Raw genomic sequence first — 144,179 nt, 5'->3', positions numbered from 1 at the left:
TTTACTGTATGTTGTTCTAGATACAGCAGTCACACACAATCAAGACATGATGTGGAATTGGATGGCACCGAGCGGGGATGTCCGTGCTTTTTGGAGCGCATAGTCAGTCACATGAATGGCAGTGGAGTTCAAGCTAATTATGTTGGTTTGAAAAGTAAGACAGCACTGTCCATAGCATAATGTTGTACTGTATAAGAGTATATGACAACAAACACTTCAGACTACTCCTCTTTTTCCCCATCTGCCAAAGTGAAACCCACCCACCCAGACACTAGATCTACACTCACAGGCCGATGAAGGTCTATCACTTTCTATCACTGTGCCTTGATGATACACTCTGGTTTAAAGCCCCGATCTATGAATACCAGTACATGTGCACCTCAAAGGTTGATAGACTGCCCCAGCCTCGGTGGTGGACTTGGAGTCTGCTCACACATGTGGAAGCCATTACACAGTTGCTCCTCTTTTGGTGTTGAGGAGAGAGAGAGAAAGAAAGGTCAACTACGTGTTTATGTGCCCTGAGGTGTTTGCGTGTAAACAGAGTAACCATATCGCAGATTAGTTTGTGGAGTTGTAAATCATGCTTACCTATTTCTCAGAGCTGGTCTGTTGTTCGCAAATGAGGTTCTGTGTAAAATGTGTTATTGACGGTTGGACAGAGCAGAGGTTAAGATCAGAGTCTGTGTGGTCTGCTAACACCTTACATGTGTTTGAGAAGAACCTCTGCTCACAGGGCTGAGTCGAAAGGAAAAATACAAAGATATCCAATACGGAGGTCTATGTACTGTTAACAGACCTTACGGAAAAAACACATGATTTCACATGTGGAAAATCACATGATTTCATATGTGATATTTCCACATGGTTTGCACATGTGAAATTATGTGAAACCATGTGTTTTTGGAACACTTCATGTGATGATATTTCACATGCAGTTTCACGTGTGGATTTTCACATGATCACGTAATCTTTCACATGTGGATTCAAATGTTCACATGAGATTTTACAGGTCATGCCCTGCAAACAAAATTAGTTGTTATGACACACAGACAATGCTTTTAACGTGTAGTGTTCTCAACGTACATATCTGACACACATGACTACGCTGTGCGTGTTTATTTAGTATTCAGATTTTCCTGCTACGCCACCATGTTTTCCTGCTACGCCACACATCACCCACAAAACACACTACAAAACAGGCTACCTCAACTGTTCTGCCTGCGGTTATGGAACCGCCACCTGTCCCAGACCTGTTGTTTTCAACTCTTAATGATCGGCTATGAAAAGCCAACTGACATTTATTCATGATTATTATTTGACCATGCTTGTCACTTATGAACATTTTGAACATCTTGGCATAGTTCTGTTATAATCTCCACCCGGCACAGCCAGAAGAGGACTGGCCACCCCTCATAGCCTGGTTCCTCTCTAGGTTTCTTCCTAGGTTTTGGCCTTTCTAGGGAGTTTTTCCTAGCCACCGTGCTTCTACACCTGCATTGCTTGCTGTTTGGGGTTTTAGGCTGGGTTTCTGTACAGCACTTCGAGATATTAGCTGATGTACGAAGGGCTATATAAAATAAACTTGATTGATTGATTGATTGATTGATGTCTGTGTTAGAACCTGATTTCACCTATATTCCTACGCTTTGGACTTCAAAGTCAATCTCAGCTTTGTCCAAAATACACTCAAGAAAAATGATTCTATTTATATTCATCATAGGTGTAACGGCTTTCGTCTTCCTCCTCTGACGAGGAGTAGTAGGAAGGATCGGAAGACCAATGCGCAGCGTGGTACGTATCCATATTTATTTGAATACTTTTCAAGTATGAACAAAAACAATAAACTGACGAAAACCAACGAAGCTACAGTCCCGAACTAGTGAACACAGAAAACCAGGAACACACGAACAGGAACACATCACCCACAAAACACACTACAAAACAGGCTACCTAAATATGGTTCCCAATCAGAGACAATGACTAACACCTGCCTCTGATTGAGAACCATATCAGGCCAAACAAGAAACCCCATATAGAAACAGAAAACATAGACTGCCCACCCCAACTCACGCCCTGACCATACTAAAACAAAGAAAAACCAAAAGAACTATGGTCAGAACGTGACAATAGGGAGTCAGGAGGAACATTAAACAGAATAAAATGCCCCAACAAAATTAGGGCACCTATCCAGGAAACTCCTCAAATTGCTGAAATAAGTTAATAAAATCAATGATGAGAGAATAGTCAGAATAACTGATACTGATATAACTGATACTAAAATAGCTATTTTGCTAAATACAGAGATGTATGGTATGTATTTAATGTGTAGAGGAATGCTACAGACTTTGTGGCGCAGCAGAAAGATCAGTGTACCTCAAATCTAGAGGTGGGGTTATATTTTAGCTGAACAGTGTACCACTTACTTTATTAAAAGCCCCATACCATTTCATTTCATCACTTTACCTATACAAGTTTGGGATGGTTTGATCTGATGTGATGTTAATGTGTTAACATGCTACAACATGATTTCACATGTGAAATGTCCCGTTAAGTGTATCAAAAATGTGTTCACGTGAAATGTCACATGTGAAGTGTTCCAAAAACATCTGTTCACATGTAAAATGTGACTTTAAATGTAAAATGTCATAATTTCATAATTAATCAACATTATCTCAAAAACCCAGAGAAAATCCGGTGTTTCTATGTCAAACGGTTTTGTTATATTTCAGTCTTCTATGATGTATATAAAGTGTAATATTGGGATGCAAACTAAACATTTTATGCATTTAAAATCTATATCTGACATGGTACAGGTGTCTTTTTTAAGCCCATAACCATGTGTGTGAGGTGTATACTTTTGTTTTAAAGGAGATTTGTATAAGACTATCAAGGGTCTTTGTGACCCTGATTTAGCCCACTGCAGTAAAAGGTTTTAAATTAATGCAGCTCCGTGCAGCAAATGGCAATGTCTGCTTTAGGTATAACGCTGGGAGCCGTTTGCGGATTTGACAGCTGTAACATTTCCACCTCCAAAACAACTGCTATGCGGGTGTCCGCTAGTGATAGAATCTAGACCTAATTTAAACTTGCACGCTTTTGGTCTGGAGTGCATTAATGTCAGAGCAGTGCCACCAGATGGTTATTTGTTACTGAGAACATACGCTGAGTATACAAAGCATTAAGAACACCTGCTTTTTCCATGACAGAGACTGATCAGGTGAATCCAGGTGAAAGTTATGATCCCTTATTGATGTCACTTGTTAAATCCACTTCAATCAGTGTAGATTAAGGGGAGGAGACAAGTTAATGAAGGATTTTTAACCTTGAGACAATTAAGACATGAATTGTGCACCATTCAGAGGGTGAATGGGCAAGACAAAAGACTCCCTTTGAATGGGGTATGGTAGTAGGTGCCAGGCGCACCGGTTTGTGTCAAGAATTGCAACTCTGCTGGGTTTTTCACAGTCAACAGTTTCCTGTGTGTATCAAGAATGGTCCACCGCCCAAAGGACATCCAGCCAACTTGACACAACTGTGGGAAGCATTGGAGTCAACATGGGCCAGTATCCCAATGCAACTCTATATTAGGGAGGTGTTCCTAATGTTTGGTATATTCAGTGTATATCCACACACATATAAGAGTACGGTTATGGTATAGTGTTGTTCCCTGGTGTACAAAAAGTTTAAAGGTACACATAAGGAACCTTCAGAGGTACACACAGGAACTCACATTGTACTGGTCTGTACCATTTAGGGTACATGTGCGGATAATCTAGTATAATGGTACATTTTTTGACCCAATATATTACATTTAAATCTGCGTTCGTAACCATGTGGGGGGTGGGAATACCAGTTGGATGCATTTATGTGCTTTGAACTCATCAAGAAATGCCAATTGGAGTTCAAAAACCACATCAACAGATTGCTTTTTATTAATCATGTTTTGTTGTTACTCCCAAAAATGCTGTTAGTGAGGTCATTTCCTTAGTAAGTGACATCAAAGGTCAGCATGTGGGAGAAGTTGGAGCTCAGGGATAATGGTGCTTTCAAGACAACTGGGAACTCTGACAAATACGAGGTCAAATCATGACGTCAGTGATCTTCAGGTTGGAAAGTCTGAGCTCTAGAAAGAGGCCCAAGTTACAGACATGGAATTCCGAGTTGGATGACCGTTCAAAAAGATTTTTCCCAGTCGGAGCTCGTTTTTCCCCAACTCTTGAATGCATTGAAGTCGGAAGTTGTTTTGAACGTGGCATGATAGACACGTTTCCAACTAGTAATTACTAGTTGGAGGGCCGTTGTGATAAATTCCCACTGTCACATTGGTATGAAGAGTCGGGAGACAGGCGCAGGAATGCGTAATAGTTTTTGTTATTATACCCCAAATTACGGCGTGCCGTGTAAAGGCACGGAGACGAAGACCAAACAAACACTATACAAAACACAGGGTTGAAACCCAAACAAAAGAGCGAGGAGTACCTTGAATAAATAACACAAGCGTACAATGATTAACACACGGGATGAGACCCGCAATCATCTGCGCAATCCACAATGGCACAAAAGCCAAAACACACAGCACTTGTACTCACAAGCACCAACAGACATTGTAATAATAACCGGCAGCCCAATGGAAACCAAAGGGCACATATATACAAATACAATCAGTGGGAATAGGGGCCAGGTGTGCATAATGAAAGTTCCGGAGGGATCCATGACAGTACCCCCTCCCTCCCAGCGCAAAGACACCGTCCTCGAGGGCGATCACAGGAACGCAGTGCAGGTCAATCAGGACCCGATGTAGCTGCCGAAGTTGCGTCGTCGTAGGACGGGCCAGTTGCCGTTGCCGAAGTTGCGGCGGCGTTGGATGGACCAGTAGCAGTGGCGTCGGACGGACCAGTTGCAGCTGTTGAAGTTGTATCATCGGACGAACCTATTGTGGCAACGTCGGACGGCTCAGTTGCAGCTGCCAAGGTTGCGGCTGCGCCGGACGGACCAGTCGCAGTGGCGTCGGACGGACCTGTTGTGGCTGCGTTGGACGGGCCAGTTGCAGCTGCTGAAGTTGCGTCGTTGGACGGACCCATTGTGGTGACGTCGGACGGCCCAGTTGCAGCTGTCGGACTGGCCATTCCTGCTGTCTCCCTTAATGGTCGATTATTCTGTCACATTGGTATGAAGGGTTGGGAGACAGGCGCAGGAATGCGTAATAGTTTTTGTTATTATACCCCAAATTACGGCGTGCCGTGTAAAGGCACGGAGACGAAGACCAAACAAACACTATACAAAACACAGGGTTGAAACCCAAACAAAAGAGCGAGGAGTACCTTGAATAAATAACACAAGCGTACAATGATTAACACACGGGATGAGACCCGCAATCATCTGCGCAATCCACAATGGCACGAAAGCCAAAACACACAGCACTTGTACTCACAAGCACCAACGGACATTGGAACAATAATCGACAGCCCAATGGAAACCAAAGGGCACATATATACAAATACAATCAGTGGGAATAGGGGCCAGGTGTGCGTAATAAAAGTTCCGGAGGGATTCGTGACACTCACCAGGTTATGAAAGCAGTTTCAGGTACAATCATAGTGCACTTTTGGTGCATTCGTAACCAAGTGGGAGGTTATGAAGTCAGTTATGAAGTCATAAATATCAGTTGGATGTATTCACGGGCTTTCAACTTGTTGAGAAACAATGATTGGATGATGGCCAACAAGCTGCGTAAACCATAAATTAAAACTACATGCTTGTAAAGAACCTATAGTGTTCAAAAACCATATGAATAGATTGCTTTTTATAAATAATTGTTGTTGAATTTAACTGCCGTAAATGCTTTTATCAAGGTAATTTTCTTAGTAGGTGACTTCAGAGGTCAGGATGTGGGAGAAGTGGGAACTCAGGATGATAGATACGTTTCCCACATCTAATTACCAGTTGGAGGGCCGTTCAAGTGGATTTCTCCCAGTCGTATGTAGTAAATTCCCACTCGGTTACGAAAGCAGCATAAGAAGTGTAAGCGGGGGCAATGAGCTGGTGGGTGCATTGGAATCAACAGGTGCCAGCATCCCTGTGGAATGCTTTTGACACCTTGTAGAGTCCATGCCCCGGCGAATTGAGGCTGTTCTGAGGGTGAGAGGGGGTGCAACTCAATATTAGGAAGGTATTCTTAATGTTTGGTACACTCAGTGTATGTTTCAAGCAATAAGTATGAACCTGCAGGCACTGCAGAAACATTCAATGCACGCCCAACCAAGTGGTTGCAATTTCAAATCCACAAAGAATTGATGTGTACTCTATGTCAAGCGTTCTTGAGCACTGTTACATTGGTGGTGATAATTGGACAAATATTTACTTGATTTTGGGCAGCTTTAAGCAAAGTGCAGAAATGCATTCTTGCTAAAAGTCTGTGGCCATATCTTTTGTGCACTCATAGATCTGGTGGTGTAGCTGCACTGTAGCAGGACATTTCAGGTTGCTAGCGACCAAGAGGTTATGAGTTCAAATCCCATTAAAGGTTGAGTCCCACTTGTGGTCATAGTACAAAATTACAGAAGATTTTACAGTAATTTAAGTCAGTCTACAGCAGCATACTGTCCTTTTATATAAATACCACAAAGTTGTTGTATATATTCACTTTATTTTTAATGCAACTTTAGACAAAGTGCAGAAATCTATATAGTGAATCTCCATTATGCCCACAGAACTGGTGGTGCAGAAGGAACTTCAGGTAGCTAGCAACCAAGAGATTGTGAGTTCAAATTGCAAGTGAGGTTGTGTCCCAAGTAATCAGCATACAGCAGCATACTGTCCTTCAACATTAACACCTTCATTTAACTGTAAAAATACAGAACTTGTTGTAGATTTAACATATTTTCACCGCAACTAGACAAAAACATCCAGGGGACCATGACACAACGTCCTTGGGGACGTCCCTGGAACAAACCGGTAACTAGACAAAACCTACAGGGACCATGACTATATCAATTAAATTAACTTACATTAGGCCTTTAAATTAAAATATTCAAAATGACATTTGTCACCTGGGCTTCTCAAACGTTCTCAAATGTTGTCACATGTTCAATTTCATGGTATCACGTTGACATTTTGCATCCCCATGTTGTCACATTTATTTCACATGAGATCATGCTCTCACATGTTGTCACGTGTAGTTTTATGTTATCACATGATGCTTCACTTGTTGTCACATGTTGCTACGTGTTATCACATTAACTTCATATTAAATGTCTGGAACCAACAGGAGGACCCTGAACAGTTTCTACCCCCAAGCCATAAGACTGCTAAATAGTTAACCAAATAGCTACCTGGACTATCTGCATTGACCCTTCTTGCATCACATATGCAGCTGGTACTGTTTATTATTTATGCTGTTGCCTAGTCACTTTATTCCTAGTTATACAGTTGAAGTTGGAAGTTTATATACACTTAGGTTGGAGTCATTAAAACTCAGTTTTCAACCACTCCACAAATTTCTTGCTGACAAAAAATAGTTTTTGCAAGTCGGTTAGGACATCTACTTTGTGCATGGCACAAGTAATTTTTCCAACAATTGTTTAGAGACAGATTATTTCACTTATAATTCACTGTATCACCAGTGGGTCAGAAGTTTACATACACTAAGTTGACTGTGCCTTTAAACAGCTTTGAAAATTCCAGGAAATTATGTCATGGCTTTAGAAGCTTCTGATAGGCTAATTGACATAATTTGAGTCAATTGGAGGTGTACCTGTATATGTATTTCAAAGCCTACCTTCAAACTCAGTGCCTCTTTGCTTGACATCATGGGAAAATCAAAAGAATTCAGCCAAGACGTCAGGAAAACAATTGTTGACCTCCACAAGTCTGGTTCATCCTTGGGAGCAATTTCCAAATACCTGAAGGTACCACGTTCATCTGTACAAACAATAGTACGCAAGTATAAACACCATGGGACCACGCAGCCGTCATACCGCTCAGGAAGGAGATGCGGTCTGTCTCCTAGAGATGAAAGTACTTTGGTGTGAAAAGTGCAAATCAATCCCAGAACAACAGCAAAGGACCTTGTGAAGATGCTGGAGGAAACAGGTACAAAAGTATCTATATCCACAGTAAAATTAGTCCTATATCGACATAACCTGAAAGGCCACTCAGCAAGGAAGAAGCCACTGCTCCAAAACCGCCATAAACAATCCAGACTACGGTTTGCAACTGCACATGGGGACAAAGATCGTACTTTTTGGAGAAATGTCCTCTGATGAAACAAAAATAGAACTGTTTGGCCATAATGACCATCGTTATGTTTGGAGGAAAAAGGGGGAGCCTTGCACGCCGAAGAATACCATCCCAACTGTGAAGCACGGGGGTGGCAGCATCATGTTGTGGGGGTGCTTTGCTGCAGGAGGGACTGGTGCACTTCACAAAATCAATGGCATCATGAGCCAGGAAAATTATGTGGATATATTGAAGCAACATCTCAAGACATCAGTCAAGAAGTTAAAGTTTGGTCACAAATGGGTCTTCCAAATGGACAATGACCCCAAGCATGCTTCCAAATTCATGACAAAATGGCTTATTGACAACAAAGTCAAGGTATTGGAGTGGCCATCACAATGCCTTGACCTCAATCCTATAGAAAATGTGTGGGCAGAACTGAAAAAGCGTGTGTGAGCAAGGAGGCCTACAAACCTGACTCCGTTACACCAGCTCTGTCAGGAGGAATGGGCCAAACTTCACCCAACTTATTGTGGGAAGCTTGTGGAAGGCTACCCGAAACGTTTGACCCAAGTTAAAGAATTTAAAGGCAAAGCTCCCAAATACTAATTGAGTGTATGTAAACTTCTGACCCACTGGGAATGTGATGAAAGAAATAAAAGCTGAAATAAATCATTCTCTCTACTATTACTCTGACATTTCACAATCTTAAAATAAAATGGTGATCCTAACTGACCTAAGACAGGGAATCTTACTAGGATTAAATGTCAGGAATTGTGAAAAACTGAGTTATAATGTATTTGGCTAAGGTGTATGTAAACCTCCGACTTCAACTGTATCCACATATCTACCTCAATTACCACATACCCCTGCACAACTTCTCAGTACTGGTACCCTGTGTATACATCCAATGTATCTTTACTCATTATGTATTTATTATTACTTATATTATTAAGTGTTATTACTTTTCTATATTTTCTCTATTTTCCTTCTCTCTGCATTGTTGAGAAGGGCCCGTAAGTATGTCACTGTTAGTCTACACCTGTTGTTCACAAAGCATGTGATAAATAAAATTTGATTTGATTTAAATCACATGTTCCCTTTTGAAATTCATGTGTTTTTTCCGTACGGGATATGGAATTGTTTTAAGATGGTCACACCAGAAAGAGTTTAGATATTTGATTTAGAATTTTAGGACCCCTTTAGGTATAAAACTATTTTTACAAAAATATTTGATAAAATATTGAATTCGTCCTTTACTACTATAGCCAACGCATTGAATTCATAAATGGTAAAAAAGACCGACAAAATAAATCATAAGGAGTAAGGCTTTGAAGTGTCTGTCCTATATCTAGGAGATATAAGAAAGCTCAGGGAATATTTTTGGACACATATTTAACCCCTTATTTTTGTTGGCACAAAGCTATCTCCATACTTCCATTAATTTGTATGGATTACCTTTAGATGAGTCCCGTGAAACATTAGTTTGTAGTCCAAACGGTTCGGACGCTACAGACAGAAGTTGGCACATCAGCGTTACCGACTTCAGACGAGTCCCTTGGGGCTTGTGGGGGAAAGTGGTCATATTCGTTTTCTAGGCCAAACCATTCGGACGCTACAGACGTTTTTTGCGAGAAGACCAATTTTCGGGATGTCTCATGGTCTGACAAACACTGCTGTAGCTTGGCCAACTTTCATCGCAGATATGGAAGGCTAACATAGGTGGATGCGGTGGGTTGAGACCAGCCCATGCAAAAAGATCTCTAGTTTAAACTGACAGATTTGGATGGGGATTTCTTTATAATATTACTTAGACTGACAAATGGGTACATCAATAGACTCTGAATGATTTTAACACTGTCTTTACACTTTTAAAAAACAACAGTTGAATATTAGTTGTAGTGTTGAATGTACTTTAATATTTTCTTTACAGTTTCAGTAATTGATTCAGCAATTGTGATAGATTTTTCATAAATGAAGAAACAGTACTTTTTCATAAAGTAAGGTTACTCACACTAACGACAATGTAACACGAGCTAAATAATTTGCCAGCATTCTGTACATTCACTAAACCTATATGTTTTGTGATGCCAAAGTTGCAGTATCGTTGCCTAGTGGTTCCTGACAGGAACATTGTCAGCCATATGTGCTGCCATACTGTTGGCAATGAAACTTCTGTTGAAACATCAGGTGAAGGACCTGCACCTCATTTATTTTCACAAGTAGGTACTACATGTAAACACACTGTATGTATCATTGAATCAAACCTCTTCTGACTTATTGTGGAAATTTCACATTTCGCTTTTACGTTTACATGTTTTTACATTATTTAGTATTTAGAACTTTCATTTACAACAGAAATATACTTGAGATCCTTGTCTTTGTCAAAACATCACTCTAGGATTGATTAAAAAAATGAAAACAATCTTCGACTTCAACTTTAGCAGTCGACCTTCAGCTACTGGGTTAAAAGGGCAAAGGTCAAACAGAGATGGAGTGAGTTTTAGGCTTGTAAAACTGGGCACGTCTTTCCCAAACCCTGTCTAGTAATCCTCAACCCTGGAGGATGGCCTTTATCTGTCTACCTATAGACCACACTCATGCATGCGCACGCACATAAACACACGTGCCACATGCACACATGCTTAAAATAGCCCTATTTTTACACACACCAAACACACCTTTATACAGTCTCAACCTAAGGTTACAGCCAGGCATATATGAGGACTATACTGTAATGATCCCTTGTTATCAAATACATGCGCACACAGGCACACACGACAGGCATTTACATGCTCACAGAGATACTCACTTTGATGGACAGCAGATAAGGCAGATGCCACAGTCTAGTTCTAACTTCACCTGACGGGTTTGAGTATTCCACTCCACTCAGTCACACAGTCAAACGCATGACAAGGGGAATGTCTCAATTCAGCTGAATAACAAAATTGGATCTGAAAGTTACCTGAGTGTACGTGCATGGTAGTAGCCTGCCTCCATTGTCGAGCAAAGGTCCCAACACCCTGAGTTTGCACTCACTGGCACTAGACCATAGTCAGTGCCACTCAGGTACAATAAGATATCTTACTGGTCTGTCTGCCTGCCTGATGTCAGCCTCTCAGAGTAAGGCGCATACGCTCCACACACACACACACACACACGCACACGCACACGCACACGCACACGCACACGCACACGCACACACACACAAACACAAAGAGAGAGTGACGGAGTGACAAGACTGTCACCTGCTCCTGAAGGATTGAAAACAATTTGCATCCCACTTACCAGTAATCAGACAGAATGATGTGTGCCAATGTAGCTTTGCCTCTTACCTGACTCACCGTCACAGACAGACCTTTGAACAGAAAATATCAGCTCAGCAGCACAGAACTCTCAGCTCACCACCACCTCTTTCAATGCTCAATCTTAGAAGCTGCTTTCCATTTAGCATAAATCAAACACATACATTTTTTTAAGTGAAAGGCATATCAATGTCCATGTCTACATTCCTAGAAAAATACAGAGAACGTATTTTATAATGAACAAAATCATTTTTAGACCACGTTCTTTTGCAGTGGTCTGCTGTACATTATGAAAAATACATCACATGCAATGTTAGTCCAAATGAACTCTGTTAATGTTTAGATACCTGATGCCCTGACACCAGAAATGCATACATGCCCCTAAACTATCTCTCTGTTATTCAGAAGCTGTAGAGGTTTGGATTCCACAGTATGCCTGGTTCTCATAGATACCCTGTTCAAAGTGAGTACTTGGGCAGAAAAAAATACATTTGATGAAAAATGCTGCATCAAGCTCATAGGTATTTTTCATATACACCCCTCATACACAGTCCTATATGAGGTAGATATCAGCAGACTCATGTTTTACTCCCCCTGTGACTCCCCAGATAGCATGCCAGAGTTAGCAATTGCCCGAGTTTCGCCCATACAGAGTAAAAGAAGATGTAATGAGAACAAGATATATGTCCAGTTCAAGACACATTCAGAGTTAACATTGGAGAGGGAGATGGGACCAAGTGCCACTCTGCGTCCTTCTCAGGAACCTTGAAAGAAACTCTTATCACCGACAGAAGATAAGCCAATTAGGGACATAAACTGGCCAATTTCGCCTCCACAAAATTTACACTGATCCAACAGACACTTCTGGTCCGCACTTAGAGCTAGCCAATAGTAAAAGTGGACCTGTCGTTCACTGCCGTTCTCTTATCAACACATAGAACTCTTTGCCAACCATTTGCGAATTTAGGCTGACACTTATCCAAGTTACTTGGCCACATCCAGGCGACACATCGGTCAATGTCCATAGAATAGCCATACCAGAGCCGTATATACGTGTGTCTCTTACACCTACTAGATTACGTGAAGTCATACAAACCTGTCAGAGAGAATGTTTAGCATGACACTATGTTGACATCATAGATGCAGAGAGCTGTTTGTAAACTGGCGAGGGCTCATACTGTGTCATACTGTGTCTGTCTTATACATACAATATATATCATCTGGTAAAAATATTATTTATTCTCTTTTTTTCTTGTACTTTTTTGTATATTTTCTCATATGGTTTCAGATTTTTGTGGTTACGACCCCTTTTGGCAACTGAGAATTGTTGGAGAGAATTTCTCAATCACATCAAGCAACATTTCACATAATGAAAAACTGCAGCGCCAGCCAGTGTTGGTTCAAGTGCACTCAATGTTAAGAGTAGCGGGGGTTCCAATAGACTGTTCTCAGAATCAATAAAAGCTCTGGCGTAGAATTCCCGTGACCCTCGCTCATGTGGAGAGAAAATATATGAAAAAAATCTAAAATGCCAGCGAACCTTTGGGGACTGTGTGTGTGGAGTCTAATAGCCAGCGCACTTTGGTGGTTGTGATTCAAAGCACATCGAACTCTAGCCAAAAGCAGCTGTGAACATCCCTTGATCGCAGTGCCGTTGCCTTTCATTAGATTTAACATTCAGAGGTAGGTCAAGAGCTCTATGTAGAGGTGTGTGTGGTAGAAAGAGATCAGGTTGAGAGGGACATGTACATTTTCTCACACCAAATATGCTTGGGGTGCGTTTGAATATGGGCTAGCTAAGTATGGCATCATATTTGATGAAAACATTATTGTACATTATCAAGTTGCAAAACGTTGGGATTTTTAATTGAAAAAATATATATATAGTAGAGTCCAAAAAGTATTGACAGGGAAAAAATACATATTGTAAGCAAAAACATGTATTTTTTCCCTCTCAATACCACCGGTGTTGTATTGAGGTGTTTCCCATCGTGAATTCCCACTGGGCAGCTGTATCACCTCTCTGGCGGTAGCTAATTGAACCGTTATTTAACTAGGTAAGTCAGTTAAAACAAATTCTTATTTACAATGACAGCCTAGCGTGGTCAATTTGTTCCATCCCATTTGATTTTATTTCAAGTTGGATAGCAGCCTACACAATAAATAACTTGTAATATTGGTAGTAAACTCCTGGATGCCACCATGATACAGTCTACAGCTCTATGGTGAGAGTATGCTGTGCAGGCCAGTGTTGTGCTAAAAAGCTCCCCCCTGCCAGAATTCTCTGCCCCCCCCCCCCCCCCCCCCTTCACGTGAACGCACTCAATTCTTCATTGCTGCAACTTGCTTGCTAGTTGGGGTTTCTGATCACGTTAGGCTGCGTTTCATTTTTTTTTATGTCGGTTTGATGGCGGGGGAGGCACTAGTAATGTCTGCAGTTTTTGGTTTGGCTATTTGTTTCAATTGTATTAGTCTATAAATACATATATTTTCCAAAATTCGTCATCTCTCCCATGTCTTATTCAATTACTAGTTGTTCTGGAAAGTTTATTGTTTACCTACATTTGACTTTTTCCTCTATGTTTAATATAACACACATAGATTAACTATTCATTTTGGTTGCCTATCCTGACGTGAAGTTTGTACTATAGAGAGTATTTGACTCTAGCCACAAAATTAAGGAAATTAGAAGGGGGGGGGGGGGGGGGGGGATTTCGGCAAGGCCATTTTCTTGCCTTCCAAACCCCCTTCTATCTTAGGACTGCAAGGCCTGGCACACTTCTGAATCATATTGGTAACTCATGTTGAACAGTAGTCTGTGCTACAGAAAGCAAAATTAGAGTATAAAGAAACATAAACATTTATTTTAGAAACATTTTGTCATGTTTAAGAAAATTAAGATAATACACAAATATTATCACGTAATGACACAAAAACATCACAGAAAGTTAAGTTTGTTAACAAACATTAAATCGGAATTAATTAAATTTCGATCTCTGCATAATAAGACATGAAATGACAATAAATCAAATAATAAAAGACAATAAATAACATAAACAAATATTGGAAAGCTGCAACAGCTCGACTGAACATTTATTCCACTTTTTATGGAAAGTTTTCCAGGTGATACCGTCGCCTGGAACTCATGCCTAACCTAGTCCTGACAGGCAGCGCAGACATAATCCTCCAATGATGTGATGGTTTTCATACAGGACTGGTGGATTCATCGTGGGCAATGGTCACAACCAATCTGAAATTTATGATGAAAAATGTTAATATATTTTACACATTAAATACATTTTCTTGAATTACAATTATTTCAATATCAGACAAAGTGGATGATGCTACCTCTAGAAATATTACTACTTATACAAATTTGTATTCCTAAAAATGTGCTTTTAGAAGTGAACAAGCAAATACCCAGTTAGTGTTTTCCTCATTATTGTCCACCTCCCCACAGAAGTGGCACAGTTGGCTCAGGTCATCTGGCAAAACATAATGTCAAGTAGTTTATACATCTTTACATCTATTTTTCTGAGTAAACAGGGAACAGGGAACAAGGGAATAGTATAGGTTTTTTGTAACACAGTTATTTAAATACATGTGTTTTAGTGGCAATCTAGTCAGAAGTTGGATCAAAGATAACCTTGAAATATCTATATAATTTTTTTTTTTTTTAAATCTACAATTATATTAAATTAGAAATTGAACATACCAGTGTTTTGGAGGAGAGTGACTGCTATTTATTTTCTCATGATGTTAACATCTTTGTCTGTATTTGAAAAGACAATCGACTCCTTCAGAACACATTCAGCAAACTGGGAAAAAAATTGATGGTATTTCAGTCTTCCCCAACAATATGATGTTACACTTAAGATTCTAATTCACAAGTATACAACGACACAGCTATAATATCATTTGACAGTTTTGTTATGCCTTTTAGTCAGTATACTTTCAGTAGGTTAATTGTGCATTTCTTATACTCTCATACTTACTTTCAAGGCAAAGACCCCACACGAAGTAAGATATTTTTGGCATGGGTGAGGAAGAGTACCACACGCCCATCTGGAGATATTACACCCCTTCTCTCTCAGGAATGATCTGAACATGTATGTTACTACAAGAACAGCATTTTGAAACACTTTACTGATTACAATATAGAGATTAATAACAGTATAGCATTTCAAAGACTATTGATTCCATTGTAAAAAAAAATATTGAAAGCAGTTTTTACCTTGTCACTCTTTTTATCTTTCTGGCACTTTCCTCCATTGGGTCGAGGAACAAAGCCCTCTTCTGGGATGGCAACATAACATTTCAAGTTTAGACAGACAGACAGACAGACAGACACACACATTACACACACATACATACACACATAGTACATTCACACATATTACACACACATAAATACACACATATGGCACACACATATTTTACACGTGTATGTGTTCACATGTATATACTGTGTTATGTATGCATTTCTTAGTTCTTTGTACTGCCTTAGCGGCTCTTACTGTCACAGTCCAGTGGTTGTGTTCATTGATGATGCCAATAATGTGCTTGTACATCATTGGATCAATCTGAAATTTAAAAGAGCAAGGATACAGTTGATTGAGTTCAAAATCTGTCAAATATAATATAACTAAGAAAAAAAAGAAACGTCCTCTCACTGTCAACTGCGTCTATTTTCAGCAAACTTAACATGTGTAAATATTTGTATGAACATTACAAGACTCAACAACTGAGACATAAACTGAACAAGTTCCACAGACATGTGACTAACAGAAATTGAATAATGTGTCCCTGGTCAAAATCAAAAGTAAAAGTCAGTATCTGGTGTGGCCACCAGCTGCATTAAGTACTGCAGTGCATCTCCTCCTCATGGACTGCACCAGCTTGGCCAGTTCTTGCTGTGAGATGTTACCCCAATCTTCCACCAAGGCACCTGCAAGTTCCCGGACATTTCTGGGGGGAATGGCCCTAGCCCTTCTCTCCGATCCAACAGGTCCCAGATGTGCTCAATGGGATTGAGATCCGGGCTCTTCACTGGCCATTACAGAACACTGACATTCCTGTCTTGCAGGAAATCATGCACAGAACGAGCAGTATGGCTGGCGGCATTGTCATGCAGGAGGGTCATGTCAGGATGAGCCTGCAGGAAGGGTACCACATGAGGGAGGAGGATGTCTTCCCAGAAACGCACAGCGTTGAGATTGCCTGCAATGATAACAAGCTCAGTCCGATGATGCTGTGACACATCGCCCCAGACCATGACGAACCCTCCACCTCCAAATCGATCCCGGTCCAGAGTACAGGCCTCAGTGTAACGCTCATTCCTTCGACGATAAACGTGAATCCGACCATCACCCCTGGTGAGACAAAACCGCGACTGGGACTGGGAAGCGCACTTTTTGCCAGTCCTATCTAGTCCAGCGATGGTGGGTTTGTGCCCATAGGCGACGTTGTTGTTGGTGATGTCTGGTGAGGACCTGCCTTACAACAGGCCTACATGCCCTCAGTCCAGCCTCTCTCAGCCTATTGCGGACAGTCTGAGCACTGATGTGCATTCCTGGTGTAACTTGGGCAGTTGTTGTTGCCATCCTGTACCTGTCCTGCAGGTGTGATGTTCGGATGTACCGATCCTGTGCAAGTGTTGTTACATGTGGTCTGCCACTGCGAGGACAATCAGCTGTCCGTCTTGTCTCCCTGTAGCGCTTAGGTGTCTCACAGTACGGACATTGCAGTTTATTGCCTTGGCCACATCTGCAGTTCTCATGCCTCCTTGCAGCATGCCTAAGGCACATTCACGCAGATGAGCAGGGACCCTGGGCATCTTTCTTTTGGTGCTTTTCAAAGTCAGTAGAAAGGCCTCTTTAGTGTCCTAAGTTTTCATAACTGTGACCTTAATTGCCTACCGTCTGTAAGCTGTTAGTGTCTAACGACCGTTCCACAGGTGCATGTTCATTCATTGTTTATGGTTCATTGAACAAGCATGGGAAACATTGTTGAAACCCTTTACAATGAAGATCTGTAAAGTTATTTGGATTTTTACGAATTATCCTTCAAAGACAGACAAGGTCCTGAAAAAGGGACGTGAAAAAGGGAGTTTATAATATAATACTATGATATTATGAGAATAATCCAACCAACCTTAAATTTTGATTTCTTGCTCCCCAAAATTCCAGTAGTTTCAAAGGTGTCAATGTAGAAAGTTTGCTCGGTTGACTGCCTGTTAAATTTCCGCACCAGACGGAACATGTAGGCATTGATGGTCTGACAGAAAAAAGAAAGACAATGAAGGTAAATCTGTTACATGGAAAAACAACAATTTAGGTTTTCCTTATAAATACACAGATTAACACTAAAATTAAGCACTCTTTCACAAAAAAAGAGGCTTTAGCAACCCACAGAAAGACGCCCACGTTTATATATTGTTTTGCAAAACACATGGTGACATGTGTAAATACAAACTTATCATTACAGTCTTTATAATCCACAACTGTGACGCTGATAATATACAGTATGTTTTTCATAGCAGTGTAGCCATATTACCTTATAGTCATAGAAGAATGAGTGTGTCTGTATGTGTATGTGGTATACGTTGGATTTTGGACGAGCCACAGTGATGGAAAATAAATCAGTTCGTTCTGTCTTTATTGTATATCATGATATCTGTGAGGCAAGACAATACCATATGTTATGATTAAAAAGACAAACCAAACCTGTTGTGTCATTTGAGGTTAACAAAATGTAGAAATAAGAACAGGGGAGAATAAAGAGGATCAGGGGAGAATAAAGAGGATCAGGGGAGAATAAAGAGGATCAGGGGAGAATAATGAGGATCAGGGGAGAATAAAGAGGATCAGGGGAGAATAAAGAGGAACAGGGGAGAATAAAGAGGATCAGGGGAGAATAAAGAGGATCAGGGGAGAATAAAGAGGATCAGGGGAGAATAAAGAGGATCAGGGGAGAATAAAGAGGATCAGGGGAGAATAAAGAGGATCAGGGGAGAATAAAGAGGATCAGGGGAGAATCAATGTACCTTTAGCGAATCTAATTTATTTTAAAGTTATCAATTTGTACAGTATATGCTGAAACCATAAATACATGTTATGGTAGATGTCGTATTACATGATGGAATCTACCATATTCTAAAATGTAACATATACAGTATATTATATGCAATATGATGAGTAGAAAACTGCTACCTAACCTGTTCACTGCTAGAGTAAAAGCACAACAAACATATGTTTTTATTATAAACATAGAGAAACAGGTAGAAGTGTATTCCTAGTACAAAAGTAAACCAGTATCAAAGTGCTTTTTGAATAGGTGGTTATTGAATCAGCATTTACAAATAACAAGAGACTTTGCAGTTATGATGCCTGCAGCTCAACTCAATCAACCAATTAGGCAACAGTACACAGCGAAGTACTGGTGGTTGTCCACTGAATCCTGACAGAGAAGACAACTTCAAGAATGACACAGTTGTAGATCACAGAAAAAGAACAACAGTACAGCACTTTATCCAGGCCGAGAGGTATTAAGGAGCTGGTCATTTTCTGGCCCTGTAGGTTAGAATTATAATCCTGAACATAATGTGAGCTGCAATAGGGAGCCCGTCCTGGGTGTTAATCAGTGGAGGGGAATCTGAGAATGCAGGGACTCCAGCAGGGTGTGAGATGAAGTAGTCAAATCTGGAGCTGACAAGGCTCTGACTTAGCATCTTGGGGGCATCGCTGGGTGGTGTGGAGGAAGAAGCAGAACGTCCAGGTTAGGGCTGGAATGAATGTAAATGACATATGATCATCTGGGATTATCTAACATCTGAGAATGGGCAGGCATTCCCTCGGATGAAGAGCATCTCCGTCTTGCTGATTATGTGCTGTCATCCAGGTGGAAATGTCACCTGCATATCTGATGTAGGAAAAGAGATACGAGATAAGTTGAGTGTCCTGTAAATATGTTTATCTATATGTACTGTACATCTGGGTGTATGTGTATATATATCTTGGTATATATTTTTTATTTTTTTATTTCTATTATTATTATCTTTAGTTTGTTTCGTGCTTGAGGGGTGGGGGAGTTTGATGGGGAGGGTGGAGGTGCTGGGGGCGTCCTATTGAGGGAGAAGGGACCTATTGGGGAGGAGATTCTTCATGGAGGCACATTCAGTCATAGTTTTGTTTATTATATTATTATACATTTATTTATTTATTTATTATTATTTTTTATTCTATTATTATAACAGTTTACTGTGATTATGGATATGCACTTATGTTGACTTATGTATTTGAACTTTCTTTTTCGCCCAGAGCACATATTTTTGATTTATTATTATTTTATTAATACTACTGTACCTACATTCATAAAAACTAAAAAAGAAAAAGTGTAAAAAAATGTAGGAAAAGCCATAAGAGGGAAAAGCACGATGGGATGGGGGATTGAGGGATGGGTAGAGAGAACAGTAGAGGGCTCTGAAAACTGTTATTACTGAAATAACCACTTTCTTTAGTGACTAGTCTAATACATCCTGTGGCACACATCAGAGGGCATGATAGGTCACCAAAATGATTCTGAAGTGTGCCAGGCCTTGATGTCTCAAGATAGAAGTGTGTGTGTGTGTGTGGGGGGGGGGGGGGGGGGGGGGGTTCGGGAAGCAAGAAAATGGCCTTGCCGAAATCCCCCCCCCCCCCCCTTCTAATTTCCTTAATTTTGTGGCTAGAATCAAATCATTCCTGTGGCACACACTACTGGTCAACATGAGCTACCAAAATTAATCTGAAGTGTGCCAGGCCTTGCAGTCCCAAGATAGGAGGGAGAGAATTTCGGCAGGCAAGAAAATGGCCTTGCCGAACTCCCCGCCCTTTTGTGGCTAATACCTTACCTAATAAATACTTTCTCTGGAACACATCAGAATCAAATACTTTCTATAGAACAAACTTCACATCAGGATAGGCAGCCGACATTAATAATTAATGTATGTGTGTTATATTAAACATAGAGGAGGGAGTAAAATGTAGGTAAGCAATAAACATTTCAGAACAACTACTAGTCGAATAAGACATGGGAGAGATGATTAATTTTGGAAAAGAGATTTATTTATAGACTAATACACTTGAAACAAATAGCCAAACCGAAAACTGCAGACATTACTAGTGCCTCTAATGCGATCAAACCGTCATAAAAAATAAAATGAAACGCAGCCTAACGTGATCAGAAATCCCAACTAGCAAGCAAGTTGCAGCAATGAAGAATTGAGTGCGTTCACGTGAAGGGGGGAATTTCTGGCAGGGGGGAGCTTTTCGGCACAACACTGGCAACAAGACACCGGGGCACAGTGTCTTTCGGAGTGTCCTTAACAAGTAGCTAGGTAGTGGGTTGACAGCGTTGATGATGTGTTCTGAAGGTGTGGTTGTTGAACTGTCACTACAAATATATTGACCAATAGTAACCGACTTAGTTCGCCCCCTTCTAAACCCCAAAATATGAAAGTGTGTAGAAAAAAAGATTGTAACCGTAGAAATGTGATTCGAAGGGAAGACCCGAGAAATGCAAGAGTTGGGCCCATATCCTATCAGTTTCATTTTTGATCATTGATATCGTTTCTTTTTGGTTTGCAATACCTTTTGATACATTTTTTGTTAATAAGTTTAAAGTTGTTTCTTACAATATCATTTTTTTCTTCTCAATGTCATTTTTTTTGTTTAAAATTCTAAAAGGTTTTACAACTCATGATTATTTTATAATAAATTGGATGCCATAGATACATACCAGAGAAATAATGTAGACACAACAAATGAAACCCAGACAAAACATAAACAACAAGCCAAAACAAAGCAGTTCATTGACCAAAGAGCAGCTAAATACAAACACAAACATACAAACAAAACTTTACCACCTTCAATCAAAACAGCGCCAAAAATAAATGTATCACATGCATGGTTTTCGTGATTGGTGGCACATATGAAGACTACCTCGGAGGACTTATCCGGGGCGAGCTGGAGGGAGGACGGGCAATGGTGGGGGAAAGAGGGGCTACGATGGGGGAAGGACGGGCGACGGAGCATTCAGACATACCGAGGAGGCAGACAATGGGGGTCTGTCTCCTCCCATGGCGTATGACAGTGCTGCAGAATGGCGGCTCACAGCACAGCCGAAGCCAGAAAAACACAGACAGGCCTTCCTTCGTCAGGAACCATTGGATGATATGATTAGAGCACCATTTCCCCTCGGCGCTTCTCTATCCCCATGTTGGCCTGTTTGTCTTGCATCGCTTCTCGACTGCGTCACATACATCTGTCGTGGCATTCACACTGCAGCTCATCTCTGTTATTCGATCCAATGATGCAAGTAGAGTCTGTGTGTTGCTATTTGGTTTTGGGCATTTGGGTAATTCAACTAGGTTGGGTTTGGAGATACAGCTATGGTGTCTGTCTGATATTTGAGCGCTTTCAGCTCTTGCTTTTGACAGACACACTCATCAAAAATATCCACTGTCACACAACCACAATACAATAAATGACAAAAAGTATGTGGACACCTGCTCTGCAAACATTTCATTCCAAAATCATGGGCATTAATATGGAGTTGGTCCCCCCTTTGCTGCTATATCAGCCTCCACTCTTCTGGGAAGGCATTCCACTAGATGTTGGAACATTGCTGTGGGGACTTACTTCCATTCAGCCACAAGGGCAATAGTGAGGTCTGGCACTGATGTTGGGCGATTAAGCTTGGCTTGCAGTCGGTGTTCCAATTCATTCCAAAGGTGTTCGATGGGGTTGACGTCAGGGCTCTGTGCATGCCAGTCAAGTTCTTCCACACCGATCTCGACAAACCATTTCTGTATGGACCTCGCTTTGTGCACAAGAGTATTGTCCAGCTGAAACAGGAAAGGCCCTTCCACAAACTGTTGCCACAAAGTTGGAAGAACAGAATCATCTAGAATGTCATTGTATGTTGTAGCATTAAGATTTATCTTCACTGGAACTAAGGGGTTTAGCTCGAACCATGAAAAACAGTCCCAGACCATTATTCCTCCTCCACCAAACATTACAATTGGCGCTAGGCATTGGGGCAGGTAGAGTTCTCCTGGCATCGTCCAAACTCAGATTCGTCCATCAGACTGCCAGATGGTGAAGCATAATTCATCACTCCAGGGAACACGTTTCCACTGCTCCAGAGTCCAATGGCGGCGAGCTTTACACCACTCCAGCCAACACTTGGCATTGCGCATGGTGATCTTAGGCTTGTGTGTGGCTGCTTGGCCATGGAAACCCATTTCATGAAGCGGGTGCAGCTGAAATAGCTGAACCAACTATTTTGAAGGGGTGTCCACATACTTTCAGTGATGTAGTGTATGTTGTACATCTGAGGTTTAACCCTGGTCTGTACGGGGGTAACAGGGCCAGAGTGGAAGATGTCTGTGGCTCATCCTTCTTTTCTTATCAGTACAGTATCAGTGCAGGTAATTCAGGCGTGGTAATGTCTTCCTGGTCCTGTGGTAATGACAGACCTCCAGTTCTTCTCCACAGAGGTCATGACTAATACCCTCCATCACACACCCTGACACTAAACATACACAGGAAGATAGATAGAGGACTCCTCTCGACTGGGTTTCAGGCCACAAGGTAACGTTGCCTCACACTGGCCTCTGAGGAAACTTCCTTTGCGGAAGAAGACTTGCTTCAGCTGTCTGGAATTTTCATAGAATAAGCCAAGAGAGAAGGATTGTTTCACTCATTTACTGCCCTTTTGGAATCTGGTACTTCAGTTCACTATGATCTCAGTGTTGGCCTCATCAGAGTAGGTCTGGAGGACAGACCCAAGTTGTCAGAAGGGTGTATATCAAAGATCACACCGGACAGTTACAGCCGAGCCGAGCATCTTGCCCTCCCTCCCCTTCATCCAGACAGCAGCAGATAATCGCTTTTCCTCTGTCTGCAGACGATGCCACATCCTACGCTGTTGATGTCCCATAAATCACCTGGCTGGGATTGGCTGTGTCGATGAAATGATAAACAACCTGCTCACTCAGAAACGGTTCTTCTCAAAAAATGTGTTGGTTGGGGGCTTTTCTCTGTTGCTGCAGTTAAGAAATGGACCTAGCCTACAGTAACAGTGGTTTGTGTTTGAACCTTGTCATTAGGAAAGGGACCTAGCTACTGTGTGTTTGTGCCTTGTCTGTCGTCAGAGGTAACTGTTTGGAACCAACATGTTGTAATACTCTGCTGGACTAATTAGAATATCACACGTTATCTAACTTGTTGTCTACTGTCTGAATCACAATACAGCTAGTTAATTGAGCAACATGTTGCCTGGTGTCACTGTTAAATCAACAATTAACATTTATGGAGTGGAGCAGAGATGAATACACAGTCATTCCCCTCTGTGTTGTCTATATTGAGCCTCATGAGTACTTCCTATGGCTCAGTCCTCTGCCAGCTGTTGTAAGGTCATAACGATTCTGAATCTTATGAACCATAGTAGACTAACATTTTAAGAGTCAGGGTGTGTTCGTCTGCCTGTGGCACGTGACTTGACACATAGCCTGCAGCCAGTACTCTGTTCAGTGTCAAAACAGCAGCATGACATACTGTAGTGTAGGCTAGACTCACCTCACCTCCAGGGCCTGAGCCGGGTGGAGATGCTATCAGCCTTCAGAACAAGCTGAGCTGTCAGGTACACATGATTAATATTCAAGGCCAGAGAAGAGATATCCTCAGTCAGTCTAGACTTAAAGGCTGCATTTTGACATAGATGGCAACACCGTTTCTCAGGAAAGTCTACCTGGGCAATTTGAACTTACACCTTTATTTTTTTGTGTCTTCCAGGAATTGGTGTTTTGTATGTTTTCTAGAACTATGAGCTGATAACATTTTCTCAGAGATTTTACACTACATGACCAAAAGTATGTGGACACCTGCTCAACAAACATCTCATTCCAAAATCATCGGCATTAATATGGAGTTGGTTCCCCTTTGCTGCCTCCACTCCTCAGGAAAGGCTTTCCACTAGATGTTGGAACATTGCTGCAGGGACTTGCTTTCATTCAGCCACAAGAGCATTAGTGAGGTCGGGCACTGATGTTGGGAGATTAGGCCTGGCTCGTAATCAGCGTTTCAATTCATCCCAAAGGTGGTCGATGGGGTTGAGGTCAGGGCTCTGAGCAGGCCAGTCACGTTCTTCCACACCGATCTCGACAAAACATTTCTGTATGGACCTCGCTTTGTGCACGGGAGTATTGTCATGTTGAAACAGGAAAGGCCCTTCCCCAAACTGTTGCCACGAAGTTGGAAGCACAGAATCGTCTAGAATGTCATTGCATGCTGTGGAGTTAAGATCTCCCTTCACTGGAACTAAGGGGCCTAGACCGAACCATGAAAAACAGCCCCAGACCATTGTTCCTTCTCCACCAACCTTTATAGTTGGCACTTTGCATTCGGGCAGGTAGCGTTCTCCTGGCATCCGCCAAACCCAGATTCGTCTATCGGACTGCTCCAGAGTTCAATGGCGACGAGCTTTACACCGCTCTAGCCGACGCTTGGCATTGCGCATGGTGTTCTTAGGCTTGTGTGTGTCTGCTTGGCCATGGAAACCCATTCCATGAAGCTCCCGAAAAAAGTTATTGTGCTGACGTTGTGGCTTATCACTTCGCTACTTCGCTGTTGTTGCTCCTAGACGTTTCCACTTCACAATAACAGCACTTACAGTTGACCGGGGCAGCTCTAGCGGAGCAGAAATTTGACGAAATGACTTGTTGGAAAGGTGGCATCCTATGACGGTGCCAAGTTGAAAGTCACTGAGATCTTCAGTAAGGCCATTCTACTGCCAATGTTTCTCTATACAGATTTCATGGCTGTGTGCTCAATTGTATACACCTGTTATCAATGTGTGTGGTTTAAAGAGCCCAATCCACTCATTTGAAAGGGTATCCATATTATTTTGTATATATAGTGTACCATCTGAATGATATGTTTATGTTCATGGAGAGAAGAGAGAGAGACAGAGGATATTTAATGAAGTGCCTCCATGGTCTGAATACAAATGGGCTCTCATCTTCTCTACTTTCGCTACTGCATGGCTAGTGGAGTGTAGGGTGACAAGGCTGGCTACATGGACAGTAAGAAGCTAATCGTTAGCCTATCATTGGCTATCAATCAAAACCCTGATAATCTCCCTGTGTCTCCTCATGATGGATGTTATGGTACCTCTAATTCCAGATCACTCATGCACGCAGAGGGATAATCATAAAGGGAAGTGAACACATATCTCATAATTACAGTTAAGATCTATACCACCATATTATGACCGTGGGGATGTGTTCGGCATGGCTCTGATGTCATCCAGTGATAATAGTGGATATCCTAGTGGTGATGACGAATGAGTTATGGCAGAGAGCTGTAAGATGGATGGGGAAGGCTGCAGTATAGGAATGAAAGGACATACAGTGAGCTCCAAAAGTATTGGGACAGTGACACATTTGTTGTTGTTTTGGCTCTGTACTCCAGCACTTTGGATTTGAAATGATACAATGACTATGATATTGCTTAATTTGTTTCATTTGAGGGTATTTTCAACAATATCGGGTGAATGGTTTAGAAATTACAGCACTTTTTGTACATAGTCCTCCCATTTTAGGGGACCAAACTGAGAAAGTTACAGACGCACAAATAGCATAGCACCAAGACATGCAAACCTCTCACCATTACAATAACAGGGGAGGTTAGCATTTATGGGGGGTATGATATTTGTGCGCCTGTAACTATCTCACTCATCATTATTCAAGATTCATTCAGGATTATCTGTAATCATGGTAGCATCCACATTAATGCAGAAGTGTTTACAAACATACAGTTGAAGTTGGAAGTTTACATACACTTAGGTTGTAGTCATTAAAACTCATTTTTCAACCACTCCACAAATTTATTTTTAACAAACTATAGTTTTGGCAAGTCGGTTAGGACATCTACTTTACAGACTTACAGATTATTTCACTTATAATTCACTGTATTACAATTCCAGTGGGTCAGAAGTTTACATACACTAAGTTGACTGCGCCTTTAAACAGCTTAGAAAATTCCAGAAAATGGTGTAATAAAAGACAAAGAAATAAAAGTTTAAATAAATCATTATCTCTAATATTATTCTGACATTTCACATTCTTAAAATAAAGTGGTGATCCTAACTGACCTAAAACAGGGAACTCTTACAAGGATTAAATGTCAGGAATTGTGAAAAACTGAGTTTAAATGTATTTGGCTAAGGTGTATGTGAACTTCCGACTTCAACTCTACGCTATTCTTATTTAAAATGACACAATACATTATTTACCATTCATTTCTATTGGGCACAAAATAATCTGAAACACAACCAAAACAAACAGCAAATGCATCCAACATGTTTTTAGTCACAAGCTTGATGTAGTCATTGTGTGCTAGGAATATGGGACCAAATACTAAACTTTTGACTACTTTAATACACACAGTGCATTCGGAAAGTATTCAGACCTTTACTTTTCCCACATTTTGTTACATTACAGCCTTATTCTAAAACCGATTCAATAGTTTTTCCCCTCATCAATCTACACACAATACCCCATAATGACAAAGCAAAAATTGTTTTTTAGACATTTTAGCAAATGTATATATAGAAAAAATTGAAATATTACATTTACATAAGTATTCAGACTCTATACTCAGTACTTTGTTGAAGCACATTTGTCAGCAATTACAGCCTTGAGTCTTCTTGGGTGTGACGATAAAAGCTGGGCACACCTGATTTAGTGATGGCGCCGATGGGTAGGGCTGCCGTTTTATCGGCCCTCAACCAATCATGCTACTTTGTTTGTTTTTTCGCGTTGTTCATAACTTGTTTTGTACATAATGTTGCTGCTACCATCTCCTATGACCGAAAAGAGCTTCTAAACATCAGAACTGGGATTGCTCACCTCAAACTAGATGAAGAGTTTTTCTTCAATGAGTCGGACGTGAGGGATATACTGTTAACACCCGACCAGGCCCCGATCCCCGTGATTCGCTGGAGAAGGAAACTGAGATTTCGAGGCAAAAGATCAGGGTGCCTTGTGAGGACCAGGTGACGAGTGGCTAATCTGCCCCTGCCCTCCATTCTGCTAGCTAACATTCAATCGCTGGAAAATAAATGGGATGAACTGAAAGCACGTATATCCTGCTACACCGAGTCGTGGATGAACGACAACATTAAGAACATAGAGCTGGCGGGTTATACACTCTATCGGCAAGACAGAACAGCAGCCTCTGGTAAGACATGGGGCAGGGGCCTATGCATTTATGTAAACAACAGCTGGTGCATGATATCTAAGGAAGTCTCAAAGTTTTGATCACCTGAGGTTGAGTACCTTATGATAAGCTATAGATCATACTATTTACCCAGAGAGTTTTCATCTGTATTTTTCGTAGCTGTCTACATACCACCACAGAGCGAGGTTGCAACTAAAACTGCAATAAATGAGCTGTATTCCACCACAAGCAAACATGAAAATGCTCATCCAGAGGCGGCGCTCCTAGTAGCCCAGGACTTTAATACAGGGAAACTTAAATCTGTTTTACCAAAGTTCTATCAACATGTGCAACCAGAGGAAAAATTATTCTTGACCACCTCTACTCCACACACAGAGGCGCGTACAAAGCTCTCCCTCGCCCTCCATTTGGCAAATCTGACCATAACTCTATCCTCCTAATTCCTGCTTACGAGCAAAAATTCAAGCAGGAAGCACCAGTGACTCGGTCTATAAAAAAGTGTCAGATGAAGCAAATGCTAAACTACAGGACTGTTTTGCTAGCACAGACTGGAATATGTTCCGGGATTCTTCCGATCGCATTGAGGAGTACACCACATCAGTCACTGGCTTTATCAATAAGTGCATCGAGGACGTCGTCCCCACAGGGACTGTATGTACATACACCAACCAGAAGCCATGATTTACAGGCAACATTCACACTGAGCTAAAGGGTAGAGCTGCCACTTTCAAGGAGCGGGACTCTAACCCGGAAGCTTATAAGAAATCTCTCTATGCCCTCTGACAAACCATCAAACAGGCAAAGCATCAATACAGGAATAAGATCGAATCGTACTACACCGGCTCTGACGCTCGTCGAATGTGGCAGGGCTTGCAAACTTTTACAGACTACAAAGGGAAGGACAGCCATGAGCTGCCCAGTGACAAGAGCCTAGTAGACAAGCGAAATAACTACTATGCTCGCTTCGAGGCAAGTAACACTGAAACATGCATGAGAGCACCAACTGTTCCGGATGACTGTGTGATCATGCTCTCCGCAGCCGATGTGAGTAAGACCTTTAAACAGGTCGCCATTCACAAGGCCGCTGGGCCAGATGGATTACCAGGACGTGTACTCCGAGCATGCGCTGACCAACTGGCAAGCGTCTTCACCGACATTTTCAACCTCTTCCTGTCTGAGTCTGTAATACCAACACGTTTCAAGCAGACCACCATAGTCCCTGTGCCCAAGGACACTAAGGTAACCTGCCTAATTGACTACCAACCCGTAGCACTCACGTCTGTAGCCATGAAATGCTTTGAAAGGCTGGTCATGGCTCACATCAACACCATTATCCCAGAAACCCTAGACCCACTCCAATTTGCATACCGCCCTAACAGAGCCACAGATGATGCAATCTCTATTGCACTCCACACTGCCCTTTCCCACCTGGACAAAAGGAACACCTATGTGAGAATGCTATTCATTAACTACAGCTCAGCGTTCAACACCATAGTGCCCTCAAATCTCATCACTGAGCTAAGGACCCAGGACTAAACACCTCCCTCTGCAACTGGATCCTAGACTTTCTGACGGGCCACACCCAGGTGGTAAGGGTAGGTAACAACACATCTGCCACGCTGATCCTCAACATGGGGGCCCCTCAGGGGTGCGTGCTCAGTCCCCTCCTGTACGCCCTGTTCACTCATGACTGCACGGCCAGGCACAACTCCAACAGCATCATTAAGTTTCCTGATGACAGTGGTAGGCCTGATCACAGACAACGATGAGACAGACTATAGGGAGGTCAGAGACCTGAGCATGTGGTGCAAGGACAGCAAACCTTTCCCTCAACGTGATCAAGACAAAGGAGATGATTGTGGACTACAGGAAAAATAGGACCGAACACGCCCCCATTCTCATCGACGGGGCTGTAGTGGAGCAGGTTGAGAGCTTCAAGTTCCTTGGTGTCCACATCAACAACAAACTAACATGGTCCAAGCACACCAAGACAGTCGTGAAGAGGGCACGGCAAAACCTATTCCCCCTCAAGAGACTGAAAAGATTAGGCATGGGTCCTCAGATCCTCAAAAGATTTTACAGATGCACCATCGAGAGCATCCTGACTGGTTGCATCACTGCCTGGTATGGCAACTGCTCAACCTCCGACCGCAAGGCACTACAGAGGGTAGTGCGTATGGCCCAGTACATCACCGGGGCCAAGCTTCCGGCCATCCAGGACCTCTATACCAGGCGGTGTCAGAGGAAGGCCCTAAAAATGGTCAAAGACTCCAGCCACCCTAGTCATAGACTGTTCTCTCTGCTACCGCACGGCAAGCGGTAGCAGAGCAAGCGAGCCATAAGACTCCTGTACAGCTACTCGACTATTTGCACCCCCCCCCCCCCCCCCCACTACGCTGCTGCTACTCTCTGTTATTATCTATGAATAGCCACTTTGAAAACCCTACCTGCATGTACATAATTATCTCAAATACCTCGAAACCGGTGCCCCCGCACATTGACTCTGTACCGGTACCCCCTGTATATAGCCCCGCTATTATTATTTAATGCTGCTCTTTAATTATTTGTTTTTCTTATCTCTTACTTTTTTTCCCATTTAATCTTTTGGGTATTTTCTTAAAACTGCATCGTTGTTTAAGGGCTTGTAAGTAAGCATTTCACTGTAATACACCTGTTGTATTCAGCGCATGTGACAAATAACATTTAATTTAATTTGTATTTGGGGAGTTTCTCCCATTCTTCTCTGCAGATCCTTTCAAGCTCTGTCAGGTTGGATGGGGAGTGTCACTGCACAGCTATTTTCAGGTCTCTCCAGAGATGTTCGATCGGGTTCAAGTCTGGGCTCTGGCTGCGCCACTTAAGGACATTCAGAGACTTCCCCCAAAGCCACTCCTGTGTTGTCTTGGCTGTGTGCTTAGGGGCTTGTCCTGTTGGAAGGTGAACCTTAGCCCCAATCTAAGGTTCTGAGCACTCTGGAGCAGGTTTTCATCAAGGATCTCTCTATACTTTACTCCGTTCATCATTCCCTCGATCCTGACTAGTCTTCCAGTCCCTGCTACTGAAAAACATCCCCACAGCATGATACTGCCATCACCATGCTTCACCGTAGGGATGGTGCCAGGTTTTCTCCAGACATGACACTTTGCATTCAGCCCAAAGATAATCCTTTTTTCTCATGGTCTGATAGTCTTTAGGTGCCTTTTGTCACACTCCAAGTGTCATGTGCCTTTTACTGAAGTGTGGCTTTCGCCTGAACTCTATCATAAAGGCCTGATCGATGGAGTGCTGCAAAGATGGTTGTCCTTCTGGAAGGTTCTCCCATCTCCACAGAAGAACTCTGAAGCTCTGTCAGTGACCATCAGGTTCTTTTTCACCTCCCTGACCAAGGCCCTTCTCCCCCTGATTGCTTAGTTTGGCCGGGCGGCCAGCTCTAGGAAGAATCTTTGCGCTTCCTAACTTCTTCCATTTAAGAATGATGGAGGCCACTGTGTTCTTGGGGACCTTCAATGTTGCAGACATTTTCTGGTACCCTACCCCAGATCTGTGCCTTGACACAATCCTGTCTTGGAGCTCAACGGACAATTCCTTCAACCTCATGGCTTGGTTTCTGCTTTTATGTAGACAAGTATGTGCCTTTCCAAATCATGTCCAATCAATTGAATTTACCACATGTGGACTCCAATCATGTTGTAGTAACATCTCAAGGACGATCAATGGAAACAGGATGCACCCGAGCTCAATTTTGAGCCTCATAGCAAAGGGTCTGAATACTTATGTAAATTATGTATTTGTGTTTTTATTTTTAATACATTTGCAGAAATGTCTAAAAACCTGTTTTTGCTTTGTCATTATGGGGTATTGTGTGTAGAGTGATGAGGATTTAAAAAAAATGTAATCAATTTTAGAACAAGGCTGTAACGTAACAAAATGTGGAAAAAGTCAAGGGGTCTGAATACTTTCCAAATGCACTGTAAGTGAATTTGTCCCAATACAATGTACAAAAGTTAGTGTAATTTTTAAAAGGTTCACCCAATATGGATGACAATACCCTCAAATTAAAGCTGTCAGTCTGCACTTTAAGTGATGGAGTAAAGAGACAAAACAACTTCAAAAAATGTCACTGTCCCAATACTTTTGGAGTTCATTGTATTTTTCTGGTTTACACTCTGTTTTGTTTTGTCTGATAACATGGGGATGCAAATTATGTCTGTCCAGGGTTAGCTTTTGGTTCATATTCTTTAGTTGGTAGGTCTTGACTTGAAATATCCCCATCCCCTCAGTAATACCAGAAGAGTATTTACCAGAGAGAGAGAGAGAGCAATCAAGCCAAGCAAGCCATCTCCTCTCTCAGAACCTGAGCCATGGTTGCTAGCTAATGCTAATATCCGGGCCATGCAGTTTGCTCTCTGTGAGCGTCTTGGGGATGCAATCGTTGGCCTTTTCATTGGCCCGTAATGATTCTGCAGCGCGGTGGCTAATAGGGCATTATCAGAGCCTGCGCCTCAGAGGACAGCTGATTAATGTCAGTGGAGAAGACAGGGGCCCAGCCGGGGCCTGATAAAAGGGTGTAGGGATTGGAGGGAGCAGGATGATGAACGAGCTACAGGGCCCCATGTCCCCATCTCATTAGGAGGGCCCGGCCCCCGGCGCTGGACGCTCAGCAAATGTAGCGAGGCAGCACTGTGGCTGTGGCCAGGAGCTCTAGGGAGAAGGATTCTGCAGGGTGAGGAGAACTGATAGCTGGGAAAGAACTATTCAGAGGTGTGACCTGTCTGATAGCAGCTAGGAGGATTGGTGCAATTTACATATAATATGAGATTATACATGAGGGTGATATACCTGACATGTATACTGACCTTAAGAGTCAGTTCTTGGTTGTGTATATTAAAAGATTCAAGACAATTCTGTCAGTAGAGGAAATGTTAAAAGCATGTCACGATCAAGCATTTACTTTACTACTTTGAGCAAATTTTTGACCAACACACTTCTCTCATTGTAGCTCCACTAAAAACCAGTAATGATTTTGTTTGAGGATCTGAAGAGCAAGTACCCATTATTTATTTTAATTTTATTTCACTAGGCAAGTCAGTTAAGAACAAATTCTTATTTACAATGACGGCCTACCGGGGAACAGTGGGTTAACTGCCTTGTTCAGGGGCAGAACGACAGATTTTTACCTTGTCAGCTCGGGAATTTGATCTAGGAACCTTTCGGTTACTGGCCCAATGCTCTAACCACTAGGCTACCTGCCACCCCATTAGATACTGTATTATTCTCCATCCCATCATTCCTTCACACACCTTGAGTTTGGTGTGTATATGTGTGTGTGTCAGCTCAATCACTGCCACCACCTGCACTCCTCCTCTGTCCATAAAAAGTCAATTACATCCAGAGCTATGGAGCTTATTGATAACTAATTTGATTATTCTTAAGAGGGCTGTCGCCCTTCTGGTTGACAAAGGGTCATCTAACGGTGTCTGAGTGACATAGAAGTGATAGGGGGCGTTGTAATAGGCTGCCCTCCTGACCGCTTCCCTCATTTAGAGGGCCAGGGAGCAAACCAGATGGATTCAAAATGCACTGCTTGAGAGGAGAGGGGAGAGATAGGGGACCACAAACACTTTCTCATGCAAATGTGCCTCCGTCTGGTCCCCTCCACCCCCTCCTCAGCCCAACACCAGGGCTCAATAGATGAACAAACGACGAGGATGAACAAATGTTCCATCAACAACTAAATAACAGGAGAGTGACCCATCTGCCTTCTGTTTACTCTATTTTCAGTGAGGGTTAGATACAGGGACTAATGTGCAGGTAAGGAGAGGAAGCGTTTGCAAACAACACCGTCTTCTTGGAACAGGATTATCTGAAATGGGTGCACGCTGTAGAGCATTTTTCTACCCAGTTTACTGTATATTCAATCGTTTATACAAGGTTATTAGGTCAAATCTGATATTTCACCCATACAAATCTGATATTTCATTTACATCCTGCAGTTAGTTAGACAGCATAATAATACTTGGCTCAAGCACTATTTGACTTGTATTACTGGAGAACACTGGTAAGAAGATAAGACAAGACTGACAAAGGTTCCATATAATTATAGTTTATTATGTCTGAGTTTATCTTTAAGACAGGAAGGAATGTGACTAAATGTAAGACCATCATAATAGTACGGAATCATTGAATTAGGCAAACAAATAGCATAAACAGTGCTGTGGTGCTATATAATCATGCTGGGAAAGATATATGGCCTCACTGTATAACAATACATTACAGTACACAGTATGCATGAGTGTAAATACCCACATTTTTATAGGAGAGCAGATGGTTGTCCAGTTCCACTCAACATGTGTCACGGCATTCATCGAAAGAAGAAGAGGAATCGTCAGACCAAAATGCAGCGGGGTACGTGTTCATCTTTATTAGCTTAACCGAATGAACACTGAATACAAAATAACAAAAAAGAATAGCCGAAACAGTTCTGCAAGGTGCAACCAACACTAAACAGAAAATAACAACCCACAAAACACAGGTGGGATGAGGCTACCTAAGTATGGTTCTCAATCAGAGACAACGATAGACAGCTGCCTCTGATTGAGAACCACACCAGGCCAAACACATAGAAATACAAAACATAGAACATAGAACACCAGACATAGAATGCCCACCCAAACTCACGCCCTGACCAACCAAAATAGAGACATAAAAAGGATCTCTAAGGTCAAGGCGTGACAGTACCCCACCCCCCCAAAGGTGCGGACTCCGGCCGCAAAACCTGAACCTATAGGGGAGGGTCTGGGTGGGCATTTCACCGCGGTGGCGGCTCTGGTGCGGGACGTGGACCCTGCTCCACCTTAGTCTTGGCCCACTTAGGTGGCGCCTCTGGAGCGGGGACCCTTACCGCCGACCCCGAACTGGGGACCCTCGCAGCGGGCCCCGGATAGGAGGGAGACTCTGGCTGCTCCGGACAGGAGGCAGACTCTGGCTGCTCCGGACAGGAGGGAGACTCTGGCTGCTCCGGACAGGAGGGAGACTCTGGCTGCTCCGGACAGGAGGGAGACTCTGGCTGCTCCGGACAGGAGGGAGACTCTGGCTGCTCCGGACAGGAGGGAGACTCTGGCTGCTCCGGACAGGAGGGAGACTCTGGCTGCTCCGGACAGGAGGGAGACTCTGGCTGCTCCGGACTGAAACCCGTCGCTGGAGGCTCCGGACTAGAAGGTGTCGCTGGAGGCTCCGGACTAGAGGGCGTCGCTGGAGGCTCCGGACTAGAGGGCGTCGCTGGAGGCTCCGGACTAGAGGGCGTCGCTGGAGGCTCCGGACTAGAGGGCGACGCTGGAGGCTCCGGACTAGAGGGCGACGCTGGAGGCTCCGGACTAGAGGGCGACGCTGGAGGCTCCGGACTAGAGGGCGACGCTGGAGGCTCCGGACTAGAAGGCGTTGCTGGAGGCTCCGGACTCGAGGGCGTCGCTGGAGGCCTCGTGCCATAACTCCTCACTGGAGGCTTCGTGCCATGGATCCTCACTGGAGGCTTTGTGCCATGGATCATCACTGGAGGCTTCGTGCCATGGATCCTCACTGGAGGCTTCGTGCCATGGATCATCACTGGAGGCTTTGTGCCATGGATCATCACTGGAGGCTTCTTGCCATGGATCATCACTGGAGGCTTCGTGCCATGGATCCTCACTGGAGGCTTCGTGCCATGGATCATCACTGGAGGCTTCGTGCCATGGATCATCACTGGAGGCTTCGTGCCATGGATCATCACTGGAGGCTTCTTGCCATGGATTATCACTGGAGTGGAGAGACACACAGGAGGCCTGGCTCTGGGAGCAGGTACAGGACTCACCAGGCTGGGGAGACATGCAGGAGGGTTAGGGCTTAGCACAGACACAGGACTCACCAGGCTGGGGAGACATGCAGGAGGCCTTGTCCTTGGTTGAGGCACCGGATACACTGGGCCGTGGAGGCGCACTGGAGGTCTCGAGCAACGAGCCTGCACAACCCGTCCTGGCTGTATGGTGACTTTGGCCCTGCACGTGCAGGGCGCAGGCACAGGACGCACTGGGCTATGCAGACGCACTGGAGACAAAGTGCGCAGAGCTGGCGCAGGATAACCCGGGCCGAGGAGACGCACTGGAGACCAGATGCGCTGAGCCGGCATCATCCCTCCTGGCTCGATGCCCACTCTAGCCCGGCCGATGCGAGGAGCTGCGATGTAGCGCACCGGGCTATGCATGCGCACTGGGGACACCGTGCGCTTCACCGCATAACACGGTGCCTGCCCGGTCACTCTCTCGCCACGGTAAGCATGGGGAGTTGGCTCAGGTCTCCTACCTGACTCCGCCAATCTCCCCGTGTGCCTCCCCCCAAAAACATTCTGGGGCTGCCTCTCGTGCACATTACCTCGAGCCAATTCCTCATAGTGTCGCCGCTCCGCTCTAGCTGCCTCCAGCTCCTCTTTCGGGCGGCGATACTCTCCTGGCTGTGCCCAGGGTCCCTTGCCGTCCAATATTTCCTCCCATGTCCAGGAGTCCATTCCACACTGCTCCCTGTTACCCCGCTGCTTGGTCCGTTTGTGGTGGGTGGTTCTGTCACGGAGTTCATCGAAAGAAGAAGAGGAATCGTCAGACCAAAATGCAGCGGGGTACGTGTTCATCTTTATTAGCTTAACCGAATGAACACTGAATACAAAATAACAAAAAAGAATAGCCGAAACAGTTCTGCAAGGTGAAACCAACACTAAACAGAAAATAACAACCCACAAAACACAGGTGGGATGAGGCTACCTAAGTATGGTTCTCAATCAGAGACAACGATAGACAGCTGCCTCTGATTGGGAACCATACCAGGCCAAACACATAGAAATACAAAACATAGAACAACATAGAACACCAGACATAGAATGCCCACCCAAACTCATGCCCTGACCAACCAAAATAGAGAGATAAAAAGGATCTCTAAGGTCAAGGCGTGACAACATGCAGTAAAGGAGCAGGGGTTAAAAGAGAGAGAACCACTTGGTACCATACCACCACTAATTGTATGAGGGCTCAAGGGTATTGGGTAGAGTGCAGTTGGTGGATGACAGAGTCTCTCCTCTCTGTGACTGTGACTGTGACAGCCAGGCAGCAGGCACTGTGGGTGGCAGGGCTGCACAGTTGTTTCGGGATATATGACCCCATGGGGGGTCAAAGATTTATTAAAGAACCAGTAAGTATGTGTTCAAAACAGAGCCGTGGCCCTAACCCTAACCCTGACCCTAACCCTTATCCTCTCCCGACCCCCCACCTGCTCCCTGTACAGCTGCTGTGGAGAGGAAGGGACACCATGAAGAACAGACACGAATGCACGTGAAGGCACACAGACGCACACACACTGTCAATTTGTGGTGGAGAAGACACACACACTGTACATAGAACAAACATTGCCATAAACACTATATTTTCATAGCTTTGTACCAGTGACCACAGAATGTGATTTGAGATTCATGTAGATGTTGAAAGTATAGCTGGGTCCAAATACTATTTACATTATTCAAATTACTTTTACATACATTTTTATTTGAAAATACAAGTAGTTTAATATTGGCATGGATTTGAAAATACAAATAAATACTCCCATGCATTTGAACTCAGGTCCTAGGAGTATTTGAAATAATGTGTTTGGAAAGAATTATTTGAAAATATGTTCAAATAGTAGGCTTTATAGGGCATTATTTGAACATGCTTTCAAAAACTTCCAATAGAAGTAGTTGATTTTGACCATATTATTTGAAAATACTGAAAAACACAAAAAATAAGTACTTAAATAACAAATAATGAAACACACATTTATTTGAACCCAGGTCTGGTTAAAAGTCATTACAGTTTATATTTTACAAAAATACAATTAAAACGTTGCTGTCTAAAAGGGTGCTGTCATTTAAATCTAGAAAAAAGTATTATCTTGTAATTCCCTGTAACTCAAACATGCCATATGAAAATTGTTCAATCCAACAGTAGTTATTATTATTTAGCAGTGCATAGAGACAGTGCATGGTGTCACATGTAAACAAATGATAATGACTGTCGTCAGTGTACCTACATCTTGTTATACCACTAAGGTCAGGGTCTATTTCAATCCCACTGATCACTGACTCTGACCCCCACCTATATTTTCCCAGCAAAGAGTTTCTCAAAGTCATCTTTAAAAGAGGCCCTGCTCTCGTGTGGAACATTGATGTCTAGACGGCTCCTCTCAATGAAAGAGACGGAGGCCTCCGCCCTCACGCTCATCCTCTCCTCCTTTTGTCCTTCCTGGTGTCTCTCCATCTTCCCTGCTGGCCAGAGACAATCCCTGGCCTCCGCCACTTCCGAAACGTGTCGGAATAGTGAGATGCCCCGTTGACCCAGCAGCCCAGGGTCGGGGGCGGACCCCATGATCGCTCATGCAGGGCAGGAACACAAGAGAATGCCTGGCTGCACTCATAGGGCTAGCAGATGCAGCTGTCGATCATACAGAAAACAACATCATGACTGCAGACTGAATATATATTTGCTGCTATCATGGCCGACATAATGTTGACATGGCATGCATTCCTACAACACACACATTTGCCAGGGTAGTGATTTTATTTAATGCTTCACTCAAAGGTGAAATCGTTCAGGATTCTGGTCACAAATCTGGCATTCAAATGACTGCGTTAAAGTATAGTGTACCTGAGCATTAGGTTGAGATTCACTGCTTTCCTCCTATATTCCAGTCAGAGCCAGCTCTGTTCCAGTAAACATCCCCCTCTCCTCCTCCCTGCCTCCTTGTTGTCCTGTCTTATCACAAGCTAATGACTACACGGCCACACCAGCCAGAGGGAGGAGCCACAGTGTTCCTGGCTCTATTCACACTAGAGGGGCTCCCTCTACAGAGACCCCCGCCCACAAAGGGCGCTCTCATTCTCTCATTATCAACACCCATAATTGTTTGTGCTGCCTGATAATAGCTCTCAAAGCCTCTCCATATCAGCAATAACCTTCTGTCTGTAATGTATAGGAGGCCGCAGTGTATCCTCTCTCCGGTTCAGAACCATTTCCCCAAAGTGCTGAAGGACTTGGCTTTGGGCTCTGTCTGCTCTCTCTATGTAATCCGGTTTGGTGTTCTCTCTCACATTTCAGAGAAGAAGAAGCGTTCTGTGTTCATTAATGCACTGTGATTGTGATTGTGTCAGAATGGTCTGGCCCTCAGGGGCCATCTGGGTCCCTCTATTTCCATATTGTTTATTAGTGGCTTTGTACATTAGCCGCATGGGTTTGCCGTTGGCATTCCAAACCACGGGCACTGCGCACCGATATTGTTGTCTTATTAATTACATTGCGGGGGTGTAATGAAAATCTCCAGATACTTTAGGCTTGCGGCCTTCAGTGCGGTGTTATATTATGTGAAGAAACGTTAGCCTTAATTAAACGACACACTTTTATTAACGTGGGTTGCCACTTTTATTAACGTGGGCCTTTAAGAAATGAAAACCGACTAATCCCTTTTCAACTGCTGTAATTAGACAGACTGTAAGGATCATTAGTCAGTCACAAATTACCCGCTTACACTGGCTTCTAAATATTTGAGAGGCACTGCTTATAAATAGTGAGGGGATTGAAAGGATTTAACCTGAAAGCAGATTATTGTTTTTATAGTTGTTGATGTGGAGCCATCAGACCAATGTTATTCTCCTGGTATTCACTCACAGCTGTAGAAAACTGTCTGACTCCATGTTGGTTTGGCATTGAGAAGAGTTTACAATAAGCTTGTAATTACATCTATTAGGAATACTCTCTCTCCCCCGTCCCTCTCTCTCTTTTCTCTCTCAAACAGAGCGACTAAATGTGTCTTCTGAGTCTCGACAGTGACATCAGCATGGCTGTTATCACTCTGAATATTGTCGGTCACCCAGCCAGACAGTTCCAGCAGGGGGCCAGGGCTACTATTGGCTGCTGGACACTGGGCTGAGAAGAGAGGACAGGCTGTTGGTGTGACAAGGAGAGCAGCAGTGAACAGGTCTATTTGTGGCGTCCGGTAGGACTTTAGAGGAGCATTTCAACACTCTGAATAAGTGAAGACAATCTTCAGGCCATTCAAACTTCTCTACTCTCTGTTTAGACACTAACCAAACTATGGTGACAGCTCTGCCCACTGAATATTTCAATAACTCTGATGATAGGTGGGTGTAAACCCCAAAAATACTTTCAACAATGGGTATTGACAAGGTAACACTATGGGTAGAATGGAACCTGTTTCTCAGCCATCCTGGTTTTTAGGCCTAGAGTAGGCCTTGGCTTAATCTGTGTATTGGAAACTGGTAGTAGGCCTCTGTCTGTCTGTATGGAGTGGAGTGAGGCTCACCCACTTGTAGAGTATGTGTGAGCCCTGGCCTGGCTTAATCCCTGACCTAGTCCCCGACCTCTCCATATTCTTCACTCTCTCTATGACGCCACAGTTTCCAGGGCTGCCCCTGGCCTTGCTACTCCTGTGTGCGTGCGTGCGTGCGTGCGCGCGTGCGTGCGTGCGTGCGTGCGTGCGTGGCACTGGATGACACAGCGCTGTCAGAACAAATCAGGTCATAATCTGTAAGTGTCTGTATGCATCGCCAAAGAGATGTAAGGTGCAGCTGGTCTTCCCTTCCATCACATATACTGTACATAGCACACACTGCGTGGTGTAGAGTGGCCTGCAGTCTGGACATTCCTCACATATCCCCTGCCTGCCCCTGCTGGTGTCCATCCAGACTGGATAGGCTGCTGACCACTCTCCCTGACCCTGGCTGGCTGCTCACCACACCCATAGTAAAGACAGAAAAACCTGCGCATGGTATTCATGGCAGTATATGTTGCTCCCATGCTATTCCCCCTCCACAAACATGGACAAGGTTTTCAGCTGCAATAGTCTTCATCAGAACACCATCATCAAGTTTGCTGACGACACCACGGGGGTAGAACTGATCACAGATGACGATGAGGCAGGTTAGAGGAAGGACGTCAGAAAACTGGAAAATAATTACATTTTTCAAGGAACAGATACAAAACCTGGAATGAAAGTGATCCAACAGAACCATTATCTTTAAAAGCATGGGAACAGGTTAATAACGTTATTTTACGTTCAAGGCACTTTTTTCTAGTCCCACAACAAAACGCAACAAAGCGCTTATGCAAAGCCCTCACTCTGTCACTCATAAACTTATTCTAGTGTCTGCCTGTAAGCTGAAAGTATTTGCTTGTGCGTGTTTAGGCTACCTGCCCCTCCCCCCTCTGAAGCACAGGCTACTGTACTGACATTACAGAAGATAGGGAGAGAGATTTTTAATTAGCTAGCGAAGAATGGATTAACTTTTCAAAGCTAGTTAAGGGTACTATAGGCCTAATTATCTCGTTTCATGTTGGATTTATTAACTACAAAAAGGTAAGATGTGTTTTTTATTCTAGTGCTGCTCTGCACACACAGGTTTGTTAGGTAGTTAGCTCAAGCTTGTTGGCTAGCTAGCTCAAAGGACATTCAAAGTTCCTCCATAGAAGCGGTTCATCCTAGGTATAATTCTGTGGACCTAATTTATATAATGCATGTCATAACAAGATGCTTAGAGCTTCAAGCCTTCTCCTCAACCCTCTCTCGCTCTCTCTCCACCTGCAAAATTCTGTCGCATCTTGGGCCATAGACTACACTTGTCTGTCCATCATGCATGTAAAGAACTAGCTTGCCTGCTCTATCCGCACTGATTGGTGAAGTAATTTAATGAGCTAAATGTAATTTTTATTTATTTCACAGGTTAAAAAAGTAACAGAAAGGAACAATATAAACCAATACTTGTTTTAGGTTCAAACCGCTTCCGAACTTTTTGCTGGTTGAAACAGTGGAACGGAACAAAACAATTGTGACATCCCAACACACACACACACACACACACACACACACACACACACACACACACACACACACACACACACACACACACACACACACACACACACACACACACACACACACACACACACACACACACACACACACACACACACACACACACACACACACACACACACACACACACACACACCACATACGTTGCTGCTACTGTCTATCTATCCTGTTGCCTAGTCACTTTACCCCATATCTATATGTACATAGCTACTACCTCAATTACCTCGGACCCCTGCACATCAACTCGGTACTGGTACTCCCTGTATATAGCCATGTAACTTTTACTAGTTATTGCTATTCATTATTCTCTGTGTATTTATTCTTTGTGTCACTTTTCAAATGTTTAATTTATTTTGCCAGACACCAGTCTAAAGGACCAGTAAGTAAGTGATGTAAGTAAGCACTAACACCAGTCTAAAGAACCAGTAAGTAAGTGATGTAAGTAAGCACTAACACCAGTCTAAAGAACCAGTAAGTAAGTGATGTAAGTAAGCACTAACACCAGTCTAAAGGACCAGTAAGTAAGTGATGTAAGTAAGCACTAACACCAGTCTAAAGGACCAGTAAGTAAGTGATGTAAGTAAGCAGTAACACCAGTCTAAAGAACCAGTAAGTAAGTGATGTAAGTAAGCACTAACACCAGTCTAAAGAACCAGTAAGTAAGTGATGTAAGTAAGCACTAACACCAGTCTAAAGGACCAGTAAGTAAGTGATGTAAGTAAGCACTAACACCAGTCTAAAGAACCAGTAAGTAAGTGATGTAAGTAAGCACTAACACCAGTCTAAAGGACCTGTAAGTAACTGATGTAAGTAAGCACTAACACCAGTCTAAAGGACCAGTAAGTAAGTGATGTAAGTAAGCAGTAACACCAGTCTAAAGGACCAGTAAGTAAGTGATGTAAGTAAGCACTAACACCAGTCTAAAGGACCAGTAAGTAAGTGATGTAAGTAAGCACTAACACCAGTCTAAAGGACCAGTAAGTAAGTGATGTAAGTAAGCACTAACACCAGTCTAAAGGACCAGTAAGTAAGTGATGTAAGTAAGCAGTAACACCAGTCTAAAGGACCAGTAAGTAAGTGATGTAAGTAAGCACTAACACCAGTCTAAAGAACCAGTAAGTAAGTGATGTAAGTAAGCACTAACACCAGTCTAAAGAACCAGTAAGTAAGTGATGTAAGTAAGCACTAACACCAGTCTAAAGGACCAGTAAGTAAGTGATGTAAGTAAGCACTAACACCAGTCTAAAGAACCAGTAAGTAAGTGATGTAAGTAAGCACTAACACCAGTCTAAAGGACCTGTAAGTAACTGATGTAAGTAAGCACTAACATCAGTCTAAAGGACCTGTAAGTAAGTGATGTAAGTAAGCACTAACACCAGTCTAAAGGAACTGTAAGTAAGTGATGTAAGTAAGCACTAACACCAGTCTAAAGGACCTGTAAGTAAGTGATGTAAGTAAGCACTAACACCAGTCTAAAGGACCTGTAAGTAAGTGATGTAAGTAAGCACTAACACCAGTCTAAAGGACCTGTAAGTAAGTGATGTAAGTAAGCACTAACACCAGTCTAAAGGACCTGTAAGTAACTGATGTAAGTAAGCACTAACACCAGTCTAAAGAACCTGTAAGTAAGTGATGTGAGTAAGCACTAACACCAGTCTAAAGGACCAGTAAGTAAGTGATGTAAGTAAGCACTAACACCAGTCTAAAGGACCAGTAAGTAAGTGATGTAAGTAAGCACTAACACCAGTCTAAAGGACCAGTAAGTAAGTGATGTAAGTAAGCACTAACACCAGTCTAAAGGACCAGTAAGTAAGTGATGTAAGTAAGCACTAACACCAGTCTAAAGAACCAGTAAGTAAGTGATGTAAGTAAGCACTAACACCAGTCTAAAGGACCTGTAAGTAAGTGATGTAAGTAAGCACTAACACCACTCTAAAGGACCAGTAAGTAAGTGATGTAAGTAAGCACTAACACCAGTCTAAAGGACCAGTAAGTAAGTGATGTAAGTAAGCACTAACACTAGTCTAAAGAACCAGTAAGTAAGTGATGTAAGTAAGCACTAACACCAGTCTAAAGAACCAGTAAGTAAGTGATGTAAGTAAGCACTAACACCAGTCTAAAGGACCAGTAAGTAAGTGATGTAAGTAAGCACTAACACCAGTCTAAAGGACCAGTAAGTAAGTGATGTAAGTAAGCACTAACACCAGTCTAAAGGACCAGTAAGTAAGTGATGTAAGTAAGCACTAACACCAGTCTAAAGAACCAGTAAGTAAGTGATGTAAGTAAGCACTAACACCAGTCTAAAGGACCTGTAAGTAAGTGATGTAAGTAAGCACTAACACCACTCTAAAGGACCAGTAAGTAAGTGATGTAAGTAAGCACTAACACCAGTCTAAAGGACCAGTAAGTAAGTGATGTAAGTAAGCACTAACACTAGTCTAAAGAACCAGTAAGTAAGTGATGTAAGTAAGCACTAACACCAGTCTAAAGGACCTGTAAGTAAGTGATGTAAGTAAGCACTAACACCACTCTAAAGGACCAGTAAGTAAGTGATGTAAGTAAGCACTAACACCAGTCTAAAGGACCAGTAAGTAAGTGATGTAAGTAAGCAGTAACACCAGTCTAAAGGACCAGTAAGTAAGTGATGTAAGTAAGCACTAACACCAGTCTAAAGGACCTGTAAGTAAGTGATGTAAGTAAGCACTAACACCAGTCTAAAGGACCAGTAAGTAAGTGATGTAAGTAAGCACTAACACCAGTCTAAAGGACCAGTAAGTAAGTGATGTAAGTAAGCACTAACACCAGTCTAAAGGACCAGTAAGTAAGTGATGTAAGTAAGCACTAACACCAGTCTAAAGGACCAGTAAGTAAGTGATGTAAGTAAGCACTAACACCAGTCTAAAGGACCAGTAAGTAAGTGATGTAAGTAAGCACTAACACCAGTCTAAAGGACCAGTAAGTAAGTGATGTAAGTAAGCACTAACACCAGTCTAAAGAACCAGTAAGTAAGTGATGTAAGTAAGCACTAACACCAGTCTAAAGGACCTGTAAGTAAGTGATGTAAGTAAGCACTAACACCACTCTAAAGGACCAGTAAGTAAGTGATGTAAGTAAGCACTAACACCAGTCTAAAGGACCTGTAAGTAAGTGATGTAAGTAAGCAGTAACACCAGTCTAAAGGACCAGTAAGTAAGTGATGTAAGTAAGCACTAACACCAGTCTAAAGGACCTGTAAGTAAGTGATGTAAGTAAGCACTAACACCAGTCTAAAGAACCAGTAAGTAAGTGATGTAAGTAAGCACTAACACCAGTCTAAAGGACCTGTAAGTAAGTGATGTAAGTAAGCACTAACACCACTCTAAAGGACCAGTAAGTAAGTGATGTAAGTAAGCACTAACACCAGTCTAAAGGACCAGTAAGTAAGTGATGTAAGTAAGCAGTAACACCAGTCTAAAGGACCAGTAAGTAAGTGATGTAAGTAAGCACTAACACCAGTCTAAAGGACCTGTAAGTAAGTGATGTAAGTAAGCACTAACACCAGTCTAAAGGACCAGTAAGTAAGTGATGTAAGTAAGCACTAACACCAGTCTAAAGGACCAGTAAGTAAGTGATGTAAGTAAGCAGTAACACCAGTCTAAAGGACCAGTAAGTAAGTGATGTAAGTAAGCACTAACACCAGTCTAAAGAACCAGTAAGTAAGTGATGTAAGTAAGCACTAACACCAGTCTAAAGGACCTGTAAGTAAGTGATGTAAGTAAGCACTAACACCAGTCTAAAGGACCTGTAAGTAACTGATGTAAGTAAGCACTAACACCAGTCTAAAGGACCAGTAAGTAAGTGATGTAAGTAAGCACTAACACCAGTCTAAAGGACCAGTAAGTAAGTGATGTAAGTAAGCACTAACACCAGTCTAAAGGACCAGTAAGTAAGTGATGTAAGTAAGCACTAACACCAGTCTAAAGAACCAGTAAGTAAGTGATGTAAGTAAGCACTAACACCAGTCTAAAGGACCTGTAAGTAAGTGATTTAAGTAAGCACTATCACCACTCTAAAGGACCAGTAAGTAAGTGATGTAAGTAAGCACTAACACCAGTCTAAATGACCAGTAAGTAAGTGATGTAAGTAAGCAGTAACACCAGTCTAAAGGACCAGTAAGTAAGTGATGTAAGTAAGCACTAACACCAGTCTAAAGGACCTGTAAGTAAGTGATGTAAGTAAGCACTAACACCAGTCTAAAGGACCAGTAAGTAAGTGATGTAAGTAAGCACTAACACCAGTCTAAAGGACCAGTAAGTAAGTGATGTAAGTAAGCAGTAACACCAGTCTAAAGGACCAGTAAGTAAGTGATGTAAGTAAGCACTAACACCAGTCTAAAGAACCAGTAAGTAAGTGATGTAAGTAAGCACTAACACCAGTCTAAAGGACCTGTAAGTAAGTGATGTAAGTAAGCACTAACACCAGTCTAAAGGACCTGTAAGTAACTGATGTAAGTAAGCACTAACACCAGTCTAAAGGACCAGTAAGTAAGTGATGTAAGTAAGCAGTAACACCAGTCTAAAGAACCAGTAAGTAAGTGATGTAAGTAAGCACTAACACCAGTCTAAAGAACCTGTAAGTAAGTGATGTAAGTAAGCACTAACACCAGTCTAAAGGACCTGTAAGTAAGTGATGTAAGTAAGCACTAACACCAGTCTAAAGGACCTGTAAGTAAGTGATGTAAGTAAGCACTAACAGCAGTCTAAAGAACCAGTAAGTAAGTGATGTAAGTAAGCAGTAACACCAGTCTAAAGGACCAGTAAGTAAGTGATGTAAGTAAGCACTAACACCAGTCTAAAGAACCTGTAAGTAAGTGATGTGAGTAAGCACTAACACCAGTCTAAAGGACCAGTAAGTAAGTGATGTAAGTAAGCACTAACACCAGTCTAAAGGACCTGTAAGTAACTGATGTAAGTAAGCACTAACACCAGTCTAAAGAACCTGTAAGTAACTGATGTAAGTAAGCACTAACACCAGTCTAAAGGACCTGTAAGTAAGTGATGTAAGTAAGCACTAACACCAGTCTAAAGGACCAGTAAGTAAGTGATGTAAGTAAGCACTAACACCAGTCTAAAGGACCTGTAAGTAACTGATGTAAGTAAGCACTAACACCAGTCTAAAGGACCTGTAAGTAGGCATGTCACTGTTAGTCTACACCTGTTGTTTACGAGGCATGTGACAAATACAATTTGATTTGAATGTACTGTTCCATAGTGAGGAGGCTTTTCTTTTAGTATCAGTATTTTTATTGTCCAGCATACAGACAGACACACACTCTTCCTGGCACATCAAACCTCCCAGACTCAGGACAGGTGGCCAGAGAGGAGGGGGGAGAAGAGGAGGATACTACCATTATAAAACAGACTATGTGACCCCTCTGACCCCCAGCTACAGACCCCTGGCCCTTGACCTCAGAGGCACCTGCACAAGCTGGTCGTGAAATGTGGTCAACATGTTGCCATTGACTGCTGTCCGCTGACTGGTAGGTCACCACTCAGGCCGCTCTGGACACCGGAGCTCTCTGGGATGACCTCCAGAGACCAGGTGACTGAGCTGTCCATGACACCCTTAACACATCGGCATGCTCTGTATGTGTACACAGACAGTACACCTGCAGTACTGGAGCAGTATTTCACATGGACTACATGTAGCAGCAGTACTAGTCAAATTGGAATTGAAGTAGAATTTGAGGCTTAAACAACTATTTGGATTTGATGAGACATAAAACTGAATACTCCTGAAGAGTCAATATAAAAATGGTTATAACCAGTCTTTCTCTTTGTTTTAACACCAGTCTAAAACCATTCATTTGAATATCAGGTTCCACATGTCAAATGAATAAATCCAAACAGAGAGGCCAATTCCATTGCCAAAAGATTCCCCACTGTCTTTCTCATCCGGACTCATTTGGATGTGTGACTGAGAACGAATCAAAGAGAATTACTTTTTACTCAACTGACAGGCATCTCACACACAGATGCAAGCACGCACACACGCACGCTCACACTCACACATGCATGCTCATGCTAACACACACAAGTATGCCCACACACATGTATACGTGGTACACCACTAGCTAATGTCTAGGCTGTAAGTGGAGCCTACGTGTTTCTCCAGCAGCAGTCTGATCCCCTGCTGATAGACAGTGTATTTACCTGGCAGGCCTGTTGTCAGAGGTGGGAGGTCAGACACTCATGCTGAGCTGCACAGAGCTCTAGTTTCTAAATTACTTCTCTTCTCCTTCTCTCCTCTTTTTCTTTTCTAGAGGTTACTCAGGCAAAAAGCAAGTTTAGCTATAAAAAACGGATAAAAAACTTACATCACAGAGCCTCTCCTCTATCTAAAGATCTAATTTAACTGCACTGTATATACAAATATCAAATCAAATCTAATTTTATTAGTCACATGTGCCTTACAGTGAAATATGAATATGTATAGTGTGTAAATAGTGTCTTTCCTGGTTGTCTTTCCTATATGTACACTGTAACTCTTATATTATTCTTTATTTTGAATTTAATGTAATATTTTAGGTTGTTCTTGTCTATTAATGTTCTGTACTGAGTCATGTATTTGTATGTTTGATGTGGACCCCAGGAAGAGTAGCTGCTGCATGTGCAGTAGCTAATGGTGATCCTGCTAAACTGAACAAAACTTCTAACCAGTCCTCCATCTCTTTGATGTCAGGGTTGAAGCCCATACACTGTTAACATGGTAAATTGTCTGTACTCCTATCTGTGGCTAAAGCCAGAGAGGCAGCTGTGCTCATGCATACTCTCTCAAATCTCTCATGAGGAGTAAAATAAAGAAAATTAGCAAACACGCAAAGATCAAACGCTTGAAGACCAAACTCTTCAAAATGACTTATTATCAGGTCCATTCCAGAACCTTGTGCCACAACTTCACGTTTCCTAAAGCCATCAAAACTGTTACCCGGTGTCACCCTCTCATCTCAGCCCAATGACAGACAGACTGTCACCAGCCGTAGCGACTATGCAGCGGGCCCCTTCGGAGAGAGGGCGTGATTTTCCACCCTTTTTCCTGAGATGGATTACACACCATGCATTTTCTAGAGACTTTTGGCTCCTCAGTGTGTTCCTGTTGATGAAACGGCGCTGGTAGCTATGCCGTAGGTACCCCCTTCCCTCCAATAGTGACAAATTCTTAAACCCCCCCACCCACCCACCCCATCTCGAGGTATCACAGTAGGCCCACATGCTCAGACAGGACACAAGCTGACTCTGAGGACACTGCCATGTGGTCATGCTTTCATTTTGGTGTCACGCTGATGTCCCTCACTCAACACTAGAATGATCAGGCACCCTCTCATTGGAAGACGTTACTGGTTTTCCTTGCTATTCCCAAACACTGCTTCATGCAGCCACAAGAAGGGAATGGTAAAATGTCCTTGAAGGAGATGAAGTCGATGTCCCTTATTAATAAGCTAAATGGGATTTGAAGATCTCCAGTCATTGACCCCAACTCATTGCCTGTTACCAGCTCATTACAGCCATGGCTGACTGCTGTTGGTTAATTGAGTAAATTGTCTACCAGTGAACAGTGGGCTGATCAGCTCAGCACTGAGCTCCCCTGGATGCTGTAGTTGTTAGAGCTGCTTCTCTTGACAAAACCAGCTTGGCCTCTCAGTGGCAAGATAACGATCTGTATGTCTGACAGGTGTGTCGAGATTAGAGAGGGCTGTTACCTCACTCCTCCTATACCCCCTCCCCCCATCCCTCGTACAGTAACACCCCCACCAGCCTGCCTGGGCCTGGCCACTCTCAAGAAAGAAAGAGAGCATGTTTGACATAATTAATTGTCTCTCTCTATAAAGTGAGTCAAAGAGATGAGAAGGGTTATCAGGCTGAAATAATGAACTTGGTCCGAATTCACTGACAGTTGGCTTCTCTCAAATAATTCACCTTTTTACATTTTCTTCATTTATGCATTTCTAGAATGAATGGTGTAGGTCCGATACTGGGAAAATGAGAGCAATTGAATCAAATATGGCTAAAAAGGAATTTAATTAATTTGAACCTGAAGAGACGATCTTAGAATTATATATATTTTTTATATAGATTATTATATTATGAGGCTAATGTATTCCAATCAATTCCAAATAAAAGAGGAACTTATGAGTTTTAATAATGGTGAGGGTGGTTACACACATCTACTCAATTACCATCCATATAGTCTCATACCCATATCTTCCCATCAGAGTAATTAACGGGTTGTGAGAAGGGCTATTATGCCAGTCAGTGAAAGACCTAGGTATCCCTGCCTGAAAAGGGATGAGTCATTCAGAATGAGAATGAAAGGAGATCAGTTAGGTCACTGATTTTAATCATTGGCTCTATTTTGTAATTCCCAGAATGATGTGTAAAACTGAAGTGATTTTGCCAATATATGTATTGAAAGACTTTCCAAGTATTTCTTTGTCCATCTTCCGTTCTAACTGTCGTTGATTCAAGATTCATAGGGTAAGTGTGTGTGTGTCTCTGTGTGAGTGTGCTATAACCATTAGCACAAATTATGCTCTTTGTTGAGTGGACAAAGGAGAGGTAATTGAATCCATCAGCACATTTACTGCTTGGAGTCTCTGCCACAAGAGGAACAAAATGCTGCTTGGAGCCTCTACCACAACCAGGCAAAATGCTGCTTGGAGCCTCTACCACAACCAGACAATATGCTGCTTGGAGCCTCTACCACAACCAGACAATATGCTGCTTGGAGCCTCTACCACAACCAAGCAAAATGCTGCTTGGAGCCTCTACCACAACCAAGCAAAATGCTGCTTGGAGCCTCTACCACAACCAGACAATATGCTGCTTGGAGCCTCTACCACAACCAGGCAAAATGCTGCTTGGAGCCTCTACCATAACCAGACAAAATGCTGCTTGGAGCCTCTACCACAACCAAGCAAAATGCTGCTTGGAGCCTCTACCACAACCAGACAATATGCTGCTTGGAGCCTCTACCACAACCAGGCAAAATGCTGCTTGGAGCCTCTACCACAACCAGACAATATGCTGCTTGGAGCCTCTACCACAACCAGACAATATGCTGCTTGAAGTCTCTACCACAAACAGGCAAAATGCTGCTTGGAGCCTCTACCACAACCAGACAATATGCTGCTTGGAGCCTCTACCACAACCAGGCAAAATGCTGCTTGGAGCCTCTACCACAAACAGGCAAAATGCTGCTTGGAGCCTCTACCACAACCAGGCAAAATTCTGCTTGGAGCCTCTACCACAACCAGGCAAAATGCTGCTTGGAGTCTCTACCACAACCAGACAATATGCTGCTTGGAGCCTCTACCACAACCAGACAATATTCTGCTTGGAGCCTCTACCACAAACAGGCAAAATGCTGCTTGGAGCCTCTACCACAAACAGGCAAAATGCTGCTTGGAGCCTCTACCACAACCAGGCAAAATTCTGCTTGGAGCCTCTACCACAACCAGGCAAAATGCTGCTTGGAGTCTCTACCACAACCAGACAATATGCTGCTTGGAGCCTCTACCACAACCAGACAATATTCTGCTTGGAGCCTCTACCACAAACAGGCAAAATGCTGCTTGGAGCCTCTACCACAACCAAGCAAAACTATGCTTGGAGCCTCTACCACAACCAGGCAAAATACTGCTTGGAGCCTCTACCACAACCAAGCAAAATGATGCTTGGAGCCTCTACCACAACCAGACAATATGCTGCTTGGAGCCTCTACCACAACCAAGCAAAATACTGCTTGGAGCCTCTACCACAACCAAGCAAAATGCTGCTTGGAGCCTCTACCACAACCAGACAATATGCTGCTTGGAGCCTCTACCACAACCAGACAATATGCTGCTTGGAGCCTCTACCACAACCAGACAATATGCTGCTTGGAGCTTCTACCACAACCAGAAAATATGCTGCTTGGAGCCTCTACCACAACCAGACAATATGCTGCTTGGAGCCTCTACCACAACCAGACAATATGCTGCTTGGAGCCTCTACCACAACCAGACAATATTTTGCTTGGAGCCTCTACTACAAACAGGCAAAATGCTGCTTGGAGCCTCTACCACAACCAGACAATATGCTGCTTGGAGCCTCTACCACAACCAGACAATATGCTGCTTGGAGCCTCTACCACAACCAGACAATATTTTGCTTGGACCCTCTACTACAAACAGGCAAAATGCTGCTTGGAGCCTCTGCCACAACCAGACAATATGCTGCTTGGAGCCTCTACCACAACCAGACAATATGCTGCTTGGAGCCTCTACCACAACCAAGCAAAATACTGCTTGGAGCCTCTACCACAACCAAGCAAAATGCTGCTTGGAGCCTCTACCACAACCAGACAATATGCTGCTTGGAACCTCTACCACAACCAGACAATATGCTGCTTGGAGCCTCTACCACAACCAGGCAAAATGCTGCTTGGAGCCTCTACCACAACCAGACAATATGCTGCTTGGAGCTTCTACCACAACCAGAAAATATGCTGCTTGGAGCCTCTACCACAACCAGACAATATGCTGCTTGGAGCCTCTACCACAACCAGACAATATGCTGCTTGGAGCCTCTAGCACAACCAGACAATATTTTGCTTGGAGCCTCTACCACAACCAGGCAAAATGCTGCTTGGAGCCTCTACCACAACCAGGCAATATTCTGCTTGGAGCCTCTACCACAACCAAGCAAAATGATGCTTGGAGCCTCTACCACAACCAGGCAACATGCTGATTGGAGTCTCTACCACAGCCAAGCAATATGATGCATTAGTGAAAAGGATTCAGTACATTTATAATTCTGAAATACCCGTAAATTCTCTCACCTACCCTATCTGAATAATGAAAATGAACCTATTGATCTAAAGCTTGTAATGAATAATCAATCAATTTGTGTTGTCTGCCTGACATTCTTTGCTTTTTCTTGTCTCTTCAAAAATTGAAAATGACTAAACTGAAAGTCCTATTCCAAATACAAGCATTGCAAAAAGTTCTCCTTGTCTTTTGTTTTTTAAACATTTTATTTTTCAATTAACTGCAATCTGGCACTCACTCTGGCTTTTGAGACTAAGAACAGGCCTCTTTTGTAGTGATTCAACCCCAGTCTGTTACCGTGACTCCATGGGGAGACCCAGTGCTCTCTAGGGGCCCTGCGGAGGCCCCTGGACTAATCAACCAGGACCCAATGGAGGGAACACCCTAACACCTCTCTCTCCCTGAGGACCACACCTATACTAAAATTCAATGTTCACTAAAGAGTTCAGAGCTTGTTAAATAGTCTCATTAAGTAGGATGGATTGGCCATTATAGGTCAGCAGACATGACACCTAAAACAGATGACTCCTAATGGTGACTCAGTCTACCATGACTCCCTAATGTCTTCTTGATGTGTCATTAACATTTATTTCACTGTCGAGATACGGGGTCGACATGCACACACACACATACACACACATTTAACATTCTTACAAACACACCCCATGCATGAAGGTCCTGATATATATGGACACGGATAGTCCAATCAGAAGGGAGGTTATTGATGATGTCAGAGGTTTGTTCAGGGTTGTTTTTAAACGGTTAGTGAACACACACACACACAATCAATGGGTATGGACTATGAGCATCGATGTATGGTATAGGTGGTCTGTGACACTGTATGTCTCTGTGATTTATTCATCCTGTGGGTTTTCCCCAGACCAGCCCTAAGACCCCCAGGATACCCCTGAGAGTTTGTGTGTGTTGATGGTACGCTGCTCTTCACAGCTCTAAATCACATTCTTTCCATCCTCCTTAACAAATTAGAAGCAGAGCTTTGTCTTGAAGGTCTGCAGAGAGAGAGAGGGAGGGAATGGGAGAGAGAGAGAGAGAGTGTGAGTGAGTGAGAGAGAGTGAGAGAGCCGAGAGAGCCAGAGTGTGTGTGTGAGAGAGAGAGAGAGAGAGAGCGAGAGAGAGCGGGAGAGAAGGCGAGAGAGAGTGATGGGAGAGAGAAAGAAAGATTGAGTGAGTGAGTGAGTGAGTGAGTGAGTGAGTGAGAGTGTGAGAGAGGGTGAGTGAAAGAGTAACAGAGGACTAACATGTTGGAGCTGACCAAGCGCAATAGATCTCCAAAGAACCTCCACTCCAATATTTTTGTCTTCTCACATGGCTTATCTTTTCAGATACATCATCACCTCAACAGGGTCATTCACCACTGTATAGCCCTATCAACCTAACTGCAATCCACATCCAAGGACATTGCTTATTTTATTCAGGGGAAGTCCTGAGAAGTCCTGAGAACTTACAGTATATGTTCCCCTTCCTGTGCTGTCTACGCTGGTCCACTCTGTAAAAATAAGTTATTGGATATGGTGTCCTCTGCCAAACCAGGGACAGCAACAACATAAATCTAGATTCATAATGCATTAGTCTTCAGCTCACAATGGAGCCAGTGAATGGAGCTCTGCTCTCTGGAAGTGGCGATTGCTAAGAGAAGATAAATTATAAATTGCTCCATGCTATTGTGTATTGTCATGGTGAGAGGCTACATAGTGCGTTGGCTATGTCATCCTCAGACCCTTTGGTGTGAAATCTGAAGTTTGGGACGCTAATATGGCTGCCAATATGGCAGCTATGGCCGAAGCAGTGTTGGTGTAACCAATGTCCTGATGTCCACTGACTGGCTGAACACGCATCCAGAAGCAGTATTAACAAGACAGAGAACACATTGAACTCAAAATGAACAGTTCAAAAACATACCTCTCTCATTTCTAAACAGAGACCTTGTTCTAGACAATATTGTAACGAAATAACATTTAAAAAGTAACATTAAGATTATTCATGTACAAGACTGTGTCGAGAATGTAATTCCAGTCCTAACTCCAAATATATTTGTCCACGCAAATCAAGACTTGTGCCACTGTGCCAGGCATTTTCCTTTGGTACAGTTGTCCTCAAGGGGAAGAAGACCTCCCAACACAGAGAAAGAGAAAAAGAAAGAGATTTTCAGCTGCTGTCAGCGATGCTGTGCCAAGCCTATAAAACAGTACACATCTGCTAATTACACAGACTGCTTCTGTTCACCAGCTCTCAGATTAATATAGCTTGTAAGTGCTTACAAGAAACAACAAATCAATGAAGGGATACAACTATTTTTTGGACAAAGAAAACATTTTTGTTGTTGTTGAAAAAGTCATAAAATGTATTCTAGAAAATGATAAATCACTTCTGTCCTTTTAAGGTTATGATCATGTGCTTATTGTGTCATGTGTCCTATATGTGTGCAGAGAATACATTTAGATATTAGACTAGAATGATAACATTTGGAGCTGTAATATTAATATAGAGTGGGTACATTGTCTGTGTTACATGTTGCCATATTCATTTTTATATATATATATATATTTTTACATTCCAAGAACAAAAATAAACGTGTATATATACGAACGACAACTTACAGACACACAAACAATGCCTACATGTCATCTGCCCAGACCCGCCTGCTCATACCCCCATCCCTAGTGTTGTCATATTTATGAAAGATTTTTAACCATGCATTGTGAAATTATAATTTAACTCAATTCATATGGTTGGATAGTGACAACATTTCATTTTTTCACCAACAAACATAGATCTGGGAGGATTAAATAGGTGGAAGCAGCATGGTGGCATTTCTACCAAGCCAATCAGAAGGTAAAATGATGCTATTACTGTAACGATCGTCTACTTCGTCCTCCTCCTCAGACGAGGAGAGGCGAGAAGGATCAGAGGACCAATGCGCAGCGTGATAGTTTGACATAATGAGTTTTAATAAAGTAAGACGAAACACAAACACTTTAACAGACTACAAAACAAATAAACGATGTAGACAGACCTGACTTGAGAACTTACAATAGACGAAGAACGCACGAACAGGAACAGACTACATACATGAACGACAAACGAAACAGTCCCGTGTGGTAGACATAGGACACGGAAGACAACCACCCACAACAAACAATGTGAAACAACCTCCCTATATATGGTTCTCAATCAGAGGAAAACGTAAAACACCTGCCTCTGATTGAGAGCCATACAAGGTCAATTAAACCTGACACTTAACATAGAACAAACAACACATACTGCCCACCCAGCTCACGTCCTGACCCACTAAACACAACTATACAAAAGGAAAACAAGGTCAGGTACGTGACATTACCCCCCCCCCCCAAGATGCGGACTCCGGCCGCAAAACTCAACCTCAAGGGGAGGGTTTGGGTGGGCATCTGTCCATGGTGGCGGCTCCGGCTCCGGACGCTGTCCCCACACCACCATAGTCACTCCCCGCTTCCGTATCCCCCTCCCAATGACCACCCTCCAACTAAACCCACCTAAATTAAGGGGCATCACCGGGATAAGGGGCAGCACCGGGATAAGGGGCAGCACCGGGATAAGGGGCAGCACCGGAATGAGGGACGGCAGCACCGGACTGAGGGACGGCAGCTCCGGACTGAGGGACGGCAGCTCCGGACTGAGGGGCAGCTCTGGCTGGTCATGGCTGGCTGACGGCTCTGGCTGGTCATGGCTGGCTGACGGCTCTGGCTGGTCATGGCTGGCTGACGGCTCTGGCTGGTCATGGCTGGCTGACGGCTCTGGCTGGTCATGGCTGGCTGACGGCTCTGGCTGGTCATGGCTGGCTGACGGCTCTGGCTGGTCATGGCTGGCTGAAGGCTCTGGCTGATCCTGTCTGGCGAAAGGCTCTGGCTGATCCTGTCTGGCGGAAGGCTCTGGCTGATCCTGTCTGGCGGAAGGCTCTGGCTGATCCTGTCTGGCGGAAGGCTCTGGCTGATCCTGTCTGGCGGAAGGCTTTGGCTGCTCCTGTCTGGCGGAAGGCTCTAGCGGCTCCTGTCTGGCGGAAGGCTCTAGCGGCTCCTGTCTGGCGGACGGCTCTGAAGGCTCATGGCAGACGGGCGGCTTTGCAGGCTCAGTACAGACGGGCGGCTTTGAAGGCTCAGTACAGACGGGCAGTTCATGCAGCGCTTGGCAGACGGACAGTTCAGACGGCGTTGGGCAGACGGGCAGTTCAGGCGCCGCTGGGCAGACGGCCAGCTCTGACAGCTTGGGACAAACGGGCAGCTCTGACAGCTCGGGACAGACGGGCAGTTCTGGGCAGACTGGCAGTGCAGGCGGCTCTGGGCAGACTGGCACACCTGTAGGGAGGAGACGGAGAGACAGCCTGGTGCGTGGGGCTGCCACAGGACCCACCAGGCTGGAGAGACCTACAGGAGGCTTGATGTTAAAAGGCACCTGAAGGACCGGGCTGTGAGGGAGCACTGGAGCTCTGGTGCGCAGCCTTGGCACCACTCCCCCAGGCTGGAGTACTACTCCAGCCCGTACCCTCCAGAGTGCAGGCACAGGTTGAACCGGGCTGTGGATGAGCACTGGAGATCTAGTGCCTACTACGCGCACCTCTCCCTTAGGCTCCACTCCCACATTTGCCCGGTACGAGCGAAGCGTAGGCATAGGACGCACTGCACCCTCCCAGCGCCCCGGAGACACAGCACGCAGAGCCGGCGCAGGATACCCTGGACCGAAACTGCGTACCGGAGACCAGACGCGCTGAGCAGGCACAATACGCCCCGGCTGGATGCCCACACTCACACGACACTTTCGGGGGGCTGCCCTATAGCGCACCGGGCTATGGGCACGCACTGGCGACACCGTGCGCTTAACCGCATAACACGGTGCCTGACCAGTGACGCGTTGCTTATAATAAGCACGAGGAGTGCGCTCAGGTCTGCTACCTGGCTTAGCCACACTCCTCTCTATCCCCCCCCCCCAAAAAAAAATTATGGGGCTGCCTCTCGTACCTGTCGCGCTGCCTTGCTGCCTCCTCATATCGCCGCCGCTCAGCTTTCGCTTTCTCCAGCTCAGCTTTGGGGCGGCGATACTCCCCAGCCTGTGCCCAGGGTCCTTCTCCGTTCAAGATCTCCTCCCATGTCCAGGAGTCCTGGGATTTCTGCTGTTGCTGTCGCTGCCCTTTTCCCCGCTGCTTGATCCTTGTTTGGTGGGTGGTTCTGTAACGATCGTCTACTTCGTCCTCCTCCTCAGACGAGGAGAGGCGAGAAGGATCAGAGGACCAATGCGCAGCGTGATAGTTTGACATAATGAGTTTTAATAAAGTAAGACGAAACACAAACACTTTAACAGACTACAAAACAAATAAACGATGTAGACAGACCTGACTTGAGAACTTACAATAGACGAAGAACGCACGAACAGGAACAGACTACATACATGAACGACAAACGAAACAGTCCCGTGTGGTAGACATACGGACACGGAAGACAACCACCCACAACAAACAATGTGAAACAACCTCCCTATATATGGTTCTCAATCAGAGGAAAACGTAAAACACCTGCCTCTGATTGAGAGCCATACAAGGTCAATTAAACCTGACACTTAACATAGAACAAACAACACAGACTGCCCACCCAGCTCACGTCCTGACCCACTAAACACAACTATACAAAAGGAAAACAAGGTCAGGAACGTGACAATTACTACAATGTTGATTTCTATCCACTCCTTTCAGGTCTAAAGTAGTGCCTATGGGTGTAAGGGCTGGGGGTCGGTTTAGAATTTAGCACTAGGCATCTATGACGTGGCAGTGTCTTTTCTTTATATTATTATAGGGAAAAAATGTGATTAGAGTAATTACATTGACGCACGAGCAGACTGAAAGTCCTACTTCTATGTATTATGTGTCAGTATATTTAGGACAAATCTTCAGATATGCTTCATCGTGTGGCACCCAGTTATTTACTCCTATTTCGAAAGGAAGCTCTGAAAATGAAGTAACACTGTTTGCCTGTCAGCCTGTACATCGTTCCTCCTCAGGTAGTCATGTAACCAACCTGCACCACGGACCCCATAACAAAAGAGCTGTGTTTCCACCTCACAGCACCACACACACGCATGCACCCATGCACCCATGCACACACACACACACACACACACACACACACACACACACACACACTGTGCCAGTTAGAGAGGCATTCTCTCGATGCAGGTTTGCCTTCTAATCGGGGGTGTCAGAAAAAGTGAGAGCATCTCACAGGAGACACAGGCTGCACAGACTCTATATATGAGCAGCCGAGTGTCGCAGAGACGAGCTACCTGTCAATCTGGAGGCACCCGCCTGTGTAAGGCTGGCTGTACCGGAGGAGGAAAAGACCATGTGCTCTGAGATCGTTTACACACTCCAGTGAGAGAGACTGGTACGTCTGCAGCTGGAACAGATTGTTATATGTGTGTTCTGAAGGGTAGGAATTATTTGCAGTAGGAATATCTGTTACCTATGCAGCAGTAGCAGCCACGGTTGGTCTAGTTCAGTCCCTGTTCTGAATCAGCTAGCTAGGCCATGGCATCCGTGGTTCACACAAAGGGTTGGTCTAATGCTGAGGTCCTTCCTGGTTCAATGTTACTAGACTTGTTGTTGTTACTAGAGAAGAGTTCAAGTTGGATGGAGAGCTTCACCACATGTCCTCAGAGAGACAGCAGAGCAACAGACAGTTCTCATCAAGAGTGAAATTAACAAGACAATAATTAGATAGGCTTACATTTAAATCAATAGTTGTTGTGTGGCCAATCTCCAAGCTCTACACACACAATCACGATTTTCCAATTACCCATGGTCTTATAAGTGTGTTTCAGTCATCAGTCATCACCCAAAAAGACAGCACCAGTATAACTATATTATGTTGTTGTTCAAAACAGAATATGAATCAAAGCTCTTGAGTGGTCGGCCATTTTGTACAACTTATCTGATCAAATGCCCTGTTATTGGCAACATCTGTTGAAGGGTGTATGTCTTAGGTATGATCAGGCACAAAGATTAGCCGATTTGTTTAAAATTTAGGCTACCTCATTGTAATAATCCGTACATTCTGTGAGTCAAGGTACAGATCAAGCCTAGTTAGCAGACAGATATCCCCATCTATCCATCCATCCATCCATATCTGGAGAAAATGATTGACAGGTTGGGGCTTTATTTCCCTGGTGGTACCCCTCCAAACCCCCCATCCTTCTCTCCACTCTCTACGTCTCCCTCTCACTACAGCCTTATCTCATCTCTGTGCCCTGTTCATAAGGTTTATCTTTTTAATTATGTCAAAGCTAACCGGCTGAAGAGGCTTGCTGAGGGCCTATCAGGCCTATCAGTGGCCTGGTCTCTGACCTCTCTGTCTGTTCTCACCCCCAGTCTCCTAGCACTGCTGTTTTTACACATACAGAGCAGCATCTTTGTTTTTGGAGATCTATTGATTGGAGATGATCACCTGTCTCTGTCACAACCTCAATTATACAGATTCTCTCTCTCCTATCTCGCCAAACATTCTTAATTGTTAATTTCTCAGAGGGGTGTAGACAGCATTTCAAACAACGAGGTGCGGTCAAGGTGCAGCCAAAAATCACAAGAACATCAGTAAAGATCGTCAGGACTCTCAGGCTCACTATTAGAAGCTGTTGTTTTCATTACAAGTTTTATTACACAAGTGTGTGCTACTTGAGGCATTGGGGGGGAGCTCACGGCACTCGGCTCACAGTTCACAGCTCACAGTTCAACATCAGTCAATCTGTTCCCTTCAGATACCTCACATTTATGTGGACAACTTGTGGCTGCGGTGGCACCTGGTTGGTGTAAGGGGATCTAGAGCAGGAACTCTGACTCAGACCCTGTAAATGTGGGCTGTCCCACACATACAGAACATACGTTACCATAACAAACACACCCACACAACAACTAGTTCCTGGAAAACGTTACCTATTTTGACCCTGTGTTAATTTCCCTCTCAGCCTGATGATTTGTGGGACCTGCAAAAGGTGTTTGAGCGCCAAGTGAGAGTTGAGGCCAAACTGCTTGCCCATATGTTTAGTTTCAAGGCCTTTTGCACTCACTGGCTCAACGTTTTATTGCCCTCAGCCTCATTGAAAAACTCACAACACTGACAACGGTGCGACATGACATCACTGTTGAACCGGTGCTCTCAGGGCAGACAGGGTCAATTGCAATAGCTGCAAAGGGAACATCTAAAACCCCTCGGGCCCCCAGGCCAAGACCAGTGGATCTCCTGAGGGTACAGAGGCACCCATGGGGCTTAATGTCCGGGGTTTAGAAACACTGCTGGGACTCCATGGGGCTTCCAGGAGAACACAAATCACAACCTACTCTATAGCCGTGTCTGCCACAGAGTTCCTACAATCCTCTTTAGACAACATCAATAGATAACATAAACATAATAATGTTAATGGATATATATACAGTGGGGCAAAAAAGTATTTAGTCAGCCACCAATTGTGCAAGTTCTCCCACTTAAAAAGATGAGAGGCCTGTAATTTTCATCATAGGTACACTTCAACTATGACAGACAAAATGAGAAAAAAAAATCCAGAAAATCACATTGTAGGATTTTTTATGAATTTATTTGCAAATTATGGTGGAAAATAAGTATTTGGTCACCTACAAACAAGCAAGATTTCTGGCTCTCACAGACCTGTAACTTCTTCTTTAAGAGGCTCCTCTGTCCTCCACTCGTTACCTGTATTAATGGCACCTGTTTGAACTTGTTATCAGTATAAAAGACACCTGTCCACAACCTCAAACAGTCACACTCCAAACTCCACTATGGCCAAGACCAAAGAGCTGTCAAAGGACACCAGAAACAAAATTGTAGACCTGCACCAGGCTGGGAAGACTGAATCTGCAATAGGTAAGCAGCTTGGTTTGAAGAAATCAACTGTGGGAGCAATTATTAGGAAATGGAAGACATACAAGACCACTGATAATCTCCCTCGATCTGGGGCTCCACGCAAGATCTCACCCCGTGGGGTCAAAATGATCACAAGAACGGTGAGCAAAAATCCCAGAACCACACGGGGGGACCTAGTGAATGACCTGCAGAGAGCTGGGACCAAAGTAACAAAGCCTACCATCAGTAACACACTACGCCGCCAGGGACTCAAATCCTGCAGTGCCAGACGTGTCCCCCTGCTTAAGCCAGTACATGTCCAGGCCCGTCTGAAGTTTGCTAGAGAGCATTTGGATGATCCAGAAGAAGATTGGGAGAATGTCATATGGTCAGATGAAACCAAAATATAACTTTTAATGCTGAGTTGCATCCAAAGAACACCATACCTACTGTGAAGCATGGGGGTGGAAATATCATGCTTTGGGGCTGTTTTTCTGCAAAGGGACCAGGACGACTGATCCGTGTAAAGGAAAGAATGAATGGGGCCATGTATCATGAGATTTTGAGTGAAAACCTCCTTCCATCAGCAAGGGCATTGAAGATGAAACGTGGCTGGGTCTTTCAGCATGACAATGATCCCAAACACACCGCCCAGGCAACGAAGGAGTGGCTTCGTAAGAAGCATTTCAAGGTCCTGGAGTGGCCTAGCCAGTCTCCAGATCTCAACCCCATAGAAAATCTTTGGCCTCTCTCATCTTTTTAAGTGGGAGAACTTGCACAATTGGTGGCTGACTAAATACTTTTTTGCCCCACTGTATATATATATAGCACTTTTTCCACCAGATGTTCAAAGTGCTTTACATTTTATGGGGGAAACTCCCCTCATCCATTCCCAACATGTAGCCTATAATCTACCCATACACATATGGTCATGACTCCATGGCTGTAATATTTGTTTATAATAGTATATGACCTTTCAAAGTCCACTGTAAGCCTTTCAGCACGTTTCTTTACCTTCAATATTTTTTGTACAACACCATATCTGTAGTTGATAGCACAGCGCACCATAGTTGCACACTATATAAGGGATGCATGTGGAAAGTAATTGATTTGACTTTGGCAGCGAGAGATACCCCAGAGGTTTGAACCTGAACGGAGGAGGAGCAGCCATGTGGTATGTAATCACTTGGTATCCATGACACCACAGACAAAACCCCCTCTTAATAACCCTAATATCCATTATCAGAGGGCCTGTGTGTGTGTGTGTGAGTGTGCGTGTGTGGACACAGGAAGGCTAAGTAAATGCAGTTCTTTTATGGAAGCTAAATTAAGCAGTGTTAAAGGTAGACTCAGCGATATGACGTAGAAAGTAAACAGCATAATGGGTCAATTTTCGCAACAGTTAAGAGTGTTGAAGCGCGAGGTTCAACTTCTCTGCTGTTTTGGTCCCGTAGCTACCACGTTGTAGCAGCGTGAAGCGAACCTGTGCACATGAGCAGATACTGTGTGAGAGTGAAGTCTAGCATCTCACTCATCTCAATATCTGTGATCCTGCTCGTGGCAACGTCATTTCACTGAGTCTACATTTAAAAGTTCAGGAATACCAAGATATTCATGAATGCAGGACATACCTGTGTGTGGGTAACTAAGTAATAGCATGGTAACGCTACGTGAGAAAGAAGACCACTACTGCAATATTAACATTGTCCATATTTTTCATTTAGAGCTATTAAGAAAATATAACTATGAATTTGTTAAAAAATGTTGCACTGTAAGTTGCAGCAGGCCTCTGAGCTCAAGTGCTAGAGTGGACCCTGACTGCTCCTCTCTGCTGTGGGTTAGCTCATCCCATGACCTACGGCCCGGCCCACACACCACCACCGCTCATGTATGTATGGCTGCTTTAGTACCTCTGCTAGGCTGTGATATGTGGGACCACACACACAGTCTCACACACAGCTAAGTGGATTACACACTGATGATTTGTGTTTGACCAAAAGCATTTAGTCACGGAGCGCACAGCAATTCAAACCCAGGATTAGGATTCTAGCATGTCATCCGTTTGGTCAGCAACCATGGCTAATGGTGGGGGTGATTTAGCATGTCAGATGTGTCTGTCAGCGTGTAAACTAACAGGATGGGATAGATGGAGACTGTGTACTGTCTGTAATGTATGAGAGAGAGAAATATGAACTCAATCTGAGGGAGGTTGAATTGAAGTGCTCTGCTCTGGTCTTCAGTTCAAATTGACACCAGATGTAATGACGTGCCGCAAAGACAGAGTCAGTATGAAAAACTCATATAAACTCAGCAAAAAAAAGAAACGTCCTCTCACTGTCAACTGTATTTATTTTCAGCAAACTTAACATGTGTAAATATTTGTATGAACATTACAAGATTCAATAACTGAGACATAAACTGAACAAGTTCCACAGACATGTGACTAACAGAAATTGAATAATGTATCCCTGAACAAAGGGGGGGTCAAAATCAAAAGTAAAAGTCAGTATCTGGTGTGGCCACCAGCTGCATTAAATACTGCAGTGCGACTCCTCCTCATGGACTGCATCAGATTTGCCGTGAGATGTTACCCCACTCTTCCACCAAGCACCTGCAAGTTCCCGGACATTTCTGGGGGAATGGCCCTAGCCCTCACCCTCCAATCCAACAGGTCCCAGACGTGCTCAATGGGATTGAGATCCGGGCTCTTCACTGGCCACGACAGAACACTGACATTCCTGTCTTGCAGGAAATCACGCACAGAACGAGCAGTATGGCTGGTGGCATTGTCATGCTGGAGGGTCATGTCAGGATGAGCCTGCAGGAAGGGTACCACATGAGGGAGGAGGATGTCTTCCCTGTAACGCACAGCGTTGAGATTGCCTGCAATGACAACAAGCTCAGTCCGATGATGCTGTGACACACCGCCCCAGACTATGACGGACCCTCCACCTCCAAATCGATCCCGCTCCAGAGTACAGGCCTTGGTGTAATGCTCATTCCTTCGACGATAAACGTGAATCCGACCATCACCCCTGGTGAGACAAAACCGTGACTCGTCAGTTAATAGCACTTTTTGCCAGTCCTGTCTGGTCAAGCGACTGTGGGTTTGTGCCCATAGGTGATGTTGTTGCCGGTGATGTCTGATGAGGACCTGCCTTACAACATGCCTACAAGCCCTCAGTCCAGCCTCTCTCAGCCTATTGCGGACAGTCTGAGCATTGATAGAGAGATTGTGCGTTCCTGGTGTAACTCGGGCAGTTGTTGCTGCCATCCTGTACCTGTCCCGCAGGTGTGATATTCGGATGTACCGATCCTGTGCAGGTGTTATACGTGGTCTGCCACTGCGAGGACGATCAGCTGTCCATCCTGTCTCCCTGTAGCGCTGTCTTAGGTGTCTCACAGTATGGACATTGCAATTTATTGCTCTGGCCACATCTGCAGTCCTCATGCCTCCTTGCAGCATGTCTAAGGCACATTCACACAGATGAGCAGGGACCCTGGGCATCTTTCTATTGGTGTTTTTCAGAGTCAGTAGAAAGGCCTCTTTAGTGTCCTAAGTTTTCATAACTGTGACCTTAATTGCCTACCGTCTGTAAGCTGTTAGTGTTCCACAGGTGCATGTTCATTCATTGTTTATGGTTCATTGAACAAGCATGGGAAACAGTGTTGAAACCCTTTACAATGAAGATCTGTGAAGTTATTTGGATTTTTACGAATTATCTTTGAAAGACAGACAGGGTCCTGAAAAAGGGATGTTTCTTTTTTTGCTGAGTTTACATGTACACTCTTAGAAAAAAAGGTGCTATCTAGTAATGGAAAAATGTTTCTTCAGCTGTCCCCATAGGATAATCCTTTAAAGAACCATTTTTGGTTCCAGGTGGAACACTTTTGGGTTGCATGTAGAACCCTTTCCACTGAGGGTTCTACATGGAACCCAAAAGTGTTCGACTTGGAACCAAAAAAGGTTTCTACCTGGAACCAAAAAGGGTTCTCCTATGGTGACAGCCACAGAACCCCTTTGGAACCCTTTTTTAAAGGGTTTAGGCTACTGATAGTAGGCTAAACCTAAGACAGTTAACGATGCCAATCCATGATGAAAAGGCTGTGCTAATTACTAACCAAAGAAAATTCAAAGATGGAATGAAAGCAACAACATTTTGTCATGATGAAGTTAGAAATGGAAAACTATCTACAGGGTAAACAAAGTGTCTGGGGTGTGATTTTTTAAAAATGGTGTTGTAATTCTAGTTTGTCATGTGTGGTTGCAATATCCCTTCTCATGTGGACCTATTGGGCTTGAAGACTAGTTTTGTAACCACTACCCTGCATGCTACCCATGTCTTTCCTACAATGGAGAGCTTTATTTTCCCTTGAAATGTAGTTTGTATCTTTCCTGAGGGAGATGTTGTATCACCAAGGGGACCATGACAGTGCTTTGAATCTTCTGAAAATTCTGTTTGACCCCGTGACAGAATCACTGTAGAGTCTGTGTAAGTGCAGGAAATCACTGTATGATGACAATGCCATATGTGATTAGACATAAACTCACTGTCTCTGAGCTACAGAATACAGCCTTTGTCCTCAGACAGTAACATTATTGACTGTTATAATGGTGGTATGCCTCCCTTGAAAAGGGGATTTTAGTAAAGTATTTATATAATTATAAATAATAATCATTAGTGTTAGTGTGAATGTTTTGATAGTGAATTTCCCAGAGTATGATTGGTTTCCCATCTTAAATTCTTTCAATAAAAACATACATTTGCATAATTATTTATATTCTGTGTGTAAATGTGTGTGTGTGTGTATGTGTGTACATATGTGCATGTGTGAACCAAGCGTGGCTGGACAGCCACTTCCCCCCAAACTGTTAACCTTGGTCTTGATCTTAGTCAAAGTATCCCTGCCTGTTGGCCTCTAGCAACTGTGTTTCCATGGAGACTCAGCGATTCACATCCAGCACAATACACAGACCCTCATGTGTGACGCCGATATTGTTCCTCTCACACAAAGTGCTCACTTTGATGTGCGGTCCTCTTTGCTCAGTGTCCGTCTCAAAACCAACTGGGCTCTCCATACTATGCTGAGACCCAGCTATCACCATGTTTTGTGAATGGGACCTTACCTTAATAAAGATAATTCATTCGATATTAAGGGCTGATTCTCTGTGAAATGTTAGGGTGGATTTAAAAAACACAAAGTGCTACCCAACTTTGATCATCATCTATGTTGATTTGTGTTGGGCAAACACATTCAAAGACCTCTGATTTGTTTCAGCTATAGGGGTGGAGTAGCTAGGGCCCCCTTTTCCCTACAGCGTTCCAGATGCTACCCGGTTGCCATGACAACATGGTGCCACACACAGGAAAGCCTTTGATTGACAGACATGCTCCCTGCCAACGGCAGTTAGCGGCCACAAAACAATACAGGGAGGAAGTCAGCCATTAGTCTGGTTACAAGTCTTTAACCTCTCCTTGATCTCTCCAGGGATGCAATGTTTAGATCTAGCTATGCCTGTGTGTGTGTGTGTGTGTGTGTGTCAAGAGCAACACATTTTGGTAAGCTATATTATATGACAGCAGCCAATTCACCAGAGTGGAAGTGTAATTTATTGATAATGATGATGACAGTGAGGGGAAAGAGAGGGAGGAGGGGGAGGATGACTTAAGATATTTCAATCCACACCATTGGAAAATGTATGCTTTCAATATATGTTATATTATTTTATATATTTACAGAAAAATATTTTAAAAAGTGGAACAGGGTAGTATGATTTTCATCTAAGCTCATTTTTTTTGTGTAGCCCTGAACAAATGTGACATTTTAAATAAATGAAATTACCATTCTATACATAGGCCTATATACATCTATAATAAAAAACTAGATCTACAGGGAAACAATACACACACGAACTTGACCACAGAGCAATTGAGTATGATACAGATCAAGGTGTAATAATCCTGTAGTTTTGTGCCCCCTTCTGGTCATTCAGGTCCCATTCACAAACATGGTGATAGCAAAATGAATCACTATAATACTAATGGAAGACCATAACATGTATCAATATATGTGGAATATTGTAAGACAACCACACTTGTATCATCCCAACAATGTGTTAATTTTGTGCTCAGATATTTTTGCAGTTGACTTAAAAGCCCTTGTATCCATAGCATAATGAAATCAAAACAATTAGTTGCATTCAGAACTAAACATCAACCTATAATGTCCCACTTGACAAGGCCAGTTTTCATAATTTCACTCCCTTGGTTCAAGGCCTCCTAGGAGTCTTTCTTTCACTGCCTTTTGTGTCACCTTGAAGAGAAGCTGACTAAGCAATGCCATTAAATTCCATAGCTGTAAATATGATACGCCACAAAACTCCATTATTACCTGTGCTGTCTTTGCTACAGAGCTGGTAGGTAGATGGGAAGAGTGGATCGAGACACTGGTGAAATAGTGTGATTGTGATTGATGGCTTCCCATTAGATAGTGTGTTATCGCTGCAGGTGGAGAGAACCATCCAGCCACTGGGTTATAACACAACACATTACCTGCTACAGTCTCCAGCAGCCTCAGATGTTTAAATAAAATATAGACCCTATCATGAGATCCTCATTCCCTGCTCCAGGCACTCTGACTAGCTGATTTCACGTCAGCCTTGATTCTCACAACATTCCCACTCAACAAACACATCTAGTATTCATATTATCTAGCTGGAGTTTCAGTTCCCTGCAGGAGCTCTCAGCAATGTACTGTAGGTCTCTGTTCAATCATCTGTCGTGGATAATATCTGGTGTAGCCTAGCAATTGTCAATTTTTATTTATTTTCTTCCTGGTGCTCCCGGTCAAAGTGATAGACTGTGACTGGTGCACGGTGTCCTGCATTACCTCAACAAATAATCTGGCCCTCGATGGCAGACCTTGACCACAGAGAAATCAATATCTCACCATTAAAATCTATCAGAGTTAGGGCAGCAGCTGTCAGAGGTTCCACTATCACACGGCCACAACATTAAAATCTTACACTGGCCGTACATGAGTAATCAATATACAGTGGTTCACAGATCATTTGTGGTCACTTTTGCAGCCGTGATGGATGTCTGTGGAGCCCGTGATTCATGTGACACCGTTTAACAGGATTCTGCTCAGATTTAGATGGTCATTCCTCAGAGACATACAGGCGACGTGGCAGTGGAGCCCACACACTTTCACTGAGACATTATGGATTTTGTGCCCTGCCATCTGTGAAAACACCTCAGTGTGCAAGGTTAAATCTTGTCCTACAGTTTTCAAGTGATGAGCAAATGCAACAACCATAGTTAACAGCAGTCTTGCTTTGAGGGGTGTTGGACACAACTGTACCATACTGGATCAGTGTAATATGGTACTACTGGGTTCAATACCAACTACACTGGTGTCAGAAGTGGGAATAGCTAATATGTGGGCAACGCAAGGTGAACGTTCCAAAGGAACGTGTTATGACAACAGCTCTCTACTACTCACTATCCACTACCATGCTAAGCCTGTTGAATGGTTGGAAAAAGAGCCATCTTACTTTTTCCTTGCAGTGTATCGGATTGCTCTCAAACTTGCCTCCTGACCCTCAGTCTCTGAGAGGAGATAATTACTTGTCAGGAATAGATAGATATTAATGAATTCATTAGCAGGAAGGAGTTTAGCTTTCACAGCACCACTTTCTGCTATGACACATCACGCCTATTGTTTTAGCTAGTAAGCCTTGAACAATAACATTCACACAGTAAATTGCCTCATACAGGACCGTAAAACCCAAGAAAAAAATATCCATAAATGCTGGAATTTAGCAACCATGCAAACGAAGAATTCTTAACTCCAGATTATTCCTTTTGTGTCTATATAAGCCTGTTATTGTGGGAGGCTGGTGAAGACGGGAGACATCCATCCACATTAGCAGAACACACCAGTTAGATTGGATAGCCTTGCTATAGCAGGCACTGTATATTTGGACTGCAGCACTGGTACAGTATTTTCACGTCAATACACATTTATCTAACCATGTAGAATAGCCTAAGCATCATGATCAAGTGTTTCTGTTAGAGGTGAAAACATCCCAGTTCAACCAGTTAAACCCTCCACTTCCTGAAGAGATGCATTAAATAAAACCTGTTCCATCATATTTATAGAAACATTCACCATAGCTTTAACGCTGACATGCTAGGACATTCAAGTTAGTTATTGTAATATTGATCGCGTTCTTAGTCATTGGCAGGTTGTTCGCATATTATCATATCCAGTAAAATTAATCTTTTACAAAAACACTGCAGACACTTATTTCTAAAAACATTGAGCTTCCTTTAAATCAACCCTTCGTGTTAAATATTGAATGTTAAGGTTTTCCAAAAGTATTATTAAAAAAAAAATTATATATTATATCCTTATAGTATATCCGTTTAATGAATCAAATGTTCTATTTTTTCAATGCAGAAGTCAGTTCAATTATTGTCTGTGTGCTCAATGCGCAGTTTCTCTAGAGATAAATCAGATCTAGCCCAAAATGTGCGATGTAGTAGGGAGTTGTAGTTTCCAACAGGCCAATATTTTACATAGTTTAATGCAGAAAACTTGGTAATTAACTACAATGACCCATTCCACACCTACTTGTCAGGTTTGTGTGTTTATTGTACCCCCGCTATGCTATGTTAGTGTGGGGCAGACACGGAGGGAGAATGGCGATTGAGAGGGATAGATAGCAGTTGCTTCGGTTGGTATCTTTTCCTTAAAATACATGATCTAAGTGACTGATAGTTGGTATTCAACAGTCATAAAAGTATGCCTTATTTACTTTGATGAACTACAAAAATTTTGATTTTGTTAGACATCAGCTCTATACAGATGAGATGATGAAATAAATGAAATAAAAGTCATCAAATAAAACAAATGCAATATACACAACTAAAATATTATTGTAAAGTAATGTGGATTTTTTTTAATATGCAGTAATGGGCAGCCATCAAGGGACATTTATTATTTTATTCTGTGTTGTTACAGCATTCAACCAATAACGCATTTAACATTTAAAAATAATCAAACCCAAAAACTTGGATTTTTTTTTTAAACAATCAAACCAAACTTAATAAGTACTAATAGCTTATCAGCAGTACCTCTGACCCAAGAACCCACTGCTGATGTGGATACTTGTGTGCACCTGCTGGATGGACAATGAAATGGGAAGCCTGGTCTCTGACTTGAACTGATCAGGGTTTAGGTCAATTCGGTTTTCAATTCAGGAAGTAAAATTTGCCCATAAACTTCTATGAGCATTTTTTAATTTTTTTTTTTAAACAAAAGAACCATTTTAATTTTAATTGAACATTGAATGGACCCAAAATGGGCAGGTGTAGAAAAGCAGGGGCAGGTAAGGCTGTTTGAAATACCAACTGGACCCTGTATGCCAGTTGCCTTGATATCCCGCTAGGATGTCACAAATAAGTACAACAATAAACACTTCACCCCTTCTCATGTGTGCCAGCAAATAGACATTAACCACATGTAACAAATTAAAAAAACTACTATATGTATGTATATAATTGTACATTTTAAAAGCATGAAATAAATGTATCTACACATATATTGGCTATATAGATTCTACTAATGTATCAAGGATATAAGGAATGGATGAATAAAGAAAATAATTCAGATAATCCTGTGTGTAAGTCTGTTTGGCACGATGGAGCCAAAGGTTTCACACCACTGGTGCGGAGGTGCCCTGAACAGCAGCAGAGCGACACTAATATTGGTGCCTGTTGAGTTGCAATCACAGATTGCGTTGTAGATTGGGCCTACCTACCACACACGACATCGGCAATTCTTGTTATTCCTCTCATTAGGCCAGCCATTGAATGCTTATAATAAAGCTAGCTGTTGTCCGTCCACCTAGGCCCTAAAGAGGCACAAAGGAATCAACCAATCGAAACAGTCTTGTCCTACAGCACTCAGCAAAACAGTAGCACATAATTATGCATGACTGCTCCGCCTCCGCCAAGATTGACCAATCCCCATCAATGCTGCATACAGACGTCCTTTTACATCCTCCTTTTGGCTTTTTGTTGCATTTTTAAAAAAATATTTTGAGCAACAGTTTGATATAACCAGAAGTTATTTTAGTCTTGATGAGTCTTTCCTGACATATGTTTGCATTCATACTGGAAAAAAGAACAGGGATAATGTAATGTGCCAGCTGAATAGTCAGAGTAAAAAGCTCTGGTTTGAATGAATATATACAACCTATGACAAACTTCTTAATTCAGCATAAAAAAAGATCCTCACCAGGGCTAGCTGCCGTCCTATGTTCCCCATGGTTATCACACCAGCGAAGAAGATGCAAGGCAACCAGGAGCGAATGTACAGGAAATCTGGAGAGGTATACCTGAAACAAAACAATAGAACAACTATTAAAACATAGTACAATCCCAAAATGAGCATGAAAATCAACAGAAATATCTCCTGTCTCTTGAAAAACAAAAACATGAATTGCAATTTTGTCTCTAAAGAAAGATTATTCCATTTAAAATGCAGTGTATACCATGCTTTGATTGTAATGGAGGAAACAAAATGCTCCCAATGTTTAAGTAGGCCTACTCCCTCTGATCAATGTTCTTGAAGTTTAACACACACATTTAAAGCTTCAGGCATTCTAAATTAAAAAAAAAAATGATTCGCTCTATGGATACAAAGAGCATTTAAACCTGTCCAACAATATTATGAATTTAACAGAAGACAATAGCTCAGCCAGGTGTAAGTTCATGTAATACAGCTATTAGATTTAGCTTACTTAAACATGAACAAGTTACAAGCTGCTACTACTAGACTTGGGATCATTTTCTTAACTCTTTAGACCTGTGAAATAAAACAGTAGCTAAATTGAATGGATGTCCTAGTCTGATTAAAATCATTGTGGGAAGTTAGCTAGAGTTAAATCAAAAGGCATTCAGCCATTGCATTGTAAACATTCATTTGGATAGCTAGCTAGTTACTTCTGTACAAAATGGTGTTTTTGCTGTTATCCAAAGAAACATCTGGGAATGTGTTTGTTGTTGAATTCTGTTTTCCTTAAAAATTGTTTCTCTGAGCTGGCGCGCAGTGGATGTTTAAGAGACAGACAAGGCTACATAACATCAGCTGCCACAGACCGCAGTATCCATGCGGAATAGGGTCCGTGCAGAAACAAGTGCGATTAAAAAGAGAAATGGAGATCCGATTAACGGCGTCAAACTTTTTTACGGCATAAAAAATGTAACGCGTTATTAAAGTTAACAGCCATTATTATAATATATGTATGTCCTGTAAATTGTATTCTAAGGTATTGTAGTAGTACTCACTGAAAGACTCCGTTGTAGACCAGGAGCTGAGTGGACAGAGTGGCCAGCAGGGCGATGACCACCCCCAGGCCAAAACCAGAGCGAGATCGGTCAAACGTCCACCACAGGCCGATGGACAGGGCCGCCAGTGTCAGGGACAGCTGCACGTTGTTCGCAAAGTCCACTTTCTGAGAGGGCCTGGGTTAAGGACAGCTGAGCTTGTAGTAGGATAGTCCACACAGGAACTATGGTTTCTACTTAAGAGTAAGGCGCTTTCTTGTAAACAGAATATCACGTTTAAAACCCACATTTTTAGCTTGGTAATCTTATTGTTTTACACATCCTTTGTGTTTATGCACTTTATTCATCCCCTTTATTGCTTCATTTGATTTTACTTCTTTAATTTTATTGTAAAGTGTGTTGCAATTATAAATACACTTAAAGTTTTATTTGAATGTGGAAGTGTCATGGGATACTTTTGCCCCATGGTTAACAGGTTTACGCACATCTTGTATTATGGTATGCACATCAATTCAGTGAGTGTCAGACAGGCAGGTAGGCCTAGAGGATACAGCACTGGCATGGTTGATGCCTACGAACACGGCCACACAGCGCATCACACTGGACCACTCCCGCTTGAATTTGTGGGGCTCGCCGAGCCTACTGTCAATGCACGGATACAACAGACCGATCATTGCTGGGAGAGAGCGGTAGATGGAGAGAGCGGTAGATGGAGATAGAGGAAGGGGATTGCAGGGTGAGATGGAGCAGAAATAGGGAGAGAATCAGAGATCAACAATCAACTTTATTGCTACAGCAGCAATCCGTGCCGTACATTCCTGTTAGTATTGTTGTGGAGAGAAAGGCTGCCATGCCAGCCCATCACATAGCATCAAAGCTATTCTGACGACAAAAGAAACAAAAAACACTTCAGGTTGGCCCCCTTTGAAAGTTATAGGTTCAATAATACACAAGAACTGTACAGACAAGTTAAAGTAACTATGTACAGTAAACATGAAGTGCTGCTCTGGTCTTGACTAGTCAATAAAACCCAATAGCTACAGCATGATGCAAACAGCCCAGTGTGCAGTAACAGCGGAAACCTCCAACTCCCCCAGGCTGAGCAGTGGAGCACGGGAGTCTCAGTCTCAGGGGGAAACGGGCCTGGGGCTGTTGTGCCCTTCCACTGGTCCACTAGGGAACAGCAGCTACATCTAATCTCTGTGCTGCAGACCCAGGGGACAACAATTTAATTATTATAGAAGTCAAGTCTGGCGGGCAAAAACCTGTGTGTGTGTGTGTGTGTGTGTGTGTGTTCGCCCTACCCGAGGCGGTTCCACAGCAGGGCGGCACCCACCAGGCTGATGAGAAGATGCTACTGATGACATCAGGGGGGAACAGAGTGACGTTCCTCTGTACCTGCAGCAAGAGAAAACAATCAGGAGCTACTTTAGTACTCTCTGTCACCTTCTCCTTCAATGTTTTCTTGCTCAAGAGATGTATCATTAAAATAAAAACAAACATGGTCCACCTGCAGCAGATTGAGCACCAAAGCCAAGAACACTCCTATAGAGAACAGCATAAACCCGCGGATCCCCAGATTGGTGTTTCTGTTTGTGATCACCGCGATGTACGGTCCTCTGGAAGGAGTAGTCTGACCGGACCCGGGCGGCTGCTGGTCGCTGACCACTGTAGAGTCGGCCATGGCTGCCAGGGCCGGGGCAACCGTGGAAGCCAGGACAGGAGGAAAAAAAAGAAATGCTAACTTTATCCGCAAGTGATCGTACTGTCCACTGACATCACCAACACCCTGAAACACAAGAACATATTTATGTATTCAAGTATGGCTACATGATCCAACAACCAACCACAGACAGCCCAGAGGTGTGGACTGTGAAATCTGTGGGCAGGAACAGCGCAGATGCAAAGTTTGGTAACAGAATGACGGTTTGTGCTGTTTATACCATCATTCTGTCACCAAACGTTGCATCTGCACTGTTCAAATGTGTCTTTGTGAGAAAAATAATAATTACAAATTAAAAGTCGTCCTTGTGCATAGAGTTCTTTGGTTAGTTGTCCCCCAATAAGAAATTGGGGAGGGCACTGTGCATCTGTCTCCATCCAGTCTTACGTTAGTCACACGCAATCTCATAGCACTGGCACGATGACGACGAAACTTGGGTGAATGATGCATCTTGCCATAGAGATCAGGCAATTACAAAATTACACTGATTGGCCAGATGGTGGCACTATAATACATTTTAAAATGCTACTTTTGAAAGGTCATGCCCATCACCCTGATTGACCTAAGTCATGAAATTCAATACATAGGTCCCTCTCACAATGAACAAATTTGCCCCCGGGACCCCTCCATGACAGACTTTCACCATTTTGAATTGAGAAAAAACACACTTAAAAACGCTACTCTTCTGGCACCGAATGACCAATCTGCACAAACCTTGATATGTTGTATCTAGGTACAAAAGTCTTAATGCAATTTTTTCTAGACAAGTACCTAAAACAGCTTCTATTAACCAATAAACATTCACATGGGGGTGTGGTCTGGCACATAAATGCATATAAAGCATTGAAGGATATTCATATTGTAACACCCTTTGGTAGACTCAACATATGCAAGAACATTCTTATCGACCACCCGGTGACGCTCTAACGGACATGTTCATCTCTCTTGATCTGTTTGACTCAGAGCGCTGAAACGTGGCACACACGCTAAGGGATATGAGTGTATTTAATCCACTCGGTATCAGACACCACTGCCCCGATTTTGACTAAACTTGGGTAAATGATGCGTCTTGTCATAAAGAGCTGGTATTGCCAAAATGACATTGATTGTCCCAAGGGTGCCTTCAGAAGTATTCACACCTCTTGACTTTTCCACATTTTGTTGTGTTACAGCCTGAATATACAATTTATTAAATGGAAAATTGGTCACTGGCCTACATAATACCCCATTATGTCAAAGTGGAATTATGTTTTTAGAAATGTTTACAAACTCATTAAAAAAGAAAAACGTACATGTCTTGAGTCCATAAGTAGCAACCCCTTTGTTATGACAAGCGTAAATAAGTTCAGGAGTAAAAATGTGCATAACAAGTCACAGAAGTTGCATGGACTCACTGTGTGCAATAAGTGTTCAGCATGATTTTTGAAAGACTACCATCTCTGTACCCCACACGTACAGAAAATTGTAAGGCTCCGCAGTGGAGCAGTGAATTTCAAACACTTATTCAACCACAAAGACCAGGGAGATTTTCCAATGCCTCAGAAAGAAGGGCACCTGCTGGTAGATGGCCAAAAAAAAGAAGAAAAAAGCTGACATTTAATTTCCCTTTGTGCATGGTGAAGTTATTAATTACACTGGATGGTGCATCAATACACCCAGTCACAACAAAGATACAGGTGTCCTTCCTAACTCGGTTGCCGGAGAGGAAGGCAACTGCTCAGGGATTTCACCACAAGGCCAATGGTGACTTTAAAACAGTTAGAGTTTAATGGCTGTGATAGGAGAAAACAGAGGATGGATCAACACTGAGTACGTTTACATGTGCAGGAATAATTAAATATATAGTCATGTAAACTCCTTATCTTTAAATCGGCGTAAGGTCAAAATCAAAGTACGCATATGCCGATTTAAACACCTGGATTCTGAGCAATCTTTCAAATTATTAGGACATGTAAACGCCTTAAAAAAATCAGCATTCCAGCTGTGTATTTGATCTGCAAATGTGCCAGCACTGGTAGCGCAAACCTCCCTCTTTAGCGAGACTGAAGTGAGTTCGGAACAACTGAATGTATGCATCTTAGAAATAGTTTTCGCATACAAACGTTATATGTCCAAACTCAGAATCAAATATACTTTCCAAAAATAACATGGTCTCTGTGGTAGAACGTTTATTTTTTGGAGCGATTTTCTGCATTTATGAAAGCGCCATCAGGCAGTTGGATTACAGATGTGTTCATATAAAAACAGGATTATTAGGAAAATGATTCTTTGTGCAAAAATCTGACTATCCATAATAAATCACATTGTGCATACAAAAAATGTGGGAAAGAAATTAACTTTATGTCCTGAATACAAAAAGTTATGTTTGGGGCAAATCCAGAAACACATCACTGAGTACTACTCGTCATAATTTCAAGCATAGTGGTGGCTGCATCATGTTATGGATGTGCTTGTCATTGGCAAGAACTAGGGAGTTTTTTTTAGGATAAAAATAAACAGAATAGAGCTAAGCACAGGCAAAATCCTAGAGGAAACCCTGGATCAGTCTGCTTTCCATCAAACACTGGGAGGCAAATTCACCTTTCAGCAGGACAATAACCTAAAACACAAGGCCAAATATACACTGGAGTTGCTTACCAAGACGACATTGAATGTTCCTGAGTGGCCTAGTTATAGTTTGGACTTAAACTGTCTTGAAAATCTCTGTCAAGACTTGAAAATGGCTGATTATCAATGATCAACCACCAACTTGACAGAGCTTGAAGAATTTTTTTAATAATGTGCAAATAATGTACAATCCAGGTGTGCAAAACTCTTAGAGGCTTACCTCAAAAGACTCAACTGTAATCACTGGCTAAGGTGATTCTAACATGCATTGGCTCAAAGGTGTGAATACGTATGTAAATTAGATATTTTTGGTTTTCATTTTCAATACATCTAAAACATGTTTTCATTTTGTCATTATGGGGTATTGTGTGTAGATTGGTGAAAGAAAAAAATTCAGGCTGTAACACAAAATGTGGAATAAGTGAAGAGGTATGAATACTTTTAGTCACACGTGATCTCAGACACCACTAGCCCGATTTTGACGAAACCTGGGTGAATTATGCATCTTGCCATAGAGATATGTAATAAAAAAAATTACACTGATTAATTGCTTTTTCAAATTATTTTTTAAATATATCATACAACCAGCTGTCATAAGACACAAAACTTACTTCCCATGCAGTCACAAGCTGCATTATTCCTGGGGGACAACATGTTTAATGTTGCCTTGTTTAAAATGTGTAAGTCATTGGTTTTTGTTTGACAAACATTTTAAAGTGAAGAATCTGAGTCTCAGCATCCCTCTAACTGTGGAATTTCCCCTGGCTAGCTAGTCAATTGAGCCCCACAGTGGAGGAGTCGTAATACCCGTAAAATATAGCAGTCAAAACAGAGAAATGTTTCCAATCGTTTTTTCCACCATTCATTTTTAGAAACACTTAAAATAAAATAAGGCCTGTATTTCGTGTAGGTTTACCCTGGCGTGACGTTTTGATAACCATGTAAATCTCTCGGGAAAACGTGACTTTAAATCAACATATTTCCGCTTTATTTACTCTCAGATTTGAAAATGCTATTAGCGTCAAAGTAGACATCATGCAAGACTACAAATCCCTGTAAGCTCCAGCATGTCATCTCTCACAGACAGCTTTACTAACAAGTATTGTGTCAATTTAAAACTTGCACAAGACAGTTCACAGAAATGTCATTTTAAAAGAAACGTACCACATTTGGCTAACAGATAGTTAATCCAGAGATTCTTACCATTGCCTCAATTTGGCAGTCTCATCCAGATCATTATGGCATTTGTAGTTATGATAGCCACATTGGCAGCTAATTAGCATTTCATTTTTGGGGGGTAAATACAGACAAATATATTGATAAAAGTCACCTTGTCCTAGAGATTTACAGGGTTATCAAAACTTCACGCCAGGGTAAACCTACATGGAACACAGCCCTTATTAGTGTTAACATTTTTTGGGGGAGAAAATGTATGGTGGAAAAAATGACTGGAACCATTTCCCTGTTTGACCGCTAGGTTTTATGGGTATTATGACTCAATGTGGTAATCTATGTTAATGCCTTAACTAGAGTATTCATATTCTACAGTTCATTTCTTTATAGTCTCAAGAAGAGGAAAATCTAATTGCATTGGTCACATGCACAGAATACGACAGGTATAGACAGTAATTTGGCTTTACATACACCAAACCACACACACACTACATGGCCACTGGTATGTGTGGACACTCCTTCAAATGAGTGAATTCTTCTATTTCAGCCACACCAGATGCTGACAGGTGTATAAAATTGAGCACACAGCCATGCAATCTCCACAGACAAACATCGGCAGCAGAATGGCCCGTACTGAAGAGCTCAGTGACTTAACGTGGCACCGTCATAGGATGCCACCTTTCCAGCAAGTCAGTTCATACAATTTCAGCCCCGTTACAGCTGCCCTGGTCAACTAAGTGCTGTTATTGCCGAGAGCTTAAGCGTGTAGTGTGTAAAAAGTATCTGTCCTCGGGTGCAACACTCACTACTGAGTTCCAGCAAAATAACTGTTTGTCTGGAGCGTCATGAAATTTCCATGGTTGAGCAGCCGCACACAAGCATCGGCTGGAGTGGTGTAAAGCTCGCTGCCATTGGGCTCTGGAGCAGTGGAAACGCGTTCTCTGGAGTGATTAATCATGCTTCGCCATCTGGCAGTCCGACAGGTGAATCTGGGTTGACATCAACCCCATCGAGTACATGAAATGGGACAACGACTGCGAGCCAGGCCTAATTGCCCAACATCAGTGCCCGACCTCACTAATTCTCGTGGCTGAATGAAAGCAAGTCCCAGTAGCAATGTTCCAACATCTAGTGGAAAGCCTTCCCAGAAGAGTGGAGGCTGATATAGTAGCAAAGGGGGACCAACTCCATATCAACGCTCATGATTTTGTATTGAGATGTTCGACGAGCAGGTGTCCACATACGCTACATGGCCAAAAGTATGTTTAGCCTCAAATGATTGCACACGTTTGCCATATTGCTCGCTACTTTAAGACCTAGCTAGCTACCTACCTACATGCATGTATAAACGTTTCATCTACGAACTGAGAGCTGATAACAGTAACGTGTGTCAGTATTTGCAACGTAACGTTAGTAACTTTGTTAGCTCGTTGTGATGACCGTAGCTATCTAACGTTAGCTACTATAATGTTAGAAGATAGCCAGCCAACTACTGTAGCTAGCTGGCATTATACTTTTCAAAACACAACGTTGGATACAAACAATTATTAGCTTACTATATCATGTAAGATTACATAAACGATTTTGTTACTTAGTCATTTGTACATAGTTGACTGACGATAATCACATTTTGTTGATAAGCATAGCTAGCTGACTAGTTAGCTAGCCAGCAAGCTTCGTAAGTCAGCTGATGTGACTGATATCCACAAGCTATTTGCCTTTAATTAAATAAGAAATCTTACCTTCAACGTTTAACAAGTATATTTTCTAAAATTGTAAAGTACACATTCCACGTTATGTTTTTATGTAGTTAGCAGGAGTTTGAGACCTAGCTTCGAAATTAACATTCTCGCTAACTTCCGAATAACCGGCTTGGCACTGGCTAGGTGCCAAACCAATCAGCTCCTAAAACCAGAGATACTTTCAAGGAGATGAGAAACTTAATTGAAATCATAATAACATCAACTGTGTGCGTTGCCCGTGCTTCATCAATGGGCCACACAATGCATTCTGGGCTATTCTGGCACAAGGAGAGCTGTTCTCTTCAAAGGTTGAATGGGAGTCAATTGGGTGCAAGCTCAAAACCCCAACAAAAAGTACAAGATTACAAATATTTGCCAAGATATGAGACAATTAACTTGTTCTCTGTAATATTTGATAGCTTTATAGAATCGTTTTATTACGTACCTTTGAGGAAAATAGTCAGATTTCCCTGACTTTGAGAAGGCACTGCGTGACGACATGCTTAGCAACCTGGTGACGTAAAATGACAATGTCAACGCGATTGGTCGACCGTTTGCTGGGTGCGGCGTTGAACGTTCCACCAGTCATTGCTCAATGAGATATCCATCTCCTTTCTCTAATATCTCTGCATGTGTACCATGACGTGTCCTCATGTACACATTGACCAACCGACACGTTGTTCTTAAACAATGTTCAGCGCACAGGAGGTTGGTGGCACCTTAATTGGGGAGAACGGACTCGTGATCATGATTGGAGCGGAATAGGTGGAATCGTTCCATCTGCTCCGTTTCAGCCATTATTATGAGCTGTCCTCCCCTCAGCAGCCTTCAGTGGTTGAAGTACTTAAGTATTACTTTAAAGTATTTTTTACTTAATTAAGTAGTTGTTGGGGGTATCTGTACTTTACTTTTACTAAACTACATTCCTAAAGAAAATGTACTGACACCCAAAAGTACTCATTACATTTAGCAGGACAGAAAAATTGTCAAATTCACATGCTTATCAAGAGAACAACCCTGGTCATCGCTACTGCCTCTGATCTGCTTTGTTTGGAAATTATGTCTGAGTGTTGGCCCCTGGCTATTGATAAATAAAAACTAGACAATTATGCCGCTTGGTTTGCTTACCATAATGCATTTGAAATTATTTATACTTTTACTTTGATATATTTTAGCAATTACATTTACATTTGATACTTAAGTATATTTAAAACCAAATACTTTTAGAATTTTACTCAAGTAGTATTTTACTGGGTGACTAACTTTTACCCGAGTCATTTTCTATTAAGTTATCTTTACTTTTACTCAAATATGACAATTGGGTACTTTTTTCACCACTGAAAATGTTCATAATCAAGCGGGAATGTGTAAATTCATCTTCTTCTTTGGTATTATGGCAAACAAATATTATAGGTGCATGTATTATCTGTGTATCAGCTTATTATTCTGTAGTATGAATTCAGTACAATTTGTGAGAAAAAACAAACATATTTTAACTCTTCTGCAGTAAAATCTCGTACACCCAATATCTTCTCTGTAGATACCACCACAACATCTATCCTCTGTGATTTACAATCCATTCCATGCGGTACAATTGACAACCATGGCCATGAACGCCAAAAAACAACCCTACTGAAGCACATGTTATTCCTATCACTCTCCATTGGCCTCTGCCTCTGCCTCTTAAATTAAGAGGATCCCTCTCCCTGGACCCATCCTCTTCTACTACTCTCTTCAGTGCCTCAGCATATGACACCTTCTGTACTACTCCTATCCTGGGAACCTCAACCTGCTTTTCTCTCACCTGACACCTCTGATCTCCAGCACCATGGGTACCCCTACAGTTAACACACACACACACAACTTTTTCCACCGATACTACACAATCCTTTGTCTCATGTCCTCCTGCACACTTCTCACATCTCGGAACCTCCCTCCTACACACTGCTAGCACATGACCATAAGCTTGCCACCTAAAACACCTTAATGGATTCAGGACAAAAAGCTCGCACAGGATAACTGACACATCCTAACTTGACTTGATCTGGTAAAGACTGCATCAAAACCCAGTAGTACAGACAGTGTCTTCTCTGTTTGCCATGCTCTCCACCACGTTTGTGTCGCACGAAACAGCAGACGTCACAGACCTCGGAAATCTTCAATTTCAGTTGATCCTCCTCAACACTTAATGCAACTCCAGTTATCACTCCTTTCAATGGAACCCTGCTCTAGAGAGGAAAGCAAGTCACAGTTCTTGTCCCCAGTTGCGTGGTGTGGTAAGCACGCTCCCTCTGGTTTGCAGAAACGCAAAAAATCACCAAGATTCCACTTAGTTTCACTTTCACCGACCCAACATTTCCCAACCTCTTCTCCACCCAACATGACACCACATATGGATCTGCCAGAAGGCAAGGATCCATTCTCTCCAAAAATCTCACTCCGACTGGGCCAGAATCATCTTTGTCATCACCAGGACGAGGCTCAAACTTTGCGGTCTTTACCACACCTGCCACCGTAGTTAATTCATCCTCACTCTCGTCACATTAACTTTCCTTCTGTAGCTGTTCCTAAGTTCTGTGTGATCCACCTCTCCATATTCACTGAAAGCATGTTTCACTTTTTTCCTGTCCGCCATATTCTCCATTATCAGATATTCCAGAAGGCTTGTGCATTCCCACATTCCATTTTTACTTATAATATGTTCCACTTTTCTTCTTTTTTTCCTGTCCACCATCTTATCCACACCTCATAAGGTGGAAATGACCAGTTGTGAAGTCGTAAATACCAGTTACATGCACATGCTTTGAACTTGTTGAGAAACGCCGATTGGCTAATGGCCAACAAGCTCCGTCGTCAACCATAAACTAAAAGTACAGCTATCATGTTTGTTATTAAATTACAGTGTTCAAAAACCATATTAATATAATGCTTTAAAAAACATTTAACTGCCGAAAATGCTGTTATCGAGGTCATTTCCTGAGTAGGTGACGTCAGAGGTCAGCATGTGATGCTAGTGGGAACTAGTAAACTCATAAATGTCCAACTTGTGATTAACTACAACCAGTTAGCAAGTCAAACATTTCCCAGTTTCCTAGTTCTGACTAGCGCGTGAATACGGCATTAGAGAAATTGGAGCTCAAGGATGATAAACGAGTTTCCCACTAGTAGCTCATTACCAGTTGGAGTGGTGTTCAAGTGGATTTTTCCCAGTCTTATCTGGTAAATACCACCTTCCCACTTCGTTTTGAATACAGGGAAAGTCCAAACTCTGCCCAGGTAGGATAAAAGCAAAGCCTGTCTTTGATATATCACATTATAAAATACACAAAAGTGGTTTAAATTAAAATACATACAGTACCAGTCAAAAGTGTGGACACACCTACCCATTCAAGGATATTTCTTTATATTTTACTATAATAGTTCAGCTATGAAAACTATGAAATAACACATATGGAATCATGTAGTAACCAAACAAGTGTTTAAGATTTTAGATTTCTTAGATTTTAGAGAAAAATATATATTTCAGATTCTTCAAAGTAGCCACCCATTGCCTTGATGACAGCTTTGCACACTCTTGGCATTCTCTCAATCAGCTTCACGAAGAATGCTTTACCAACAGTCTTGAAGGAGTTCCCACATATGCTGAGCACTTGTTGGCTGCTTTTCCTTCACTCTGCCATCCAACTCATCCCAAACCATCTTAATTGGGTTGAGGTCAGGTGATTGTGGAGGCCAAGTCATCTGATGCAGCACTACATCACTCTCCTTTGTGAAATAGCCGTTACACAGCATGGAGGTGTGTTTTGGAACATTTTCCTGTAAAAAAAAAAAATTACAGTCCCACTAAGCGCAAACCAGATGGGATGGCGTATCACTGCAGAATGCTGGGGTAGCCATTCTGGTTAAGAGTTCCAGCAAAGCACCCCCACACCATCACCCCTCCTCATGGAGGGAACCACACATGCAGAGATCATCCGTTCACCTACTCTGTGTCTCACAAATACACAGCGGTTGGAACCAAAAATCTCTAATTTAGACTCATCAGACCAAAGGACAGATTTCCACCGGTCTAATGTCCATTACTCTTGTTTCTTGGTCCAAGCAAGTCTCTTTTTCTTATTGGTGTCCTTAAGTTGTGGTTTCTTTGCAGCAATTCGACCATGAAGGCCTGATTCATGCAGTATCCTCTGAACAGTTGATGTTGAGATGTGTCTGTTACTTGAACTCTATGAAGCATTTATATTGGCTGCAATCTGAGGTGCAGTTAACTCTAATGAACTTATCCTCTGTAGTGGAGGAATCTCTGGGTTTTCCTTTCCTGTGGCGATCCTCATGAGAGCCAATTTCATCATAGCGCTTGATGAAACTTTCAAAGTTCTCAACATTTTCCTAATTGACTGACCTTCATGTCTTAAAGTAATGATGGACTTCTCTTTGCTTATTTGAGCTGTTCTTGCCATAATATGGACTTGGTCTTCTACCAAATAGGGCACTCTTCTGTATACTACCGCTACCTTATCACAACATAACTGATTGGCTCCAACGCATTAAGAAGGAAATAAATTCCACATATTAACTTTTAACAAGGCACGCCGGTTAATTGAAATGCATTCCAGGTGACTACCTCATGAAGCTGGTTGAGAGAATGCCAAGAGTGTGCAAAGCTGTCATCAAGGCAAAGGGTTGCTACTTTGAAGAATCTCAAATGTAAAATATATATATATTTTTTTAAACTTTTTTGTGTTAAACACATTTAGAAAATAGCAAAAATAAAGAAAAACCCTGGAATGAGTAGGTGTGTCCGAACACAACAAAAGTTCCAACCACCGTGTGGTGGTGCTTTGCTGGTGACACTGTCTGTGATTTATTTAGAATTCAAGGCACACTTAACCAGCATGGCTACCACAGCATTCTGCAGCGTTACGCCATCCCATCTGGTTTGCGCTTAGTGGGACTATCATTTGTTTTTCATCAAGACAATGACCCAAAACACACCTCCAGGCTGTGTAAAGGCTATTTGACCAAGGAGGGTGATGGAGTGCTGCATCAGTTGACCTGGGCCCCACAATCACCCGACCTCAACCCAATTGAGATGGTTTGGGATGAGTTGGACCGCAGAGTGAAGGAAAAGCAGCCAACAAGTGCTCAGTATATGTGGGAACTCCTTCAAGACTGTTGGAAAAGCATTCCTCATGAAGCTGGTTGAGAGAATGCCAAGAGTGTGCAAAACTGTCATCAAGGCAATGGATGGCTACATTGAAGAATCTAACATCTAAAATATATTTTGATTTGTTTAACACTTTTATTGTTACTACATGATTCCTATGTATTATTTAATAGTTTTGATGTCTTCACTATTATTCTACAACGTAGAAAATAGTCAAAATAAAGAAGAAGTAGGTGGGTCCAAACTTTTGACTGGTACTGTCATTCAATTTATATATCATAGCAGTGTTGATTAAATAATGTATTTAATATAGATCACATCTGACTTGTCATTAGGGACTATTTACATGGTTGGTCTATCCATTGCATAAAATCCATTGCATGAAATCCAGAGTTGTACTATTAAACATAACAATAAATCATAATAAACTGAGTGAGTGTGGATGGTCTGTGAGACTTTGAGAAGGCATCATGTGAGGTGTATAATCCTTTAAACCCTAGCATGAGCACTAAGCCATGAATACTGAATACCAAATTCAAGTGTAAATGTGAATGGGGATTAACTATGATCCACTCCACACTGTGACAGCCTCACCTCCATAGCATAAGCCTATTAGATCACGTGCTGGAGCAAATCGAATGTGTTGAGTGAACACTGATAAGAACTTGAGAGGAGATGTCGTGCAGCCATCGTGAATGAAAGATGACAGGGGAAAGAAGGGGATCATGTTACTGATTGAGTATGCAGTGAGGAGCAGGACAGGGATATTTGTCTGTTATACTTTTGGGGGACACAACAGCCTTTTGACTTATTTGACACAGAGATAGTTGAAAGGATATTTCAATTTTTTCTCACATACAGTAGGAAAAGCTGTCACTAAACTACTTTCCAGCACACCAGTGTAAACACTTTCAACATCCACAGTATATTTTTCCACTGGATGGCTAGGACGTAAAATCACATAGAGTAGAAGAAGAGCACATGTGGTTAATTCATTTAGAACTGTTATCATCTTGGGTTTTCTGGATTCAACTGGGTGACTCTACAAGTCCCATCCACTTCAGCAGTACCAACAATCCCCAGGGAGATATCCTTAACCCTAATAATCAGAGTTATAGAGGGAGCCTGCTAGGTACAGGCAGGGTGCAGAGGGGGTTTCAATTAGTTGTCCATGGCTATTTGGAGGCCCCGTGATGCTGAGAGAAAATGGCTGGGGACCCAATTCATCATCCTGACTGGCTTAATGTTAAGGACATTTTCATTACCAGTCCCGTGTGTCCCAGTCAGACACAACCATGGTATAAATGTGACTGATGGGGAAGGTGCAGGGTGGGGTCGGCTGTCGCCTCTCTTTAAAGTCACCCCCTATTGGCCCGTTACAGATCTCAGCTCAGACATAATAGGCCCCCTGACCTTTCTGTTGTCTCTAATTAACCCCTAACCCCCTCCCTCCCTGACTCGCCCACCAATCCCCAGACAGGGATAATAGATGCGTTTTGCAGTGCCACCGTAACTCTCAGCCTCTCAGAGGTGTTATTTAATACTGAAAACCACTGAGGGCAACAAAGTAAAATGGCTGAGTATATGTGTTTCACTGGGGCTGCCTGACCAATAAATACATGTAACATATTTTATGCCGTTGCGTGTGGGGGACGATGGTGGTTGTCTTCAATCATTTGAAACATAATATTACTAAAGTTGTTGTCTAGGTGCCATAGAGAATTGAGAATATTATCAAACATAAACTAAATTAATGAAACGCCTTATTTGAAATTCCACCTATGCACATCTGTGCCAAGAAAAGTCTGTGTTTTTGAAAAAATGTTTGCATGTTCCAGCATGTCCCCAGGGCTCACAGAGTGGATCAGGAATAACCCATAAGGGCTCGACATATTGTCTCTCTCTGTGCCTGACTGACATTCTGTGAGTCCATGAACATCTGTACTGTGTTGTGTTCAGAAGACAAGCCAGGAATGAATAGAGAAACGTGCAAGTACCTCCCTCAGAAAGTTTATTGACATTTACAGCAACAATGAAATACCAACTATCACATTTGTGGTATTGCCTAATGAACCAGAGTAATAATGGAATGTAAAATTCTCCAAAGTTGCATGATTAGACATTCCGTGAGGTTTTTAAGAAGCAAGGTATGCAGGCACACAGGGACACACAGTGCCTTCTATCATTCTAAATAAATGAGAAAGAAACACAGGATGGGAAAGAATATATACTGAAACTTTAGAAACAGAGGGTAGTTATTTGTGGTTCCAAGTCTACTAATTCATCATTGTCGAGGAAAATTATTGCGACTATAGGCAAAATGCTAATGTCATTTAGCTGGCAACACAGAAGCACCAACACCAGCATGTGTGTGGCATCTTGAATGATAATGACAAAGCATTCCGTATCCCTTGTGAGCAAGTCTGTGGAACGCTGATTACAGATTGGCCAGTGTGTCCTCACCCCTATCAGGACCAGGATTCTAATGCTAATCACTGTTGGCTCCCATTGAAATATAATGTTTTCCATGTAGCTTTAAAGCACGGAAATAAAATGGAATACACCAGTTACACTATTGTACAGAGCTCTGTGTGTTTTGTCATTTTTATCCCTACTGCATTTTGTATCACTTACTCACTGCCAATTTTAACCAATTGCACCATCTACTGGCCCCATAATAGAACTAGCCTGTTTTTGTGATGAACCAGTCACTGGCCAGACCTTTCAAGTTGAATGTATATGCTCAGATTCTAACAGGAGGAAAGTTAAGAGAATATACGAGGAGTGCTATATGATGATGTTTATTCACGTCTATAGTATATTTACCAGTCATCATACAGGTATCATCAGTTCACTCTCAATTTGAAATGCCCTACATGGGATTCATCATCAATTACAAACTGTGAGACATTCCATAAATATCAGACAGCAGACACTTTATTTTCATTCAGGAGAAACATGTCGGAGCCGAGCCCAGTGATGCTCAGCCCAGTGATGCTCAGCTGCACATCTAATATAGGTTAATTGAAAGGAGGGAGATTCAGTGCATCTGTTCTCATTGGCTGGCTGTGTGCAGCTCCTCTGTAGCACAAAATGTCTGTATTAATCAGCAGCCATCTCTTAAACAGCGGCCATGGCTATCAGTGAGGTGAGTCCATTGCTATTCAGGACCGAACAGATGATAAATCATTTGTACATAATTAGTGCTCAGCAAGGTTACAACTGACACAGATTTTCATCTTAATTAGGTGGGAGATTTGTTCCATTAATTTAATTTGGTGCGCATGAGCGGGTTAGTGCCTAACTAAGTTAATCTTACACCTGTCAGTGTGGGCGAAAAGAGGGCCTTGGATGACGGGTAAACGAAAATTCTTCTTCTATGAACTGGCTTGTTTCATATGTATGCTACCATTGTGAATGTCGTCTGTTTTCAGTACTGTTTCACAGTAAGCCATAATAGTCTAATCACCCTAAGAAAAACATGTAGCCTATTTTGTTATTCTGTTATAAGTAACTTGCGACATGGCTCCAATTTATAAGAAAAACCTTTGGCCCAAAACCCTGTTTTGAGATGGCTGCAGTCCGTACACCTCTTGTCAGGTGATGTACTGTTGTAAGCGTGTTATGTTTGAGTGAGAGACACTGCCTGTAATGGTCTCAGCCGGGTGGGCATGGGTAAGTCCAAGGACTTGGTTTCTTTTCATTGTTGAGGAGGCAGGGGAGTAGAGTGTATGAAGCTGTAGTAATTACCTGACAGAAGCAGTTAGTTAGAGAGAGAGAGAGAGAGAGAGAGAGAGAGAGAGAGAGAGAGAGAGAGAGAGAGAGAGAGAGAGAGAGAGAGAGAGAGAGAGAGAGAGAGAGAGAGAGAGAGAGAGAGAGAGAGAGAGAGAGAGAGAGAGAGAGAGAGAGAGAGAGAGAGAGAGAGAGAGAGAGAGAGAGAGAGAGAGAGAGACTAGAACAGAGCAGCACCCGGTATCACCCTACTAGAATCCGAAGTCAAATGTCTACTGTTTGCTGATGATCTGGTGCTTCTGTCACCAACCAAGGAGGGCCTACAGCAGCACCTAGATCTTCTGCACAGATTCTGTCAGACCTGGGCCCTGACAGTAAATCTCAGTAAGACCAAAATAATGGTGTTCCAAAAAAGGTCCAGTCACCAGGACCACAAATTCCATCTAGACACCGTTGCCCTAGAGCACACAAAAAACTATACATACCTCGGCCTAAACATCAGCACCACAGGTAACTTCCACAAAGCTGTGAACGATCTGAGAGACAAGGCAAGAAGGGCCTTCTATGCCATCAAAAGGAACATAAATTTCAACATACCAATTAGGATCTGGCTAAAAATACTTGAATCAGTCATAGAGCCCATTGCCCTTTATGGTTGTGAGGTCTGGGGTCCGCTCACCAACCAAGATTTCACAAAATGGGACAAACACCAAATTGAGACTCTGCATGCAGAATTCTGCAAAAATATCCTCCGTGTACAACGTAGAACACCAAATAATGCATGCAGAGCAGAATTAGGCCGATACCCACTAATTATCAAAATCCAGAAAAGAGCCGTTAAATTCTACAACCACCTAAAAGGAAGCGATTCCCAAACCTTCCATAACAAAGCCATCACCTACAGAGAGATGAACCTGGAGAAGAGTCCCCTAAGCAAGCTGGTCCTAGGGCTCTGTTCACAAACACAAACACACCCCACAGAGCCCCAGGACAACAGCACAATTAGACCCAACCAAATCATGAGAAAACAAAAAGATAATTACTTGACACATTGGAAAGAATTAACAAAAAAACAGAGCAAACTAGAATGCTATTTGGCCCTAAACAGAGAGTACACAGTGGCAGAATACCTGACCACTGTGACTGACCCAAACTTAAGGAAAGCTTTGACTATGTACAGACTCAGTGAGCATAGCCTTGCTATTGAGAAAGGCCGCCGTAGGCAGACATGGCTCTCAAGAGAAGACAGGCTATGTGCACACTGCCCACAAAATGAGGTGGAAACTGAGCTGCACTTCCTAACCTCCTGCCCAATGTATGACCATATTAGAGAGACATATTTCCCTCAGATTACACAGATCCACAAAGAATTTGAAAACAAATCCAATTTTGATAAACTCCCATATCTACTGGGAGAAATTCCACAGTGTGCCATCACAGCAGCAAGATTTGTGACCTGTTGCCACAAGAAAAGGGCAACCAGTGAAGAACAAACACCATTGTAAATACAACCCATATTTATGCTTATTTATTTTAACTTGTGTGCTTTAACCATTTGTACATTGTTACAACACTGTATATATATAATATAACATTTGTAATGTCTTTATTGTTTTGAAACTTCTGTATGTGTAATGTTTACTGTTAATTTGTATTGTTTATTTCACTTTTGTATAATATCTACCTCACTTGCTTTGGCAATGTTAACACATGTTTCCCATGCCAATAAAGCCCCTTGAATTGAATTGAATTGAATTGAGAGAGAGAGAGAGAGAGAGAGAGAGAGAGAGAGAGAGAGAGAGAGAGAGAGAGAGAGAGAGAGAGAGAGAGAGAGAGAGAGAGAGAGAGAGAGAGAGAAAGAGAGAGAGAGAGAGAGAGAGAGAGAGAGAGAGAGAGAGAGAGAGAGAGAGAGAGAGAGAGAGAGAGAGAGAGAGAGAATGACTGATTTAGGAACTGTGGGTCTCTAATGGAATCCTCCACCTGGGCGCTTAACCTGACAACTGTTACCTGAACTGATGCATAGACCATTATGGGAGCCTCCACTTTAATAGAGTGTCCATCATGTGAAATACAGAGATGTCGGGTGCCAAAGGACTCACACCTATTTGAAGGTGTAACCCGCTCTGTAATGGTGTTCTTTTAGACAATGGTGAATCTATTCTTTGTAACAAAAAGCATACTTGAGACAGAGGCAAATGGGAATTCGAACACAGGTTTTTAAATGTGAGTGTTGTAGTGTTCTCTTTCTCTCTTTCTCTCTCTCTCTCACACACACACACACACACACACACACACACACACACACACACACACACACACACACACACACACACACACACACACACACACACACACACACACACACACACACACACACACACACACACACACACACACACACACTAATCTCAGGTTGTATGATTTTGTTGTCTCCAAGAAGATTGACAACCCTGTTCAAGTGAAAGATACTGATGTTGAAAGGATTCAGACCTAGATCTTCATCTTGTGCACGAGAAGACTTTCCCATGGAATCTTTAGTGGCATTAGCTCCCTCCACTGGACAAAAGTGGTATTGCAACTTTTAGAACAGTTGCATCGCTTCAAATGCACCATTTGTGTTACCTCAATACTCACTTTATCAACTCTCTCATCACTCTACTGTGGCCGTGGTACAGTCGATATTTAGCTGAGGTTACCCCACTTGTTGTATAGAAATCGTAAACACAATTTCTCACGGAATGACCAAAGTCATATGCTTCGTCATGTGACTACACACCACATCAGTCCAACATGGCGGCCACGTCTGTTTTCCAGAGAGTGAGAACAGGGTCGAAAATAGGAGCTCAATATGATCAAGAAGGAAATCTTATTCAGGTAACATAATTAAATGTTACGCTGTAGTCTTTCGTTTTTCCAAATATGGTGCGGTTTGTGTCATAACAATACAACATTGCAAGGTAAACATGGCTGGGTTTGCCAGTTAGCTACGTTAGCTAGCTCACCGTTTGCTATATAAACCAACTGATGTTAGCAACTTTGGCTTGCAGGTTGAAACACGGGAGGACGAGGAGCAGAGTGTCAAGCTAGCAGAAATCCTGGAACTTCTGCTTGCTGCTGGATACTTTAGAGCCCGAATCAAAGGACTGGGACCTTTTGATAAGGTGAGTACTAACAACTTACGTAGGGGTGGCCAAGGCCAACACTCCTCCTTGTTAGCTGCAGACTCCTTTCGATTCCCGGTATATCATCTCCTTGCTACCCTGTAAATGACACATCCATATTTCTTAGTCCACTTCCCTGAACCATATATTGTAATAGGTGGTTGGAGGGATGACATGGTGCATTACAACATGTAACTTCGACATTGATGTGGATCTACTGTTCCAGGAAAATTCAACTATTGGACAGAAAATGTAAGTAGTTCACAGCCAGCATTATTGTGTTTACTGTTAGTGATGTTGCTGGACCAGTGTAACTGATGTATATTGACCTTGTGTTTCTCATTGCAGAGCTCTCACAGAGAAAATAGTGTCTGTTCTACCCAAAATGAAGTGCCCTCACCGCCTGGAGCCCCATCAGATCCAAGGGCTGGATTTCATCCATATATTTCCAGTGATACAGGTGTGCATTCCTAGACAGAGTTTTGTAGTAGAGTACTGCACTTAGTTTGTGATCTCATGTCTGATTCATTGCCTGTGTTGTATGGTATTCAGTGGCTGGTGAAGAGAGCCATAGAGACGAGGGAGGAGATGGGAGACTATGTGAGGGCCTACTCTGTCTCTCAGTTCCAGAAGACACACAGCTTTCCTGAGGTGAGCACTGTTATAGTAGGGTGGCTCCATGGCAGGGCTATTAAACTCCAGCGCTACTCATTACATGTCTAAGTGCAACGTTCTGAACGTTTCACTGAATAAACCCGTCTTATGCACCCTGTCTGTATTGTCCCTCCATCCTAGGATGAAGACTTCCTGCAGAGAAAGGAGAAGGCTGTGAAAGCAGTCCTAGATGTATCGGTGAGTGACTCGCTGACACGTAATTTCTGGGTCAAATTATCCCATGTCCCTTCACAATACAGGCCCCCCTTGTTATAGTATAAAAACATTAAAATCACACATACAGCATTTGTTTTTCTCCTATGGTATTGACAGGAAGTGTATAAACCTCAGAGAAAGTACAAGAGACAGGTTGAAGCAGGAGAGCTGCTGGATGAAGAGTCCAGGGTTCACTCCACCTTGCTGGAGTATGGAAGGTAGGCTACCTCACTCTTTCTTTCTCGCTCTCTTTCTCCGTATTCAGTTCTTCATATCCAACTTTCTCCACAGTTCATGTCATTTTCACATTGATTATCAGAACCAATGTGATCTCATCCCATTTGATAATTGTGTTCCTTCCATTTTCCTATCCTTTTCCTGCTTATCATCCATCCTTGTATTAGAATGTCAGATTACCTTCTGTAAGTATGTAAATGGATTCGTTCACTGCAGGGAGTGCTTTTCACATGAATGCTTGTTATGTGTGTTTGAATACAGAAGAGAGTACAAAACACTTAAAATAAGCATGTAGTCTGTGTGTGTGTGCGCGCATGCATGCATGCATGCATGTGTTAATGTGTTCCTTATAATGTACCAGTATATTAACAGTGATTTAATATAAGCACCTATTTCTCCTTGATTTTAGACGATATGGATTCAGCAAGCAGACAAAACAGAACAAGGTGAGCCTCATTGAAATCGCATCAAGTTACAAAAATCTCTTTCATCCTTGACGTGAAGTTAATTGTAGAATTCTATGAATTGAAAGCCTAACACTACAGCCTTCTACAGAAAGATACATACAGGGACAGTAGGTTGATCATTACAGGGATGGAGACTGGTGGATTATAGGTGTTCTGTCAACTGTAGCTGTAGTAGAAAGTGAAACCTTCATAATGACAGATGGTTTCCCCCTGTTCCTTACAGACAGAGGATCGGAAAGCCTCGTTGACCCCGGGCTCTCAGGCCACTCCCCAAGGGATGACAGAGGTGTCGCAGGAGGAGGAGGACCTGCAGGCAGCAGAGGAGGTGAGGTCACGTCCCACGTGTATCGCTCTAAACCCAACCGTAGCCACATGTCCAATACTTCATGAATGCATCCCTCTGTATGATGATGTCCTGTCATATTTCCTCTCAGATGCGCATCAAAACACTGATGACCAGCATGGCTGCCATGGCGACTGAGGAGGTAGGCACGACTTTAGTTCTTCTCTTTGCCTGCGCCTTTACTGTGTGGTTGATTTGTGTCAAGGTTTTTTATTTAATGTGCGACATCAATATATTGTGGTCATGTGTGGCTGTTGGTAGAGCATTGCGCTTGCAACGCCAAGGGTTGTGGGTTAAATTCCCATTCAGGCCACCCATAATCATGCATGACTAAGTCTCTTTGGATAAAACGTCTGCTTTATGCCATATATTATTGCATTGTGTTTGCCTGCAGGGGAGGCTAACAGCTAGCACCGTGGGCCAGATAGTTGGGCTACAGTCTGAGGAGATTAAACAGATAGCATCTGAGTACGCTGAGAAGGTAAGCGACTCTCACATCAGGGCTCACTTAAATGGTTAACTGCAATCAACAGGTTTCTGTCATATTTTAAAGGATAAGTCAATGCCACATTGTGTAGTTAATTTGTTCCCACACACGCATTTCCAGCAGTCAGAGCTGTCTGCAGAGGATCGTCCAGAGCGGTACGGGCCAGTCCAGCAACACCGAAGGATGGTGACCTCTCTAAACAAACAGATCCAACAGAAAACCAAGCAGTTGGAGGAGGTGAGGACTGGACTCTGAACTTTACTGTACTTTATTGTGAAATAGCCATGTATTTCTCTCATGGAAGGCTCTTTCTTTTGCTCTTTCTTGCTCTTTTATTGACAGAAGTAAAAAAAAAGTATGTATTTTGTGTATTTTCAGCTACAAGCCAAGCGCTTGGAGGTAAAATCAGGGTGTGAGCAGGCTAAGAGCAAACTGATGGAGGCCACAGAGCAGACAGAGAGACTGGAGAAAGAGCTGAGTGCCCTGGAAGAGGCTGAGGGCCAGGCTGATACTGGGTGAGTACTGCACATGCAGGCCAACCATTGGGCATTCATTCAGAGGTTGTTAGTATAGAAAAACCCTGAAATTATAAATGTGCTTTGGACATTTCTCATCCTCCCTGTGTGTACCACAGTCTGTTGGAGAAGCTGAGGGCTCTGGTAGGCATGAATGAGAACCTAAAGCACCAGGAGCAGGAATTCCGAACACACTGTAGAGTGAGTCTGCACACTTTCCCTAATACGTCATAATAGTCCATATGACTTGTTAGACATACTTCATAGATGTACAGTTGAAGTCGGAAGTTTACATACACTTAGGTTGGAGTCATTAAAACTCGTTTTTCAACCACTCCACAAATTTCTTGTTAACAAACTATAGTTTTGGCAAGTCTGTTCCAGAAAATGATGTTATGGCTTTAGAAGCTTCTGATAGGCTAATTGACATCATTTGAGTCAATTGGAGGTGTACCTGTGGATGTATTTCAAGGCCTACCTTCAAACTCAGTGCGTCTTTGCTTGACACCATGGGAAAATCAAAAGAAATCAGCCAAGACCTCAGAAAACAAATTGTAGACCTCTGGTTCATCCTTGGGAGCAATTTTCAAAAGCCTGAAGGTACCACGTTCATCTGTACAAACAATAGTACTCAAGTATAAACACCATGGGACCACGCAGCCATCATACCACTCAGGAAGGAGACGCGTTCTGTCTCCTAGAGATGAATGTACGTTGGTGCAAAAAGTGCAAATCAATCCCAGAACAACAGCAAAGGACCTTGTGAAGATGCTGGAGGAAACCGGTACAAAAGTATCGATATCCACAGTAAAACGAGTCCTATATTGACATAACCTGAAAGACAGCTCAGCAAGGAAGAACCCACTGCTCCAAAACCGCGCTTGAAAAATCCAGACTACGGTTTGCAACTGCACATGGGGACAAAGATCGTACTTTTTGGAGAAATGTCCTCTGGTCTGTTGAAACAAAAATAGACTGTTTGGCCATAATGACCATCGTTATGTTTGGAGGAAAAAGGGGGAGGCTTGCAAGCCGAAGAACACCATCCCAACCGTGAAGCACGGGGTTGGCAGCATCATGGTGTGTCATGGTGTGGGGGTGCTTTGCTGCAGGAGGGACTGGTGCACTTCACAAAATAGATGGCACCATGAGGAAGGAAAATGATGTGGATATATTGAAGCAACATCAGTCAGGAAGTTAAAGCTTGGTCGCAAATGGGTCTTCCAAATGGATAATGACCCAAAGCATTCTTCCAAAGTTGTGGCAAAATGGGTTAAGAACAACAAAGCCAAGGTATTGGAGTGGCCATCACAAAGCCCTGACCTCAATCCCATAAAAAATTTGTGGGCAGAACAGAAAAAGCGTGTGTGAGCAAGGAGGCCTACAAACCTGACTCAGTTACACCAGCTCTGTCAGGAGGATGTATGTGAACTTCCGACTTCAACTGTATTTGATATATTTCACAAATTTTCTGGTAAGAGCACCACAAATAATATGGAGTGCTATTTGATTCCAGGAGGAGATGGTTCGCCTGCAGCAGAACATTGAGAACCTGAAGATTGAGTCAGGAGATGATACGGAGGATGAGAAGGTAGCACACTGTCCCTGAGAGGAGCCCTCCCAAGACCAGCTAACTCTTCTTTGTCTATGTGTAACTCTCTCTCTCTCTCTCTCTGTCTCTCAGGAGAGGAGTCAGCTAATAGAAAAGCAGTACAACACAGACAGAGAGAAGCTACAGAAAATCAGACTACTGATGGTAAAATCTCCAACACACACTGCTGGAGCAGGATTAATTAATGCTTATTCAGTTTGAATTGAGTTAGGCATTTTGTTTGGATCATGCAAATAGTGGTCCTCTTACCACTTCCATGACCTGAGGTCTACTCTCTGATAGGCTCGTAGGAACCGTGAGATTGCCGTCCTGCAGAGGAAGATAGACGAGGTGCCGAGCAGGGCAGAACTGACCCAGTATCAGAAAAGGTTCATTGAGCTCTATGGCCAAGGTGGGTGTCTTTGCCTCATCCTCTGTTTTTGGCATATTGTTTAACAAATTCTTGCATCAAACGCAGTTATAGACAGTGTACAAAACATTAGGAACACCTTCATAGTATTGAGTTGCACCTCTTTTGCCCTCGAAACAGCTTAAATTCGCCAGGGCATGGACTTTAGACAAGGTGTCAAAACCGATCCACAGGGGATGCTGGCCCATGTTGACTCTAATGCTTCCCACGGTAGCTTCAAGTTGGCTTGATGTCTTTTGGGTATACACAGGAAACTGTTGAGCGTGAAAACCCAGCAGCGTTTCAGTTTTTGACACACTCAAACCGGTGCGCCTGGCACCTACTACCATACCTTGCTCATAGGCACTTAAATCTTTTGTCTTGCCCATTCATCCTCGCAATGGCACACATACACAATCCATGTCTCAATTGTCTCTAGGCATATATACAGTGGGGCAAAAAAGTATTGTCAGCCACCAATTGTGCAAGTTCTCCCACTTAAAAAGATGAGAGAGGCCTGTAATTTTCATCATAGGTACACTTCAACTATGACAGACAAAATGAGAAAAAAAAATCCAGAAAATCACATTGTAGGATTTTAATTAATTTATTTGCAAATTATGGTGGAAAATAAGTATTTGGTCAATAACAAAAGTTTATCTAAATACTTTGTTATATACCCTTTGTTGGCAATGATAGAGGTCAAACGTTTTCTGTAAGTCTTCACAAGGTTTTCACACTGTTGCTGGTATTTTGGCCCATTCCTCCATGCAGATCTCCTCTAGAGCAGTGATGTTTTGGGGCTGTTGCTGGGCAACACGGACTTTCAACTCCCTCCAAAGATTTTCTATGGGGTTGAGATCTGGAGACTGGCTAGGCCACTCCAGGACCTTGAAATGCTTCTTACGAAGCCACTCCTTCGTTGCCCTGGCGGTGTGTTTGGGATCATTGTCATGCTGAAAGACCCAGCCACGTTTCATCTTCAATGCCCTTGCTGATGGAAGGAGGTTTTCACTCAAAATCTCACGATACATGGCCCCATTCATTCTGTCCTTTACACGGATCAGTCGTCCTGGTCCCTTTGCAGAAAAACAGCCCCAAAGCATGATGTTTCCACCCCCATGCTTCACAGTAGGTATGGTGTTCTTTGGATGCAACTCAGCATTCTTTGTCCTCCAAACACGACGAGTTGAGTTTTTACCAAAAAGTTATATTTTAGTTTCATCTGACCATATGACATTCTCCCAATCTTCTTCTGGATCATCCAAATGCTCTCTAGTAAACTTCAGACGGGCCTGGACATGTACTGGCTTAAGCAGGGGGACACGTCTGGCACTGCAGGATTTGAGTCCCTGGCGGCGTAGTGTGTTACTGATGGTAGGCTTTGTTACTTTGGTCCCAGCTCTCTGCAGGTCATTCACTAGGTCCCCCGTGTGGTTCTGGGATTTTTGCTCACCGTTCTTGTGATCATTTTGACCCCACGGGGTGAGATCTTGCGTGGAGCCCCAGATCGAGGGAGATTATCAGTGGTCTTGTATGTCTTCCATTTCCTAATAATTGCTCCCACAGTTGATTTCTTCAAACCAAGCTGCTTACCTATTGCAGATTCAGTCTTCCCAGCCTGGTGCAGGTCTACAATTTTGTTTCTGGTGTCTTTTGACAGCTCTTTGGTCTTGGCCATAGTGGAGCTTGGAGTGTGACTGTTTGAGGTTGTGGATGGGTGTCTTTTATACTGATAACAAGTTCAAACAGGTGCCATTAATACAGGTAACGAGTGGAGGACAGAGGAGCCTCTTAAAGAAGAAGTTACAGGTCTGTGAGAGCCAGAAATCTTGCTTGTTTGTAGGTGACCAAATACTTATTTTCCACCATAATTTGCAAATAAATTCATAAAAAATCCTACAATGTGATTTTCTGGATTTTTTTTTCTAATTTTGTCTGTCATAGTTGAAGTGTACCTATGATGAAAATTACAGGCCTCTCATCTTTTTAAGTGGGAGAACTTGCACAATTGGTGGCTGACTAAATACTTTTTTGCCCCACTGTAATAATTATTTAACCTGCCTCCTCCCCTTCATCTATAAGAGACCATAGCTTTCACCTGGATTCACCTGGTCAGTCTGTCATGTTTTATACACTGTGTATATCTTTTGTGTTTTCAAGTTTATTTGTCATATGGACAGGATACACATAGTATACACAGTCCAACTAAATGCTTGCTTGCAGGTTCCCTCTCGTTAATGTGACAACAATGAGAAATAATAAAAGATAAGAATAAAACTTACTAAGTAAATGAGCTCAGTAGAATATAATACATTTTTTGCATAAGTATAAATATAGGAAGGCACTCATCAATTTACAGTACAATATTTGCATGTATCGGGGAAGGGTGACTGGAGGGCAAGTGTTTAAATGGTGCAGTATTTAGCAATAATAAATAAGTCTAGTAGCAGCAGTCATGATGTGTATGTACCATGAATGTATATGTGTGGTTGCATGTGTGCTAAGGGGCAGAGAATCAGTGCAGGTGGTCAGTCCAGTTCAAGGGTTCAGCAGTGTGATGGCTTGTGGATAGAAACTGTCTCTGTGCCTGTTGGTTCGAGACCCGATTCCGTCTGCCCTGCGGTAAGGGAGTGAACAGTCCGTAGCTGGGGTGTGTGGGTTCCTTAATGATGCTGTGTTAATAATGTTTGCTTTTTCGTCCTTTAGTTTCAGCAACACATAAAGAGACCAAACAGTTCTTTACCTTGTATAACACATTAGATGACAAGAAGGTTTACTTGGAGAAGGAGGTAAGAGAAGAGGGCAAACTATCTCAATCAATTGATTGAGAGCCATTGCAGTTGAAATCAGCGGTTTACTCATCATAGTCATCCTCCTCTGTCTTGATCTGTTTCTTTAGGTGAACTTGCTGAATTCCATCCATGACAACTTCCAACAGTAAGTATTGTCACAATTAACCCTCTCTAAACCTATCCTGCATTTGGTATTATGGGTAATGGAGTCCAGCAGATTTACTTCCTGTCCAAGCTGTGGTTTTCTGTCTTGCTCAGGGCGATGGCGTCTTCGGGGGCCAAGGAACAGTTCTTGAGACAGATGGAGCAGATAGTCGAGGGAATCAAACAAAGCCGCATCAAGGTAACCATCTATTATTATCTTTACTGTCTACTGCGTAATGACAGCTTTCACTGAGCATGCCAGGTGCTCACCCCCTGGCCCTAGTGACACATAAATTAGACAGCGATGTGGAAGTGGAAAAAAATTAAGCAGAGCATATTGGTAATGTGATGTGTGTACAGATGGAGAAGAAGAAGCAGGAGAACAAGATGAGGAGAGACCAGCTGAACGATGAGTACCTCGAGCTGCTGGATAAACAGAGGCTCTACTTCAAAACTGTCAAGGACTTCAAAGAGGTGAGGCCTGAGAGAAAACAGTGTGCTGGGTCTGTACAGTAAAACATAAAGGATCTAGTTAACTGTTTTATGAATGTATTTTATTGTAGTCTCCCAGAGCTGAATATTGTTTTCTAAACTGTTAAAGAAGAGAATCACTGAGGTTGTTTACTGATCCAATACTCTTTCTTACAGGAGTGTCGGAAGAATGAAATGCTGCTATCCAAGCTGAGAACCAAGGGTGCTTCGTAACTCAAATAATCTCTTATTGTTTATAAAAACTAATCTCAAAACAAATCTCATCAGTCAATGACTTTGTCTTGCTGTCTGCATTATGTATTCTCCTCTATTGGAGGTCATCATTGTTTTGTCTTATTCTGCCTATTGTGCTTTGAGATTCCACGTTTATTTGCAGCATGTGGTTAGGGATGTCACTCGTAGCAAAGCAGAGGGATTCTTGAGAGAGGGACATTAACTGCCCTGTGCACTGTGACATGAGGAATGTTCGCTCTACTTATGTGCCAATTACCTGTGCCCGGCCCCTGTGGCATTAGCCATTGCAGTAGACCTAATGTTGTAGATAGGTACTCTGTGAAATCCCAAGTGTGCAATTGGCACTAACGTGCAGGGCTATCTGTACAGTTGTATTCATTAGCTTTCTCAGATGTTGATTGAGTGTAACAGTGCAGAATGAGGCATGGTTGACACTGTTACTAAACTACAGCATTTCAAATTAATAAATGCTATGCAGAAATATGGTTCACTTTTATGCTGACAATTTTTTCAACCAAAATCAAATGTTTTACCTATGTCTTATTCTCTTGTCTATCCTTTCCAACAGTTTATTATCAAGTTGGCACTTCCAACTTGATAGTAAACTTGATAGTTGAACAGATTTCCTGCTGTTCAATTCCTGATCATTTCAGAAGCTACATTTAAAATGCCTTATCTTAATACAACGGGATGTAGCTTTAATCCAATCAAAATCCAGGATATGAGTTGTTGTAGTAAATCAATGTACCCGCTAGTTGGTTCTTTGATAGGCGCAAGGTGAACAAGCCAGTATGGCGGAGGAGGAAAGTGATTTGGAAACAGACAGACTAGAATTGAAACTGGAGACTTTGTACATATACTCTAACGACAACTGTTCAGTACAAAGCAAAGAATATTGCTCTGAGTTTTGTAAGGTAAGCTAAACCAAGGCAATTTCTGGTTTTATCTGGGAGAGAGGCAAGGAGTAGTGTGCTTCCGCCAAGCTAACGTTAGCTAGCTAGTTAGCCAGTTGCTCATCTGTACAAAGCAAGGTACAGTAGCCCAGCTAACTATTTAATGTCAGTAGCTAAAGTAATTATCTAACTTAATAGTTAAAAGCTACATATACTAGCTAGCATTAATAACAAATTCAGTCAACCCACGCCGGCCTATAGTTACTATTTTATTTAGCTAACTTAACTAGCTAACTTTAGCTTGCTAACGTTCCTATTCCAATGTGAAGTTGCAAGCTACTATAGTTAACTAGAATTACTAGCTAGCATGCAAATGCAAAACTGTTTGCCTATTAGTGTGAAGTACCGTTAGTCTACTTATTGTGTCTACTAGATAACAAACTGGAATAAATTATAGCTAAGGCTCTAATACGTTTTTCCTCGCTAGCATGCTAAACCAGTGTTTACATTTAGCCAGTTGGCTAATGATAGGCTAGCTAGTGCAGCTGTCGCATTGAATATAATATGGTATACTTGTTTGCAAAGAGAGCTAACTAGTTAGCAAGTTGTTTAGCACTCAGGAGGACCGGTTGAAATCTGCAACTATCTAGCTAGCAACAAGCAATGAACCCCAATTCCAGCTAGCTACCATATAACGTTCCACGACACTTCACCGAAGCGTTCCTGTGACATTTGGCTTCAAATTCAGATAGCTAGCCAGCAGCCACACAGGTCTGCGCAGATCTCTACAATACCGCACCTGGAAAAAGGTTGATCATATCAGTATTCAGGAACCACATCAAAAATAATCTGGACAGGAATTTGTATCTGAATCACACCCCCTGTATCTGTCGGACTGTCTCTCTCCCTGTCAAGCTGGTGGAGGAGCATACAGAGAGATGGCAGGTGCCGCTGCCCCAGCTGAAGGTGCTGCGGACAGCTCTTACCTGCTTCACCAGAGCCACTGCTGCCTACCCCGATGACTGTCAGCATGTCAGTTACGCTCTCAGCAGTCTGGCCTTGTAAGCACTTATTTATATGGTTCTTACACTTTCATGCAGACTCAAACTGTACTGTGTTGACTTGGATATTTATTTTCTACATTGTACAATCCTGCATGACTCGTCTCTAAAATCGAGCTGAACTGGCCCAATTGCATATGTCACATTTTCAGGAGCTTCTTTGAGCTGATGCTGTTCTTCGGTAAAGAGGAGTGCCAGGAGGCCCCCTTGAAGGACATACTAGCCTCTTTTCAGGTGAGGCCAACCGTGATGTAGCCTATTTGTTCATACAGAGTGAAACCATGCTGATCCATGTGGTTTGTTAACATGAGTCTCATCTCCTCATCATCTCCTCTAGGCCTGCCACCGCCGCCTGCTGAGACACAGGAATGTCTACCTGCTACAGGTGAGGCAGGTGATCAAAGATGGCGGCCCCTGGGAGAGACCCACTCTACAGGCCATCCTGAAAGATACAGTCCTCACACAGACAGAAGGTACCTTCACTACTTTTTTTAGCTTGTGAGTTCTCTATGCATTTCTTATTCTCTCTCATCTCCTCACTCTCTGCTCTCAATTTCCCTCGCTCTCCCCGGTACAGTGGAGAAGTATCTGAGCTCGGAGAAGCCAGTGTTCTTTGAGCTGCGTGTGCGATACCTGCAGGCCTGTGAGCGCGTGCAGGAGGCCATGGCCCTGGCTAAGAGTTGTCTGGAGCACCCAGAGGTGGGGAGGCACCTGTTCTTCCACCAGGCCTACCTCACCTGCCTGTACAAGGCCTCGCTGCATGAACACCTGCTCAAGGAGGTACAGTCACTACCTAGAACTACCTTTCACTCTGTATCTTCAGACAGACTCTCTAATCAGAGTGGACTGAAAGACAATAAACATAATCGGAGAGGATTCATGGTTGTGTTTCCTCCCTTAGGTGGCTGAGATAGATGGCAGAGACGCAGTAGAGATAATCTGTAACGCAGAGAGCCAGGAGAAAGAAGAGCTGCTGCTGTCTCTTTGCAAAGCCTTCCTCAGTCAACAGCTAAACAATGGAGACATGTACTACATCTGGTCAGTAACACTGTGATATATATGTACTACATCTGGTCAGTAACACTGTGATATATATTCTACATGTACTACATCTGGCCATTAACACTGTGATATATATATATACTACATCTGGTCATTAACACTGTGATATAGATGTACTACATCTGGTCAGTAACACTGTGATATATATGTACTACATCTGGTCAGTAACACTATTATATATATGTACTACATCTGGTCAGTAACACTGTGATATATATGTACTACATCTGGTCAGTAACACTGTGATATATATGTACTACATCTGGTCAGTAACACTGTGATATATGTACTACATCTGGTCAGTAACACTGTGATATATATATGTACTACATGTACTACATCTGGTCAGTAACACTGTGATATATATATACTACATGTACTACATCTGGTCATTAACACTGATATATATATATATATATATATATATATATACTACATCTGGTCATTAACACTGTGATATATGTACTACATGTGCTAAATCTGGTCAGAGCTCACCACTTTAAACAGGGCTCCATGATATCACAGTATTGTAACATAATATAATGTTGCGTTGATACAGGGATCTGGTGTTCCTGTGGAGCAGACTGCACCTCAGGGCCCATCCCGCTAAGCAGGGCTTCCTGTCTGAGTGTCACCAGCTGATGCTCTCCGCCATCAACACCAGAGCCATCTTCCCCTTCATCAAAGTCATCACAGCAGAGGTGGGTGTATAGCCAACCACCATCAAGTTTACCTTGATTTAGAAACTTTGTTCTGTCATTTACACAATTCAATGTAACACATTGTTCTTATTTCTTTGCCAGATGGGTAGTGAGGGAGTGCCGCTGTGTGTGGAGCTGTGTACTGCAGCGTTGCAGACAGACCTCCAGTCTGACCCTGTGACGCGCAGCCTGTTGTGTAAGACCATTGCCTTCCTGCTCCCCCGCGACCTGGAGGTGTGTCGCCTCTGTGCCCTGCTGGTGTTCTGTCTAGAGCGCAGTGTGGAGGCCTACAAGACCGTGTATCTGCTCTACACACACCCAGACGAGGAGCCACACCCCCTCCACACCCCTGTCAAAACCAACATACGCTTCTATATCTTACAGGTCAGAGAGGCACCGGTTAGCTCGGAAATATGATGCCAAAGACTTTTGCTCAATTGCTAAATACGGTATCTAGAAAATACAGTAGGTTATTGAAACATATACTTTGTCATAAAAAATACTTTTCTCTCTTGTCGAAATGACATAACGATAGACTGTTGGCCTGTATTTTGACCTGGCATCCTCTCATTGAGGATGCATCTATTAATAATGTTATGTCTGTAACTGAAACTGTGCCTATCCCTGGTCCAGGTGCTGAAGGAAGGGCTGTTCTTCGACCCAGAGTTCTGGAACCTCCTGACCCTGAGAACCCACTGTCTGGAGCTTATGACTGACAAGGCCATGAGGGAGGCTCTCAACGAGGTGAAGGAGGAAGAGGAGTTGGAGCAGGTAGAGGAGGAGTGGATACCAAGTTACTGGATGGAGGAGGAGACATGCAGGATACACACAGACGCCTCCCACCTCCAACCACACACTAACACAGCACTGGAGAACTCTGAGACTGCAGGGCAGGAGCATGAGGAGGGAGAGTATGGGGATGCTCCTGAGTCACAGACAGAAAACTTCCTAGTGAGGAGGAAGAGAAGGTGTAGGTCTGATGTTGACTATGCTGAAGACCCAGACATTAAGTACTCCCTCAGACACAATCACAGTTCTGAAAGCTCCACCAAGCTACCGGCCAATCGGCAGAGGGAATACCTGGCCAGACACGTGAAGAACAAGATCCTGAAGAGACGCGGCAGGAAACCAAGATGGCTGCTCCTGGAGATGACCAGACAGACGGAGAATGTGTCCCCGGGGAGAACAAGGGCGAGAGGGAAGGGAAGGGAGGGAATGAGAGAGAGGGGTGAGGGTAAAAGAGAGAAATGGGAAAGAGGAGAGTGTAAGAGTGAGAGATGGGAGAGGGGAAAGGGGAAAAGAAAGCAAGGGGACGAGGGTAAGAAAGCGAGGAGGCAGGGAAGGGAAGGTAAGAGACCTTACCGCAGAACAATACGTGGCATGGAGCTGTCCTTCCCTGAAAATGAAGTGCCTGTGGACCAGGAGGTGGTAGAGAATTGTGTAGAACCCAGTATTAGTGTTGCACTGCAGCACAGTGACGCGGAGAACTATGTCAACATGGGACTGCCTAATGGCCTACATGGTGAGAGACTGTTTGAGTATGAACCAGAGACAGAAATAGAGCTTTCAGAAGTAGAGCCTTCAGACATAAATCCTTTAGACTTAAAACCTTCAGTAGTAGAGCTTTCTGTTGTAGAGCTTTCTGTTGCTGAGCCTTCAGAAGTGAAGGTTTTCGAAGGTCCCAGTGAGCAGACCGACCCAGAGCTCGACGGCCCAGCCTTGGACATGGAGGATTGTCCACTAACACTGTTCCACATCTATGCCAAATCCTCTAAAGGGACAGATGCTAAGGAATTACAACCTTTGACGGAAGGTAGTGATGTCACAGCGTTGGAGGCGGGACCGGACTCAAACACTCAGGTTAGTGTTATCTGAGGCAATGTTGTTTTGAGAAATTAATAATTGATGCTTAGCTACTGCAACTGTCCTAAGAATATCACCTGTTAACAGCTTGTTTCTCCTACTCCAGGGTGAAGACACAAAGCCAGACAAGGCTCCTGTCCGCTCCAAACACCTGCGCTTCCACTGCAATCACTGCCAGAAGCTCTTCAAGGGAGGCAACGTGGTGAGACACACCCTGGCCCACCTGAAGCTGAGGAAGACTAGGCTCAGCTGTGTCTTCTGTGGCAAACACTTCCAACGGTACAACCGTGCCAAGGAACACGTTCTAGAGCACGTAGAGGAACTGAGAACCACCACGCTCAAAAGTAAGATCAAACCTGCTGTCAATGGAGATGCAGAACCGTCGGAGAACGTTAATCAAGCTTCGGAGAACGAGACTAAAGCCACTGAGAATGTGACAGAGCCCCCTGCTCTGACGGATCAGCCTCCCAAACCCAAACGTGTTAAAGCCAAGCCAGTGGTCAGCAAGCAGAGTAGAATCATTCAGAACCTGAGAAACCTGATCAGAAAGTCCCAGAAGTGGAAAACGGACACGGACAACCAGGTGTCAGTGGAAGTGAAGGATGAACAGGTGACTGTGAAGGATAAAGTGGTGATTGTGAAAGAGGTGGTGCCTGGGGAGGAGACTGAGGGAGGAGAGAAGAATGAGTGTGAAGGAGGAGAGCAGGAGGGGAAGCAGAAGCAGTACCACCTGTGTCCTGCGGAGGGCTGTGACAGCATCTTTATGAAGATAGGCCCATCAATGCTGAGACACGCAGTCAACTACCACATGGAGGATGCAGCTGTCCTGGAGAAGACCTTCCAGTGGGGGAAGGGGAAGTGCCAGATCTGCCAGAGGTAAGAAGGGTCTTTCTCCACATATTATTTTCCAGGTCAGGTGCGAAGGCACTCTGAACAACATGTAGGCCCCACCTAGACCAAAATTGTCAATTGGAACCAATAGAAACTCTAAGGTGGGCTTCAACTGATCTCGGTGGGGGCGGGGGGTTCTTACCATACAATGGTGTCATTTTATGTCTCCATCTTTTTTGTTGTGCCCCAGGCACCTGCTGGTGTTCGAGCACTACAGAGACCACATGAAGCTCCACGATGCTCCTCTGAAACAGGCGTGCCTCCACATGAGCTGTGGCCAGTGCTTCAAGACCTCCCAGGAGCTCAAAGACCACATGGACACCCACCGGCCACTCCAGGCCCCCTGTGGGTACTCCGGCTGTAGGGAGATCTTCTTTACCCTCCCCTCTCTCCACGGCCACGAGTGGAGACACTACACCCAGCCCCAGTCTAAAGATGAGCTGGAGCAGAGCGCTACCAAAGAGCTGAGCCCTGAGGGTGAGGCCTCCTGGAAACAGAGGGTGAAGAGCCATAATGTGGCAGTGCACGAGTGGAGGGAAACGACTATTCCCAAATCCAGGCGCTCTGATCCTCATGTGAAGTGCATTTACTGTAACAGGTAAAAGAGTGAGACTCTGTACACTGCTGTCAAATGACTTTTATCACAGCAACATTTCAACCATGAGGTCTTCATCATGCTAGGCCTGAGACACGACTTGCAGAAGCTAGTGAGAACACCCAATTTTTACTGCTCTCCAGTATTAGGTTTCATCTGTGTCTGGGGAACTAGCCCATAGATGGTTTAGCCGGTAAATTAAATAACCCCCTATGGTCGATGTCTGTGCCCCTGTGGAAATCTAATTAGCATAATAACAAAATCCCCAGAAAAATCTGTCAGTTTAAGATAGAGATTTCTGCATCTCAAGCCACCACAACCTCCTATATAAGACTTCTGTATCTGTGGAGGAAGGTGATAGGGCTAGAGCTGTGTTTGTCAGACCATGAGACAACCCAAAAATAGGTCTTCTCACAAAATCGTCTGTAGCGTCCGAACGGTTTGGCCTACAAACTATAATGACCCCTCTATGATGAGACTCTCACTAAGGTGTTCTCCGTTTTGCTTTACGACCCCCACAAGTGTCTTGGGACTCGTCTGAAGTTGGTACAGCCATTCTGCCAACTTTTGTCTGTAGTGTCCGAACAGTTTGGGCTACACACTAATACGACCCCTCTGTGTAAAGGTGAGACTTTCACGAACACGTACAGTACCAGTCAAAAGTTTGGACACACCTACTCATTCCACGTTTTTTCTTAATTGTTTACTATTTTCTACATTGTAGAATAATACTAAAGACATCATAACTATGAAATAACACATATGGAATCATGTAGTAACCAAAAAAAGTGTTAATCACAAAGTAACCACCCTTTGCCTTGATGACAGCTTTGCACACTCTTGGCATTCTCTTAACCAGCTTCATGAGGTAGTCACCTGGAATGCATTTCAATTAACAGGTGTGCCTTGTTAAAAGTTAATTTGTGGAATTTCTTTCCTCCTTAATGCGTTTGAGCCAATCAGTTGTCTTGTGACAAGGAAGGGGTGGTATACAGAAGATAGCCCTATTTTGTAAAAGACCAAGTCCACATTATGGCAAGAACAGCTAAAATAAGCAAAGAGAAACGACAGTTCATCATTACTTTAGGATATGAAGGTCAGTCAATCCAGAAAATTTCCAGAACTTTGAAAGTTTCAAGTGCAGTCGAAAAACCATTTAGCGCTATAATTAAACTGGCTCTCGTGAGGACTGCTACAGGAAAGGAAGACCCAGAGTTACCTCTGCTGCAGAGGATAAGTTCATTAGAGTTAACTGCACCTGAGATTGCAGTCCAAATGAATGCTTCGCAGAGTTCAAGTAACAGATGTGAATCAGGCCTTCATGGTCGAATTGCTGCAAAGAAACCACTACTAAAGGACACCGATAAGAAGAGACTTGCTTGTGCCAAGAAACACGAGCAATGGACATTAGACCAGTGGAAATCTGTCCTTTGGTCTGGAGTCCAAATTTGAGATTTTTGGTTCCAACCGCCGTGTCTTTGAGACACAGTGTAGGTGAATGGATGATCTCCGCATGTGTGGTTCCCACCATGAAGCATGGAGGAGGTGGTGTGGGGGTTCTTTGCTGGTGACACTGTCGGTGATTTATTTTGAATTCAAGGCACACTTAACCAGCATGGCTACCACCGCATTCTGCAACGATACAGCATCCCATCTGGTTTGCACTTAGTGGGACTATCATTTGTTTTTCAACAGGTCAATGACCCAAAACACACCTCCAGGCTGAGTGAGGGCAAAAAAATCAAGTATTCTTTATTTAACGAGGCAAGTCCGTTAAGAACAAATTCTTATTTACAATGACTGCCTACCCTGGCCAAACCCTAAACAGGACGATGCTGGGCCAATTGTGCGGCGCCGTATGGGACTCCCAATCACAGCCGGATGTGATACAGCCCGGGATCAAACCAAGGTCTGTAGTGACGCCTCTAGCACTGAGATGCAGTGCCTTAGACCGCTGCGCCACTCGGGAGCTTCAAGGAGAGTGATGGAGTGCTGCATCAGATGACCTGGACTCCTCTAATCACCCAACCTCAACCCAATTGAGATGAGTTGGATCGCAGAGTGAAGGAAAAGCAGCCAACGAGTGATCAGCATTCGTGGGAACTCCTTCAAGAATGTTGGCTAAGCATTCCTCATGAAGCTGGTTGAGAGCATGCCAAGAGTGTGCAAAGGGTGGCTACTTTGAAGAATAAAAAGTATTTGATTCCATATGTGTTATTTCATAGTTTTGATGTCTTCACTATTAATCTACAATGTAGAAAACAGTCAAAATAAAGACAACTCTTGAATGAGTAGGTGTGTTCAAACTTTTGACTGGTACTGTACATGTCGGTTGTTTTGATCTAGGACACCCACAGGCCTCACAAGACTCGTCCCCCGGTACCAGTCAAATTTGTTTAGATTTTTTTTTTTTGGGGGGGGGGGGGGGTTGTTGTTCCATGTAGTGCATCTGTTATTCAATGTGTTTGTATGGGCTAATAGCAGTATAACCAAATAAACATTTGCATAAAATAATGAAAAAATATTGTTGTGGGGATACTTCAAGGAGTCTTAAAATTCTAAATCAGATAGCAAAATTATCCTTGGTTTGACCTTCTTTAAACAATTCCATATAGCTAAGTAGTACCCACCCCACCCCCTGCTCAATTTAGACAGAGCTTAGTCTTATGGGTTAAGGCCTGGTGAAAATGTTGTTGCTTATGTCCATATCTTTTTTTGTTCCAGGTACCTGTGGAACTACCAGCACTTCCTAGACCACATGAAGATCCATGATGATCCTCTAAAACAGGTGTGTCTCCATCAGAACTGTGGCCGGCGCTTTTCCAGAACCCACCTGCTCTGGGAGCACATGGAGACCCACCGGCCTCTCCAGGCCCTCTGTGGGTACTCCGGCTGTAGTCTGATCTTCTCTCGCCTCCCCTCTCTCCATGACCACGAGTGGAGGCACTACACTCAGGGCCAGCCTAAAGATGAGCCGACAGAGGAGCAGAGCGCTACCAAAGAGGGGCAGACTCTGGAATCAATCACCAACAGTAAAAACAATGACGGCCCTGTGGCGACTCCAGGCACTGGTGCTGTCACCAGACCTCCCAGTGACTGCACACACAAACTAATCAATGGCCATGATGGAGAGGACAAGAAAGCCCAAGCCCCTGAGACAGATGTCCCTGCCACCACTACCACTACCACCTCCCCCACACAACCCCATCCCAGTCTCGTCCAAAACCTCACTGAGCCAATGACCATGAGGGATGTGGACAATATTGTCACTTTGGCTCAGGTGATGCCTTGCGGAGAGGAACCAGTTATTGCGGAACATAAGACCTTCAAACCAGAGGATCCTTCCTACTTACCCCTGGCCAAAGCCCCCCTCATCCGCCCGCCCCCCTCAACATACCTGACCGAGGCAGCCCTCAGCATGCGCAAGCGCAGGAAACCCAACGAGGTCACTTCCTGCGGGGCTGGCAAGAAGAATAAGGCTACAGTAAAGAGGCGTGTGGTGGGGAAGAAGAATGCGTTGCAGAAGGAGGTGGCGGCTGAGAAGGAGGTAGAGGAGGAGGCCCCCCCTCAAAGACAGCGCTGCTCCAGGTGTTTCTCCTCTTTCCCTAGTCCAGAGGAACTGAAGAGACACCTCTCCCAAAACACCTGCTCCTCCCTCTTCAACTTTGACTCTGATGATGACAGTAAGTAGCACACATAGGGGGAAAAAAATGTATTTTTTGTTGGTATGTTAAAGCTTTATTCAAAAATTAAGGGAATTGGGTGGAGGGAAATTAAAGAAAAATTAGGTGGGGAGACAGGCGAGTGGAGGAAGGGTGGATGCAGGGATTGAACCCTGGTCTCCGGTGTGAGCTTGCACATGTGTTGCATGTGCCAGGGAGTGTTACCAATGCATCACGGTTTTGCACAAGAAATCTAAATTCTTACAACAGAATATTGAAAGGAAGAGTTTTGAAACGGCATCAACTTGGTCAACAAACATTTCCGCTTATTTGTAGCAGCTACTTATATAAATAGCATTTGCATAGTGATGTGACACCTTTTGTTTGTAATGCAACTATTTGTTTATGTTAATATTTATTTAAATATTTTCCTTTCCAGGTTAGTGGTAAAGAGGAATGGGAGTGAAATGTTCTTCATGATGTTCAGAAAAATGTTTTGTTGGTGTTCGAGCACTACAGAGACCACACGACACTCCAGGATGCTCCTCTCAGAAAACAGGTGGAGACACTTGTCTATCTGTACTCTCTGAACTGGACCTAACACAGGCACTGTTAGCACCCAGTCGGCTCTGAGAGCTGTAGGGCCAGTGTCATGGCACACTATAATACTGGCAGCCGGTCACAAAAAATACAACACACAACTCTGGAGTAAGTGTTATTACCACAATACACTGTACATAGGTCCAGACCGGACAGTATTGCATTTCAGTCATTGCCACGACTTTGTTTCAATAAGTCTTATTTGCTTTAAAATCATAGTATAAAGAATCACACTAGGTTACTAATAGTGTTTCAAAAGTACTTCTAATTATGTTCTGTTTGGCATACATTTTTGTTCAGTATTTTAACAGAATTTTTCTAATGACAAAAGAGATGGTTTCACAATGTATTAGAAATTGGTAATCTATGCATTTGATGACAAATATTTTGTAAAAGAGCATCAAAATGAATTTGAGAATAAAAATCACTGAAGAACCCATAATGTGATAAACGATGTGCACTTACCTGCATTGGTCGTTTATTTATATGTACTAATGTTGATATATTTATTAGGTTTGTACTTAATGTAAATATCCTTCTCAATTCAACTCTATTTTTCTTAAAGAAAAATGTATAACTTGTTTTCAATAAACAATTTACAGTATGAACCAAATAAGTGGTTAACTGCTAGTTATTTACTAACAAGTTAATACTATCTGTGTCAATAAGGGAGAGAATAACAACCAGTGAACTATAAGAAATTATTTATTTAAGATGACAAATTGCATAATTTCCATCTTAAAATGATTGCTTTAGTTTTTGTCCATAGTTTGATCCAGGCAAAAGCCATGACAGTGTTGATCTCTACAGGTTTGCATCATATATTTTTTTCTGACAAGTGCAAAGACGGATGAGTTGAGTTTAGGGAAGTAGAGTAGTGAGAGTAGACTGAGCTCTCCTTTTAGTGTTTGCTCCAGAGGTCAAGCTCATTGCAGTTACATGAACCACCACTAAAGCAGTGTCCATTACTGCTCCTGGAGCTACTGTAATCAAGGTCTTGTTAAGAAGCTCGAACAGGTATGGCAGGGCTAGAACAAAAGCTAGTAGTATGGAGTACTAGTAGCTGTGCCACAACAGGCTCTGTGGTTAGGAGTAGTTGGAATAGGAGAGCTAGCTATAGATGTGGCCAGGGTCTGAAATTCTCTCTCAGGGTTAGAAACAAATTGTCTAGAGAACAGGGTCCTATCATATCCTAACTACAGGCTTCATGATCAGAGCATACAGTAATACATGCATCAAACAAACTAACACATTCCAGTCATTGTAACATGCATTTCAGTGAGTGAATGAGACACTAAAAGTAGTAACGCCTAGTAATAATTATAAACAGTATCTAGGGTTGGCTTTGACCAGTTGAGTTATTCCTCTCACTAGACTAAAGACTGTTTCACTAGAGGTACAGCAAGTCTCTCACAGACAGAAACCCAACAAAACCAAACATAGGAGTGGGAGATGGAGCAAATGTTTACGCTACATCAGCATTTCACATAAAAATAGTACAGTACACTCTGCAGGTCTGTGAATGGTACAGACAGTACATGTTACAGTGATATCATGTTTTCCAGATTTTGCTCACACAGGAAGTCCTCCTCCCATTGCAACATTGTGCAGCTGACCAGAGATAAAAACAAGTGCATTGTGTGAAGCAAGGGAGACATACCACTCTGGTGTTGTACTGTGGGAGAGTTCTCGAAACAGATGGGCTTGAAGAGACAGTGCTGCTACACAGTACAAAGCTCTTTCTAGAGAGCAGTGTACTGACAGTGAACTGGTACCTGGCTATACATAAAGCAGCAAAATCTGGTGTGCATTAAACAATTTGGGATAAAAGTTTTACTAAACAGATATTTTTTTATAGATAAATAGTCAACTTTTTTATCTTGTTAGAAAATGTACAATTGTGTACAGTAAGTGTTCAATTGGATCATAGACACACATTGAATTATTCAAGCCTTCCTATCAGATACAGTATCAAGAAATATATTTATCATCAATGCTAAAATTAATTGATAATAAATAGGTGCATACTAAAATGCAACATTTGCACTTTAAATGCTTAAAATGGGCGACCCATTAAGATGAGGAAGTAAAACCAGGATAAAAGTATGCAGTGCATTCGGAAAGTATTCAGACTCACTTTTTCCGTATTTTGTTAAGTTACAGCCTTATTCTAAAATCTATTCAATAATTTTTCCCCCTCATCAATCTATACATAATACCACATAATGACAAAGCGAAAACAGGTTCTTAGACATTTTTGCAAATGTATTAAAAATAAAAACAGGAATACCTTATTTACATAAGTATTCAGACCCTTTGCTATGAGACTCGAAATTGAGCTCAGGCGCATCCTGTTTCCATTGAGCATCCTTATGATGTTTCTACAGCTTGATTGAAGTCCACCTGTGGTAAATTAAATTGATTGGACATGATTTGTCAGGGCATGTCAGAGCAAAAACCAAGCCATGAGGTCAAAAGAATTCAAATCAAATCAAATTTTATTGGTCACATACACATCTAGCGAAATGCTTATGCTTCTAGATCTGACAGTGCAGCAGTATCTAACAGGTAATATCTAACAATTCAACAACAAAACCTAATATCTAACAATTCCACAACAAAACCTAATATACACAATCTAGTAAAGGAATATAAATATAAAATTATATGGATGAACAGTGACAGAGCGGCTAAGACGCAATAGATAGTACAGTATATACATATGAGATAAGTAATGCGAGATATGTAAACATTCTTAAAGTGGCTTTATTAAAGTGACAAGTGTTCCATTTATTAAAGTGGCCAATGATATCAAGTCTGTAGGTAGGCAGCCGTCTCTCTGTGCTAGTGATGGCTGTTTAACAATCTGAAGGCCTTGAGATAGAAGCTGTTTATCAATCTCTCTGTCCCAGCTTTGATGCAGCTGTACTGACCTCACCTTCTGGATGGAAGCGGGGTGAACAGGCAGTGGCTCGGGTGGTTATTGTCCTTGATGATTTTTTTGCCTTTCTGTGACATCGGGTGTTGTAGGTGTCCTGGAGGGCAGGTAGTCTGCCCCTGGTGATGCGTTGTGCAGAACGCACCAACTTCTGGAGAGCCTTGAGGTTGTGGGCGGTGCAGTTGCTGTACCTGTCGGTGATACAGCCCAACAGGATGCTCTCGATTGCGCATCTGTAAAAGTTTGAGGGTTTTCAGTGACAAGCCACATTTTTTCAGCCTCCTGAGGTTGAAGAGTTCGCTGTTGCACCTTCTTCACCACACTGTCTGTGTGCGTGGACCATTTCAGTTTGTCGGTGATATGTACACCGAGGAACTTAAAACTTTCCAGCTTCTCCACTGCTGTCCCGTCAATGTGGATAGGGGGTTGCTCCCTTTGCTGTTTCCTGAAGTCCACGATCATCTCTTTTGTTTTGCTGACATTGAGTGAGAGATTATTTTCCTGACACCACACTCAGAGGGCCCTCACCTCCTCTCTGTAGGCTGTCTCGTCGTTGTTGGTAATCAAGCCTACCACTGTTGTGCCGTCTGCAAACTTGATGATTGAGTTGGAGGCGTGCATGGCCCCGCAGTCGTGGGTGAACAAGGATTACAGGAGGGGGCTGAGAACGCACCCTTGTGGGGCCCCAGTGTTGAGGATCAGCGGAGTGAAGATGTTGTTTCCTACCTTCACCACCTGGTCTGCCCATGCTCTGAGGACACAGCCTTGCGAGGGTTAACACGTTTAAATGTTTTACTCACGTCGGCCACGAAGAAGGAGTGCCCACAGTCTTTGGTAGAAGTTTGTGTCGGTGGCACTGTATTGACCTCAAAGCGGGCAAAGAAGTTGTTTAATTTGTCTGGAAGCAAGACGTCGATGTCTGCGACGGGGCTGTTTTTCTTTTTGTAATCTGTGATTGTCTGTAGATCCTGCCACATACGTCTCGTGTTTGAGTCGTGGAATTGCGACTCCACTTTGTCTCTATACTGACACTTTGCTTGTTTGATTCCCTTACGGAGGGAATAACTACACTGTTTGTATTCAACCATATTTCCAGTTGACTTGCCATGATTAAATGCGGTGGTACGTCCTTTCAGTTTTGCGTGAATGCTGCAATCAATCCACAGTTTCTGGTTAGGGAAGGTTTTAATAGTCACAGTGGGTACAACTTCTCCTCTACACTTCCTTATAAACTCACTCACCGAGTCAGTGTATACGTCAATGTTGTTATCTGAGGCTACCTGGAACATATCCCAGTCCATGTGATCGAGGCAATCATGAAGCATGGAATCCGATTGGTCAGACCAGCGTTGGAAAGACCTAAGCACGGGTGCTTCGTATTTAAGTTTCATGGTCACGGTCAGATTTGCCAAAAGGAAGGCGGGGGAAGGCCTTGTATGCATCGCGGAAGTTAGAGTAGCAATGGTCAAGCGTGTTACTCGCTTGTGTACTGCAGTCGATATGCTGATAGAATTTAGGTAGCCTTGTTCACAAATGAGCTTTGTTAAAATCCCCAGCTACAATAAATGCGGCCTCAGGATATATGGTTTCCAGTTTGCTAAAGTCCAGTGAAGTTCCTTGATGGCCGTCTTGGTATCCACTTGCGGGGGGATATACATGGCTGTGACAATAACGGAGGAGAGTTCTCTTGGGAGATAATACGGTCGGCATTTGATTGTGAGGAATTCTAGGTCAGGTGAACAAAAGGACTTGAATTCCTGTGTGTTGTTACAATTACACCATGAGTCGGTAATCATGAAACATACAGCCCCTCCCTTCTTCTTACCGGAGAGATGTTTATTCCTGTCGGCGCGATGCACTGAAAATCCTGTTGGCTGTACTGACTCCGACAGCATGTCCCAAGCTAGCCATGTTTCCATAAAACAGAGTATGTTACAGTCCCGGATATCTCTTTGGAAAGCAACTCTTGCCCTAATTTCATCGACTTTGTTAACTAGGGACTGGACATTAGCGAGTAATATACTTTGAAGCGGTGGGTGGTGTGCGTGCATCCGAAGCCTCACTAGAAGACCGCTCTGGCACCTTCTCCTCCGGTGGCACTGACAGAGCTCCAGAGTTCCTCTGTGGAGATGGGAGAAACTTCCAGAAGGACAACCATCTCTGCAGTACTCCACCAATCAGGCCTTTATGGTAGAGTGGCCAGGCGGAAGCCACTCCTCAGTAAAATGCACATGACAGCCCGCTTGGAGTTTACCAAAAGGCACCTAAAGGACTCTCAGACCATATGAAACAAGATTCTCTGGTCTGATGAAACCAAGATTGAACTCTTTGGCCTGAATGCCAAGCGTCACGTCTGGAGGAAACCTGGCATCCTCCCTACGGTGAAGCATGGTGGTGGCAGCATCATGCTGTGGGGATGTTTTTCAGCGGCAGGTACTGGGAGACTAGTCAGGATCAAGGGAAAGATGAATGGTGCAACGTACATAGAGATCCTTGATGGAAACCTGCGCCAGAGTGCTCAGGACCTCAGACTGGTGCGAAGGTTTACTATCCCACAGGACAACAACCCTAAGCACACAGCCAAGACAACACAGGAGTGGCTTCGGGAAAAGTCTCAATGTCCTTGAGTGGCCCAGCCAGAGCCCGGACTTGAACCGATCAAACATCTCTGGTGTCATGACTTTCCTTCCTGGTTGAGGATCAAAGAGAGTCCCCACTCTCACCCACCAGAGAGGAAGGAGGGGAAGTAGGCCAGTCTTATGACTTTAACGACCGGTCGTAAACTCTCTCTGGACCTGCAGTACTGAACAATGGAATCTGATGTGTGTAGAAAGATTGGGCATTGGAACATTTGTTTTCAAATACAAACGTCTGGAATGGTTGGTTCAGATCCAAACAATAAATCCGGTCAAAAGTTTGTTTTCTGATATCATTGAGGACGGTATAACTAAATAACTGTAACTCTGAAAAAATACGTCCCAGTTATCAGATTTACATTTAAATGTTGTAAACCTTATATGATTAAATATGAAACTATTTGTGAGAAGATGAAATGTGATTTTAGCCTTCTAAATTAGATAATTGTTTTTCATGTACGTTTTTGCTGAGTCAGTGACCACACCCACGTGGGCATAGACATTTTGGCAATGTGATGCAACCGCCCTCCAAGGAGAGTGCCTTAAAGGACTCGCCGAAGAATTAACATACCAGACCAGAAAGCATGGAGTGGTGGCCACATGTTAAAATGGTTTAACTTTTTAGGGATAGGGGGCAGCATTTTCACTTTTGGAGGAATTGCGTGCCCAAACTGAACTGCCTCCTACACTGTCCCAGATGCTAATATATGCATATTAGTAGTAGTATTGGATAGAAAACACTCTGAAGTTTCTAAAACTGTTTGAATGATGTCTGTGAGTATAACAGAACTCATATGGCAGACAAAAACCTGAGAAGAAATCCAAACAGGAAGTGAGAAATCGATTTTCAAAACAGTGCCAATTGAAATCCCTGTTAGTTATGGATGTGCATGCACTTCCTAGGGCTTCCACTAGATGTCACCGTCTTTAGATACTAGTTTTAGGATTCTACTATAAAGGAGGGGCTCATAGGAGCTCTTTTACTGAGTGGTCTAGCAGAGAGCCTCGGTCTCATGACGCACGGTCACGAGAGAGTATGCTCTCGTTCCAATGCTTTTCTTCAGACAATGAAATTCTCCGGTTGGAACCTTATTGATGATTATTGATGTGAAAGAAATAAAAGCTCAAATAAATCACATTCTTAAAATAAAGTGGTGATCCTAACTTACCTAAAACAGGGGATTTTTACAAGGATTAAATGTCAGGAATTGTGAAAAACTGAGTTTAAATGTATTTGGCTAAGGTGTATGTAAACTTCCGACTTCAACTGTATATAACTACGCTGTATTGTTTGTCCATGTTTTTCAGTATAAAGTACTCTGCACCCACTTATTGTGAACACCAGGTAAGGCCACACACACAGATTCCTGTTGAAAACTATCTCTTTAACTACCGTATTTAATAAAGCTCTCTCCTTTACTTCATCCCTCTCCCCCCTTCTCCCTAATTCCTCTAGGTTATATCAGCTGTGTTATGAACCCCTCCCACATCTGAACTGGCTTCATAGAGGGCACAGCATGATCAGAAGTCACTTGGTCGGGTCAACAGGAAGTATTATTAAAGAAATGCTTTACATTGAAATGCAGATAGAGATGTAGTAGTCCCAGAGTTAATGATCCAAGGTCAGTTTTAGAATTAAAAAACAACGATTAATCATGCTATTGCTCTCTCCACTCGTCTGCAAGTATGTTTTGATGTGAGAGAGGCCACCTCACACATTCTTAAGATGACCTTCGGGCCAACTAGGGGCCCAAGGCTGGTTAGGAGACACCGCTAAAGATACTATGTAATTGTGATGACGTGAGAGAATAGTAAGTTTAGTAGCACTGTAATTCATTAATCACATGCTGTCTTCACTGCTCCTCTGTTCTTACGGTACCTCTTTCCATTTGTCTTTTATACTCTTTCTCACACCGCTCTCCCAACCTCCTCTTTCTTCCTCTGTTTTTATAATGCACGCCAGATGTGCATTGAAGCACAGATTGAACTTGTATTTATAATATTAAAATTATAATATTTCTAATGCATGCATTATGTATTTATAACATTTGAATAATGAACTTCTTTCAATAAAGCGTTTCACATTCTCTACTGGTGTAACGATTCTCGTCCTCTTCGTCTGAGGAGTATGAAGGATCGGACCAATATGCAGCGTGGTAAGTGTTTGTCATAATTTTAATAGAAAAACTGAACACTACACAAAATAACAAACGATGAGAAAACGAAACAGATCTATGAGGTGGACAGACACTACACAGAAAATAATCACCCACAACACACAATGGAAAACAGGCTACCTAAGTATAGCTCCCAATCAGAGACAACGATAGACAGCTGCCTCTGATTGGGTACCACACCAGGCCAAACACAGAAATAGACAACCTAGACATACAACATAGAATGCCCACCCACATCACACCCTGACCAAACAAAACATAGAAACATACAAAGCAATCTATGGTCAGGGCGTGACAACTGGTTGATATTAAGTCTTTCATTTCATGAAATACTACACCTACCCTGTGTCCTCAGATCAGTGAAGATCAGTGAAGGAAATTAGATATTGAGATGAAACGGTTTTAGAGTATTTGCATGATGCATAGGAATTGTAGTGTACTGTTTGTTAATTCTGTTTCTGTATATATGAATTACAAATCAGCTGTTAACTAGTTAAATCATGTTTCTAGTCTCCCGCAAAGCTACAATGTGTAACCATTGATGTCCCAGGACCAGTAAACAGTGTTGAAGTATATAATTGTAATACATACATGCAGACACAGCATCATTCAAAGACAGGAGTTTGATACTCCTGGTATTGGATATGATAGAAAATGAATGTTTCACAGACATTCATACCTGAACAGCACCTTTATTTGCCATGGTAGAGTACATGAACAGTGAATGTATTCAATGTACAGGCTACAATGTGGGGATCTAATGCTTGGTTATAAGTACATGTACACTACCATTCAAAAGTTTGGGATCACTTAGATTGTTTTTGAAAGAAGATAATTATTTGTCCATTAAAATAAAAAATGTATCAGAAATACAGTGTAGACATTGTTAATGTTGTAAATGACTATTGTAGCTGGAAACGGCAGATTTTTTAAAATGGAATATCTACATACTGTACATGTAGGCGTACAGGGACCCATTATCAGCAACCATCACTCCTGTGTTCCAATGGCACGTTGTGTTAGCTAATCCAAGTTTATCATTTTTAAAGGTTAATTGATCATTAGAAAACCAATTATGTTAGCACAGCTGAAAACTGTTGTCCTGATTAAAAAAGCAATAAAACTGGTCTTCTTTAGACTAGTTGAGTATCTGGTGCATCAGCATTTGTGGATTCGATTACAGGCTCAAAATGGCCAGAAACAAAGAACTTTGTTCTGAAACTCGTCAGGCTATTCTTGTTCTGAGAAATTAATGCTATTCCACGCGAGAAATTGCCAAGAAACTGAAGATCTCGTCCAATGCTGTGTACTACTCCCTTCACAGAACAGCGCAAACTGTCTCTAACCAGAATAGAAAGAGGAGTGGGAGGCCCCAGTGCACAACTGAGCAAGAGGACAAATACATTAGAGAATCTAGTTAGAGAAACAGATGCCTCACAAGTCCTCAACTGGCAGCTTCATTAAATAGTACCCGCAAAACACCAGTCTCAACGTCAACAGTGAAGAGGCGACTCCGGGATGCTGACCTTCTAGGCAGGGTTGCAAAGAAAAAGCTATATCTCAGACTGGCAAATAAAAATGAAAAAATGATTAAAATGGGCAAAAGAACACAGACACTGGACAGAGGAACTTTGCCTAGAAGGCTAGCATCCCGGAGTCACCTCTTCACTGTTGACGTTGAGACTGGTGTTTTGTCGGTACTATTTAATGAAGCTGCAAGAACAAGAATAGACTGACGAGTTTCAGAACAAAGTTCTTTGTTTCTGGCCATTTTGGGCCTGTAATCGAACCCACAAGCGCTGATGCTCCAGATACTCAACTAGTCTAAAGAAGGCCAGTTTTATTGCTTCTTTAATCAGGACAACAATTTTCAGCTGTGCTAACATATTTGCAAAAGGGTTTTCTAATGATCAATTAGCCTTTTAAAATGATAAACTTGGATCAGCTAATACAACGTGCCATTGGAACACAGGAGTGATGGTTGCTGATAATGGGCCTCTGTACGCCTATGTAGATATTCCATAAAAGATATGCCGTTTCCAGCTACAATAGTAATTTACAACTTTAACAATGTCTACACTGTATTTCTGATCAATTTGATGTTATTTTAATGGACAAAAAATGTGTTTTTCTTTCAAAAACATGGACATTTCTAAGTGACCGCAAACTTTGGAACGGTAGTGTATATAAGACTTGCGTCCTTAGCACAGTCAAGTTATATTACATTCTACTCAATCCATAGGCTTCATTAATGCCATTCAGACTGTTTAAAGTCGATACAACCGACTATGATAGCTGAGGTTCATAGCGAGGTTCTAAACTAATATTTACACCAAACATTTTAGGGTCCATACACAGCTTGGCTACATTGCTAGCTACACATCAATAGGCATACAGGTATTTTTATCCTCCACTACACAATAAGCAAGAAAATAGTTAGCTAGCTATGTTACTTCAGCTGCATTGCATGGCAAATATCAGCAAGGCAAGGTTACAAAATTGTACATTCAATTTGCAGTAAATGCTTTAGCTAGCTAATGTTAAATTATTTTCATCCACTGTTTCACAAGACGACAGCCTGGTTTGCTGTTTTTCTCAGGAGTCCCTAAAACATTAAACAGCACAAATGACAATGTCATACTCATGTCACAACACCCATAAAGCTAGCTAGCTAAATGGCTAATGTTAGCTAGTCAGCTAGCTTGCTAAATAGCGATTTTCGTTTGTCTCTAAATTGTCTCTACATTAACTAACATATTCTTCTCAGCTGTACATTTTTTTTTTACATGATTCGTTATGATGTTATAATTACTTACATTTGCTTCCATCCTAGTATTTTTGTCAGCCATCTTTGCTGAAGAAAGTCTTCAGCGTTGGGTCGCATAGCGTCAAATTCATCATGGGAACCACTCAATATCAAATCAAATCCAAAATCCAAATCAAATGTTATTTGTCACATGTGCTCAATACAACAGCTGTAGACCTTACAAATAATTAAACAGCAGCAGTAAAATAACAATAGCGAGGCTATATACAGGCGGTACCGGTACAGAGTCAATGTGTGGGGGCATCAGTTAGTCAAGGTAATTGAGGTAATATGTACATGTAGGTAGAGTTAAAGTGACTATGCATAGATAATTAACAGAGAGTAACAGCAGGTTAAAAGAGGGTTCTGGGTAGCCGTTTGATTAGCTGTTCAGAGGTCTTGTGGCTTGGGGGTAAAAGCTGTTTAGAAGCCTCTTTGACCTAGACTTGGCACTCCGGTACCGCTTGTCATGCGGTAGCAGAGAGGACAGTCTATGACTAGGGTGGCTGGAGTCTTAGATCATTTTTAGGGCCTTCCTCTGACACCGCCTGGTATAGAGGTCCAGGATAGCAGGAAGCTTGGCCCCAGTGATGTACTGGGCTGTATGCACTACCCTCTGTAGTGCCTTGCAGTCAGAGGCCGAGCAGTTGCCATACCAGGCGGTGATGCAACCAAACAGGATGCTCTCGATGGTGCAGCTGTAAGACTGCTGAACAATGATTCCACCCAGACTATTTACAATGACACCCCTCCCCTTTGTTTTTACACTGCTGCTACTCGCTGTTTATTTTCTATGCATAGTCACTTTTCAAATTACCTTGACTAACCTGTACCCCCGCACATTGACTTGGTACAGGTACCCCCTGTATATAGCCTCGTTATTGTTATGTCAATGTATTGTGTTACTTTTTGATTGATTCGATTTTTTTTACTTTAGTTTATTTAGTAAATATTTTATTAACCCTATTTCTTGAACTGCATTGTTGGTCGCTTGTGATTTGCATAAAGTTGGGAAATGCCAAACTTTTTCCCCGCCTCCCCCACGCCACGTTCACGCTGCCCAATTGTCCCTTGCCCACTCCGCTTCTCTTGCTCATTATTGTCTTAATCTAAATGACGGATTACCTCTTATCCGCTCATCGTTCCCTTATGCCATAGTTTGTACATCTCAATTGTCAGTAGCAACCACATTTGTTTAACCCTCCTGCTGTGTTCCGGTCGAATTGGACGTTTTCTCTCTGAAAAATGTATTTAATTTAATCTGATTGTCATAAGGTTCCATTACTTTGTCCACACAGGGCATCTGAACACACAAAATATATTTTGATGATTTTCATTACATTTTTGGTGTTTTATTTGATTTTTGTACACCTGTGGTGTTCCCGGTCAAAAATGACCGGTCATTAGAAATGAATGGGTGAGACTACAATTAGTGTATAAAATTGAGTTCAGGCACATGCCCATTCATCAGATGGACACACTTCCTCTCCCAGACCCCCACATGCATGTCTGTTTGAGCACACACATATACCTCACTCCCCTTCTTGGCTTCCATGGCAAACCCCACAGGAACCTTTCCCCAATAGAGTCTTTCCCCCACGGGAACCACACCTGTTGGCATTCTCACAAAACAAATTGTTTCAATAATATATAGAACTTTTCTCGCAGCTCTGGTATATAAAGCTTTTTTGAGGCCTCGCTCGCAATTCATTCTGTGGCAGTACAATGACCAAACGATATACTGTATGTGAGGCTCTTGATCATATCTTTGATCATGACACTGGTGAGGAGGAGAGAGTCCTTGTTAAACTTTAACACAAATTAGTCTGTGATAAATAGCACAATATGTTTCATCTGAGTATTTGTTATAGTCAAAATAATCCATACATTATGCTTTTTTTACTCAAAAACGAGTTTTATGAGCTCAGGTCAATTAGGCCTATAAATAGCAAATAGAAGTTAAAAACTTGTAATGTTCACAAGAACCTAAGTTGATAAAAAGATCTAACACAACATTAGGTGATAATATATGTATTACTATGGATTTATAATCAGCTATAATGGGGTGGTGATTTTGGACCGGGAACACAGAATTAATTAACATGAAACGAACACAAGGTTAAACAAGTTAAGCAAGTCAGCCATAAAAAGGCAGTAAACAAGGCTGAATGAACTGTTTCGCTGCCAAACAAGGCTCTGCTGATAGCCAGGTGTAGCGGTGGTAAGGATTCACTCTATGGTGCTGAAAAGAATGCTCTGCTGTTGGGACAGCTTTATGTAGGCCCTAACAGTTTGTGGGCACTGTTTGCCATCGTTATAGCGCGATTCATGTATAGTTTAGTGTTCTGTTGTGTTGTGTAGTGGCTTTGCTGGCATGCATCTAAAAAAAATGATGGAGTTTGCCCCATCAAGATTTAAGTGCTAAAATCACAACTGAGAATGCAGTTTACTTCTAACCACCTCTGAGCAAATTTATCTAAAGCACTCTAGTGGGCCACTTCTTGTCAATATGGGGGCGCTGTTTTCACTTTGGAAAAAATCGTGCCCAAATTAAACTGCCTCGTACTCTATTCTAGATCATACAATATGCATATTATTATTACTATTGGATAGAAAATACTGTGAAGTTTCTAAAACTGTTTGAATTATATCTGTGAGTAAAACAGAACTCATTTGGCAGCAAACTTCCATACAGGGCGTGAAAAATCTGAAAACGAGGCTCTGTTTCAGGGCCTGCCTATTCAACTGGCTTTTATTTATCGATATGTATGCACTTCATACGCCTTCCACTAGATGTCAACAGGCAGTGGAAGGTGGAATGGGGTATCTAGCTTGATCTGAGGTCGAATAAGAGCTTTTGGAGTGACAGGTCCGGTATTTTCTTTGTCTTCGAAGGCGCACGACATTGTCTTCTGAAAAGCGTTCGGTATACACGGCGAATATCTCCGGCTCTGATTTTATTTGATACATATGATAATAACATCATAAAGTAGGTTTTTTCAACCGAGTTTTATTAGTTTATTCAACGTTTATTGGGACTTTTTGAGTTTTCCGTTCTTTGCGCCAAGAGAGGATGGGAATGTTAGCAACCTTGGCTAGCATTGTGGCGCGAATTCGACAGAAGAAATGGACATTCTAAAACCAAACAACGATTTATTCTGGACCAAGGACTCCTTGTACAACATTCTGATGGAAGCTCAGCAAAAGTAAGAAAACATTTATGATGTTATTTCGTATTTCTGTGTAAAATGTTGACTCCTATTCTCCGCCGTGTTGGTGAGTGCTGTCTCACAATAACGCAAGCTGTATGTTATGGTAAAGTTATTTTTAAAAATCTAACACAGCGGTTGCATTAAGAACCAGTGTATCTTTCATTTGCCATACAACAAGTATTTTTATGTAAAGTTTATGATGAGTTCTTTGGTCAGATTAGGTGAGTGTCCAAAATATCTCCGGAGATTCTGGTGAATCGTTGCTACGTATTCACAATGTATAACCAGGATTTGTAGCTATAAATATGCACATTTTCGAACAAAACATAAATGTATTGTATAACATGATGTTATAAGACTGTCATCTGATGAAGTTGTCCAAAGGTTAGTGATTCATTTTATATCTTTTGCTGGTTTTTGCGAAAGCTACCTTTGCGGTGAATAAATGCGTTTGTGTGTTTGGCTATTGTGGTAAGCTAATATAATTCTATATTGTGTTTTCGCTGTAAAACACTTAAAAAAATCTGAAATATTGGCTGGATTCACAAGATGTTTATCTTTCATTTGCTGTACACCATGTATTTTTCATAAATGTTTTATGATGAGTATTTATGAATTTCACGTTGCTCTCTGTAATTATTCTGGCTGCTTTGGTGCTATTTTTGATGGTGGCTGCAATGTAAAACTATGATTTATACCTCAAATATGCACATTTTCGAACAAAACATAAATATATTGTATAACATGTTATAAGACTGTCATCTGATGAAGTTGTTTCTTGGTTAGTGACTAATTTTATCTCTATTTTGTCGGTTTTGTGAAAGCTACCTATGCGGTGGAAACATGGTGAAAATATGCGGTTGTGTGTTTGGCTATTGTGGTTAGCTAATAGAAATACATATTGTCTTTTCGCTGTAAAACATTTAAAAAATCGGAAATGATGGCTGGATTCACAAGATGTTTATCTTTCATTTGCTGTATTGGACTTGTGATTTCATGAAAATTATATTATATGATATCCCTGTCCCGTTAGGCTAGGCTATGCTAGTCAGCTTTTTTGATGAGGAGGATCCCGGATCCGGGAGAGAGAAGCGGTAGAGTTAATTAAGTCATTTTCCAGTGCTTTGTCACGGTTATATCAGTTCTAGCGCATTAATATGTTTTATGGAAAAAGCATAAAGCAATCTAAATAGCATAACTAGAACGGGTTGTACTGCTGTCTCCGTGAATCAGTTTGTGGGCACCGTTTGTTATTAGCTCACGGCAGCAACATTAGTGTTCCGGTGTTGTGCCGAAAAGCTCCCCCCTGCCAGAATTACCCCCTCCTTCGCGCGCACGCACTCAATTCTTCATTGCTGCAACTTGATTGCTAGTTGAGATTTCTGATCACGTTAGGCTGCATTTCATTTTTTTTTTTATGACGGTTTGATCGCATTAGAGGCACTAGTAATGTCTGCAGTTTTCGGTTTGGCTATTTGTTTCAAGTGTATTAGTCTATAAATAAATCACTTTGCCAAAATTCATCATCTCTCCCATGTCTTATTCGACTAGTAGTTGTTCAGAAATGTTTATTGCTTACCTACATTTTACTCCCTCCTCTATGTTTAATATAACACACATACATTAATTATTAATTTCGGCTGCCTATCCTGATGTGAAGTTTGTTCTATAGAAAGTATTTGCCTCTGATGTGTTCGACAGAAAGTATTTGACTCTAGCCACAAAATGAAGGATATTAGAAGACGGGGAGGATTTCGACAAGGCTATTTTCTTGCCTCCTGAAATTCTCCCCCCCCCCACTTCTATCTTAGGACTGCAAGGCCTGGCACACTTCTGAATCATTTTGGTAGCTCATGTTGACCAGTAGTCTGTGCTACAGAAAGCAAAATTAGAGTATAAAGAAACATTTATTTTAGAAACATTTTGTCATGTTTAAGAAAATTAAGATAATACACAAATATTATCACAGAATAACACAAAAACATCACAGAAAGTTAAGTTTGTTAACAAACATTAAATCGGAAATACAAATTTAGATCTTTGCATAATAAGATATGAAATGACAATAAATCAAATAATAAAAGACAATAAATAACATAAACAAATATTGGAAAGCTGCAACAGCTCGACTGAACATTTATTCCACTTTTTATGGAAAGTTTTCCAGGTGATACCGTCGCCTGGAACTCATGCCTAACCTAGTCCTGACAGGCAGCGCAGACATAATCCTCCAATGATGTGATGGTTTTCATACAGGACTGGTGGATTCATCGTGGGCAACGGTCACAACCAATCTGAAATTTATGATGAAAAATTATAATATATTTTACACATTAAATACATTTTCTTGAATTACAATTATTTCTTTATCAGACAAAGCGGATAATACTACCTCTAGAAATATTACTACTTATACAAATTCGTACTCGTAAAAATGTGCTTTTAGAAGTGAACAAGCAAATACCCAGTTAGTGTTTTCAAATCAAATCAAATCAAATTTATTTATATAGCCCTTCGTACATCAGCAGAAACCCAGCCTAAAACCCCAAACAGCAAGCAATGCAGGTGTAGAAGCACGGTGGCTAGGAAAAACTCCCTAGAAAGGCCAAAACCTAGGAAGAAACCAAGAGAGGAACCAGGCTGAGGGGTGGCCAGTCCTCTTCTGTCTGTGCCGGGTGGAGATTATAACAGAACATGGCCAAGATGTTCAAATGTTCATAAATGACCAGCATGGTCAAATAATAATAATCACAGTAGTTATCGAGGGTGCAGCAAGTCAGCACCTCAGGAGTAAATGTCAGTTGGGTTTTTTAACACGTCCGGTGAACAGGTCAGGGTTCCATAGCCGCAGGCAGAACAGTTGAAACTGGAGCAGCAGCAAGGCCAGGTGGACTGGGGACAGCAAGGAGTCATCATGCCAGGTAGTCCTGACGCATGGTCCTAGGGCTCAGGTCCTCCGAGAGAGAGAAAGAAAGAGAGAGAGAAGGAGAGAATTAGAGAGAGCATACTTAAATTCACACAGGACACCGGATAAGACAGGAGCATCCTGAGACAATCCCAGTGGAGAGAGGGGAACCGGCCAGGCAGAGACAGCAAGGGCGGTTCGTTGCTCCAGAGCCTTTCCGTTCACCTTCACACTCCTGGGCCAGACTACACTCAATCATATGACCTACTTTCCTCATTATTGTCCACCTCCCCACCTCAAGTAGTTTATACATCTTTACATCTTCCCTGTTCCCTGTTTGCACTGAAAAATAGATGTAAAGATGTATAAACTACTTGACATTATGTTTTGCTAGATGACCTGAGCCAACTGTGCCACTTCTGTGGGGAGGTGGACAATAACGAGGAAAGTAGGTCATATGATTGAGTGTAGTCTGGCCCAGGAGTGTGAAGGTGAACGGAAAGGCTCTGGAGCAACGAACCGCCCTTGCTGTCTCTGCCTGGCCGGTTCCCCTCTCTCCACTGGGATTCTCTGCCTCTAACCCTATTACAGGGGCTGAGTCACTGGCTTACTGGTGCTCTTTCATGCCGTCCCTAGGAGGGGTGCGTCACTTGAGTGGGTTGAGTCACTGACGTGATCTTCCTGTCTGGGTTGGCGCCCCCCCTTGGTTTGTGCCGTGGCGGAGATCTTTGTGGTCTATACTCGGCCTTGTCTCAGGATGGTAAGTTGGTGGTTGAAGATTTCCCTCTAGAGGTGTGGGGACTGTGCTTTGGCAAAGTGGGTGGGGTTATATCCTTCCTCCACCTGCTCCTCCTTGCACAAAGGCGGAGGTAGCGGTCCTGCTGCTGGGTTGTTGCCCTCCTACGGCCTCCTCCACGTCTCCTGATGTACTGGCCTGTCTCCTGGTAGCGCCTCCATGCTCTGGACACTACGCTGACAGACACAGCAAACCTTCTTGCCACAGCTCGCATTGATGTGCCATCCTGGATGAGCTGCACTACCTGAGCCACTTGTGTGGGTTGTAGACTCCGTCTCATGCTACCACTAGAGTGAAAGCACCGCCAGCATTCAAAAGTGACCAAAACATCAGCCAGGAAGCATAGGAACTGAGAAGTGGTCTGTGGTCACCACCTGCAGAACCACTCCTTTATTGGGGGTGTCTTGCTAATTGCCTATAATTTCCACTTTTTGTCTATTCCATTTGCACAACAGCATGTGAAATTTATTGTCAATCAGTGTTGCTTCCTAAGTGGCCAGTTTGATTTCACAGAAGTGTGATTGACTTGGAGTTACATTGTGTTGTTTAAGTGTTCCCTTTATTTTTTTGAGCAGTGTATATACTGTATGTGCAACACAGTCTCACCTCACTTTCCAGCTCCATATTTGGACCAGTTTTGTGGAGATCCTGATAAAATATTTTATATCGGCTGATTCTAGACAACAGCACATATACATATTTTCCTCCCCAAGCCTCTGCAACACCTGGAAAAATGTACCTGTACATGTACTGAGATATATAAATGAATCAACCTGACAAGATTACATACATACATTTGTTTATATCAGGTGCTGCTGCTGTTGCTGCTGCTGGTGTGGTGGCTGAGGAGGTGGAGGCAGCTGGTGTGGTGGCTGTGGAGGCCTCACCAGCAGCAGCAGCTACTGATAAAAACAAATGTATGTATGTGGTGGTTGTGGAGGCTGCACCTGCTGGTGTGGTGGCTGTGGAGGTGGAGGCCGCAGGTGTGGTGGCTGTGGAGGCTGCATTTGCTGGTGTGGTGGTTTTGGAGGAGGAGGCTGTTGGTGTGGTGGCTGTGGAGGCTGCACCTGCTGGTATGGTGGTTTTGGAGGAGGAGGCTGTTGGTGTGGTGGCTGTGGAGGCTGCACCTGCTGGTGTGGTGGCTGTGGAGGTGGAGGCCACTGGTGTGGTGGCTGTGGAGGCTGCACTTGCTGGTGTGGTGGCTGTGGAGGTGAAGGCTGTTGGTGTGGAGGCTGCACTTGCTGGTGTGGTGGTTTTGGAGGTGAAGGCCGTTGGTGTGGAGGCTGCACCTGCTGGTGTGGTGGTTCTGGAGGCTGCTGATTTTATTTTATGAGGGATCTGAGGAGTCTCCTCTACATGAGGCCTCAGGTGATCCACGCTTATTTTAGGGAAGATAACACCCTTGTCATCTTCCAAGTCCACACTTTTCCCGCCAAGACCTCAAATCGTATATGGGCCGAGATAGTTGGGATCTAGTTTGCCCCCGTTCCTCTGCTGTCTTCAGATATTTGCCCTCCACACTCTGTCACCCACATTAAGTTTTGGCACTGTGCCTTTTGTTTTTTGGAGGATTTCCTCTGGACCTCAGCAGTGTTGTCCATGGCAGTCTGGAGAACCTCATTGAGCTTCAGCATATGTTCTGTTAAGTCTTCCACTGCTAAGACCTCCTCGACACTACTGTCAATCTATAACATATATTTCTGATATTAATTTAAACTTACAAAGATACAGTCTGCACTTCTCAAATCAACTAGAATGTAAAATAATGTACAACAACCCTGTAATGTTCTGGAACCTCTGATGGTAGCGAGCCTTTCTACCGAACATCAGGCAGAAGGGGGAGTATTTTGTTGTCATTTGATTCTTGGTTCATAAACCAAAATTACGGCATCAAGGTGCTTGTCCCACTCTTTTGGTTTTTGGCCCACTAATTTAGAGATGGATCTGAAAATATGATTGAATAGAAAATGATATGACACAAGTTATTCTTAGAATGTGAAAGTTTTTAGAACATTACAATTGATTAACTCAAAACCACTACTGCCTGTTAAATATGTTATAACATCAGTCTACAGATGTTGCTTATACCTCTGTATTGTCCAGTTCATCCTTTCGACCAATATATTCGTCTGGGGATGGTACGGTGAGCGGAGACTTCTTCGGATCGCCAGAGTATTGCAGTCATTTATTTTATCTTTTCTTATTTATTTTTTATTTTTATTTCACCTTTATTTAACCAGGTAGGCTAGTTGAGAACAAGTTCTCATTTACAACTGCGACCTGGCCAAGATAAAGCAAAGCAGTTCGACACATACAACAACACAGAGTTACACATGGAATAAACAAACATACAGTCAATAATACAGTAGAAAGTCTATATAGTTGTCTATATACATTGTGTGCAAATGAGGTAAGATAAGGGAGGTAAGGCCATAAATTGGCCATGGTGGCGAAGTAATTACAATATAGCAATTAAACACTGGAATGGTAGATGTGCAGAAGATGAATGTGCAAGTAGAGATACTGGAGTGCAAAGGAGCAAGATGTTTTGGAAAACACATGGTGACGTGTAAATACAAACGTATCATTACAATCTCTATCATCTGTGATGCTAATAATATACAGTATGCTTTTCATAGCAGTGTAGCCATATCACATTTCCACACGCTCTTCAAAGAGGTATTCGATCACTCTCTCTCCGGTCGTCCTATAGGAGACCTCCTCATAGAATTTCAACAAGGACGCAATTTAGCTGCTGAGTATGCCCTCGAGTTCCGCACCATGGCTGCAGGGAGTGGATGGAATGAGGCTGCTTTGCTTATCTACCGACGAGGGCTCAACAGGGAACTTCAGGCGGAGCTAGCCTGTAGGTTACCTTCAGGATTTAAACCAATACATTCGTATGTCTATCTCCATCGACCACCTCATCGCCGAATGCTGAAGAACTCTGCCACCCAGGAACCCGAAACCTTCTCTTTCCATGATTCCGTCATCCCATCCGAGTCTTCCAGAGCCCATGCAGTTGGGTCATGCTCCTGTGTATTGCACGTCAAAAGCGGATCCAAGAAGGGCTCTGTCTTGATAACCATGAAGGGGGTTACTAAGTACGTAGAGGGCTTGATAGATTCAGGAGTGGCAGGTCATTTTATTGATCACCAGCTAGTAACAAGAGCTTGACATTGATCTAACACCTGTCACCCCTCCCTTAAGGATTAACACCCTGGACGGGCAGCCATTGGGCACGGGCTTCATCACGCACCTGACAGAGCGTCACCCTCCAGATTGGAGTCTTCCACACCGAAACCATTCAACTCTTGGAACTCTCATCCTCGGACACCCCTGGCTTTGTCGTCATGACCCTGCCATCTCGTGGCAACAAGGTGATCTACTGTCCTGGTCTTCTACCTGCTTCTACAGTTGTCTCAGCCTACCCTGCAGAGCCACCACAATTGAGGACTCTGCCTCGGCAGTGCCACCCACCATACCATCTGAATACGCCCAGTACAGCAAAATCAAGGCCTCCACTCTGCCACCACATCGCCCAGGAGACTGTGCGATTTACTTACTCCCTGGAGTGTCCACACCGAAGGGCTGTGTTTACCCCATATCTATCCCGGAAAATGAGGCAATGGAGAACTACATTGATGAAACACTCAAACGGTTTAATTTGTCCGTCTTCCCCGGCTGCGTCCAGCTTCTTTTTTAGAAAAAAGGGCCGCGCCAACATCTATACTAAACTTGACCTGCGAAGCGCACATAACCTTGTCCGTATACGTGAAGGTGACGAATGGAAGACGGCCTTTATCACCGCTCGAGTGCACTGCGAATACCTGGTCATGCCTTACGAACGACCCCGCAATCTTCCAATCCTTTATGAACGAGGTTTTCCAGGATATGATCAACCGCTTTCTAAACATCTACATTGACGACATCCTGATTTACTCCTACTCCCTGAAGGAACACATACAGCATGAGCAAACAGTTCTTCAATGGCTCCTTGACCATAACCTTTATGTGAAGACTGAAAAGAGCGCCTTCAATGTAACCTCGGTAAACTTCCTCGGCTTCGTACTGAAACTTGGAGGTGTCAGCATAGATGAGAGCAAAGTCACCGCCATCAGTAACTGGCCCAAACCCACCACCGTTAAGGAACTCCAATGTTTTTCATTGGGTTCTCCAACTTCTATCGCCGGTTCATTTGGAATTTCATTTCTACTGCCTCTCCTTTCACCTCTCACTCCTCTCACAAGCCAAAAGACCCAAACCCTTCAATGGACTTATACCAACCTGACTGTGTTCAACAACTTAAAATGCCTCTTCACCTCACCGCCTGTCCTTCGCCATCCTGATCCGACCCTTCCTTTCACCCTGGAGGTGGATGCCTCCGAAGTAGGAGCCATACACTCTCAGCGGGTGGGAACACCTCCCAAATCACATCCATGTACCTTCCCCAGGAAGTTATCCCCTACTGAGAGGAATTACGGTTTGGGAAACAGAGAACTCCTCGCCATCAAGCTGGCCCTCGGAGTGGCGCCACTGTTTGGAGGGTGCACAACATCCCTTTCTTGTCCTAACAGATCATCGTATTCTGGAATTTATCAGAGGGGCCAAGAGGTTAAACTCCAGACAAGCCCGCTGGGCTCTCGTCACACGATTCCATTTTCATGTTAGTTACATCCCTGCTAAGAAACATAAAAGGTGACGCTCTCTCCCGCCAGTTTGACCTTCTGACCAGTAACTCAGACCCTACACCCATTCTTCCTTCCTCTTGCATTATGGGACCGGTACAGTGGGAGGTTCACTCTGCCATACAAGCAGCCCTAACCTCAGACCCGGCTCCTCCTGAGACACCAGCTGGGAAGATTTATGTACCAGCAGCTGAAAGACCCCAACTGATGCAATGGTGTCACACGTCCTTGGGGTCAGGACATCCGGGCATTACACGAACCACCGAACTTCTAGCCCAGAAGGTCTGGTGGTCCTCACTGGCATCCGATGTAAGGGATTACGTACTCTCCTGTCCAGTCTGCGCACAAACCAAAAGCCTTCGCCATCTCCCTTCCGGGAAGTTTAACCTTTTCCAACCCCCTCACAGACCCTGGTCCCACATAGCTGTTGACTTCATCACAGACCTTCCTGAATCCTTTAAAACAGACCATTTTTCAAAAATGTGTCAAGTTCCTCTTCCTCATTTACCTAACTATGATGGAATTGGCGGAGTGTATGTTCCTGCAACTGTTCCGTCTGTATGGGATTCCGGAGGACATCGTCTCTGACCGCGGGCCCCAGTTTGTCTTCCGGGTGTGGCGATTCTTCTATGACATCCCTCTGCCTTACTCCGTTTCAGTGTGTCCTTGGTTACCATGTCTCTGTTAAAAGCAGTCACCTACAGTCCTCTTCATCCTCCAGTTTCTACGCGCTGTGCGCCATACGGGCCATCCTTGATTCCAAAAGCCTGAGGTCACATCCACCACCTAGTGGACTGGGAAGGTTATGGGCCTGAAGATCGGTCCCCAACCAAGACATCCTCGACCCAGAGATGATTCAGGCATTTCACCGTAACTGTTCGGATCATCCTGCTCCCCGACTTAGGGGTTGACCCCCGAACAGACCCACTGGACATCAGCCTCGACGCAGAACATCGGGTCAGTCCACAACCTCGTCGAACTAGTCTGCCGGACCTCGCCCCCGAGGTAGGCGTCCACCTCTGCTCCCTCACCCACTCCACCCTCCGGTGCCATTGGGTCGTCAGGAGCCTCCCTTGGGGGGGTACTGTAAGGTTCTGCTTTTCTTTTCTTAGAACACATGGTTGATTTTCTTTGTTCTGGAATGTAGCCCTGGCTTTCATTTTTGTTCATTGATTTAACCTCTTAACTTTGCGCTACGGATCCCTTTAGCGGGATCATTTTCCTAAACAACCACTGAATTGCAGGGCGCCAAATATTACTAAAAATATTTATAATCATGCAATCACAAGTGAAATATACCAAAACACAGCTTAGCTTGTTGTTGATCCACCTATCGTGTCAGATTTTGAAAATATGCTTTACAGCGAAAGCAATCCAAGCTTTTGTGAGTGTATCAATCAATGCTAGAACAGCTAGCCCCAAATTAGCATGGTCACGAAAGTGAGAAAAGCAATAAAATGAATCGCTTACCTTTGATAATCTTCGGATGTTTGCACTCACGAGACTCCGTTACACAATAAATGTTATTTTTGTTCGATAAATATTACTTTTATAACAAAAAAACGCCATTTGGTTTGCACGTTATGTTCAGAAAACCACAGCCTCGTTCCGTTCGACGAAAATTCCAAAAAGTATCCGTAATGTTCGTAGAAACATGTCAAATGTTTTTTATAATCAATCCTCAGGTTGTTTTTAATAAACATAATCGATAATATTTCAACCGGACCGTAACCTATTCAATAAAAGAGAGAAAGAAAATGGAGAGCTACCCCTCTCGCGCGCAGGAACTAATCAAAGGACACCTGACTAGTTTTGAAAAATCTCGCTCATTTTTCAAAATAAAAGCCTGAAACTATGTCTAAAGCCTGGTCACAGCCTGAGGATACACATTTAAATGGAAGAAAGACAGGCAATGAAACGCAGATAAAAAAAAATAAAAAATCACTTCCGGGTTAGATGTCCTCAGGTTTTTGCCTGCAAAATCAGTTTTGTTATACTCACAGACAATATTTTGACAGTTTTGGAAACTTTGGAGTGTTGTCTATCTTAATTAACTTCTTGCGACTACAGGGGGTGCTGTTCCGAATTAGCATTTTGTCGTCTCCAAATTAAACTGCCTAGTACTCAATTCTTGCTCGTACAATATGCATATTATTAATTATATTGGATAGAAAACACCTTCTAGTTTCATACAACGTTGAAATGATGTCTGTGGGTGACCCAGAACTCTTTCTACAGCGAAATCCATGACAGACAGTGAAAGGTCTGAGAGCGAAGCTCTGGTTTCAGATCAGTTTTTAAGGTCTCTGTCTATCCTATGGAACGACACGAACTGCACCCGCCTTCCCCTGGATGTCAGTAACCAATGAGAAGTGGAATGGGCCTTCTCCGTAGCTCTCAGAGGTTATAAAAGACCAAGGAGTGAGAGTAGCCCCCCTTTCGACGCTCGCCCTTACGCAGGAAGGGACCTCCGGACGCCATTTTCACAGGCTCGGTTATCAACTTGAAATGTATCCGTCTGTAATTTAATTCGATATAGGACTTAGAAACATCATAAGGTAGTTAATTTAAACCGTTTTATAGCAATTTATATCCGTTTAGTGCGATTTTGAGGAATTTCTTTGTTGTGCACTCTGAAACTTTGGACACGTTTTGGGGTCCCGTTCGATCGTTAGTGGATATTTCGAAGGACAGAGGACATCTATCGACCAAAAGACGTTTATAACATAGAAAGGATACATTGCCCAAGAATATGATGGAAGAACAGCTCAAAGTAAGCAATATTTAATATGATAAATTGTTGTTCTGTCGAAATATTTTAAACGCATATTTCGCCATTTTGTTTGGTATAGCTTCACTTGGCGAACCCTGTATTGAAAAGTAAGGATAATTTTACAAATGTAAATCAGCGGTTGCATTAAGAACTAATTTGTCTTTCGATTCCTGTCAACCCTGTATTTTTTAGTCAAGTATATGATTAGCTTTCAATTAAACTAGATCACTCTGATAGATGACGTCAGACATATTGAGGCTTGATTTCCTAGTATTTTTATTGTGTAACCACGGTTTTGTATGGCTAAATATGCACCTTTTCGAACAAACTGTATATGTATGTTGTAAAATGATGTTACAGGAGTGTCATCGGAAGAATTCTGAGAAGGTTAGTGAAAAAATTAATATCTTTTGGCGGTGATTACGTTATAGCGCTCTTTGGCTGGAATCGATGCTCTGGTAACGTTTGCACATGTAGTATGCTAACTTATCGATTTATTGTGTTTTCGCTGAAAAACGCTTAGAAAATCTGAAATATGGTCTGAAATCACAAGAACTGGGTCTTTCCATTGCTATGCTTTGTCTATTTTTATGAAATGTTTTATGATGAGTAAATTGGTCATACACGTTGCTCTATCTAGTAATTCTAGTCGATTTGTGATGGTCGGTGCAATTGTAAACTGTGATTTCTACCTGAAATATGCACTTTTTTCTAACAAAAACTATCCTATACCATGAATATGTTATCAGACTGTCATCTGATGGTTTTTTTTATAGGTTATTGGCTATCAATATCTTAGTTGAGCCGAATTGGTGATAGCACCTGAAGGAGTAAGAAACTGATGGAGTTAGAATAGTGGTGTATTTTGCTAACGTGTTTAGCTAATAGATTTACATATTTTGTCTTCCCTGTAAAACATTTTAAAAATCTGAAATGGTGGCTTTATTCACAAGATCTGTATCTTTCATCTGGTGTCTTGGACTTGTGATTTAATGATATTTAGATGCTACTATCTACTTGTGAAGCTATGCTAGCTATGCTAATCAGTGTGTGGGGGGTGGGGGGTGATCCCGGATACGGGGTTGAGGTTCGGTAAAGGTTAATCTGTAAATTATATGCATATTCTACGATCTGGACCTGAGAAATAGTCCGTTTACCTTGGGAACGTTATAAAAAATGTTTAAAAAAAATCTGACCCCTAGCGTCAAGAAGTTAATTTCTCACCTGGTCTCATCAGCTCCCTATTTAGTTTTTTTCTGTTTGTATGGTTGTGAGGTCTGGTTTGTTTTTACTATTGCCTGCGACCAAGATTCCTGCCTTCTTCGAAGGCTTAATAAACATCTGCCGTGTTCTGCGCATGAATCTACACCTTTTCTCCTTGAGTATTTATTACAAGTACACGCTGAAACCATAAGTGCATGTTATGGTAGATGTTGCGTTACATTATGGAATCTACCAAATTCTAAAATGTAACATATACAGTATATGATAAGTAAACTCCTACCTAACCTGTTCACTGCTAGAGTAAAAGCACAACACAGCGCAACAGACGTGTATTCTTAGTACAAAAGTAAACCAGTATCAAAGAGCTTTTTGAATAGGTGGTTATTGAATCAGCATTTTACAAACAAGGGACTTTGCAGTTATGATGCCTGCAGCTCAACTCATTCAACCAACTAGGCAACAGTACACAGTGAAATCTGATTGTCCACTGAATCCTTAGAGAAGACAACTTCACGAATGTCGCAGTTGATCACAGAGAAAGAACAACAGTACAGCACTTTATCCAGGCCAAGAGGTATGAAGGAGCTGGTCATTTTATGGCCCTGTAGGCTAGAATTAGCATCCTGAACATAATGTAAGGTGCAATAGGGAGCCCGCCCAGGGTGCAAATCGGTAGCAGGGAATCTGAGAATGCAGGGACTCCAGCAGGGTGTGAGTTGCGCCTTCTTCACCACGCTGTCTGTGTGGATGGACCATTTCAGTTTGTCCGTGATGTGTACGCCGAGGAACTTAAAGCTTTCCACCTTCTCCACTACTGTCCCGTCGATGTGGATAGGGGGCTGCTCCCGCTGCTGTTTCCTGAAGTCCACGATCATCTCCTTTGTTTTGTTGACATTGAGTGTGAGGTTATTTTCCTGACACCACACTCCGGGGGCCCTCACCTCCTCCCTGTAGGCTGTCTCGTCGTTGTTGGTAATCAAGCCTACCACTGTAGTGTCGTCTGCAAACTTAATGATTGAGTTGGAGGCGTGCATGGCTACGCAGTCCTGGGTGAACAGGGAGTACAGGAGAGGGCTGAGAACGCACCCTTGTGGGGCCCCAGTGTTGAGGATCAGCAGGGTGGAGATGTTGTTACCTACCCTCACCACCTGGGGGCGGCCCGTCAGGAAGCCCAGGACCCAGTTGCACAGGGCGGGGTCGAGACCCAGGGTCTCCAGCTTAATTACGAGTTTGGAGGGTACTATGGTGTTAAATGCTGAGCTGTAATCGATGAACAGCATTCTTACATACGTAGGTATTCCTGTTGTCCAGATGGGTTAGGGCAGTGTGATTGCGATTGCGATTGCGTCGTCTGTGGACCTATTGGGGCGGTAAGCAAATAGGAGTGGGTCTTGGGTGTCAGGTAGGGTGGAGGTGATATGGTCCTTGACTAATCTCTCAAAGCACTTCACGATGACGGAAGTGAGTGCTACGGGGCGGTAGTCATTTAGCTCAGTTACCTTAGATTTCTTGGGAACAGGAACAATGGTGACCCTCTTGAAGCATGTGGGAACAGCAGACTGGGATAAGGATTGATTGAATATGTCCGTAAACACACCAGCCAGCTGGTCTGCACATGCTCTGAGGACGCGGCCGGGGATGCCGTCTGGGCCTGCAGCCCTGCGAGGGTTAACACATTTAAATGTTTACTCACATTGGCTGCAGTGAAGGAGAGCCCGCAGGTTTTGGTAGCAGGCCGTGTCAGTGGCACTGTATTGTCCTCAAAGCGAGCAAAGAAGTTGTTTAGTCTGTCTGGGAGCAAGACATCGTGGTCCGCGACGGGGCTGGTTTTTCTTTTGTAGTCCGTGATTGACTGTAGACCCTGCCTCATACCTCTCGTGTCTGAGCCGTTGAATTGCGACTCCACTTTGTCTCTATACTGACGCTTAGCTTGTTTGATTGCCTTGCGGAGGGAATAGCTACACTGTTTGTATTCGGTCATGTTTCCGGTCACCTTGCCCGGATTAAAAGCAGTGGTTCACCCTTTCAGTTTTGCGTGAATGCTGCCATCAATCCACGGTTTCTGGTTGGGGAATGTTTTAATAGACGCTGTGGGTACAACATCACTGATGCACTTGCTAATAAACTTGCTCACCGAATCAGCGTATTCATCAATGTTGTTGTTCGACGTTATGCGGAACATATCCCAGTCCCCGTGATCGAAGCAATCTTGAAGCGTGGAATCCAATTGGTCGGACCAGCGTTGAACAGACCTGAGCGCGGGTGCTTTCTGTTTTAGTTTCTGTCTATAGGCTGGTAGCAACAAAATGGAGTCGTGGTCAGCTTTTCCGAAAGGAGGGCGGGGGGAGGGCCTTATATGCGTTGCGGAAGTTAGAATAACAATGATCTAGGGTTTTGCCAGCCCGGGTTGCGCAATCGATGTGCTGATAGAATTTAGGAAGCCTTGTTTTCAGATTAGCCTTGTTAAAATCCCCAGCTACAATAAATGCTGCCTCAGGATATGTGGTTTCCAGTTTACATAGAGTTGAAAGAAGTTCTTTCAGGGCAGTCGATGTGTCTGCTTGGGGGCGAATATACATGACTGTGATTATGATCGTAGAGAATTCTGTTGGTAGATAATGCGGTCGGCATTTGATTGTGAGGAATTCTAAGTCAGGTGAACAAAAGGACTTGAGTTCCTGTATGTTGTTATGATCACACCACGTCTCGTTAATCATAAGGCATACACCCCCACCCTTCTTCTTACCAGAGAGATACTTGTTTCTGTCGGCGCGATGCGTGAAGAAACCAGGTGTCTGTACAGACTCCGATAGCGTGTCTCGAGTGAGCCATGTTTCCGTGAAACAAAGAACGTTACAGTCTCTGATGTCTCTCTGGAAGGCAACTCTTGCTCGGATTTCGTCTACCTTCTTGTCAAGAGACTGGACATTGGCGAGTAGTATGCTCGGGAGCGGTGCGTGATGTGCCCGTCTACGGAGCCTGACCAGAAGACCACTCCGTCTGCCCCTTCTACGGCACCGTTGTTTTGGGTCACCGGCTGGGATCCAATCCATTGTCCTGGGTGGTGGACCAAACAGAGGATCCGCTTCGGGAAAGTCGTATTCCTGGTCGTAATGTTGGTAAGTTGACGTTGCTCTTATATCCAATAGTTCCTCCCGACTGTATGTAATAAAACCTAAGATTTCTTGGGGTAACAATGTAAGAAATAACACATAAAAAAACAAAATACGGCATAGTTTCCTAGGAACGCGAATCGAGGCGGCCATCTCTGTCGGTGCCGGAAGTTGTAGGGAGAGAAGTTGAGTGTCCTGTGAATATGTTAATGTATATGTACTTTGTGTACAGTTGTGTGTACAGTTGTATATGTGTACAGTTGAAGTCAGAAGTTTACATACACTCAATTAGTATTTGGTAGCATTGCCTTTAAATTGTTTAACCTGGGTCGAACATTTTGGGTAGCCTTCCACAAGCTACCACAATAAGTTGGGTGAATTTTGGTCCATTTCTCCTGACAGAGCTGGTGTAACTGAGTTAGGTTGTAGGTCTCCTTGCTCGCACACGCTTTTTCAGTTTTGCCCACAAATTTTATATGGGATTGAGGTCAGGGCTTTGTGATGGCCACTCCAATACTTTAACTTTGTTGTCCTGAAGCCATTTTGCAAAACAACTTTGGAAGTATGCTTGGGGTCATTGTCCTTTTGGAAGACCCATTTGCGACCAAGCTTTAACTTCCTGACTGATGTCTTGAAACATTGCTTCAATATATCTACATCATTTTCCTCCCTCATGATGCCATCTATTCTGCTTTTTCCTCCAAACATAACGATGGTCATTATGGCCAAACAGTTCTAGTTTTGTTTCATCAGACCAGAGGACATTTCTCCAAAAAGTACGATCTTTGTCCCCATGTGCAGTTGCAAACTGTAGTCTGGATTTTTTTTATGGCAGTTTTGGAGCATTGGCTTCTTCCTTGCTGAGCGTCCTTTCAGGTTATGTCGATATAGGACTTGTTTTACTGTGGCTATAGATACTTTTGTACCTGTTTCCTGCAGCATCTTCACAAGGTCCTTTGCTATTTTTCTGGGATTGATTTGCACTTTTCACACCAAAGTACGTTCATCTCTAGGAGACAGAATGCGTCTCCTTCCTGAGCGGTATGACGGCTGTGTGGTCCCATGGTGTTTATACTTTCGTACTATTGTTTGTACAGATGAACGTGGTACCTTCAGGCATTTGGAAATTGCTCCCAAGGATGAACCAGACTTGTGGAGGTCAACAATGTTTTTTCTGAGGTCTTGGCTGATTCATTTTGATTTCCCCGTGATGTCAAGCAAAGAGGTACTGAGTTTGAAGGTAGGTCTTGAAATACATTCACAGGTACACCTCCAATTGACTCAAATTATGTCAATTATCCTATCAGAAGATTCTAAAGCCATGACATAATTTTCTGGAATTTTCCAAGCTGTTTAAAGGCACAGTCAACTTAGTGTATGTAATCTTCTGACCCACTGGAATTGTGATACAGTGAAATATTCTCTCTGTAAACAAATGTTGGAAAAATTACTTGTCATGCACAAAACTATAGTTTGTTAACAAGAAATTTGTGGAGTGGATGAAAAACGAGTTTTAATGACTCCAACCTATGTGTATGTAAACTTCTAACCTCAACTGTATATCTTGGTATATATTTTTTGTATTTTAATTTCTGTTATTGTCATTAGTTTGTTTTTTGTGGTTGAGGGGTGGGGGAGGTTGATGGGGATGGTGGAGGTGCTGGGGGTGTCCTATTGAGGGAAAAGGGACCTATTGTGGAGGGGATTCTTCATGGAGGCACATTCAGTCATAGTTTTGTTAATTATATTATTATACATGTATTTTTTTCTTATTTTTTTTCTATTATTATAACAGTTTACTGTGATTATGGATATGCACTCATGTTGACTTATATATTTGAACTTTCTTCTTCGTCCAGAGTACAGATTTTAGATGTATTATTGTTATTATGTCTGGCTAGACTGTAAACTCTACTTCCAGACTCACATTAAGCATCTCCAATCCAAAATGAAATCTAGAATCGGCTTCCTATTTTGCAACAAAGCATCCTTCACTCATGCTGCCAAACACACCCTTGCTAAACTGACCATCCAACCGATCCTCGACTTCGGCGATGTCATCTATAAAAGAGCCTCCAACACTACTCAACAAATTGGATGCAGTTTATCACAGTGCCATCCGTTTTGTTTTCACCAAAGCCCCATATATTACCCACCACTGTGACCTGTACGCTCTCGTTGGCTGGCCCTCGCTTCATACTCGTCGCCAAACCCACTGGCTCCAGGTCATCTACAAGTCTCTGCTAGGTAAATCCCCGCCTTATCTCAGCTCACTGGTCACCATAGCTGCACCCACCTGTAGCAAGCGCTCCAGCAGGTATATTTCACTGGTCACCCCCAAAACCAATTCCTCCTTGGCCGCCTTTCCTTCCAGTTCTCTGCTGCCAATGACTGGAATGAACTGCAAAAATGACGCTGGAGACTCATATCTCCCTCACTAGCTTTAAGCACCACCTGTTAGAGCAGCTCACAGATCACTGCACCTGTACATAGCCCATCTGTAAACAGCCCGTCCAACTACCTCATCCCCATACTGTATTTATTTATTTATCTTGCTCTTTTGCACCCCAGTATCTCTACTTGCACATTAATCTTCTGCACATCTACCATTCCAGTGTCTAATTGCTATATTGTAATTACTTCGCCACCATGGCCTATTTATTGCCTTACCTCCCTTATCTTACCTGATTTGCACTCACTGTATATAGATTTTTATTTTTTCTACTGTATTATTGACTGTATGTTTGTTTAATCCATGTGTAACTTTGTTCGAATTGCTGTGCTTTATCTTGGCCAGGTTGCAGTTGTAAATGAGAACTTAGGCTAGTTGAGAACATCTGTGTCATGATCG

General features: G+C 42.9%; 3 protein-coding genes across 7 annotated transcripts; 2 read left to right on the top strand and 1 right to left on the bottom strand.

Moving 5' to 3' along the window:
- Positions 1 to 36,142: 36,142 nt before the first annotated feature.
- On the bottom strand, positions 36,143 to 80,261 carry LOC120064064 (insulin-induced gene 2 protein-like). 5 transcript variants are annotated; one of them, XM_039014392.1, is made up of 7 exons: positions 80,089 to 80,261; positions 74,354 to 74,632; positions 74,148 to 74,241; positions 73,395 to 73,519; positions 72,844 to 73,010; positions 71,792 to 71,891; positions 36,143 to 36,393 (listed from the first exon to the last, which is right to left on the bottom strand). In XM_039014392.1, exons 2-7 carry the CDS (start codon positions 74,525 to 74,527, stop codon positions 36,358 to 36,360), a joined length of 696 nt encoding a protein of 231 aa, XP_038870320.1. In that variant the 5' UTR covers positions 74,528 to 74,632; positions 80,089 to 80,261; the 3' UTR covers positions 36,143 to 36,357. The 5 variants fall into 5 exon arrangements, with proteins under 5 accessions (XP_038870320.1, XP_038870321.1, XP_038870322.1 ...); XM_039014393.1 differs by lacking the exon at positions 36,143 to 36,393 and adding an exon at positions 37,107 to 38,289 and having other exon boundaries at positions 80,089 to 80,260; XM_039014394.1 differs by lacking the exon at positions 36,143 to 36,393 and adding an exon at positions 64,479 to 64,518 and having other exon boundaries at positions 80,089 to 80,259.
- An 11,482-nt stretch (positions 80,262 to 91,743) lies between these two features.
- On the top strand, positions 91,744 to 101,226 carry ccdc93 (coiled-coil domain containing 93). The gene is made up of 22 exons (XM_039014389.1): positions 91,744 to 91,861; positions 92,035 to 92,148; positions 92,306 to 92,400; positions 92,497 to 92,608; positions 92,701 to 92,799; positions 92,944 to 93,000; positions 93,136 to 93,236; positions 93,665 to 93,701; positions 93,946 to 94,047; positions 94,157 to 94,207; positions 94,460 to 94,546; positions 94,673 to 94,789; positions 94,931 to 95,067; positions 95,187 to 95,268; positions 96,584 to 96,658; positions 96,752 to 96,823; positions 96,962 to 97,070; positions 99,777 to 99,859; positions 99,970 to 100,007; positions 100,121 to 100,205; positions 100,367 to 100,480; positions 100,655 to 101,226. The coding sequence occupies exons 1-22, from the start codon at positions 91,778 to 91,780 to the stop codon at positions 100,709 to 100,711; spliced, it is 1,908 nt and encodes a 635-aa protein (XP_038870317.1). The 5' UTR covers positions 91,744 to 91,777; the 3' UTR covers positions 100,712 to 101,226.
- A 283-nt stretch (positions 101,227 to 101,509) lies between these two features.
- On the top strand, positions 101,510 to 112,664 carry LOC120064062. The gene is made up of 13 exons (XM_039014387.1): positions 101,510 to 101,646; positions 102,541 to 102,686; positions 102,839 to 102,920; positions 103,024 to 103,159; positions 103,264 to 103,466; positions 103,588 to 103,724; positions 104,308 to 104,449; positions 104,552 to 104,833; positions 105,083 to 106,309; positions 106,419 to 107,188; positions 107,394 to 107,801; positions 110,523 to 111,481; positions 111,900 to 112,664. The coding sequence occupies exons 1-13, from the start codon at positions 101,524 to 101,526 to the stop codon at positions 111,902 to 111,904; spliced, it is 4,620 nt and encodes a 1,539-aa protein (XP_038870315.1). The 5' UTR covers positions 101,510 to 101,523; the 3' UTR covers positions 111,905 to 112,664.
- Positions 112,665 to 144,179: the final 31,515 nt, after the last annotated feature.

This window comes from Salvelinus namaycush, chromosome 19, assembly GCF_016432855.1.
Source record: "Salvelinus namaycush isolate Seneca chromosome 19, SaNama_1.0, whole genome shotgun sequence".
Lineage (NCBI taxonomy): Eukaryota > Metazoa > Chordata > Actinopteri > Salmoniformes > Salmonidae > Salvelinus > Salvelinus namaycush.
The sequence above is the reverse complement of the archived record's forward strand: the minus strand, read 5'-3'. Positions and strand labels throughout refer to the sequence as shown.

Coding starts and splice junctions, on each gene's coding strand:
- ccdc93 (XM_039014389.1), top strand. CDS start 91,778: ATGGCGGCCACGTCTGTTTTCCAGAGAGTGAGAACAGGGTCGAAAATA. Junction 92,401..92,496: donor TCAACTATTGGACAGAAAAT/GTAAGTAGTTCA, acceptor TTCTCATTGCAG/AGCTCTCACAGAGAAAATAG. Junction 100,206..100,366: donor TCAAACAAAGCCGCATCAAG/GTAACCATCTAT, acceptor ATGTGTGTACAG/ATGGAGAAGAAGAAGCAGGA.
- LOC120064064 (XM_039014390.1), bottom strand. CDS start 74,527: ATGGCCGACTCTACAGTGGTCAGCGACCAGCAGCCGCCCGGGTCCGGT. Junction 74,242..74,353: donor TGGTGCTCAATCTGCTGCAG/GTGGACCATGTT, acceptor CTCTTGCTGCAG/GTACAGAGGAACGTCACTCT. Junction 73,011..73,394: donor GCATCAACCATGCCAGTGCT/GTATCCTCTAGG, acceptor AGGCCCTCTCAG/AAAGTGGACTTTGCGAACAA.
- LOC120064062 (XM_039014387.1), top strand. CDS start 101,524: ATGGCGGAGGAGGAAAGTGATTTGGAAACAGACAGACTAGAATTGAAA. Junction 106,310..106,418: donor GACCGGACTCAAACACTCAG/GTTAGTGTTATC, acceptor CTCCTACTCCAG/GGTGAAGACACAAAGCCAGA. Junction 107,189..107,393: donor AAGTGCCAGATCTGCCAGAG/GTAAGAAGGGTC, acceptor GTTGTGCCCCAG/GCACCTGCTGGTGTTCGAGC.